Source organism: Thalassophryne amazonica, chromosome 12 (assembly GCF_902500255.1).
Source record: "Thalassophryne amazonica chromosome 12, fThaAma1.1, whole genome shotgun sequence".
In the NCBI taxonomy this organism is placed as follows: Eukaryota; Metazoa; Chordata; class Actinopteri; order Batrachoidiformes; family Batrachoididae; genus Thalassophryne; species Thalassophryne amazonica.
In genome coordinates this window covers 64,709,011-64,853,189 of record NC_047114.1, presented here as the reverse complement: position 1 = coordinate 64,853,189, position 144,179 = coordinate 64,709,011, and the positions used below count along the sequence as shown (strand labels likewise).

General features: G+C 42.4%; 5 protein-coding genes and 1 long non-coding RNA gene across 8 annotated transcripts in view; 4 read left to right on the top strand and 2 right to left on the bottom strand.

Moving 5' to 3' along the window:
• The window catches only part of LOC117522678, a 12,239-nt gene extending 8,328 nt beyond the window's left edge, over nucleotides 1-3,911 (bottom strand). The window contains exon 1 of the long non-coding RNA XR_004564288.1: nucleotides 3,775-3,911. This is a non-coding gene — a long non-coding RNA (uncharacterized LOC117522678). The remainder of the gene's footprint in view (nucleotides 1-3,774) is intronic.
• The window catches only part of wdr47a (WD repeat domain 47a), a 37,335-nt gene extending 8,587 nt beyond the window's left edge, over nucleotides 1-28,748 (top strand). For both annotated transcript variants that reach the window (XM_034184125.1, XM_034184126.1), the window contains exons 7-18: nucleotides 1-2; nucleotides 131-248; nucleotides 17,983-18,164; nucleotides 20,399-20,644; nucleotides 20,737-20,800; nucleotides 25,752-25,909; nucleotides 26,224-26,393; nucleotides 26,486-26,656; nucleotides 26,759-26,890; nucleotides 27,016-27,234; nucleotides 28,356-28,577; nucleotides 28,616-28,748. The exon at nucleotides 1-2 is cut by the window's left edge and continues 510 nt beyond it. In XM_034184125.1, the coding sequence (XP_034040016.1) occupies nucleotides 1-2; nucleotides 131-248; nucleotides 17,983-18,164; nucleotides 20,399-20,644; nucleotides 20,737-20,800; nucleotides 25,752-25,909; nucleotides 26,224-26,393; nucleotides 26,486-26,656; nucleotides 26,759-26,890; nucleotides 27,016-27,234; nucleotides 28,356-28,498 (1,605 nt within the window). In that variant the 3' untranslated portion in view covers nucleotides 28,499-28,577; nucleotides 28,616-28,748. The remainder of the gene's footprint in view (nucleotides 3-130; nucleotides 249-17,982; nucleotides 18,165-20,398; nucleotides 20,645-20,736; nucleotides 20,801-25,751; nucleotides 25,910-26,223; nucleotides 26,394-26,485; nucleotides 26,657-26,758; nucleotides 26,891-27,015; nucleotides 27,235-28,355; nucleotides 28,578-28,615) is intronic.
• A 2,480-nt stretch (nucleotides 28,749-31,228) lies between these two features.
• On the bottom strand, nucleotides 31,229-51,560 carry gpsm2 (G protein signaling modulator 2). 2 transcript variants are annotated; one of them, XM_034184127.1, is made up of 16 exons: nucleotides 51,414-51,560; nucleotides 49,173-49,211; nucleotides 45,253-45,622; nucleotides 38,732-38,953; nucleotides 38,505-38,640; nucleotides 38,220-38,359; nucleotides 37,350-37,473; nucleotides 37,096-37,211; nucleotides 34,860-35,015; nucleotides 34,673-34,781; nucleotides 34,411-34,540; nucleotides 34,257-34,333; nucleotides 33,967-34,152; nucleotides 33,730-33,889; nucleotides 32,084-32,274; nucleotides 31,229-31,962 (listed from the first exon to the last, which is right to left on the bottom strand). In XM_034184127.1, exons 3-16 carry the CDS (start codon nucleotides 45,315-45,317, stop codon nucleotides 31,786-31,788), a joined length of 1,989 nt encoding a protein of 662 aa, XP_034040018.1. In that variant the 5' UTR covers nucleotides 45,318-45,622; nucleotides 49,173-49,211; nucleotides 51,414-51,560; the 3' UTR covers nucleotides 31,229-31,785. The 2 variants fall into 2 exon arrangements, with proteins under 2 accessions (XP_034040018.1, XP_034040019.1); XM_034184128.1 differs by lacking the exon at nucleotides 45,253-45,622 and having other exon boundaries at nucleotides 51,414-51,559.
• A 2,643-nt stretch (nucleotides 51,561-54,203) lies between these two features.
• Nucleotides 54,204-94,127, top strand: LOC117521258. The gene is made up of 21 exons (XM_034182588.1): nucleotides 54,204-54,349; nucleotides 54,655-54,903; nucleotides 56,941-58,151; nucleotides 58,277-58,345; nucleotides 58,439-58,535; nucleotides 62,334-62,485; nucleotides 62,561-62,620; nucleotides 62,764-62,897; nucleotides 62,998-63,190; nucleotides 68,949-69,148; nucleotides 69,415-69,585; nucleotides 69,725-69,872; nucleotides 70,053-70,138; nucleotides 70,975-71,180; nucleotides 71,306-71,420; nucleotides 89,483-89,665; nucleotides 90,012-90,073; nucleotides 90,163-90,309; nucleotides 91,760-91,904; nucleotides 92,040-92,211; nucleotides 93,845-94,127. The coding sequence occupies exons 2-21, from the start codon at nucleotides 54,699-54,701 to the stop codon at nucleotides 94,013-94,015; spliced, it is 3,927 nt and encodes a 1,308-aa protein (XP_034038479.1). The 5' UTR covers nucleotides 54,204-54,349; nucleotides 54,655-54,698; the 3' UTR covers nucleotides 94,016-94,127.
• Nucleotides 94,128-105,027: 10,900 nt separating this feature from the next.
• LOC117521257 (fibronectin type III domain-containing protein 7-like) lies at nucleotides 105,028-123,450 on the top strand. The gene is made up of 13 exons (XM_034182587.1): nucleotides 105,028-105,123; nucleotides 105,571-105,589; nucleotides 105,731-105,988; nucleotides 107,671-107,931; nucleotides 108,479-108,736; nucleotides 109,417-109,671; nucleotides 109,775-110,029; nucleotides 112,456-112,713; nucleotides 112,807-113,064; nucleotides 115,951-116,205; nucleotides 122,168-122,433; nucleotides 122,524-122,553; nucleotides 123,280-123,450. The coding sequence occupies exons 1-13, from the start codon at nucleotides 105,082-105,084 to the stop codon at nucleotides 123,448-123,450; spliced, it is 2,586 nt and encodes an 861-aa protein (XP_034038478.1). The 5' UTR covers nucleotides 105,028-105,081.
• A 10,951-nt stretch (nucleotides 123,451-134,401) lies between these two features.
• The window catches only part of LOC117522605 (fibronectin type III domain-containing protein 7-like), a 17,678-nt gene continuing 7,900 nt past the window's right edge, over nucleotides 134,402-144,179 (top strand). Inside the window, 11 exon segments of the mRNA XM_034184051.1 lie at nucleotides 134,402-134,497; nucleotides 134,945-134,963; nucleotides 135,105-135,224; nucleotides 135,227-135,361; nucleotides 137,038-137,120; nucleotides 137,122-137,299; nucleotides 137,847-138,104; nucleotides 138,784-139,038; nucleotides 139,142-139,396; nucleotides 141,821-142,078; nucleotides 142,174-142,431. Coding sequence (XP_034039942.1) covers nucleotides 134,456-134,497; nucleotides 134,945-134,963; nucleotides 135,105-135,224; nucleotides 135,227-135,361; nucleotides 137,038-137,120; nucleotides 137,122-137,299; nucleotides 137,847-138,104; nucleotides 138,784-139,038; nucleotides 139,142-139,396; nucleotides 141,821-142,078; nucleotides 142,174-142,431 — 1,861 coding nt within the window. The 5' untranslated portion in view covers nucleotides 134,402-134,455.

Sequence of the window (144,179 nt, the reverse complement as noted above, 5' to 3'; positions counted from 1 at the left end):
ACGTAAGGCCTCAGATTTAGAGTGGACCATGTTTTTCCCAGTCTCAAGAGCCTTTTCTGAAACTTTACTTAAGATGACACTTCACATTGGCACATCAATGTAAGGGGTTGCTGTGTTTTTCCTGTGTCAGGTCAAGAACAGACACGCCTGTGGATAAAATGTTGAGCTCAGGTGATGCTCAGAACCTGCGGCCGGCTTCAGCTCCTGGGGAGGACCCATCTTTAACTGGTTCTGGTGATAGGAATGAGGTAAATCGAAAGTCACTGAGGTCGAACTTGAACCTTTTCCTTGTGATCAAAATGTTGCCTAATGTGAACATGTCTACATATGCAGTAGAATATTTCCATCATCCTTCTCTAAATTGGTCAGTTTACTCTGTTCTGTTTGTTGCAGACCTGCCAACCTGTACACATTTTTCATACCAGGCACACATTTTGACATCAAAATAGGCAGGCATGATTTGTCACTCACAAGTAAATTTAAAAAATAAAATAAATTCTCAAGTAAATTATCAACGCGTTGTCAATCAATCAATCAATTTTTTTTTTATATAGCGCCAAATCACAACAAACAGTTGCCCCAAGGCGCTTTATATTGTAAGGCAAGGCCATACAATAATGATGTAAAACCCCAACGGTCAAAACGACCCCCTGTGAGCAAGCACTTGGCTACAGTGGGAAGGAAAAACTCCCTTTTAACAGGAAGAAACCTCCAGCAGAACCAGGCTCAGGGAGGGGCAGTCTTCTGCTGGGACTGGTTGGGGCTGAGGGAGAGAACCAGGAAAAAGATATGCTGTGGAGGGGAGCAGAGATCGATCACTAATGATTAAATGCAGAGTGGTGCATACAGAGCAAAAAGAGAAAGAAACAGTGCATCATGGGAACCCCCCAGCAGTCTACGTCTATAGCAGCATAACTAAGGGATGGTTCAGGGTCACCTGATCCAGCCCTAACTATAAGCTTTAGCAAAAAGGAAAGTTTTAAGCCTAATCTTAAAAGTAGAGAGGGTGTCTGTCTCCCTGATCTGAATTGGGAGCTGGTTCCACAGGAGAGGAGCCTGAAAGCTGAAGGCTCTGCCTCCCATTCTACTCTTACAAACCCTAGGAACTACAAGTAAGCCTGCAGTCTGAGAGCGAAGCGCTCTATTGGGGTGATATGGTACTACGAGGTCCCTAAGATAAGATGGGACCTGATTATTCAAAACCTTATAAGTAAGAAGAAGAATTTTAAATTCTATTCTAGAATTAACAGGAAGCCAATGAAGAGAGGCCAATATGGGTGAGATATGCTCTCTCCTTCTAGTCCCCGTCAGCACTCTAGCTGCAGCATTTTGAATTAACTGAAGGCTTTTTAGGGAACTTTTAGGACAACCTGATAATAATGAATTACAATAGTCCAGCCTAGAGGAAATAAATGCATGAATTAGTTTTTCAGCATCACTCTGAGACAAGACCGTTCTGATTTTAGAGATATTGCGTAAATGCAAAAAAGCAGTCCTACATATTTGTTTAATATGCGCTTTGAATGACATATCCTGATCAAAAATGACTCCAAGATTTCTCACAGTATTACTAGAGGTCAGGGTAATGCCATCCAGAGTAAGGATCTGGTTAGACACCATGTTTCTAAGATTTGTGGGGCCAAGTACAATAACTTCAGTTTTATCTGAGTTTAAAAACAGGAAATTAGAGGTCATCCATGTCTTTATGTCTGTAAGACAATCCTGCAGTTTAGCTAATTGGTGTGTGTCCTCTGGCTTCATGGATAGATAAAGCTGGGTATCATCTGCGTAACAATGAAAATTTAAGCAATACCGTCTAATAATACTGCCTAAGGGAAGCATATATAAAGTGAATAAAATTGGTCCTAGCACAGAACCTTGTGGAACTCCATAATTAACTTTAGTCTGTGAAGAAGATTCCCCATTTACATGAACAAATTGTAATCTATTAGACAAATATGATTCAAACCACCACAGCGCAGTGCCTTTAATACCTATGGCATGCTCTAATCTCTGTAATAAAATTTTATGGTCAACAGTATCAAAAGCAGCACTAAGGTCTAACAGAACAAGCACAGAGATGAGTCCACTGTCCGAGGCCATAAGAAGATCATTTGTAACCTTCACTAATGCTGTTTCTGTACTATGATGAATTCTAAAACCTGACTGAAACTCTTCAAATAGACCATTCCTCTGCAGATGATCAGTTAGCTGTTTTACAACTACCCTTTCAAGAATTTTTGAGAGAAAAGGAAGGTTGGAGATTGGCCTATAATTAGCTAAGATAGCTGGGTCAAGTGATGGCTTTTTAAGTAATGGTTTAATTACTGCCACCTTAAAAGCCTGTGGTACATAGCCAACTAACAAAGATAGAGTGATCATATTTAAGATCGAAGCATTAAATAATGGTAGGGCTTCCTTGAGCAGCCTGGTAGGAATGGGGTCTAATAAACATGTTGATGGTTTGGATGAAGTAACTAATGAAAATAACTCAGACAGAACAATCGGAGAGAAAGAGTCTAACCAAATACCGGCATCACTGAAAGCAGCCAAAGATAACGATACGTCTTTGGGATGGTTATGAGTAATTTTTTCTCTAATAGTTAAAATTTTGTTAGCAAAGAAAGTCATGAACTCATTACTAGTTAAAGATAATGGAATACTCAGCTCAATAGAGCTCTGACTCTTTGTCAGCCTGGCTACAGTGCTGAAAAGAAACCTGGGGTTGTTCTTATTTTCTTCAATTAGTGATGAGTAGAAAGATGTCCTAGCTTTACGGAAGGCTTTTTTATAGAGCAACAGACTCTTTTTCCAGGCTAAGTGAAGATCTTCTAAATTAGTGAGACGCCATTTCCTCTCCAACTTACGGGTTATCTGCTTTAAGCTACGAGTTTGAGAGTTATACCATGGAGTCAGACACTTCTGATTTAAAGCTCTCTTTTTCAGAGGAGCTACAGCATTCAAAGTTGTCTTCAATGAGGATGTAAAACTATTGACGAGATACTCTATCTCCCTTACAGAGTTTAGGTAGCTACTCTGCACTGTGTTGTTATATGGCATTAGAGAACATAAAGAAGGAATCATATCCTTAAACCTAGTTACAGCGCTTTCTGAAAGACTTCTAGTGTAATGAAACTTATTCCCTACTGCTGGGTAGTCCATCAGAGTAAATGTAAATGTTATTAAAAAATGATCAGACAGAAGGGAGTTTTCAGGGAATACTGTTAAGTCTTCTATTTCCATACCATAAGTCAGAACAAGATCTAAGATATGATTAAAGTGGTGGGTGGACTCATTTACTTTTTGAGCAAAGCCAATAGAGTCTAATAATAGATTAAATGCAGTGTTGAGGCTGTCATTCTCAGCATCTGTGTGGATGTTAAAATCGCCCACTATAATTATCTTATCTGAGCTAAGCACTAAGTCAGACAAAAGGTCTGAAAATTCACAGAGAAACTCACAGTAACATGCATGCAGTTGTGCTGCATGCATCTCTTTGCTGGTTAATAACCCAATGAAAAAGAAGATTCTGACTGATCGTAGTGCCGTGTTCTATCCCTTTGCCTGCAGAGTCCAGAAACCTGCTAACAGCGGCTGCTAATTGTTGTGAGTCAACGTGCCTTCCCTTTGGAAGCATTTTATTGCAGATACCTCAGATAATATGACTTGCTGTGCGGTTGGTTGTACTAGTCGACCATTTAAGAACTCTGTGTTCCAGTACTTACATTAGGCCTGTCACGATAATCAAACTGTTCAAAATATAAAGATGAACACAAGGTCTTTCTGTGTGGAGTGTGCATGTTGTCCCTGTGCTTGCATGGTTTCCCTCCGGGTACTCTGACTTCCTCCCACCTCCAAGGACATGCAGGTTAGGTGAATTGTTGATTGTAAATTGACTAGGTGTGAGTGAGTGTGTGAATGTGTTAATTATCTGTCTATATTAGGGGTCTATACCAGATCATGATATTATCGAAGTACTGGTATAAGGTGTTTGATAATTTATACGGATCAAAGTCGTGCAAGTGTCAGGGCACCTTTATCAGACAAACATGTCTAGGTTGTGATGTAATTTTGGGGCAAAGACAAAGAAAAAGTCAAAATGTGGAAAAGAAAATACTAATGGACCATAGTTTAAGCAGGATAACTGAATTATTAAAAAGGTGGTTTACACACTAACAACAGACACTGTAATTTATGAATGCATTTAACATAAAATTAACATAAGCACTATTAAACACATAAATGTATCAGTATTGTGATATGTATCACATGTGGGATGTCCAGTGTATCGTATCGCGTTTTGAGAAACAATAAAGAGCCCTAGTCTATATGTGTTGATGCTGTGAGAAAAAAGCGGCTTGTTCAGGGTGTACCCACTGGACCCTTAACTGGAATAAGTGGGTTTAGGAAATGGATGGATGGATGTGTTCTGGAGCACACTGTAAAGTTAGTGTTATATCCTGTTTAATAGTTCAGAAATTATAATTTGCCACTGCATATTAAAGCACTTTCTAGCTGAGAGTTCTCACTCTGTTGGTTATTCCCTGGAGTTCTCAGTCTCACTGATTAAGACCATCGCTCTGGATAAGTCCACCTTTTCATCTGTCAGTTTGCCTTTTCAGGTCATTTCCTTACTTCTCCTGTTGGGTGTGGTTGGACTTCACAAGTCTGAACAGCACCTGGCTAATTAAACATCAGCTGACAGTCTGTCAGTGTCTCACAGACAGTGATGGTCATGACCCCGCCACACTGTGCTGTGTCTGTCACACTGAGATATATTAAGCCCCTTTCACACACTGGCCTACTTCGAGTTGCATCATGCGGTGTCATGACGATGCCAAGTTGATGCAACCTAGCACACAGTTGATGCAGCCTAACACCACAATACGGTGAGGGATGCAATGGGCAACACGAAACGAACGCAAAAAATTAAACGTTTAATTTTTTTGCGTTCGTTAAACATGTTTAATTTTTTTCTGTCGAGCACAGGATGCAGAAAGGAAGTAGTTTTCTCGCAAGTTGAGGCAACTTAACGGTACTTAACACCACCCAATGCCAATTTATGATTCCTACTGTGCTCCATGGTTGCCAAGCTATAAATCACACAGGATTGTTGTCAAACTTTTTATACTGTGTACACAATGCAGTAAAACTATACTGCTCAAAGAGCACATATGAACATTTAAACGAAAAAAAAAAAGTGCTCATTACAGCCTGGCTGCAGTTCCTTGTGCTCACCTCCTCAAGTTCTCTCACGATTGTGTTAAATAAAGTCCATCAAGTCCTGTTCACAGACTGATTGCCAGAGACAGGACATGTCCGCATCCAGTATATTCTTCATGGAGGACATCTCTGTGTCCACTCACGGACGGTTTGCGATGCATGCGCGGGAACACCGGCTGCAGCTCTGTGGTCACAGGAAGAAATATAAACTAGAAGAAAAATCAGAGCGCACACCTGCTCATTACAATCTGGCTGCAGCTCCTCGGCGCTCTCACCTCCTCAAGCTTCTCCCCCGCTGCTGTTCGCAACTGATGCAGACATTCCTGCATTATTAGATATGCAGCATACGCAATTCGAAGCAGACCTGGTGTGAAAGGTGCTTCCAAGGCATATGCAGCATACGCAATTCGAAGCAGACCTGGTGTGAAAGGTGCTTCCAAGGCCAGAAACTGAAGCAGACTTTTGGGATCTCACTGCTCTTCTCTTCAATGTTTTGTTTTCTCTCCACTGTCCCTGCTTTTCCAGAGCTGGCTCAATGTAATTGCTTCTCCTGCCAAAAAATGGGGCAGTTTGCCAGATCGTCAGTAACAAACACAAAACACAAAGGGGAAGACACCTGTCCTCACGTCTGTCTTCTCCTCTTTCCTCCCCCCAGTACCTGATCTAACACAAGAACTGGGCTGGGCTAAGTCACGCTGACAGACATTTGCATTCCATTAATAATATGCTTTACAGAGTGATGTGGGTTTGTGCTGGATACAGAATTAACTATAGAGGATAAATAACAGAGTCATAATGTTTTCATGACATCATGTGGTCACATCACTGCAGAACTGCAACTATTGATTGTTATGATTGACTGAGTAATGAGTTCCTTGATTTCCTGGGGAAAAGTGCAACTTATTCAGAATATTTTACAGTCACAGTCTCGAAAAAAAAGCATCTGGTGTACTGGTGGATGATCATGCAGCAGCCATACATTACAAGATGTGTTAAGCATCTGCAGCATCCCGAAGTTTGAGTATCAGCCTGAGTGATATTTGCAGCAACAACTGAAAAAAACAAGACAAATATACTGTAGTGTTCAGAATAATAGTAGTGCTATGTGACTAAAAAGATTAATCCAGGTTTTGAGTATATTTCTTATTGTTACATGGGAAACAAGGTACCAGTAGATTCAGTAGATTCTCACAAATCCAGCAAGACCAAGCATTCATGATATGCAAACTCTTAAGGCTATGACATTGGGCTGTTAGTAAAAAAAAGTAAAAAAGGGGGTGTTCACAATAATAGTAGTGTGGCATTCAGTCAGTGAGTTTGTCAATTTTCAGTTTCAGATATCTTTATTGTGAAGCAAATTATTTATATTAACAGTTGCCACGTAGGCTACAATGGCTTCATTTTTCTGTTTTGCAAAACTAAACACACAAAAACAGAATGAGACAATGTAACACATATACAAAAAAAAAAAACAACAAAAAACAAATAAAGGTGGTCAATTAAATAAAACAAATAGACTTCCCAACCCACACCAATCCCCCATCCCAAGGGTGCTATCTCATCAGACCAATTTCGGGTCATCTATACATAATACGGCTTATTTCTCCATGTTTTCCAAGTGGACAATGAGCGGCTTCCAGATCAGTTCGAAGTCCCCCAAATTATCATTCAAAACATAACGGTTCCTCTCTAACTGAAGAGTATTCTTCATCACTGAGATCCAGGCTTTTATGGAGGGGACTTCTGTCCCTTTCCAAAGCAGGAGAATCAGTCTTTTGGCACACATCAGTCCATAGGACAGGAGACAAAACTGTACACTCCTGAGTTAATGAGACTGTTCTGAATGTCCAATAATAATCCAAACCGGGTCGGGGTCCAGCTGCAAGCTGAAAAGCTTTGAAAAAAATAAAAATATGGCAGTCCAGAACCCTTGTAGCTTGGTGCATGTCACAAAACCATGAAGCAAATCAGCTTCAGCACAATGACATTTATCACAAATAGGTGATGTTTCAGGAAATATCCGATGTAATCTCGTTTTAGAATAGTGCAATCTGTGTAGAACTTTAAACTAGATCAGTCTATGTCGGACATTAATAGAACATGAAGAAACATAACGCAGTCCCTTATTCCAGATATCATCATGAATTTCCAGGCCCAATTCTTTTTCCCAAGCTGATTTGATTTTACCCATATCACTCTGTCAAAATGACTGTAGTACATCATATATAAAGGTGACAGCATGTTTCTCAGTCCTACAATCCACAAGACATTGATCCAGTTTATCAGGAGATGCAGACTCAAATTGTTCTAAGTGAGACCTTACATAGCTCCTTATCTGGAGGTATCTAAAGAAATCACAGGTTGACAAATTGTATTTCTCCTTAAGCTGTTGAAATGTAGCAAAGAAACCCTGGAGGTACAGTTGTCCCACAGTTTGCAACCCCATTTCCTTCCAGCGGTCAAATGTCCCATCTAAGACTGAAGGTACAAATGATGGATTGGACGCAATAGGTGTCATAAAGGAGAGAGCTCTAAGATTATAGTCTCTCCCTATCTGTCTCCAAATTTGAACAGTATTGTGGATGACTGGGTTGCAGCTATAGAGGGCTTTCTTGAGACGGGCAGGAGACAGAACAATTGCACCAAGAGAATAAGGCATACAGTCTTCCCATTCCATGTCCAACCAACTCCCCTGTACAGCGGTATCATCTAGCCAATAAGCAATATAGTGTATATTAGCTGCAAAGTAGTAGCGTTTAAAGTCTGGTAAAGCCAGGCCTCCATACATTTTCTGTTTACAAAGATGGATCTTTTTTATCCTGTGACTCTTGTAATTCCAAACAAAGGGGATAAGAATAGCATCTAAATTGCGAATAAAAAATTTGAGGTTAAATACACTGGGACGTTCTGAAACAGGTATAGGAGTTGGGGGAGACAGACCATCTTAATAGCATTTACACTACCTATTAAGGAAAGTGGAAGTGACTTCCAAAATTCAACTTTACTTTTAAATTTGTCCAAGATACATGTAAAGTTAGCTTCATACAGTGACTTGTATGCTTTAGTAACAGCAATCCCTAAGTATGTAAATTTTTCAGAAGTTATCCTGAAGGGCATAGGATTAAGTGCATCGGGTTTGTCACAATGAATTGGCATTAATTCACTCTTGTCCCAGTTTACTTTGTATCCCGAGAATGAGCTAAATAAATCTATTGTCTCCAACAATTTAGGGATTGAATCTAATGGTCTGGTTATAAACAGCAGGATATCATCAGCATATAGTGAGATCTTATTGGAGGTGTAACCTGTATTGTAGCCATAAATCCCTGTGTCCGAATTGTTTCCGCCACTGGCTCTAATGCAAGGGCGAACAATAAAGGACTCAAAGCACAGCCCTGTCTAGTACCGCGGAATAACTTAATTGGTTCCGAAAGTGTTTTATTTGTAAGTATCCTAGCGCACGGATTACTATATAAGAGTCTAATCCAGGAGATAAATTTTGATCCAATCCCAAACTTTCCTAACACTGCATATAAGTACGACCATTCGACACAATCAAAGGCCTTTTCGGCATCAAGGCTCAATATAATAAGGTCTTTAGTTGGATCCCTAGGAGAATAAATTATGTCAAAGAGACATCTAAGGTTATGAGATATATGCCTTGTCGGGATAAACCCCGTTTGATCTGAGTGTACCAATTTACCTATATGTGAGCTAAGTCTCTTGGCCAAAGACTTGGCTAGTATTTTTTGATCTGTGTTCAGAAGTGAGCTAGGTCTATAAGAGCCCACCTGTGTTAAGTCCTTAACCTTCTTAGGAATAAGAGTCACAGTTGCTTCATTCAAGTTTGGTGGAAGCAGGCCCTCTTCCAACGCCCTATTATACATCTTCAACAAATAGGGAGTTAATAAATTGCTAAACTTTTTATAGAACTCATTACATAAACCATCTGGTCCCGGGCTCTTCCCATTTTTCAGGGGGCAAATGGTATTAGTTAAATCTGAACATGTTAAGTCTGCATCTAAAGAGATCCTGTCACTACGCCCTAGAGTGGGTAAATTACATGCGCGAAGGAAATCATGCACAGTTTCAGGAGGGGAATTGCAGTGAGATGTATATAGTTGTTCGTAAAAATGTCTAAAAGCACTGTTAATATCCTTATGAGAATTAATCAAGACTCCCTCATCAGATCTGATCGCATTGGATGGCTCTATCGCTTTCCCTCTTTCTTAATTGTCTGGCTAATAATTTATGTGGTTTGTCACCAAACTCGAAATAAGTCTGCTTAACATACATGAAGGCTCTAGATATTTTATCTGAAAGCAATTTATTGAGTTTGTACTTCAGTGCCGAAATTTTATTGTGTAGCTGTATTGATGGTTGTTTGGCATTCTCAGAATCTAACTCTTGTATTTGAGCCTCCAGCTGTATGCGTTCAAAATTATTACGTTTCCTCTCAGAAGACTGAAAAGAAATTATACAGCCTCTCACATATGCTTTAAAAGTATCCCACAATAAAAGAGGTGAGACATCGTCTTTATCGTTCATCTCAAAAAACAGCTTGATCTGCCCCTCCAAATATTCACAAAACACTTTCCTCATAAGACGTTGAGGGTCTGATCTCCAAGATCTATAAGTACTATCTGACTCCAGAAGTTTCACTGAGATGGACACAGGACTGTGATCTGATATAAGAATATTATGGTACTTAGTATCCCGGACTCCATGTAACAATTTACTATCCAATAAAAAGTAATCTATTCGGGAATATGTGTTATGAACCCCGGAGTAAAAAGAGTACTCCCTTCCAGTTGCGTTCAAAATTCTCCAGACATCCACAAGACCTGAATTATCAATATAAGATTTTAAAAAGGTAGCTGCTTTAGAAGGTGTCATTCTTTGAGTCGACGACCTGTCCAGGTACGTATCTAAAACTAAGTTGAAATCTGCCCCAAATAACAAATTTGTAGTTGAAACATCTGGAATCAGACTAAACAGTTTTCTAAAAAATTCCGGATCATTTATGTTCGGTCCATAGACATTCAACAATGTGATTGGTATAGACTGTATCTCCCCTGCAACCATAATATACCTTCCCTCCTTATCAGCCAGGGTAGATCTATGTAAAAAAGGGAAATTTTTCTGAATAATTATTGCTGTCCCCCTTGCGTTCACCGAAAACTTTGAGTGGTAGACCTGCCCTATCCACTTGGCTCTAATCTTGCCATGGGCATCATTTTTCAGATGCGTCTCCTGTAAAAAAAAAATCACGTCCGATTGCAGTAATCTTAAGTGTGACAATACTTTACCACGTTTAACCTGTTCATTAATACCATTCACATTCCAAGAGCAGAAGGTTACAAGTCCACTCCTATCCACAACACTATCTCCCCCACTAACTATTGAAGCCATATAGTTGGGAAATCGCTCATATTACCCCACATTAATTTGGATGTATTCCCCAGATAGCACCCACCCTGCCCATCAACCCCACCCAACCCGCACAAAAAAACAAAAACAAATACAGATACAGAGAAGAAAAATAAAAAAGATACAAATATGAATCAAAGATATTAATCCGACACATAAGTGATCTCAGGGAGGAAGACCTGCCATCTTCCCTACATGACCACATGTACTTCCAACTATCCATAACCTCAACCTCCGACGTGACATACTCCTTTTGCACGTAGCTCCACAAATAAATCAAACATAAACCAGATAATATTAAGAAAACAGAAGGTGCATTATAGACTATTACAAAATAAAATAATACTGCTGTTCACACAAAAGAGCGAGGATAATATAACCACCACACCTAGAACATCAGAACATTAATAGCAAATATAACTATAAAAAACATGTCATTAATCACATATAGTCCATAAAGTCCGCACACTATTTGAAAATTAGGCATCAAAGGAGAGAGAGAGAGAGAGAGAAAAAGAAAAAAAAAGGGGGACTCACTAGTGGAGTGACACACACTGCTAGATATCACCTGGTGTTTACTCGAACTCAGGCATGTCCTCCATATTGTTGTCAGCTGTCAGCCTTTTCTCTCTTGGCGCAACATCCTGCGTATCTCCATTGTTCACATCTCTGTGAACAATGTGGCGCTCCACATACTGACGTGCTTTCTCCGGATCCATAAAAAGCTTTTCGGTACCATCGTGGGAAACACGTAATTTGGCTGGGTACAGAAGTCCATATTTAACTCCGGGCTTATCGCGCAGCATCTTCCTCACGACAGTGAATGTGGATCGGCGTTTTGCCACCTCTGCTGGCAGGTCCCGGAAAATCTGGATCCGCTGGCCACCATACATTATATCCCTAGCGCTCATAACCTTCTTCATAATATCCTCATATACGTGGCAGTAATGCACTCTCACTATCAGATGTCGTGGTGGCTCGTTGTCCCCAGATTTCCTCCTCAAGACTCTGTGGGCTCTGTCTATAACAGGCATCTCATCCAGGTGAAGCACCTCTTTCAGCAGCTGCGCCACAAAATCCCTGGTTGTCTGACCGTTCTCTTTCCCCTCTTTCACACTGGCCACTCTTAGATTCTGACGTTTTGAGCGTCCTTCGAGGTCTAGACATTTTTCAGACAGAGATGTAACTTGCCCACGAAGCGTGTCCACTTTATTCTCCAACTCCTGTATTGCATCAGACGCGCCGCTAGCCGTTTCGGTTAACTCTTGCAGTGTATGGCCGTGCACCTCTACCTTGTTCCTCAGACTGGTTATAGCCTTGTCATTGTCGGCTTTCAAGCGTGCTATTTCCACTTTCAACACTGTCGTAACTTCCGATATTTTATTTTCAATTTTGTCACAGATGTCAGCCTTAACGCCAACCAGCTCCAAGCGGACTGTCGCTATTGCCCCCAGCACTCTATCATCCGTGCCCGTATCTCCCTCGCAGTCCTCTCGACTGTGGCCACAGGCTTTACTCGGGCCTTCCCTCTCAGGCGGGTCTGATTTGGGAGCGACTTTTTTAGGCATCTTCAGCCGATTTAAAGACACTCAGCCACTCTTGAAGACAGGTGACAAAGTTACCTTCAACCACATATACAATTTAACTTTGAAACAGTCTATTTGAAGTTTTTAAAGTCGAAATTAACGGAGCTACCGCAACGTGCACCTTACTCGCACATCGCCAACCCAGAAGTCCGAGTTTGTCAATTTTGTGGAACAAACAGGTGTGAACCATGTGTCCCCTATTTAAGGATGAAGCCAGCACCTGTGTTATGTGTCGGACGCAGCTCGGAGAACCGACCAGCGTTTGAAGGACCCAGTATGAAATAAGCAGAGCACGGTACAAAGGCTAACTGAATTTAATACATAACAGTGATGTGATACAAAACAACAAAAGAATGTGCGGTCTGGCATGGTGGTGATACGGTGCGCTCCCAGCAGCGGTAACGGTCCGGAGCCAGAAGCCGTTCGGACCCAAGGACCCCGCCGACACCCCCCAGGTGGCCGCAACAAACCGAGTCTGTGAAAGAAGGAACCATTATGTGAGTCCACACTCTACACACAGAGAGACCACTCAAAGGTGTACATAAACAGCAAACACTTCCTGGCTTAATTACTAATCAGCTTCCCAACCTGCAGGCATGGAACATCCAGTTCACAAAACTCCACTGCAGTGGAAGCCGATACATGACTAACGTACAGTTCAATATAATAAGGTGTGAGGGACACCACATTTACTGACTGTATAAACGTTAGTCACAAAATCTAACGTACCTCAGGAAGTGTGCTGACGAGCGTGAGACCTCACCCCCTCCTCTTTCACAGACCGTGCATCAAACCCTGGACGTTCTCTGCATCCACTGATGATGAGATGGCTCCCGAGACGACGATCTCACCCGTCTGGTCACAAGGTCGAGTCTCTGGCAAATACACACTGTATACTCCAGTCTTAAATGCCACCATGTTCCAATCCATATAGATGCACCACAGCTGTGAGTCCTGACGAGCCGCAGGTGATCAGGGTGAGGTCCTGATAACCTCAGCAACACAGCCACTCAGTCCCAAATGCAAGCCACCTGGAAGGAAAAACAAAAGACAGAAACAAAAAGGCAGCCAGGCCCCTCAGCCATACAACAGTACCCCACCCTCACGGGAAGCCTCCCGGCGACCACACAAACCTGGCCCAGGAGAAACACCCCCCTCCAGGGACCATGGCTGGAAACCGCATCTGCATTCGTCTTCCAACAGAATGGTTGATGTCCTCTCCTCTGGCTGCATCCTTGCCTTTGTTTCAGTCAGTCACTTAGCACAGGTGTGGCCAGGAGTTCTTAAACCTGTGCGGTCAGCCTTTATCCAACCATGTGCGGTCATTAGTCATAAAACAAAAAAGACAAACACAAACAACCAAACCACCCCCCCCTCCCCAGGGGACCGTCCTATCAAACCCCAGGATGAGGAGAAAAGAAAAACCCCAAACTTAAGCTTACAAATAAAAGCGCTAAAACACCCCCCCCCCCCCCCCAAACGACATGTAGGGACCAACACCCCCCAGAGGACTTCCCGCCAGCTCCAGGAGTAATAACCACAGCCGAGGTCCCTCTGGGATCCAACGTCACCCACGGGGACTCCCAGCGCCTCCCAGAGGACCACTCATCAACCCCAGGAGACGCCTCCCCTCATGACCAACGGACCCAGCCCCGGCCGTCTATGGCTAGATGGACCCACAGCCCTTTCCCCCCCAGAGGACACCACAGTCAAACCCTGAGGGCGGAAACTGGGGGGAAAAACAAGAAGAGAGAAAAAAAAAACCATACAAACAAAACAACCCCAACCCCACCCCCTTGGCGCAGTGGAAACTGGAAGCACGTCCAGTGTCACCAACCGTGACTATACCCCAGAAGCCAACCGGGAGGAGTGGAACAGCGGTTATGGCAAACGGCACAAAACGGCGCCACTCCTCCGACTTCTACACCAGCCACTAGCTGCGGGTATATCCCACTGCCCCAAACCTCAGCCACGCCGATGGCAGACGGCCAAAGGCGTGCTGAAGCCGGAGGTGGAACAGGGAATCAAAAAACACCCCCCCCCCCCCCCCCCCAGGTGCAGAGGTTACCCGGGAAACGCCCAGTATAACCAAACTGCACCACTCCAGCAACGCCGACACTATGGCTCACCCGGCTGGAGCCAGAGGAGAAGAGAGGGAAGAAAAAGAAAATACCCCAACCCCCCCCCCCCCCCCCCCTCCCGGGTGCAGAGGCTACCTGGGAAATGCCCAGCATAACCAAACTGCACCCCTCCAGCAACGCCGACACTACGGCTCACCCGGCTGGAGTCAGAGGAGAAGAGAGGGCATAACAAAAACAAACAAAAAAAAAGAATAAAAAACCCAAGTACCACCCCATCACCCCCCAGGGGACCGTCCCATCAAACCCTGGGGAGGTGAAACAAAAAGAAATAAAAAGAAAGACTAACAGACCAACATACAGTGGTTTGGGTCATTTTTTTTTTTTTTTTCTTCTTAGACAGGCTGCAGGGTCACAACCCCAGACACAAACAGTGGAAAAAAAAAAAAAAATCCCACACAAAAACCAACTCAAAAAACACCCACACGAAATGAACTAACACAAAACAAATCAGTGACGTATACCGTTAAGCTCAAACAAATCGAACACACCTGTTCTAACTTAAGAGCTTAACGGTAATGTGACTAAGTCACCAAAAGAGGGAGCCAAAGTGCTAAAAATGAAAAAAACCCCTTTGGTGACAGAAAACAAACGAGCTGCATCTCCGTGCGCAGCTGTGTGCAACACACAACCAAAATGTGCTCAACTAAATAACGCCGGAGCTGATACAAGAGACGCAGTAGTTATCTTTATCCGGGGAAACGGGGCTACAACTGTAACACAGGAAGCTCAGCGACCCGTGCCCCAGAGCTCCGCCGTGCGCGTGCACCCATTACAGACACACTCTTGCAGCTCCCGTTTAAACCTCTTATCCGGTCGGAGCGTGACGCGAAGCCGTCGCCAGTCACACTCCACCACGACCCACGGATAAGGCACAAACACAGGAACACGGCTGCAAGAGAGCACAAATCAGTATTCAGTAATGGGTCTCAAACACGCACCATCCGGGCGGAGAGCACCCGCAACTGATCCGGATAACTACTGAACGTCTGCTGTCGCCTTCCCGGCGCGTTACCGTCTCTGCTACCGCTGGGTCCGTGATGTTTGGCCAGAGACTACTGTTATGTGTCGGACGCAGCTCGGAGAACCGACCAGCGTTTGAAGGACCCAGTATGAAATAAGCAGAGCACGGTACAAAGGCTAACTGAATTTAATACATAACAGTGATGTGATACAAAACAACAAAAGAATGTGCGGTCTGGCGTGGTGGTGATACGGTGCGGTCCCAGCAGCGCTAACGGTCCGGAGCCAGAAGCCGTTCGGACCCAAGGACCCCGCCGACACCCCCCAGGTGGCCGCAACAAACCGAGTCTGTGAAAGAAGGAACCATTATGTGAGTCCACACTCTACACACAGAGAGACCACTCAAAGGTGTACATAAACAGCAAACACTTCCTGGCTTAATTACTAATCAGCTTCCCAACCTGCAGGCATGGAACATCCAGTTCACAAAACTCCACTGCAGTGGAAGCCGATACATGACTAACGTACAGCTCAATATAATAAGGTGTGAGGGACACCACATTTACTGACTGTATAAACGTTAGTCACAAAATCTAACGTACCTCAGGAAGTGTGCTGACGAGCGTGAGACCTCACCCCCTCCTCTTTCACAGACCGTGCATCAAACCCTGGACATTCTCTGCATCCACTGATGATGAGATGGCTCCCGAGACGACGATCTCACCCGTCTGGTCACAAGGTCGAGTCTCTGGCAAATACACACTGTATACTCCAGTCTTAAATGCCACCATGTTCCAATCCATATAGATGCACCACAGCTGTGAGTCCTGACGAGCCGCAGGTGATCAGGGTGAGGTCCTGATAACCTCAGCAACACAGCCACTCAGTCCCAAATGCAAGCCACCTGGAAGGAAAAACAAAAAACAGAAACAAAAAGGCAGCCAGGCCCCCCAGCCATACAACAACCTGTTGAACATGCTTTTCTCTTTGAAAGCCTGAGGAAAATGGGACATTCAAGACATTGTTCAGAAGAACAGCGTAGTTTGATTGAAAAGTTGATTGGAGAGGGGAAAACTTATACGCAGCTGCAAAAGATTATAGGCTGTTCATCTACAATGATCTCCACTGCTTTAAAATGGACAAAAAAAACAGAGATGTGTGGAAGAAAACGGAAAACAACAATCAAAATGGATAGAAGAATAACCAGAATGGCAAAGGCTCACCCATTGATCAGCTCCAGGATGATCAAAGACAGTCTGGAGTTACCTGTAAGTGCTGTGACAGTTAGAAGACGCCTGTGTGAAGCTAATTTATTTGCAAGAATCCCCCGCAAAGTCCCTCTGTTAAATAAAAGACGTGCAGAAGAGGTTACAATTTGCCAAAGAACACATCAACTGGCCTAAAGAGAAATGGAGGAATATTTTGTGGACTGATGAGAGTAAAATTGTTCTTTTTGGGTCCAAGGGCCGCAGACAGTTTGTGAGACGACCCCCAAACTCTGAATTCAAGCCACAGTTCACAGTGAAGACAGTGAAGCATGGTGGTGCAAGCATCATGATAAGGGCATGTTTCTCCTACTATGGTGTTGGGCCTATATATCGCATACCAGGTATCATGGACCAGTTTGGATATGTCAAAATACTTGAAGAGGTCATGTTGCCTTGTGCTGAAGAGAACATGCCCTTGAAATGGGCGTTTCAACAAGACAGCGACCCCAAGCACACTAGTAAACGAGCAAAATCTTGGTCCAAACCAACAAAATTAATGCCTCGCAGATGTGAAGAAATCATGAAAAACTGTGGTTATACAACTAAATACTAGTGATCCACAGGATTGCTAAAAAAGCAGTTTGAACATAATAGTTTGTAGCGTCAACAGTAGATGCTACTATTATTGTGAACACCCCCTTTTCTACTTTTTTTTACTAATAGTCCAGTTTCATAGCCTTAAGAGTGTGCATATCATGAATGCTTGGTCTTGTTGGATTTGTGAGAATCTACTGAATCTACTGGTACCTTGTTTCCCATGTAACAATAAGAAATATACTCAAAACCTGGATTCATATTTTTAGTCACATAGCACTACTATTATTCTGAACACTACTGTATAAGTACAATGAAAATGTCTGAAATCAGATGAAGTACAACCTTTTCTTGTATTAAAAAAAGAGAGACAAAAATGAAGCCTGCAGTATAATCCTCATCATTGCTGTTGGCTGAAAATGTTTTGTCTAAATGTGACTTGAAACTTTGTAGTTAAGTTGGCTAAGTGCTAACTAGTTAACCCACATGGCATAGTAAAAAAAAAAAAAAATAAGAACAAAAAATAAACATCAGTTGGTGCAGTTAAATATTGTCTGACAAATTTTATTTTTCAAAGAAAATTTGCTTCCAATTATTTGTAAATTGTTGGAATTGTTTCAGACCTTCACCACAACATTTATATTTTCATAATTAGCTAAGATGAGCTTTTTGGAGTAAGCACTAACACATCAACAGATTGAATTTCTAAATGAACAAAACTAGCAAGCAGTTTTAATGTTGACAGGGAGCATATGTAAATTATGTTTTCAGGCTGTGAGATGTCAAAATTTGCTATTTTAATTTGACACATCCATGATTTGTATCATATTTGATCCCCAGCTTCGAGATTCGACAGACAAGTATGAGGAGTTCCATCGCCAGCGTCTCCGGGTGCAGCAGCACCTAGAGCAGAAACAGCAGCAGCGGCAGATGTACCAGCAAATGCTGCTGGAGGGAGGAGTCCAACAGTATCCCCCACCTGGTGACATGCAGCACAGCCTGACAGAGAAGTTCCTCAACAGGTATCAACACGGCAAAAAGCAAACCTACAGAAAGATACCCTCCCGTCACATAGTAGGGGTGGGAATCTCTAGGCACCTCACAGGCTGCAGTTCCATCATAAATCATAAATTTTACCTGTGTTTCTCCCTATCCAACAGGTCGTTATTGTAAATAAGATTTTTTTTCTTAATAACTTACCTGGTTAAATAAGGGTTAAATAAAAATAAATAAAACAATTATCGATGCATCTTTGTCCATCTTTTTGCTATACAGGATTTCTTTTTTCTCACTGTGTGACTATTTGGTATTTTTCAGTGCAGATTATTTGCAGTGTGATCTATAATGAATGTATTTCTAATATATCCTTTAACAACTCAGCCATATTTGCACCCGTGTGGCTCTCATTCAGAGTGATACTAAACTCTAAAATCTTGAGAGGCTATTGCCCGTGATCCAGCCCTCCTGCTTTCACCCCGTGTGTAAGTGGGGCTCATGTACATGACTGAGTCTGTTTGGATTATTACCACTCCAGCAAATTCAAAGATTAAACATTTATGTGCACCTCATTGTGATGCAAGGCAGTGGGCACACTCATTGTGCTGCACTGATGCACTTTGTACTTGTATCAGAATAATTAAAACAGGAACATGCATTGAGGTAATGATGAAACTCTGTTACACTGCTTTGGCTGACACTCTAAACTGCAGAAAACATGGCACATGCATCCTGTGTATGCACGTTTCCTTTTTATCGCACTGGGTTCAACAGCATCTGTGCACACGGTGCGCTACAATGCACATTAAAAAATATTGCCATAGATGGCAACACGGTGGCTTAGTGGTTAGCACTGTTGCATCACAGCAAGAACATCATGGGATCAATTCCCACTTGTGGCCTTTCTGTGTGGAGTTTGCGTGTTCTCCCCATGTTTGCGTGGGTTTCCTCTGGGTGCTCCAGTTTCCTCCTACATTTAAAGACGTGCAGGTTGTCCAGGTCTCCCTTGCAAAAGAGATCTTGATCTCAATGGGATTAAACTGGATAAATAAAGGTAAAACAACAACAAAAAACAGTCAACCTGTCCATCACCATTGCAAAAAAGAAAGGACACAGCTGATCCTTGGTGTAATCCCACCTCTGCCTTGAATGAGTCTGTCATTCTTACTGCACATCTGACCGCTTGTTACACTATCCATGTACATGTCCTGCACTACCCTCGCATACTTCTACCACTCCAGATTTCCTCATGCAATACTACAACTGTCTTGGCACCCTGTCACTATACATCACACACTGTGATTTTGGAGCAGAGTGGCTGTAACAAAGCTATATGGCACATGTACTAAAGTAAAAAGGACATCGCTGGCTCAGAAAAATTACTCAAGTAAAAATAGAAATACAGGTTTACATAAGCAATGTGAAAAGTGTTCTTTAACAGTGACCAGTAGCCACATTCCTACCCCTGAAATTAACATCTGCAAAATGATATTTTTTTTTTTTACATTTGTGTATTGATTCCGAATGGATACACAGTTGATCTCTACACCCCCAGCTCATAGCATATGGGTCATGTGGCAGGTTAATGTGAGGATTGTCGTGTCACAGCTTGCCATAATTAAGCTTGCTGGTTTTGTCTGGATTGTTCAGCAAAAGAAAAAAAAGAGCAGCTGTTGTATAAGGTGATGTAGACGTATTAGACTAATAAAGACACGTCTCATATGGCTCACTCTTCCCTCTCAAACCCACAGTCCACATTGCACCATCTGTGATCAGACGAAGGCTCCAACCAAACTTTACAACCACCAGGAACATCTCCTTGGCCATTTAAAGGATGCATTTAAGGCTTGGATTGGATACATTAAACTTGGTCTTTGTGACAAAGTAAACATTTTGCACTTGTTTTTATTTGCTGTCAGCTGGATGGACCCTCTGGACCCCCAACCCCCAAAGCTGAAAGGGCCTCCCGTTCCTCTCCCTCTCTCATTTTCTGCCCTGCATTATTCAACAGGCTTAGCTGAGCTAATGACATCTTTACAGTTTTCTTTTGTCCTCTGCCCTTTGTCATTGCAAAAAGGTTCAAGCAATGAATCTTGTCAACAGTCAGCAGCAGAGAGAAGCAAAAATCCTGCAGGAAAAAAGTGAAATGGGAGAGGAGGCTGGCAATGGAAGAAATACATTACAAAAAGAAAAGTTACATTTAAGGAGAACAAAGTCATTAATGTGTATCTATATGTGTGTGTGTGCGTCAACTCGTCAGGTCTATCCAGAAGCTGGAGGAGCTCAACTTGGGGATGGAGAATTTAGGAGAAGAAGTGAAGTCTCTGGCCCAGCAGTGTAATGGCATTGATAACACGTCTGTGTCGGAGAACAATAACAACCCTCCATCTGTGACCACGGAGCAGAGTCGAACCCACGGGGGAGGGGTGCTCAGCAGCACCCCGCAGCGTGCTGTGGGAGGCCAAGCAGTCCCCCCTCCCACTGAGTCTCCTGTCATCTCACAGAGGTAAAGGTGCTTTCTTTTGTGCATAATTTTTCCCCCCTTACCAGAGTTTGCTGCAGGGTTGAAACAAAATATCATTTTCTGTTTGTTGGCAGTGAGCAGAAACCCAAAGGTGGTCAGCAGGGTGATTCTCCAGGCTCCTTATCACGAAGCAAAGAGGTACAGGTGAAAACCAGCCCCCAACGTCCAGCTGTCAAGTGGAAGAAGTTGTAGTTTCTTGCAAGGGCGCAATTTAGAACTAGAAATTGGGGGGGGACAAAGTGCGAGGCCCGCAGGGCCGAAGCCCATAGGCTGGGGGTCTGGGGGTCGCTTTAGGCCCCCAGAAGCCAATGGTTTCTAGATAAGCTCAGATGCATTCTGAGCATCCAGAACAGTAATTTTAATGTTTTGAGAAGACCATAAAGTGGACACCATTTGATTTATACAATTTGAAACTGTGGATATAAGTACTTTATTCAGAGAATAGCCAGCACTGATTTTATTAACATCCTGGTGTAAATAACATATCACCACATGTGTAGAACTCAAAAAGAATGATAGGTTGAGTTTTCATTAAAAAAACAACTGCAATGTGGTAAAATGTATTCATAATTATGAAGGCACTTAATTATTAACTATCGCATAATGTATTTTTTTCTCAAGATTTGTTTCTGCATAAGTTTGAAAAAACAACAGATCATAAGTTTAGGATAAATTACTTATCATGAATTTAATTTTCGAAGTGGTACTAATGACACTGATACTGAACATAATTTTCCTTGCATAGACTGATTTTGGAGATCAAGCAATAATTGCAGATGGGCTTTCTGAGGTCCCAGATAGCGTTTCTGATTTCCTTAACTTTCAGAATTTAGTAAATTAGCATATGGTCCATTGATACTTATGTGTAGACACTAGTCCCTAGAGGCAACTATTTTTGGTTTCAAATCTGGGCAAATGCAGTCCCAGAAAATTCTGAATGTGACAAACAAGAAACAGGTGTTGTAAACAAGTCAATGCTGCTAAAAATACAAACGCAGAAACAAAGATACTATTCTGACATGGTTTTGCACATAAGACTGACATGGTTTGAGCATAAGACTGGCATAGCATGTTTCAAGTATACAAATATATGTCATTAGGTGGGGGGGGGACATATCATATTCTGTCCCCCCTTGTTGAAAAGGTGGGGGGGACTTGTTCCCCCTATCCCCCACCAAATTGCGCCCATGGTTTCTTGAGTGGCCACGTAAAACAAGCCAACCCAACTATGCAGACTCAAAATCGAATTCCCATACAGGATCGGTCGCGGCTCGGGTTAACAACGTCCGCCACCGGTGCTATTGCCCAACAGGGTGCCGGTGGAAATTGGGCTACTGCTGGGCGAAGACGACAAAGAAGAGGAGGAAAACGTTGCCACGAACAGCGGGAGAAGAAGAAAACTAGAAGGGTGGAAATGAGAGTGGGGACTTTGAATGTTGGTAGTATGACTGGTAAAGGGAGAGAGCTGGCTGATATGATGGAGAGGAGAAAGGTAGACATATTGTGTGTGCAAGAGACCAAGTGGAAGGGAAGTAAGAGCAGGAGCATCGGCGGTGGGTACAAGTTGTTGTACCATGGTGAGGACAGGAAGAGAAATGGTGTTGGGGTCATTTTAAAGGAAGAGTATGTTAAAAGTGTGTTGGAGGTTAAGCGAGTGTCTGACAGGGTGATCAGTGTGAAGTTGGAAATTGAAGGGGTGATGATGAATATCATCAGTGCATATGCCCCACAGGTAGGTTGTGAGATGAAGGAGAAAGATTTCTGGTGTTAGATGAGGTGGTGGAGAGTGTGCCCAAGCATGAAAGAGTGGTGATAGGAGCAGACTTCAATGGGCATGTTGGTGAAGGGAACAGAGGTGATGAGGAAGTAATGGGTAGATATGGTATCAAGGATAGGAATAGGGAAGGACAGATGGTAGTTGATTTTGCAAAAAGGATGGAAATGGCTGTGGTGAATACCTACTTTAAGAAAAGGGAGGAGCACAGGGTAACATATAAGAGTGGAGGAAGGTGCACACAGGTGGACTACATTCTTTATAGGAGATGCAAGCTAAAAGAAATCACAGACTGTAAGGTGGTAGCAGGAGAGAGTGTCACTAGACAGCATAGGATGGTTGTTTGTAGGATGACTTTAGAGGTAAAGAAGAAGAAGAGAGTGAGAACTCAACAAAGGATCAGATGGTGGAAGCTGAAGGAGGAAGACTGTTGTGTGAAATTTAGCGAGCAGGTGAGAGAAGCACTGGTTGGAGGGGAAGCAATTTTCGACAACTGGAAAAGTACTGCAGATGTGGTGAGGGAGACAGCTAGGGCAGTACTGGGTATGACATCTGGACAGTGGAAGGAAGACAAGGAGACTTGGTGGTGGAATGAAGAGGTCCAGGAAAGCATAAGGAGAAAGAGGTTGGCGAAAAAGTTTTGGGATAGTCGGAGAGATGAAGAAAGTAGACAGGAGTACAAGGAGATGCGGCGTAAGGCGAGAAGAGAAGTGGCAAAAGCAAAGGAAAAGGCATATTGCGAGCTGTACAAGAAGTTGAATAAGAAGGAAGGAGAAAAGGACTTGTACCGATTGGCCAGACAAAGGGACAGAGCTGGAAAGGATGTGCAGCAGGTTAGGGTGGTAAAAGATGCACATGGTAATGTGCTGACAAGTGAGGAGTGTGTGCTGAGAAGGTGGAGGGAATATTTTGAAGAGTTGATGAATAAAGAAAATGAGCGAGAGAAAAGGCTGGATGATGTGGTGAGAGTAAATCAGGAAGTAAAAGAGATTAGCAAGGAAGAAGTGAGGGCTGCTATGAAGAGGATGAAGAGTGGAAAGGCAGTTGGTCCAGATGACATTCCAATGGAGGCATGGAAATGTCTAGGAGAGATGGCAGTAGAGTTTCTAACCAGATTGCTTAATAAAATCTTGGAAAGTGAGAGGATGCCTGAGGAGTGGAGACGAAGTGTGCTGGTTCCTATTTTCAAGAACAAGGGTGATGTGCAGAGCTGCAGTAACTACAGAGGCATAAAGCTGATCAGCCACAGCATGAAGTTATGGGAAATAGTAGGAGCTAGGCTTAGAAAACAGCAATATGGTTTCATGCCGAGAAAGAGCACTACAGATGCAATGTTTGCTCTGAGAATACTGTTGGCAAAGTATAGAGAAGGACAGAAAGAGTTACATTGTGTGTTTGTGGACTTAGAAAAGGCTTATGATAGGGTGCCAAGAGAAGAGTTGTGGCATTGTATGAGGAAGTCTGGAGTGGCAGAGAAGTATGTTAGGGTAGTGCAGGACATGTACAAGAATAGTGTGACAGTGGTGAGATGCGCAGTCGGAATGACAGACTCATTCAAGGTGGAGGTGGGATTACACCAAGGATCAGCTCTGAGTCCTTTCTTGTTTGCAGTGGTGATGGACAGGTTGACAGATGAGATCAGACAGGAGTCCCCATGGACTATGATGTTTGCAGATGACATTGTGATCTGTAGTGAGAGTAGAGAGCAAGTTGAGTCTAGTCTGGAGAAGTGGAGATATACTTTGGAGAGAAGGGGAATGAAAGTCAGTAGAAGCAAGACTGAGAACATGTGTGTGAATGAGAGGGAGCCCAGTGAAATAGTGCAGTTACAAGGAGTAGAAGTGGTGAAAGTAGATGAGTTTAAATATTTGGGGTCAACTGTTCAAAGTAATGGAGAGTGTGGTAGAGAGGTGAAGAAGAGAGTGCAGGCAGGGTGGAGTGGGTGGAGAAAGGTAGCAGGAGTGATTTGTGACCGAAGAATATCAGCAAGAATGAAGGGGAAAGTTTACAAAACAGTAGTGAGACCAGTTATGTTGTATGGTTTAGAGACAGTGGCACTAACAAAAAGACAGGAGGCAGAGCTGGAGGTGGCAGAGCTGAAGATGTTGAGATTCTCTTTGGGAGTGACAAGAATGGACAAGATTAGGAATGAACATATCACAGGGACAGCTCAGGTGGGACGGTTTGGAGACAAAGTCAGAGAGGCGAGATTGAGATGGTTTGGACATGTGCAGAGGAGGGACCCAGGGTATATAGGAAGAAGGATGCTGAGGATGGAGCCACCAGGCAGGAGGAGAAGAGGGAGACCAAAAAGGAGGTTCATGGATGTGCTGAGAGAGGACATGCAGGTGGTTGGTGTGACAGAGGAAGATACAGAGGACAGGGTGAGATGGAAACAATTGATCTGCTGTGGCGACCCCTAACGGGAACAGCCGAAAGACAAAGAAGAGGTCGCTTTGAGTGACAGATGGTGTGTTCCACTGAGCCGAGTCAGCTCCGGTTGCAGACACCACTAGCAGTAGTTGCCAGCTTTTGTAGACGGCCGCATCTGTCCTTCTTGAGCATTTTATTCCAAATATCTGAAATAATATGGTATGTTGTGTGGTTAGTTGCCCTTGTAGATCGTCTAAGAAGTCTGTGCTCCAGTATTTCTACTGTATAAAGTGAAATTTTCATGTTACTTAATTTTCAGTGTTAGTGGCGTTAGCACTTTTAGTACCTAGTGGTAGTTTAAATTCGCTCCAGTTAATCTGTGGTTAGACAATAAGCCGATCATGAGTTTTCATACCCACACCCAAGCCACATGTCATGAAAACCACTGCCCACTTCACAAGAATATGTGTTCATAAAATTCTTCAGCCAAGGTTAGTGTGCTAGCTTTAGCTTTTCTGTAACTAAGATGGGGGCATTTCAGGTTTCATTCATGCCTCCCCAGGTCACACAGGGTCTTGCCCATGCTACACCTCTTTACCCAGTTATGGATAGGCCAGGATGTAGACAGCCAGAGCAGCACTTTTTGAGAAGTTTTCCAGATCTCTTCAGAAAACTTAAAGGTGACATCACAGCAAGTTTGCCCAGTATATATGCAGCCTATGATGAAAACACACTAATGCACTGGCAAAACTAACACGCACCAAAGAATGCTGTCAGATCAAAAGTGAATAATTTAAACCCATCAAGATGGTTTCACTTACCCAGAGTCTGACATATGCACAATCTGATGATATTTCAACCTTTCATATGTTTCAAAAGTTCTCCACACACAATCCTGTCAGGGTGTGAGGTTTAATTTCTGTGTCCATGTGTGTTTTTCAGGGTGAAAAGCCAAAAGGGCTGTTTGTGCCAGTAAATACTCTGGAAGACACTCAGGCTGTTCGTGCTGTTGCCTTCCACCCGTCTGGCACACTTTATGCCGTGGGATCCAACTCCAAAACGCTACGTGTCTGTGCTTATCCAGAAACATTGGACACAAGGTAATGTTAGCTGAAAAGTACTGCCCCAGAAACAGCCAACGTTTTTCTTCTCAAGTGCTACAAAAATCCCATTCCTGAGACAGGCCTTCTAAAGTTGGCCATTTACAGGCAGAAGGTGAGAAATGATGTTGGAATCAAGTATACTTTCAACGCATTATATTCCAAAGAGGTTTGAGAATCGCTGAGTGCAACCAGTGAAGCAGTCTACCCGGACCTTTTTGGGTAGAAATATTTTTGTGAATGGTGACTTGCTACCTGGTTTTCTCGTGTCTCTTTCTGATATTGTTTCTCTGCATGATTCTTCATGTCCTTAGCGGTTCAGGTCCAACAAAACAGCCTGTTGTCCGTTTCAAGAGGAACAAACACCACAAAGGATCTATCTACTGTGTGGCCTGGAGCCACTGTGGACAGCTGCTGGCTACAGGCTCCAATGATAAATATGTCAAAGTCCTACCGTTCAGTGCAGAGACGTGCAATGCCACAGGTGATCATCCTCTGTGTGCATGTTCTTTGACTTGTTGTTGGCTGATTTGTTACTGTTTCTTGATTTGTCGTCTCTGACTCTGTGTGTTCTAGGCCCAGACCTGGAGTTCAGCATGCATGACGGTACCATCAGAGACCTGGCCTTTATGGAGGGTCCAGAAAGTGGAGGAGCCATCTTGATTAGCGCTGGAGCAGGAGACTGCAACATCTACACCACGGACTGTCAGCGAGGGCAGGGTCTGCATGCCCTCAGTGGACATACAGGTGCACTGACTCAACTGTCCACCCAGTCCGATCTCTAAGTAACCTGATGTTAAATCTCTGCTGTTTGTGGTGAGAAATGTCATTCTTAATGTCACCATGCAGGTCACATTCTCTCTCTGTATACATGGGGGGGATGGATGATCGCTTCTGGATCTCAAGACAAGACGGTGCGGTTCTGGGACCTAAGAGTACCCAGCTGTGTCCGAGTAGTGGGAACTGCTTTTCACGGCTCAGGTAGGGTTCATATCAATGTATCACGAGCCACCTCTCTCTGCAGAAAATAAATCATTCTCTCTGCAGGTACAGATTGATTTTAACCGGTTACCATGTCTCATGCTTGTCTCTTCTTTATTCCATAGGCAGCCCAGTTGCCTCGGTCGCTGTGGATCCAAGTGGCCGTCTCCTAGCAACAGGACAGGAGGACAGTGCATGCATGCTGTATGATATCAGAGGAGGACGCATCGTGCAGGTGTACAGACCACACAGCAGCGATGTGCGATCTGTCAGATTCTCACCTGGAGCACATTACCTGCTTACTGGATCCTATGACACAAAGGTCATGGTCACGAGCCTGCAAGGTTTGTGTGACACTGTCCACAGCATGTTGTAGCTAAAGTTGAAAGTGGTTTGTTTTGACCAGAAATGGCATGGTGTGTTTTTTTACTTTTTCATTCAGAGTCCTGGACAATGGTGAAAACATGAGTGTTTCATAGTTTTCCAAATGAATTGTGAATATAGTGGCAGTATAGTGTGGGTGGCAAGAACTGAGAATGGAAGCTGTCCTGGAGAACAAACAAAGGGGTAATAATATGGTGCTGTGGCTCTTCTTGGTTGACAGGTCAAATTTAATTAATTTAATATTATTTATTTATTTTTTTGGATAAGAATTAAACTCCAAATGTCTCTGCACATTCCTGAACAGAAGGTGCTGATATACATCTAGCGGTAGTTGCCATCTCCTGATTAACTACAATTTAAAAAAAAAAGCCCTGTAATTTGTTAAAAGTTTTTGATCCAGCCACACATTCTCTTAATTTGTTATTTCTCTTGTGCATTAAGTCTTGCCTTTTACCACATTGTGGTAGTGATATTTCTCCCTAGAGTTGCTATCTTAACTCCACTTGTTAGCGGATGCTAATTTGAGGGGTGAAGCAGACACATCTATGGGATATTACAAAGGTCAAACAAAGTTACTTCTGGGATTAATCTGATGCATCAAAGTTCTCCATGAACTGTTCACACCTGTTATGCACTCTGTTGAACTTTTTGGGTTAGCATTTTTGAGTGTCATACACACAAGCTGCTTGGGATGGGCAGCTCACTCACTCAGACATTTTTGCCGTTACTAGCGCAGACCAAAAAAAAAAAAAAAAGATTTTTGATAATTAGCGCTGTTGGTTTGTGTTGAAGGTTGTTGCATCACAGCAGTGAGCTGTATGTGACAGCTGCAACATCTGAAGTCACTTTGTGAAACTGTACAAGCGTTAATTGTACATAATTTACTGTTTTAAGACAGATTAAATTATTCATATGATCAGAAATCCACTTCCACAGGTGTACTATTTACTGCCTAACATCCACTGCTCTGATCTCAGGAATAAACCTGAGTTCCACTCTCAACAGTTGCTCCCATGTTGCCTAAGAGAAACCCGTTTTCAGTCGGTGTTGAACCTAAGTTGTGCTCCGTCTTTGTGTGCAGGTGACCTGACCAAGCAGCTGCCTGTGACAGTGGTGGGGGAGCACGTAGACAAGGTGATTCAGTGTCGGTGGCACACGCAGGACTTGTCTTTCCTCTCATCTTCAGCTGACCGCACAGTAACGCTCTGGACACAGAACCCTTAACACACACAGTGCAGGCAAGTGGTCCAACATGCTGTGATCTACAAGACGTGTATCGCCTGGAAACACTGCTCCCTACCACCAAACCTACACACACACACACACACAGAAAGAGGTCGGAGACTCTCCTTTCTGGAGGAACCAAATTTATACAAATCTGTAACATATCAAAAGCACACGTGTTGCATGTTTTATTCATTTCCAGTTGCTCTGTTACAGAAGAAATTAAAGCCCAGTCCATCCATCTCATCTCGAAAACTATGGGCTGGCTGCTTTCCTGTCTCCTTTTTCAACCAAAGCTGAACATCATCTGTAACCTCCTCTCTGAGGTTCGTCAGAAAACAGTCTGCTGAGGTCCAACCACTCGGGTTTTGAGAGCAGTTGTTTTCCTGAAGTCACTCACTTTATCAGCCCTGTGCCAACTTGCACATCACCCTCACCTGGTTTGAGTCATACCACTCTGTGTAACTCTTCATTGTCCTGAAGCAGGCAGATAGTGATGGTTTACACATGGTCATGGATCCTTTTTCCCCACTTTTGGCACCTTCAGCTCAACCTGACCAAGCTTCTTCACAATTCCAGAAGATCCTTCCAGACCACACCAAATCAGCAACATTAATTTATTCCTGCTACTCACAACACCATCTGTTTGGGATTTATGTTGGAAGTGAACTGAGTTCATGTAGACTTGGACTGTACAAAATCAAGAAAATAACATACCTTTCTGAGCGCACAGCGTGGTACAGAGTACAGCTATGTCTTACTGGCAGGTTTCCAATCAACCATACTTACCTCCTTCAGATGATGAAAAACATTGAAGAAGTGAGCCTTTAGTCTTTGAAGCTACAATGTGTAAGATTTAGTGGCTTTTCTAAGCAGAAACACAATGTAACATTGATAGCCGTCTGTTCATTAGTACAATTACCCACAATAATGAATTGATCCATTTTAATAAACTTAGACTGAGGCCTTCATACCTGCATGAGACCACTCATGGAGGCTACCATTCCTCATGTTGATACAGTAGTCCAGAAAGGACATGCATACTCTATCTTTTGTAGTATAGCCAAGATGGATGAAAAAAGGAGTCAGTGGTTGCTAGTGCAGTTTGAGAACCCTTATTTTTGTCAAATGGATGATCATACATTTCTTATCACAAAGAGAAGGCAAGGGAGCATGAATCCCCTTAGGCAAAGAAGTGAAAATGTGAAGGGAAATAAAATTTTGACTGGTAATGACATAATGCAGTGTGCAACCTCACCACTAGATGACACTGAATCCTACACACTGTAGCTTTAATCTACCACAAAAAAGTGCATGGCAGATCATCTTCATTTCCATGGCCTTGCATCAGCTCCTTGTTGCTCTCCTACATGGCAGTGATTAAACCTGTATGCTCCAACTTGTACTCTGTTCATTCACATGGATATTTCCTTGTGTCCACTGTGCTCCACTTCTGGTGGCAACACCATTTTGGTGTCAAATCTCAGGCCAGTCTTCTAAATTTCTCACGATCACTTTTGATGCGCCTGCTGACATTCTTCAATTTGTGTTAGCTTTTGTTTGTACATCACTTTGGAAAACTGCTAAATCCACAGTTGTAAATATTTTCCATTAACACTATTAGGAACAAACAGTGAATACAATTTTTGGTCTGTCACTCCTTATTTCATAAGGTGGAATCCTACATTTTCAGCCCCTGCTGGTACCAGTTGGTTCCTGGAGTACTTTGGGCAGTTGAGTTGTTGAGGTTAAACAGGAGTGCTTTGTTCATAATGGTGCCTTCTTTCAGTTTTTACTTTCCATAAAATGCATGAAAAGATGATGCCTAATTCCTGCCCCTGATCAATTTTTGTGAGGATTTTTTTGTTTTGTTTTTTAGAACTCTGCTCCTTTATCTTTTTTGCACAGTATTTAATAGCTGTTATGCTGCTGTTGTGCGGGCAAACAAAAGGTGAACTTGTGTAAAATACAGATGTAACATCTCAGTGTCTGCAGTGAGTTCCTTCTTTTCTCAGGAGGTTGAATCAGTTGACTTCATACTCTGCTTTTTTGCAGGATGTGATGATTGCTGATGTTACTGCTTTTCCAAATGTGTATGGTTTCATGTTTTTATATGTAAAATCAGTTTTGCCTTGAAACAGTTTGTGTCTAACAATGGAAGATCTTCATATTAGCAAAGTGGAAGTTTTGGTTTAGCACCTGAGCATTAATTTTATAATTTTTTTTGCCTGTTGCTGTATTGATATACCAACAGTAGGTGTCAGTCTTTGCCTAAACTATGATTGTAATATAACTATGAATAATGAAAGCTAACAGACGCACAGTTCTATTTATTTGTAGCCAGTATTTGGGGCATATGCATTTTTATGTTCTTATTTTACATGCACTTTGTCTGCTAACATCTTTTAATTTTCTCTGTAGAGATTATAGTTCTTGTTTATGTATAGTGTTTTAACAAATAAGGCCGAACTAATGTCCATATAGATGTATTTATTTCAGTTGTTTTTTGAAATGCTAGCAGCGCTCATATTTAGCTTTTGTAATTATTGCTTTATAAGTGATGTGAATCTGAGCTTATTGAAGTCTGATTGCTGGTATGTTCAGTAAAGCTTCTTTTACACAAACATCCTCCATATTTGGTTAATATGAACTAATAAATTGTTTATACTGAATGTGGTTTATTCATGAAAGCCTCTTGAAATAAACTGATAGAAAAAAAGCAGGAGCTTCTGTAGACCAGTTAAAAACATTCTTTTTATCAAACAGTTTAAAATAGATTTTGAAACCATCTTGGATGACCACAGTAATGTCTAATACCAAAACTTTATGTACAACAAATATACAAGGGAAGAGTGCTGGACGTGTTCCTGGACTGATTCTGATACTGATCCACGTTAGTTAACAGTAAACTAACGTAATAAACACAAACAGCTGCTGTGTATTTAAAAATACACACTGTGTGACACAAAATCCAACAAAGTAAAGAATTAATAAAAACCAAGAAATGATACAAACACCTTTGTCCCTGACACTACTGAGGTTGGCATCTGTCAGAAATATTTTAAGTGATTCTGGATGTTGAACACACTCCAGTTAGTTTCCATACAATCTTCTACATACTACTTTTAGTGCTTTGTACTGTCCCGAAGGACAAACGTGTAGAAACACAAGGCTGTACTCTGCCTCTCCCAGTTACTAACTGGCAAATGGACCATTACCTCAACCGATGTCCACACCTGTGAGGTTAAACAAAAGGAAAAAATAGTGTCCCCCTATCTGCATTTTGTTTAATTGGAGCCAGGTCTGCCCGTACTGTTTGTGGTGGATGGCAAGGTAACACGTTGTTCATCCATTCGTTTGGCCTGCGAGCGCATGATGAGGCTAAAGAAGTCCTCATCGGGTATAGTGGGACCCCGGGCTGAAGGAGGAGGGGGAGCGCAGCGTTGATCATCCAAACGGGACCCCTGGTGGAGGATGAGAGATTACACATCAGCTCTGGTTTATGCCTCTATTTTGTTCTTGGGTTGAAAAGCAGCCTGTTTACTTGAATGCTAAATATTTCGTAGTAACTGTGGCGAGTTTCACCTGGCACTTGACGAGCATATCAAAGAAGTTATCATCGGGCTCTGCGTTGTCAGCGTTGGCCATCAGGTGGCTGAGCACCGCCTGGTTGTTGTTGTGATTGACCCTGAGACCAGGCAGGCTTCCCCCAACTGCGCCAGAGTCCTCCAATCGCCGGCCTCGAGTGCCCCCGACATTAGCAGACTCTGACACAGCTACAAAAAAAAAAAAAATTGAGCATGACAGGGTTGTTATGATACTAAAATTTAAAACTATACAGATATGCAGGAAACTACTCAATACCACAGGGGAAAATAATGACCAAAAAAAAAATTAAGAGGCTTTTTTTTAAAGGCTAGAACAACACAAACAGCAGCACAATTTTTAGGTTGTTGGACAAAGTACAAAACAAAAACAATATATTGTTTGTATGTACATTTTCTGAAGGTAGTACAAAAAAAAAAGAAAAAATCCACCAAAATAACATTTATGTTGTCCTTGTAAAGACAATAAAGCTCCATTTCAATTTATTCTCATTTTTATAGCCCCAAATCATAACAAAGCTGCCTCAAGATACTAACCTTACAACCTCTAGAGCAAGCACACAGGTGACAGTGGTAAGGAAAAACTCCCTCTGATGATGTGAGGAAGAAACCTCAAGCAGACCAGACCCCGAAGGGTGACCCACTGTTTAGGATGTTCTAACAGTTACCAGGTTTTTACAAAGCTGAAGAAACAAAAAAATCAAACAACATGAAAATCTATGTGCAGTTGTTGAGATGAACATGCAAGCATTTATGTTACTGGGGGGGCGAGGGGTGTCATTCAGCATACTGGGTTTGCAGGGCCAGTGTTCAGTCATCATGCCGTCAATGGACCTGCAGTGTGCTGCATCAGCTTCATGGAATGGCATCTCGCGGTCAGTCCAGCATCCCATGGTCCACTGCTGCCAGTCCCACGGTAAATCCAAAGCTCAAATATGTTACTACATGCATCCACATTGTTTCCAGATTTCATCAAGTGAACAGTTTTGGGACGCTTCCAACTTTGGTTTTTAAACTGTTCTCAGATCTGTTTCAATGTTAACACAATTAGAGGTTAAGGAAAGATAGATTTAAGCCTTTCTGTAACGCCAGTCAGTAAAGAAATTTAAGACCAATATTATATAATTACGGATTACATTGAACCATGTCTTTGCTCTGAGTGTTTCAGCAACAAAAGAGATTTGACGGTTCCGCTACATCGCTCTGAGTAGCGTTACAAGATGTTTTCACAGAATAAAAAAAAAAATGTAGATTCCCATTTAGTTTGAGGTATTTAATTGCCAGAGGAATTGTCAGAAGAAAACATGAATAAAATCCTACTTCCTTATGTCTTGGTAATTTTAAGACTGTTGACAGATTTAAGCCATTTTAATACCAATTAAGGCCCATTACTGGACTGGTTTTTCTGCTAAGTGAGAGGAGGGGCCGGCTGTACTGTCAGAACAGTCTGCAGTGGTGGTGTTTGAGAGGAGGAAGTGAACAACACCGCACTGGTGGTATTGGTTCAGTTGCAAATGAATGTCCGATACTAAATTTTAGTTTGGGAGTACTGATTTTTTTTTTGACAACCCTTGAGTATAAATATTTGTAATTAGTTAATTTTGTGTGTGAACATACTGAACTCACATTTCCTAATAACTCTGGGAGGCGTCTCTGGTCCACTGTTCAATGATAACTTGCTGCCTTTATTCTGGATTGCACAGCGTTGGTCATCCATACGGTTGCTCTGGAAACGACTGAGGAGGTCAAAAAAGCCCTCGTCTCCGAGCACTTCAGGGCTGACTCGCTAAAAGAACAAATGCACATTGGATGACTCGTTTAGGCCGCTAGATTCTGGGTGTCTGTGACATGAGTGCTTCATACCTTCTGCACTCCCTGTGAACTGGTCTGGCTGGTGTCCAGGGTGTTGCTGGTGTCCTGGAGGATTTTACTGTTGCTACTTTTACACTTTTTCCCACGCAGACGGCTGACGAAGAACAGTTTGGAGGAGCTCTTAACCAGGGAAGGTTTTGATTGTTTGCTCAGCATGTCACTGTTCCACTTTTGACCCTTCAACACAACAAAAGTTACATTACCTCAATGCAGAAAGGAAAAAGGACAAAATTAGCTTAAAAGCTGAAACAAGAAAACAAAAAAACAAGGTGGGGATGTACATTCATTTTGTCTGGTGTGAGTTGCATCAGCTCCAGGTTCTCCATGCTGAGCCTCCTGCTCATCCTGGGCCTCGCGCCTGAAGCACACGAACACTTTTAATATCTGTCACTCAAACTGTTAAAGACATCACAGAAACACCAGTTTTTATGTTACCGTGCAGGTTATAGTCGACCTCTTTGTTCTCAGAAAGAGTGGAATTATTAGTGCTGTAGCTCAAACCCAAAACCATCTGGAGGTCTGACACGTTCATACGAGCCGTCAGCTCCCCGCTCCTGTCGCCAGTCTGAAAATGTCACACGGAGAGGAGGTAAGTTACTTCACCACGTTTTGGAAATTATTTTGTACAAGGACAACTGTTCGCATCATGTTTTACACAAATTCCTCAGATTTGTTCAGTGTGATGTTTTGCCTGTACCTCTCTGCAGATCTCAAGGTGTTTCTCAGCAAACTGCATGGCCTGGTCGTGGTTCCCCAGTGCTGTGTGAGCATTCCCCAGACTCCAGCATGCTCGGCCTTCTCCGATCCTGCAGCAAGAAACTTAATTTAAGTCCACATGTTGTCCACAGTCTAAGCAGGCTTTTCTTGCTTCGATTGAGTGTGACCTGTCATTCAGGTCCTGGGCTATGATGAGGTGTTTCAGGTGATAGTCGATGGCTCGCTCAAAGTCCTGGAGGAGTGTGTAGGTGTTGCCTAGACTGTAGCAGGCCTGAGCCTCCACAGCTCGATCCTTCAGCTGTCGCGCCAATTGTAGCGTCCTCCTGACAGACACAGACACACACATCAATATGCTTCAGCATCAGCACATGGCTTCAGACTTTGCAGACATAACTGATCAGGCAGCACAGCACAGCACAGCCGGGGAACATATTCTGGAGTGTAAAAATGTGGATATTATCACAGGATTTCATATTTTACGTGTCTTCTTCTTTGATTGAGGGTGTGGGGCATGATGGCATCCTTGTGTAGAGGAAAGTGACAAAACTGTTGACCCACACCTCATCATTTAAAGTTCAAATATGTTGAACTGTGAAATTTGCTGATAAGACGACAACTTGGCCCACATTAAGAACTCGGACCCAGTTCCTCTGTATCCATACACAATTTACCTGCGCAGCGGCGACTATGCTGCTCACAGCGAACAAGACATTCTTACTAATACAAACCTGCCAACTTGCATTTTTCGTATCACACACGCATTCTGACATCAAAGCATGCTGGTATAATGTGTCACTGAAACATACAGGAAAAAAAAAAGACCCTCAAGCCTACCAAAAAGCATAAGAATAGTTCAACCAATCACAGCACTGTATTCTGTCCACACAGCTACTTTCAACCAATCACAGTACTGCATTCTGTCCTGGGCAGTGAGCGCCGCACACAGTCCACAGAGACTGCTCGCAACGGCAGCTTGGTGCTGTAGGCCAATCGTTTCTGTCCTTTCTGAGCATTTTATTTGAAATATCTGAGATAATACAATTTGCTGTGCGGTTAGTTGTGCTAACGGACCATATAAGAAGTCGGCCCTCCAGCATTTCTGTAAAGTAACATTCCCAATGGTAGCTTGGTTAGCTCCACTGTGAAGCCATGAAAGCTATAAACCACTCATAATTTTTAATACCCAAAAGCCACAATTCTGCAATTTCTGATGCATCAGAAATTGCAGAATTGGTGTATACTGATAATATGTTTCATGTTGTCAACATTAATGAGAGAAGCTCCTCACCATCAGATGGCACATCATGAATGGTAAAGTTCTTACCACTTAAGGTGGCCTTGTTGCCACAGATAAGCTTAAACCTATTTAAGGACATCATTTTAACCAACTGCATAAGTGACAACAGCCTTTCTTGAATAAACTGAGAATCACAACTAACTTAGATAAATCAGTTTTTCAACCATTTTTTAATGTAGTTTTAGATTTTTTTACAATTAGAAAATAATAGAAAATTTACAATCACAGCTGTGTGGATGATAACAGCCTTTCTTCAATAGATAATGCAAGAGATATCAATTCTGATTATTCAGGGTAGAGAAATTTACTTATTTTCAAAGATCCAAATATTTTTTCATGTAATTTACACGCTAGATAGCCACTGACTGACCTGAAGGGCTGTCAAGGTGTGCGCTGCCTCTCAGGTTAGCATTTCCAGTTTCAGTGTCGACTGTCCACTGAATTTGCATGAGATCTCCATTAGTGTGAGATCTCGTCTATTATCACGCTGGGAAAATTTCAACATTTGGCATGTCTGGTTTCAGTGTCAACTCAACATTTGGCATTTCCGGTTTTGGCATCACTCTACCATAGAGCGAGCACCACCGCCAGCACCTGAGGTTCTGTTGCTTTGCTCATATAAGACTGCTTAAAATTACTGTAAATGGTGAAAAGGTGGACAGTCACTCATTTCTTGTTAGTTTGATGGAGAAGCAAGTTTGCCAAAACAAGTCCAAAGTATGGCCACAGACACTGCTGCAGTCATCTCCAAGTGCATTATGTACAGTATACTAAAATACTAGTACTTTTAATGTACAGTTAGCAGACTCATGGACAGCAGATTGGGCAATGATAGTGTATGAGCAGTTTAAACTGTTTCCAAGAAACTTCCAAGATCACTAAATGTTGTTTGTTTATGTATGTTTATAAGAGTGCCACAGCCAAAATAAATTCACGATGTGGAAAATTTGCTCTGGCACTCTTAAATCCTGAAATTAAACATACAGGTGTTTAAATCATAGCAGCATTACCATGACATCAACTATAATGATGCTTTTTTTTTTTAATCCCGCAGAACAAACATCACCATCACTGGATACCTGTGTGGACCGATCAGTTTGGCTTACTTGTAGTGCTCTGCTGCCACTTCAAATTCCCCCAAAAAGATGTAGGCATTTCCCAGGTTGCAGTAAGCTCGTCTTTCTGCCGAGCGGTCGCCAAACTCTTTAGCTATGAGCAAGCGCTGTGGAAAGGAACGGAAACACTTGTTCATTTCACAGGTTCACTGCAAGTGGAGGGGTGAACTTTCAGTGATGATGCATGATCATGGAGTACAGTATGGTGTTTTGGTACACACAGGGTGTTCAGGGTTACACCACACCTGTTCATGAGAATCTACTGCATTGTTAAATTTTCCCAACAAATAATATGTGTTGCCAAGGTTTCCATAGGTGCGGCCCTGGGCAGCCCGATCGCCAAGCTCCTTTACTATCGCCAAGTTAGCCCTAGAAAATTCACACAGAAGCAAAACGTCAGGCAGAACTGTTAGCAGCGAGGCTCCCCCCCCCCCAAAGTAGTGCATACTGAAAATGAAAAAAATAACCGGTGTCGCAGACCAAACGGTACCCCCTCCCCCTAAAGATTGGTCCGCCTGCCTTCACTGCGCATGCATCATTTGCGACCACCGCAGCTTGTCTGAGACGGAGTCTCTTCCCCCAAAGCGATCAAATGGATTAATGGGATTATTAAGCACCAGATAATAAAGTAAAACCTCTTAAATCATTCTAAAGTCAGTTTAAGCAGAAACAATGCAGTTTTAAGCAGAAACGAGGCAATAATCTGTGACGCTTTGAAATAATGGCGGTGTATTGAATGCACCAGCTAGCAGCTCACGTTGCTGCGGCGCTCTGATCGCTTCCTCCGTCGTTTATGATGAAATAATGCTGACTTTATGTGGAAATGATTATTGTATAAAAGCTTCAGATATCTGTTGCTGAGATAGATGATGACTGGATTTATGAAGCAGAAATGAGGTGATCAGTGATCCGCGGTTGATGACGAATGCACAGTGAAGGCAGGCAGACCGATTTTTAAGGGGGACCGTTTGGTCTGCGACTTCGGGTTAATTTTATGGGTGTCAAGTTGGGAATCTCACAACACCACTTGATATACCCATATCACCAATACAAGTACAATACAGGGAGTCATACACAGTGAATTTTACTGTGTATAGCACTGCATACTGACTTACTCATAGTACTCAGCTGCTTTCCTCAGTGCCATCATGACCTCCTCTGGAAAATCTCCAGGCTCAGCTCCACTCCAACAGATACTTTTGCCTTTAGCGTGATACACATTCCCAAAGTTATAGAGAGCTCTGGCCTGACCCACCTGACAAAAAACAACAACAACAAAAAACAAAACAAAACACATCAATGTCAAATTTTGAGAAGCTTCAAATGAAACTGCTCCATACTGTATAGTTGATCAATTGTTACATTTGCTATTAAAATGTGTGAATACCCTGTAGCTTCACCTTGTCATTAATATCCCTTGCTATATCCAGGTGCCTCTGACAGCAAACCACAGCCTCATCAAATCGCCCCATTACTTTCAGCGTGTTCCCGAGGTTTCCACTGGCTTTGGCTTCTCCAACCAGATCTCCAACTGTTCTATGAGACACACAGTAACATTGAATTTAAAAGTAAAGCAAACATTCTGATAGCAGACATTTGTGTGTTCCTGCATACATGTATGTCCAACCTGGTCAAGGTGAGGTCGTGTCGGTGGAATTCCAGGGCCTTGGCGTAATCGTGCAGGTGGAAGTAGGCATTGCCGAGCTGGCTGTAGATGGCACTGAGCACCTGCAAGTCCTCCGTGCCCACCTGGATGGCAGCTTCAAAGAAGGAGACACCTGCTCTGTAGTCGCTCACCTTACAGAGACGTTCACCTTCCAATGCCAGCTCCAGGCAGGACACCTCCATCCTACAGCAAACACAAGCAGACTCAGGCTATCAAGCATCAAGCACAAACACAACTGGACAAGTTGACCCCGAACGACCTGAACCAAAAAAAGCCAATAACTCTTAATAATATTCGAAAATCAGTGGCTGCAGCCTAGACCCAACTGACCAGACTACACTACCAGCAAGAAAACAACACTTCTTTCTAAGGAAAAGCTTGAAACAGCGGAAATCAGTCACTTCCTTCCACTTTCAGAGAACAATGGCCCAAATTGGGATTTGTTTGTTTTGGTAGCTGAGCTCTTACAGTAGTGTTCAGAATAATAGTAGTGCTATGTGACTAAAAAGATTAATCCAGGTTTTGAGTATATTTCTTATTGTTACATGGGAAACAAGGTACCAGTAGATGAAGTAGATTCTCACAAATCCAACAAGACCAAGCATTCATGATATGCACACTCTTAAGGCTATGAAATTGGGCTATTAGTAAAAAAAGTAGAAAAGGGGGTGTTCACAATAATAGTAGTGTGGCATTCAGTCAGTGAGTTCATCAATTTTGTGGAACAAACAGGTGTGAACCAGGTGTCCCCTCTCTTTGAAAGCCTGAGGAAAACGGGACGTTCAAGACATTGTTCAGAAGAACAGCGTAGTTTGATTAAAAAGTTGATTGGAGAAGGGAAAACTTATACGCAGGTGCAAAAAATTATAAGCTGTTCATCTACAATGAACTCCAATGCTTTAAAATGGACAACCAGAGACGCGTGGAAGAAAATGGAAAACAACCTTCAAAATGGATAGAAGAATAACCAGAATGGCAAAGGCTCACCCATTGATCAGCTCCAGAATGATCAAAGACAGTCTGGAGTTACCTGTAAGTGATGTGAGTTAGAAGATGCCTGTGTGAAGCTAATTTATTTGCAAGAATCCCCCGCAAAGTCCCTCTGTTAAATAAAAGACGTGCAGAAGAGGTTACAATTTGCCAAAGAACACATCAACGGGCCTAAAGAGAAATGGAGGAATATTTTGTGGACTGATGAGAGTAAAATTGTTCTTTTTGGGTCCACGGGCCGCAGACAGTTTGTGAGATGACCCCCAAACTCTGAATTCAAGCCACAGTTCACAGTGAAGACAGTGAAGCATGGTGGTGCAAGCATCATGATATGGGCACGTTTCTCCTACTATGGTGTTGGGCCTATCAAGGAATCAAGGAAATTTTATTGTCATATGCACAGAACAGAAGAACTTTCCTGCACAATGAAATGTGGCTACTGCATTTAACCCATCCTATTTGCCAGTAGGAGCAGAGGTCGCCATTAGGCGCCCGGGGACCAGCTCCAGATGTACATCCCTGCCTTGGTCAACAGCAGGGCTGAGCAATCCAACACCGACCCATAACAAACAACACACATAACACACAACACATAGGCCGGCCCGGTACATAAAACATATATATGAAGCAAAACACGAGGGAAAAGGAGAAGAAAAAAAACCCCTCATAGCCGCTGCATTACACAGCGGCAATGAGGAAAAAAAAAAATCCCATCAGCACCAAAAACAATAATCACAGAGACAAAACAAGGACACAGGACGACAACCGAGATTTGAAAGGACCAGTTTATCAGAACACTCCGGAAGGCAGCCAGTTTCGGCGCCGTCGACGGCCTTGTCTGACAGTCTGGGGGGGCGGAGGGAACAGCCCTGCGCAGGCTGAGAAAGTCCTGGACAGTCCACAGTTCACGTCAGAGCTGGAGAAGTTCGCATGCACGAACACAGTGCAAGCATGTGGAAAGTCGCACACACAGCAGTGGAGCAAAAAATTAATAAAACACCACAATTTACAGTACTTAATTCCTGTTATAATGAACGGAGTTAGCCTCCGCTTAGACGTACACCAGGAAGTACTGAAATGACGTGGATTACTGTTCTCCCTTTTATATTTTACATGAATTACCTGATGCGCCCCTCTCATGAAGAAATCAGCCGGCCTCTCGTTTCATGAAGAGTCAGCTTCTGTGTCATGAACACATCAGCCAGCATGGCATGTCCAGTGCGCAGTGATCCGCTGGTGACCACGTTGCAAATGTGATTTTTGCAGATTGCAGATGTGTTTTAATTATTACAATGTGGGGAAATCCCGCAGTGACACACGCCTCGTGGCTGCAGGTCACGGGAGGAAGCATCCCCCTTTGTCACTGCTGTGGGGGAAAAAAATAAAAACCACAAACCATAAAAAACACTGCAATTTACTGAATCCCTCTTATCGAGCAGACAATACAAGTATGATCCTTCTGTTCCTCTGTAGATGACCCATGGTCACACACGTACAGTCATGAAATGACATCAATGAAGCAGTGCGCGCTTATCATGTCCACATCTGCTGGCCCGGCGTGTCCAGTTGGCCCTGCATGTCTGTCCAGCAAGCGGCGTGCCGATGGAGAGACTCCACGTCATGTGGACCGTAGCTCATGTGGATGACGTGACATTCAAATCGCCATTTGAGTGTCCACATGATCAGACGGTCCTTTTCACATGGGACAGCTTGCCAGTGCGTGTGCCGAGCTGCTGCTCCAGCCCATGGCGAAAGCGATATATGTTTTAATGTATTTCCACGTGACAACAGCAAGCACACACACACGCCTCATGGCATAGAGTTGTAAGGTCATGTCTTTCAAAACACAGTACGTGTTCTCCAGCTGGGACCTCCAGGACCAGAGATCTCATCAGCAGCGGCTTGTGCAGACATGCCCATCTGTTCTATTAGCCCACAGAATAAAGTGTCTCTCTCCTTTTCTTTGCTCTATGATTAATCGCTGTAGTTATTTGTTATGTAATTGTATATGTAGTATTTACATACCTGTCCTGGCTGTGGTCTCTGTTTTTAATGTAACACTTCACGTCCATTGAGCCGTCATTTCCAGCTGTCAGTGCGTGGCTGGCCATTCCCCATGTGACCTTCTATACATAAATTACAGCATGTCATGCAACTATGCTCCTCCCCCACCACACGCCACATGTGTTGAGGCGGGAGGCAACACACTGTCACACCATATGTGTTGGGGGAGCGGGGGGGCATACACACTCAAGCCACATATTTTCGGCACAGCCACGCCCATGTGGGTTGCTTGGTGACGCCACACTCGTGGGCACTTAGACAATTCTCACAAACAGCTCAAATGTGGTCAGCTGCTCTCGTACCAAGAGTGTGAATATCCCCGCCTTTTCTAAGTGTCCAGCGAACAGTGTTGGATGTTCATGTGTGACACCTGGAATTTGGCCGACACCTGCCGAGAGGGGGATCGAATGAGCACTCACAGGGCACTCTGTCTTTCGGTCACTGCAGTGCATGAATGGTTGTGGCAACACGTATACGAGGCATTAGAGGTGGCTCAGATTTTTCACGAATGCCATTTGACTCCTCCTTCATGCGCCATTCTTCCTCAATCGTGTTACGTGTGAAGGGGCCCTTACTTCTGTTCTCATCATTCAACCTTTCAAACGTTTTGTTTAGGGTCCTTCAAACTGTCAACCTTTATGTTTTCAGGTTCCTTTACAGCTTTCATCTACATCACTGTGGCATGAAAAGTAGCTGAATATGTTGTTACTTTATTGTCATGGGAATTGAGAACTGGTTCAATTTGAGAACCGATTCCAAATTTTGCACTTGTTTGGAATCGGAAGTGTCAGACAGTTCCACATTGCAAGCTCATGTATCATAATTTCAAATGTAACATCATGATGTTAAACTGCATCTACCAACCAGGAAAACAACTGCACTGATGCTGAAAACCGATGTCGGCCATCATTCCTCCACACAGAAGATAACTGGTCAAGAATTGATAAGGGAATTGAAAATTAATGTTTGATTGGCTGAATCTATAATTTAACTTATTTAACAGCTTTAACAACACAACCTTGTTCCCAGTGCCCTCATATGTGAATTATGTTTTGTTGTTGCTCAACAACAGTTTAAATAAAGGATTTTGAATACAATAACAGTTTAAATAAATAATTTTTAATACAATAATGCCAAACTAGTATCATTTTCACATGGGCCATGTTTGCTCATTTGACTCTCTCCTCCTCTCTCCTCACACACATCTTCAACCGCTTACTCCAATTAAGGGTCATGGGGTGGGGTGGGGGTGGAGCGTATCCCAGCAGTCATAGGGCATGAAGCAGGGTACACCCTGGATAGGAGTCACAGAGCCACATATAGACAAACACATTCTCATCTGCACACACACCTATGGACAATTTCAAGTTTCCAATCCAGCTAACCTGCATGTCTTTGGATGTGGGAGGAAGCCGGAGCACCTGCAGAGAACTCATACAAACATGGGGAGAACATGCAAACACCACACAGAAAGGTCACAGGTGGGAATCGATCCCATGACCTTGCTGTGAGGCAACATTGCTAACCACTAAGCCACTGTGCTGCCCCAGCTGACTCTTGAACTTCATTTTTAACAATATGCTTAGTCAATGAATGACTAGACAAGAAATGCAATGTTTGCTCACAAGTTTACCACAAGAAAACACTGCCATGATTTCAGTGTAAGAAGTATTCAAAAACTGTCCAAAGTAACAAGAGTGCTGTGACAGCACAATATCACTCACTGGCAAATGCTGCTTTTGTACAAGTGCCTGCTACATTCTAATAACATTTCAAGGAATTGCACCAAGTTTCCTGAAATTCCTCCTAAGACAGAAGTTTATTTCAGAATGCAGGGACCAACTCATGAAAATGGTAGTGTTAAGGTTTGTTAATCAAGGGCCATAACTGCCAAGATGTGTCAATCTTGTACAATATTATAATATGCGTATTACCAACCTATAAGGAGGATTGGTAGTTTTCACTGAACATGCCATAAAATAATCCTTTATTTCAGGGAAATTTGGGAATACGTTTTCCCAAACAAGGCCCTGAATTGATGTGGATTAAAAAATGCGCAATTCAAAAACTAAAACTCTGCAAACTGTCATTTTTCAGGAAAGCAGCTCATTATGGGAAGAGTTCAGCCTCACATACAAACTCTATTTGGTTGTTTATCTTTGACTTTCCTTTTATATCCACCTGAGGCTTTGTGTTTCAGAGCCACTGACAATAACACACAATCTCATCTGAAAGCTTGACATGAAATAAACATCCTATTGTGTGCAATTGAAACAATGCAAAAACAACAAAGCATCTTGTTTCTTCTTTCAGTTAGGGTATAATTTTGCAAACAAAGCCAGCTGTTGTGTCCTAAACACCTAATAAAGCTCTTCTAATAATAAGGCTAGCCTACCTCTTGTTTACTGCCAAACTGAACACAGATCAATCTAACAATGCCACTATAGTAAATACTAGCCTACCTGCAAGCTTTTCGTATCTTACAACAACAATAGCAGCAGCAGCACATGGAACCTCAGACAGGCATCTACTGAGGCTTCCCTAAGAAAACATCCAGACATCAGCTCCTTCTCCTTCTCTGATGCATGGCGAGATTAAATTACAATCCTTTACTGAATGTAGGTGATCAAGAGCTTGTCAATTTGTACAAAAAAAAAAATTCATGTATAAAGACATTACTTTCCTATGGCATAAATCCAATAAAATAACTGACGTCACATATTGGAACAGTCAGGCATGTGACGCCATCACAGCATTAAATCTCCAAATGCAGGTAAGTAAAGAAACTGCAGAGTCAGCATTTTCTCAGGTAAGCTGCTTGCTTTTCTTTCAAGCTCTGACCTGGTCACCTCAGATTAGAGAACTGGTGAGCATTAAGAAGCTTTGTTAGACATGTCAGACATGATCCTACGGCTTAGTTTCTTGGAATCAACTGACTGACAATGCCCAACTTTACAGTAGAATCCAATGAAATGCAGACATCCTTCCTCTGAGCAGACATCTGCTCAGTTCAAACAAGCTAAACAAACCTGTGTGGCAAAAAAGCAAGCACTAATGAATTTTTCAAGCCTTTTTAAATATTGAAGCCGGCAACTGAAAGGTCACACCTGCTCCCAGAACTCTACCTTTGCCTGAATACAGAGGGACACCTGGCTGATGCTTTCGATAGGAAACTCACCTGCCTTTAGTCAACACAGTCACAAAACACTATGAAGAGAAAGGTTCAATTTACAGATACGTAACAGCATTGCTTCATAAAAAAACACACACACACACAAAACAAACAAACTTGAAACACCTGATCTCCAACCTGGTAGCATGGTACTTCAATATTAAAAAGGTTTTCAAGCAATCGCTATAAAAATGGTCTCATTAGAGAAAAAAAGACATAAAAAGGTTCTGTGCTTCACAAGTTGGGAGATTCCTACCTGTAGCGAACATGAAAGGACTGCTCCTCAGTTTGCGTGCTAACCCCTGAGCTGCTTGTATCCATTGAGGTACATAATATGAGGGAAAATCCCAGTTTCGATCCCGAAAAAATTGTTGCGTTGAAAAAATAAAAGCCAAGGAGAAGAAAAGAAAAAAAGTATTTGAAAGTTTGGCAACAGGAGAGGTGCCAAACTTAAAAAGTCACCCAGTGTGGACAAGTCTGTCGCCGTCCCTCTGCAAAACGTCAACAAGGGAATGTGACCCCATGGGTGTGAGATGGATCTGTCGAGTCTTGAGCATTAGTCCATGGGGCTGCTTTCGTTAATGGTGTTTTGCGTCACTGCTCATTGACCTTACATCAGCGGCCCACTGTAAAGAGAACACAAGACTCTGTCTGTGAGGACTCAGTCCGGCCACAGGGTGCCATGGCAACACCAACCAAACACCAGCAGGGCACAGGCACGCCAGGCAGGAAGTGAGAGAGGAGGATGGGAATGAGTGGGAAAGACAATCATCGGCAAGCTGTCAATCTAAAGCACGGGCTCCATTAATCCGTGGCTGGAGATGTGCATGAGAGCAAGCTGTGAATGCCTCACGAGAAAAGAGCTACACAAGCACAGGTAGAGAAATATACAGATAATTACTGAAAACAAGCGGCATGATTTTTGAAGAAAACTTACCAAACACTTAAAAAAAAAAAAAAAATGAAAAAGAATTACAGAATCGGGTTGTTTCCACCAAAGAAAAGCACAGTGAAAAGCAGCTGAATGGATAAAATAGACTGTGTCGAGACCAGAGCCGACCATTACTTCATTTCTCCATGAGGTCATGCTAGCCACACCCACTTGTCCTTAAAGTTTAGCCCTTTAACCCCACCCACCCCACACAAAGACACAGGCCAGATATTCACAAAGTCTCTCACAAAGACATGATTAACTACTATCAAAACTTAGGTTTAACAGTTATCATTCAGTAAAAATTCTGTCCAATCTTGACTGAAAGTATTCATTTATTTCTACATAATATTTACTTTTATGCAAACTGCAAACTTGCAGCCCATTTGTTTTGGGGCAGGGCTTCAAATTCCAATTCAATCAATCAATTTCAATCCATCAATTTTATTTATATAGCGCCAAATCACAACAAACAGTTGCCCCAAGGCGCTTTATATTGTAAGGCAAGGCCATACAATAATTACGTAAAAACCCCAACGGTCAAAACGACCCCCTGTGAGCAAGCACTTGGCGACAGTGGGAAGGAAAAACTCCCTTTTAACAGGAAGAAACCTCCAGCAGAACCAGGCTCAGGGAGGGGCAGTCTTCTGCTGGGACTGGTTGGGGCTGAGGGAGAGAACCAGGAAAAAGACATGCTGTGGAGGGGAGCAGAGATCAATCACTAATGATTAAATGCAGAGTGGTGCATACAGAGCAAAAAGAGAAAGAAACACTCAGTGCATCATGGGAACCCCCCAGCAGTCTAAGTCTATAGCAGCATAACTAAGGGATGGTTCAGGGTCACCTGATCCAGCCCTAACTATAAGCTTTAGCAAAAAAGGAAAGTTTTAAGCCTAATCTTACAAGTAGAGAGGGTGTCTGTCTCCCTTATCCGAATTGGGAGCTGGTTCCACAGGAGAGGAGCCTGAAAGCTGAAGGCTCTGCCTCCCATTCTACTCTTACAAACCCTAGGAACTACAAGTAAGCCTGCAGTCTGAGAGCGAAGCACTCTATTGGGGTGATATGGTACTATGAGGTCCCTAAGATAAGATGGGACCTGATTATTCAAAACCTTATTAGAAGAAGAATTTTAAATTCTATTCTAGAATTAACAGGAAGCCAATGAAGAGAGGCCAATATGGGTGAGATATGCTCTCTCCTTCTAGTCCCCGTTAGTACTCTAGCTGCAGCATTTTGAATTAACTGAAGGCTTTTCAGGGAACTTTTAGGACAACCTGATAATAATGAATTACAATAGTCCAGCCTAGAGGAAATAAATGCACAAATTAGTTTTTCAGCATCACTCTGAGACAAGACCTTTCTAATTTTAGAGATATTGCGTAAATGCAAAAAAGCAGTCCTACATATTTGTTTAATATGCGCATTGAATGACATATCCTGATCAAAAATGACTCCAAGATTTCTCACAGTATTACTAGAGGTCAGGGTAATGCCATCCAGAGTAAGGATCTGGTTAGACACCATGTTTCTAAGATTTGTGGGGCCAAGTACAATAACTTCAGTTTTATCTGCGTTTAAAAGCAGGAAATTGGAGGTCATCCATGTCTTTATGTCTGTAAGACAATCCTGCAGTTTAGCTAATTGGTGTGTGTCCTCTTTCTTCATGGATAGATAAAGCTGGGTATCATCTGCGTAACAATGAAAATTTAAGCAATGCCGTCTAATAATACTGCCTAAGGGAAGCATGTATAAAGTGAATAAAATTGGTCCTAGCACAGAACCTTGTGGAACTCCATAATTAACCTTAGTCTGTGAAGAAGATTCCCCATTTACATGAACAAATTGTAATCTATTAGATAAATATGATTCAAACCACCGCAGCGCAGTGCCTTTAATACCTATGGCATGCTCTAATCTCTGTAATAAAATTTTATGGTCAACAGTATCAAAAGCAGCACTGAGGACTAACAGAACAAGCACAGAGATGAGTCCACTGTCTGAGGCCATAAGAAGATCATTTGTAACCTTCACTAATGCTGTTTCTGTACTATGATGAATTCTAAAACCTGACTGAAACTCTTCAAATAGACCATTCCTCTGCAGATGATCAGTTAGCTGTTTTACAACTACCCTTTCAAGAATTTTTGAGAGAAAAGGAAGGTTGGAGATTGGCCTATAATTAGCTAAGATAGCTGGGTCAAGTGATGGCTTTTTAAGTAATGGTTTAATTACTGCCACCTTAAAAGCCTGTGGTACATAGCCAACTAATAAAGATAGATTGATCATATTTAAGATCGAAGCATTAAATAATGGTAGGGCTTCCTTGAGCAGCCTGGTAGGAATGGGGTCTAATAGACATGTTGATGGTTTGGATGAAGTAACTATTGCATGCAACGATTGCATGCAGAATTATAGTGACTTCATAAAAACATGATGAATTCTATTTTTTAAAGCCTTATTATTTAGTCTTTCTAATGCTGCTAATGATCCTAAACTAACTTTAGCACTACTTAGTAACTGCTTCTTATTACACTGCTTTTCAGCATCTCCTGCAAAAATAAAGGGAGCACGACTCTGCCAGGTTGTACCCAGAAATGACATAACCATAATTAAAAGTCATTAAAAACATCAATAATTACTGATACACTGAAACATTTCATTGTGATAATTTTTCAGCTCTGTGGTAAGAACATATGCTTTCATCAAAACTGACAATAGCTTTGAAATCCTCTTCTTGTCCAGCCTGTTATTCCTGCTGTTATTTGAATGTGAACGTCACAATACAGAGTACAGCAGAGGGTTTGACAGTGTGCGCGCTATATGTTCCTGCACATAAAAAAAACAAAAAAAAAAAAAAACAATCAATGCATGCCAGTGTTCATGCAGCACTTTACAACTGTGTTTGCCAAATGGGTGTGTTTATGACAGACCAGCTCTGCTCACAGTGTGCACGATTAGTAATTGCTTAACATGGACAAGTGATCCAAGAGAAAAAGTGGCTGTTTTGAACGACAGCCTCATAAGAGGTAATAACCGACTCTGTCACAAACAGGACATGACTGCATCTTAACCACAGGATAGAAGTGATCTATTTTCTTTGTGTGCAAAGCCCACTGATGCAGTGCAATGACAGAAATAGCTAAATACGGAAACAACACCACAAAGCACTACAGCATGACCCAGCAAAATGCCGAACCAAAACAAATAAAGAAATGAAGCAGTCAAATGTGTGCTGTGATACTGACCGGTAATTCTTTAACACAGGAACAGGAAATCTGGGAAACCTGCAAGGAAAAATTTAATAACTGTGAAAAAACGTACCTCAGAGTACACCTGAATACAAATGTATAACATAGCACTTTGAGACATGTAAAGAACAATTCATTTTTACCCGAGGCCAAACTATAGCCATCAGGTATTCTAAAGGCCTTGCATCCACCTGTCTGTTTGTGCTTAGCATAAGTCCAGTCCTATTACGTACTACCAGGGTCTTCAAATTCACAGGGAGCATTCTTGGGACACAGCGCTTGGACGACTTCAAAGATGGAAACCTTGACCTGTATTAAGAGGTCAAAAGGGAACATTCTGTTCCCTATTTTTATGATCATACGGCCAACGGTATTTCAGCATTGCATGATATTTACCCCAGGCTAAAATATGGCCATCGGGCATTGTGAAGACTTTGCGTCCGTCCGTCCATCTGTCTGTACTCATCATAAGACCAGTCCTATTACTGCCAGGGTCTTCAAATTCACAGGGAGCATTCTTGGGACACAGACATTGGACTAGTTCAAAGATGTGTAACCTTGACCTATTCTAAGGGGTCAAAAGGTTACATTCTTTCTACACACTCAGCATAACTCCATTCCTACTACTTCCAGGGTCTTCAAGTTCACAGGGAGCATTCTTGGGACACAGACGTTGGACAAGTTCAAAGACAGCTAACCTTGACCTATTCTAAGGCGCCAAAAGGTCACATTCTTTCTACACAGTCTTTTCATCGATTACATGTGCATACGGCCAAGGGTATTTGAGCATTGTTATATTTTATATATATATAAAGTGTCTCCAGGTCGTTATGGTTAGTCTAGCAGACCTGATTAAATGAAAAGGCATGAGCTCAAAAGCAGCTCTTTCAGTCAGAGACGGCACATTAGCTATTCTTAGTTTAACTGTAAGTGCAAGTGCTGAAAGAACAGCCAGTATTTGATAGAGGTCTGGACAAGTATTGGACCACAACCCCGCTTATTACTGTTACCACTGCTGTATTTTAAGTAGGGATTTAAAAAATGTTCATAACTAAATGCAAATTAACCAATACACTATAACCAGAGTATGTAATAAAATGCCCAAAGTTAATGAACAACAAAATAAAATGTTAAAGAATAAAATACAAAGACATGAAGTGTACATGTGACAGTTATTAGCACATTTGATGGATTGACAGTAAATCATTACTTTTACAGTCAGTTTTCTTTAGACAATACTGGGGAGGATACACAAACATTTCAAGCCTTGACTATGTCTCTGCAGTGATATACATGTCTCTGGGTTCTCGGCCTTTGAGATTAATAGGTGTTTGGGAGGAGCTTGTGGAATCATGAGGTCACTGGACAGAGGTGTTTGGCGATGATGATATCTTTGCAGGTGAACAAAGGTCCAAATCTTTAGGGTCCTGGTGCGGTCTGTCTTGCTGTATTGTTGTGAGACTTGGACTAAGCAACACAAGGACGAGGAGTGTCACTTGCATTGTGAGGGAGAATCAGCTATGACATTTTGGCCAAGTGGCCCATTTTTCTGTGCATGCTCTAGCACACAGGTGTCTGAGTGTTGAGGATCCCCGTAGCTGGAGAAGGCCAAGGGGATGCTCAAATTTCACCTGGCTGCAAGAGATAGATGGCTATTTTAGAGATGTGGGAATGGACTGGTCTGCCTGGATGGTTATGATCCAGGACTCAAGGCGGTTCTGTGGTGTCAACAAAACATGCATGACTGACAACCATTGGCAACTTTGAAGTGTGTAACTGGAGAGACCGTGCAACTTTGGTCTGTGAGACTGTTGTGAATAGTACGGAGGAACACAGACGGGCTTTGTTACAACAAAACTGATTACACTTCAGTCTACTATGTACATTCTGACAGCTGAATCTTCACATCTTTGTCTGTTAAATTTATTTCTGAACACATTTGTCACAAGAGTAGGCTGTATCTGCTATGTACTATTATTGGATAAAATATTAATTATCAAGTATCATTTATTGTAACTGATGCACGTAATGTGTTATTAGTAAACACATGAAATAGCCACGTACTCAAAACTAACCTCTACTAGACTCATTAACATCAGGTCCATTGCCATGGGGTATGTCCTTCAGATTTAAATTCTAGTTCACATGAGTATGCGTTTAAAACTGTGATGAGTGAATTAAATCACATATAGCTTTAGCGAAATATTAGCTTGTTTGTTTGTTAGCTGCTCAACTTACGTTAGATGATCCAGTTCGAACGCTTTGGAATTCTCCTCCTTTTTCCGTAGATTTCTCAAAGCAATAGAAACCCAACACCGACTCACAAAACACCTACGGTGATGTAAACACAACGCGCATTTATCAAATCAAATCCAATACTATATATATATATATATATATATATATATATATATTTTTTTTTTTTTTTTTTTAAGTCTCATTTAACTTCGATCAGAAGAATCTTGGGTTGTACTAGTGTTTGCGCCAACTATCCAATCAGAAGGGGACATTCAAAGTTAGCCACGCCCCGGATAACAGTCATTGGGCTAAAAAGATTTGAATAGAATGCATGAGTGACGTGCTGCTGCCACTCTCTCTCTCTCTCTCTCTCTCTCTCTCTCTCTCTCTCTCTCTCTCTCTCTCTCTCTCTCTCTCTCTCTCTCAAACACACACGCGCGCGGGCGCGCACAAACACACATGCACACGCATTTTGGAATTTATTATTGTTATTCTTATGTTTAATAAGCCTTGCATGCTTACTTGCAACGATGATCGTGTTTTTATTCAAGATTTTAAAATCTGGCATCATAAATCAAGTCGAAATATGTTGCCAGCAGTACTGAAAATGTTTTCCACAGAGCACATGTGGCAGCAGTGTCGGAATGCAATGAGTCAAATACAGAACCAGATCTACAGGTGTGGATCACTGTGCTCAGTATTACAGAGACGGCTGAGGTTAATAATAATAATAATATAATATAATGTAATATAATATAATTATATTTCCTTGCCTCAACTGGAGGAGTTTAAGTATCTTGGGGTCTTGTTCACGAGTGAGGGACGGATGGAGCGTGAGATCGATAGACGGATAGGTGCAGCATCTGCAGTGATGCGGTCGCTGTATCGGACCGTCGTGGTGAAGAGAGAGCTGAGTAGGGGGTAAAGCTCTCGATTTACCGATCGATCTACGTTCCGATCCTCACCTATGGTCATGAGATTTGGCTCATGACCGAAAGAACGAGATTGCGAGTACAAGCGGCCGAGATGAATTTCCTCTGCAGGGTGGTTGGGCGCTCCCTTAGAGATAGAGTGAGGAGCTCGGTCACTCGGGAGGAGCTCGGAGGCGAGCCGCTGCTCCTCCACGTCGAAAGGAGTCAGTTGAGGTGGTTCGGGCATCTTTTCCGGATGCCCCCTGGACGCCTCTTTGGAGAGGTGTTCCGGGCACGTCCCACTGGGAGGAGGCCCCGGGGAAGACCCAGGACGCTGGAGGGACTACATCTCTCGGCTGGCTTGGGAACGCCTTGGGGTTCCCCCGGAGGAGCTGGGGGAGGTGTGTGTGGATCAGGAGGTCTGGGCGGCTTTGCTTGAGCTGCTGCCCCCGCGACCCGACTCCGGATAAAGCGGAAGAAAATGGATGGATGGATGGATGGATGGATGGATGGATAATTATATGAGGTCTGTCCATAAAGTATCATACCTTTTTATTTTTTTTTTAAACTATATGGATTTGTTTCATATGTTTTCACGTCAGACAAGCTTGAACCCTCGTGCGCATGCATGAGTTTTTCCATGCCTGTCGGTGACGTCATTCGCCTGTGAGCATGCCTTGTGGAAGGAGTGGTCCCGCCCCCTCTTCGGATTTTCATTGTCTGGAAATGGCGGAATGATTTGGGTTTTTTTTCCATCAGAATTTTTTCAGAAGCTGTTAGAGACTAGCACCTGGAAACCATTTGAAAAATTTATCTGGCTTTTGGTGAAAATTTTACGGGCTTCACAGAGAATCAGGACTGTTACTACAGCTTTAAGGATGGCCCACAATGGCGCTTGGCGCGCCGCGCTCCAAGCCACGATGACAGGCACGAATCACCGGATCATTTCTAAATGGATGGCTGTGTGCAGCTGGGACCGTCGTGTGCACTTTCTCTGGTTATCACAAGAGCTAGACATCAACCATTTTCTGTAAGATTTCACTTTTAACAAGAGATTTTGTCGTGGAAAGCCGCGTGGAGGCTTTGTGCATCACGACCGATTCGCTGTTCGAGCGAGACAAAGAACGCCTCCGTTTCGGCGTAGACAAGTTCGGACATGCCTATCTCGGCTTTCAATGCTTACCAGTCGAGTGAGTTATAAGAGAAATTGTGGAGAGCTGGGCATCCATATAGTTAAAAAAAAATAAAAAGGTATGATACTTTATGGACAGACCTCGTATGTACCTTCTTCTGATGCTGTGTAGATTAGGATAGGACCCGAGTGTCCATAAATGCATAAAGCTTTATTATTATTATTATTATTATTATTATTTATTCATTCATTCATTTTATAACGGCAGGTCGTGGTATTTACTATTTTTGTTACTATCTATCTATCTATCTATCTATCTATCTATCTATCTATCTATCTATCTATCTATCTATCTATCTATCTATCTATCTATCTATCTATCTATCTATTCAGAAGTGAATTGAGAATGACTTGAATTTCAATTTAGTTCTTGAATTTGAGTTGACTTTTGAATTGAAGGAGCAAAAAGATGCAGAATTGCTTTTCTAAAATTTAGAATTGTGCAGAAACTATTATAATTTATTTATTATTAATGTAAAAATGTTATTGGGATGTCAACAAAATCATTTTTATATTATTTATATTGTTATATTATTTAAAAAAAATTTCAAAATTGAATGCAGTTTATTCAAAAATTATCTTTATTTGTATTATTTATATTATTTTCTCACATGGAGACTTCCCCGATGTTGCCCGGCAACCAGAATCCGCTCTCGTGCCGCCTGTCGACGTCCAGACGTCCAGCGTCGCTGTTTACATTATTAATGAGGCCGCGGAAACTGAGACCGTGTGTCAAGAAAGAGAAGCCGAACTTAGTATAAAGATTATGGCAGGAGCAGGAAGCTTTTAAAAACTAACGGGGAACTGCTGAGGGACCTGTTCACTGAGTCAGAGTAAGTTAGCATTAGCACGCCTCAGAGTACAGGAATGCCCATTAACTTTCACATTACACCATTCTCTCTCTCTCTCTCTCTCTCTCTCTCTCTCTCTCTCTCTCTCTCTCTCTCTCTCTCTCTCTCTCTCTCACACACACACACACACACACACACATTCAAACATCTGTCACACACTTTGCTGTCACATGTGAATTGTTGAATAATTGACAGCTTTTTGAACACTTTGAGCCAATGTTGTCTTCTCACATGCCTTTGTTGCTAAGTGATGAACAGCTAATCCATGCTTTTTTGTGCCACCACAGGTCAGAATCCTTACTGTACATGTTCTATCAGAGAGAACGTACCCATGGAAGGAAGTGCGGTGAAATCAAATGATGACGAACAGGGACAGGACACACCGACTGTGCTGTGGGAAAAGTGCATCCAGCAGAGCATAATTGTTGACCTAAGTGAAGATGAAAGTCTCCATTTTAGTGACCTGGAGGCATCTTTTGCTTTGCATGTCTCACAGGCAGAGTCTGCTGCATCAGAGGCCAGCATTCATGTCAGTGGTAAGTCGTCACTGTAAGTTTGACTTGTTGCATCTACGTATTTCAACCTACACATCATGATACCTGAATGGTTCTATGCAATGACACAAATGTAGCACTGCATACCGTTATATGTGATGTTTGCACAAGTTGTATCATTTCTCAGTGGTCTGGGAAACAGTAAATTTGGAGTTTTGCTTTGGAGCTGTCATGCTTCATAGAGGGAAATGTTTAAAAAAAATCTGTATCTTATCTGTAACACATAAAAGGTTTGTTTTAATACATTTTGAGACAGCTAGTGTTGATCATTTGCCTTAAAACATATAGTAAAATGGTTATATTGGGTACTTGTCAAAGTGCATCATAGGTGTTGCACTCTGTCTGCCCTATAGTTTTACTGCAGAGCATTTCTGCCAGGTCAGATCTGAGAATCTGAAATCTGAAAACACTACAGAAATTCTTTGGTTTGTGGATGGCAGTCGTCCAGGCAGACCACTGGACCATCCCCACCTCCATCCAGAAAGTTCAATTCAGTTCAGTTCATTTATATAGTGCTAAATCACAACATAGGTTGCTGCAAGGTGCTTCACAATGGTAAGGTCTTACCAACCTGCCTGAGCAAGCACATAGGCAACTATAGTAAGGAAAGACTCTCTTGGGTGTACTTTCAGGAAGAAACTTCAACTGACGAGAATCAAGGGGCCAACCAACTGCTTAGGCCATATTAATAATAAGAAAGATCAAATTAACAAAGTACAACAAAGAATTTTCAAACATGCAAACAACACAAAGGTTATAGTCCTTAGTTTACAGTCATGTTATAGTCCTTGAGCAGTTGCCATCCCTTCCTCAGACAGGCTGAAAAAGTTAGCTTCGACATCCATTAATCCTCTAACTGAAAAGTTAACTTTTATAACGCTAAAGCAAAAAAACAATAAAAAATTTGGCTTATCAGTAACCACATCTGTCAGCTACTAATAAGCCAGTTTCGAGTTTAAGCACCACACGGGCTGCCGGGTAAATTCAGGATCAGAAACACAAAACAAATGCATGAAAAATAAATAAATAAAAAATAAAACCCCAAACACTGTCATCATCTTTATCAATAGCAGTAAATTGCAGTATTAGAAATCACAGTTTATATTATATATATTTATAACCGTTAATGGAGCTGCGTTCACAAACACAAAACAAATGCACGAAAAATAAATAAATAAAAAATAAAACCCCAAACACTGTCATTATCTTTATAAAAAGCAGTAAATAGCAGTATTAATAGTCTCAGTCACAGTTATCTCTGTATTATATTAAATAATAAACACAGGAGCAGCTCACACGTGTTGCGTTCAATGTGACTGGTAAAATCTACATCTCACCTGTCATGTTGAGCTTCCCCACCGAAGAAAACCCATGTAAGTTTTGTCTTTCCATAAAAATACAGCGATAAGTGTCTTTTCACTTTAAAAAAGTAAAGATTTGCATGTACACGCTGTCTTTAAAGCAGACACTGTCGATTTACGTCCCGTCTTTTATTATGAAATAATGCTGAATTTATGTGGAAATGGTTCTTGTACAAAAGCTTCATATATCTGTCGCTGAGATAGATGGTGACTGGAGTGCAGTTTTAAGCAGAAACGAGCCGATAATCGGTGAATCGCTGCTGATGCTCTGAAATGATGCATGTGCAATGAAGGCAGGGGAAGTTATCAGAAGGGAGGAATTCTGAGCTCATCACAGTGGTCTGACTGTTGCAGACACACAAGAGACAGGAACTAACATGTATGATTTTAGGGTTTACACATGTTTTTGACCATTAAACTTTACTCACTTTACCAGCAAAAAATGTTAGCGGACTGAAAGTTAGCAGAACTATATTTAACAGAAGCTAATTGGTCCACTGATGGTGTTCAGAGTTAGCTGAAAAGCTAATCTGCTAATGAAAAAGTTCACTTCACTAATTATCGGTTAGTGGATTAGTGGAACGGTGCCCACCACTGCTCATTGTATGTCAATTTTCATGACTCATTTTTGATGCTAATGGTGTTCAATGATTTGCAGGGAGTACAGAGTTATCAGCCTTGGATGACACCTCATCAGAGTGCAGTATTAGCAGCAGCCAGAGTGATAAGGCAGGAGAGAGGAAAAATGCTAGCTTATTACATGTGATCGCCCAAAGACTGACAACAATGAAGGACAAGCCGCTCATTGTCCAGGGGTACGAGGACCCCGGGCACAATACCAGTGATGAAGACCATGAGGACCTACCTTATGATGGTGACCTTGGAAGCTGCTATTTTAACCATACATTTAACTCTGAGGGCACTGTGAGCTCTGAAGGGAGAGAAACTGTTCATGGAAGCCCCGATGCTCCTGAATTTACAACACAAGATAAAGAGGCTGTTGAGCCTTTGGGTTTTGGTGGCACTAATGCTGACACACCCAAAATTTTGTCACAAAATTATAACAACATTAACCCAGACAACTGTTGTTACACCTCTAAGCCAGATGACGTTGTGCCATCATGCCCTCGACTACCTGATGGAGACCAACACTGTCAGTTTAAGCACTTGTTGCTACGACACTTCTCCCAGGAGGAGCTGCTTTGTTCAGGCAGACTTATTGAGGCAGAGACCCTACCAGAGGTGTCCCTGGTAGACAGTATGGATGACACCATTTTTAGCTGTGCTCCATTATGCACCAGCACAGAAATCATTAGAAACCACACAGAAAGTTCTGAGATCAACCACAGCTTCTGCAACGCACATGGGAGAGGAACTGATGAAGACAATGATACCATATCTGAAATTTCAAAATCACAAGACGATTTGGGAGAGAAAATTAATGACACAGGCAGTGCTGCTTACAGCGATACGTTGAGCTCTTTCAGTGCAGATGCTAAACAGAGCAGTGGGAATAACAGTGCTGTAGAAGTACTGAAATTGAAACAGGCTAAACAGGAGAGTCCAGCTCAGAATGTCGCCCTTGTTCGCACCAGGTCTTTTACTGAGATGAAGTATGGGCAAGGCCAAGTTCATTACCCTCTACCTGACTTTTCTAAGGTGGCTTCTAAAGTTAAAATCCCTAAAGCTCCAAGTTGTCTAGCAAGGCCAGTCGCTCAATCCTCCCGCTCTGTGACAAGAACCCAATCTTCCCCAGGGATGCTAGACTTAGTCAGCAGAATACTAGAGGATTCAATCCAGTCATCAGAACCGTATGTCTTCAAAGACCAGGACAAAGAGATAGCTGCAGCAATGGACCATCGCCTGCAGGTAGAATCTTTACCTAATACTAAGATTAATTCTTACAGCAGTATGTCCACGTGCATAACCAGATCTGTGTAATGCTGTGCTGTTAAATATGGCACCAGTATTTCTGTCAGCTTTGTTTTTTGCAGGCCGAATACGACAGTTTGCTTTCCAAATATCCTGACGCAGAGAATCTTATGGCTCAAGTTGGAAACAAGGTGAATCTAGTGGTTTGTTTCTTGCCTACTTTGAATAAAGAAGCAAAACTACAGAACATATCACATTATGAATTCATGGTCCTTTTTTCACAGACTGAGCACTCAGAAATGCGATACATGAGATGTGATGATCACAGGAATTTAGGAGAAGGAAGTCATCTTGGATCTTTGGGTCATCACGCTCCATCAAGTGTGTCACTCTGTCTAATGTCTGATAATATGACACATCACTGAATTTCTTTTCAAACAACAAATTACCCAGTGGATTTCACCAGGCATCATAGAGAATGGGGTCAGATGATACAACTGTAGAAGGCATACTTAAATAAATGGACTTGGAAAAAAGATGAATGAAAACTAGAGTAATGCAAATATATTTAAATATTTAAAATTACTTACTTTTGATGATGTGATCAAATATTTAAATCAGTCCCATTGTGCAAAATCAGTTTTTATGTGAAGATCTAAAGCAGGGGTGGCCAAGTTTGGTCCTCGAGAGCCACATTCCTGACACTCTTAGTTGTCTCCCTGCTCCAACACACCTGAATCCAATGAAAGGCTCATTAAAAGTCTGCTAACAAGTCTTTCACAAGTCTTTCTCTTGTGATCTCATTTGAGAAATTTCTGTTGGCTTTGGGTGCTCTGAGAGCTGCATCACTATTTTGATGCTTCTTCATCATAATGTGAGTGCAACTGTGGTTGCACAAGCGTTCATAACACACTGGTGCTGGTTTCGTGCACAGTCGTTCATGAAAACAGTGCGAGCGGCTGGAACGTGTTGCACCACATCGCGCCACTGTTGTGGAAGAAAAAAAAAAAGCTGGAATGTGTTGCACCACATCGCGCCTCTGCTGTGGAGAAAAAACAAAACACACACCATAAAAAAACACCACATTTTATTGAATTCCTCTTACAATACAAGTATGATCCCTCTGTTCCTCTGTATATGACCCATGGTCATAGACATACAGTCATGAAATGACATGAATGAAGCAGTGCACTCTCATTATGTCTTACTATGTCCAGGTTGGTATATAAATAATTAATCCAATCACCGGACACTCATAGATGAGATATTGGTGTCGGAGGTCTCAAACCGGTTCCAGAAAGGGCCGAGAGGGTGCAGGCTTTCTGTGCAACCACCCACTCCAGCAGGTGATTTCACTGATTAACTGATTCCACCTGCTCAAAGTGATGTTAATCAGTGAAATCACCCGCTGGAGTGGGTGGTTGCACAGAAAGCCTGCACCCTCTCGGCCCTTTCTGGAACCGGTTTGAGACCTCTGGTGTATAATTAGTGAAAATCACTGGGTTGAAATATAAATAGAAGGGGACCCAATACAGAACCCTGCATTTAATTAACCCTGGTTAAATAAAAAATAAATGCCACTCTTGGCATTCGAACCTGAAATTTACAAAAGCTCTGATTAACAGACAGAAACTTTACCACTGCGCTACAATTTGTTGTCTTATAACAGGAGTGTGAAATACTTGAAATCAACAAGCAGATAAACGTATGCTTTTAAAAAAGAGAAATTAGACGATGTATGGACACGCGTGTCAGGCTGGCCTGCAGCCTGCTGAGGTGTGCTATGTGCAGCCGCTGCAGCCCAGCGCAAAGGCGAAAGATATTTTATGTATTTCCATGTGAGGACAGCAGGCAGAGACACGCGCCTCATGGAGGAAAGTTGTAAGTTCATGTCCTTCAAGCTGGGACGTCCAGAAGCAGAGTTCTCAACTGTAGCTGCTGTTTCAGGGCCAAGCCCCCCTGTGTGCTGCGATCAGCTGATAGGCGCCTCTCCATGCTGTGTGTGCTCAAATGTGGCTGTCCAGCCCCTTTGTGATCATGTCTGTACATACATATTAGCAGTTTATGCAAGTGTGCCCCTCCCCCCCGCATGCCACATTTGCAGGGGGGAGCACGACACACGCGTACACGTGTGACAAACATGCACAAGCCACATGTGTGTTGCTTTTTGCAACGCCCCACTCGTGGGCACACTTAGACAAATTTCACATCCAGCTCGAAAGTGATTGTCTGCTCACTGTTTTCATGCCAACAGCGCGAATGGCCACAAATTTTCAAAGTGTCCAGCGAGTGGTGTTGGATGTTTGTGTGTCACCTGGAATTTGGCTGAAAACTGCCTCGAGAGGGATCGAATGGGCTCTCACAGGGCACTCTCTGTCTTTCAGCCACTGGTGTGCGCGAATAATTGTAGCGACAGGTGTACGAGGCATTGAAGGCAGCTCCGATTTTTCGCAAATGACATGCAATTCCTTCTTCGTGCGCGAGTCGGCTTCATTCGTGTTATGTGTGAAGGGGCCCTAAGATTCTTCATCAGCCAGTCCTAATGGTAACCACTCACCTGCCATTGAGTTACAGTGCCAAGCACTCAAGACATTAACAGCTTTGGCGGTGTGGGAAGTTATCTCTCCAGGACTTTTGACATTGACTGTGCGATACATCAATGATAGAGCAGCACAAAGAAGAAAGACCTTTTAAAACCAATACAGATTAAACTTCCCCCTGCTCCGGAATATTTTAAAATCATTGGAACACTTGTTTTTGGAAACAATCTGGAACAGTGTTTTGAGCTAGCCATTACTAACTTGCTTTACTGGCGAAATGATTTGGAGCTATCCTCAATTACACATTCTTATCTATTCTGTAAAGCTACAGTGTGTAGGATTTATCATTCATAACCATCTGTTCATTAATTACCTGCAACAAAGATTTGATGTTTTTTTTCTAATGTTAGACAGGGGAGCAATCCCCCTTCAAGGAGGCTGCCTTGTTGCACCAACGTGTTGATACAGTTGGCCAAAAGGGACATATTTACTTCATTTGTGTTTACTCCGTTTCATATTTTAAAGCACAAACCAAAGACTGAAGAAAAAGGAAGAGGAATCAGTGGTTGCCCCCTATAGGTTCATCTCCAAATATTAGAATATTGTGAAACTATTTAATATTTTTGTCAGTTATTTCAGAAAATGAACATTTTTGTATTTATTCTTGACTCATTACATATAAACTAAAATGTTTCAAGCATTTTTTTAAAAATTTGGACAATTGTGGCCTGTAGCTTACAAACACGTTTTAAGATGTGCAATACTCCGGGATCATTGTTGTTGCATTTTTCATTTCAAAATTCTCCACATTCTCTGTTGAGGACTGCAGGCAGGCCAGTGCAGCACGTGTACCCTCTTCTTCTGCAGCCATGCCTTAGTGTGAAAAATGTGGTTTCGCATTGTCTTGCTGGAAAAGGCATGGAAATGATGTCAGATTGAAGGAAGCATATGCTGTTCTAAAATATGAACATACATTTCTGCATGAATGTCTTTGACAAGGGCACTCACACAACCCCATACCATGACAAACCCTGACTTTTGGACTTGTTACTGATTACAGTCTGAATATTCCTTTTTATCTTTGGTCTGAGGCACACAATGTCCATGGCTTCCACAAAAAGAACTGGAATACTGACTCATCTGAACACAGTACACATTTCCACTGTGTGATGGTCCAATCCAGATTCATCCCAGCCCAGGGAAGTTGCCGCTGCTGCTTCTGAACAAGGGGGTCTTCTAGGCACTGGGGGGTCTTCTAGGCACGTCCAAATGGTAGGAGGGCCCTGGGAAGACCTAGGACCCACTGGAGGGATTATATTTCCCATCTGGCTCAGGAACTCCTCTGGATCAGTGAGAGGGCTTTGCTGAGGATAGGGAAGTGTGGGCTGCTTGGTCTGCTGCCACCGCGACCCCAATATGGGGAACAAAATGAATGAATACCTCATTAATTACAGTGTACCTAATGAGTTAATAATTATTGATTTAAAAAAAACTGACACAAGTATTGCAACAAATGAATGATCATAGGAGAAAATGTGAAAGTGTAGAATGACCAATTGAATTCAAAAAGTAAAGTGTAACAACTGGCAACATTTTGAAAGACAAATCAATACTGATTCTATTGTTGCTTTGTTTCCAGAAAAATATAGTGCAAAAATGGATACAAACATTCAGAGGAACATTAAAGAGCCAAACTCAGCTTCCTCCAGTCAGTCTGATCAAAAAGGTCCAAGTGATGGAGACCGAATGACTGCTGAGCTGAGAGACTTCATAGAACAGTTCATGCAGAAGGTAACTTTGGAGCTGTGCCACAATATTATGAAGCTACCAGCAAACACTTAACACTTTTACAAACCTTCATTTTAGGTGGAAGAACTCAAACTGAGTGTAAGTGACGTATCAGTTAGTACAGCAGAACAGCAAGTGGTGAGTACAGTTTTCCAGTGCTACTTTTTACAGTTTTCAAATGATATTTTAGTTGTATGTTTTAGATGTTCTTTATTTTCCAAGAACACAATAATTTGCCTTTTACTTGTGCATAATCGAACGCAAAACTTCTCTTTGAGTAGATACTACGGTCAATGATGGAAGCTCAAGACCAGCTGGAGAGGAACTACATCAGTAAGAAGGAAGAGCACAGAGCTCTAGAGATGCAGAATTATATGGGTCTGTCCAGGAACACTGGCACCTTTGACCCAGACAGGTTAGAGTCCCCACTTAATGTGTCCGTCTCACCTGGATTTCCCTGTACGTCCTTGCATCCTTTCACATGTGTGTATGTGTGGGTTTGTGATGACATGTAGGCTGTTGGAAGGAGATATATTCAGGATAGGGATGCACCTTGAAGACATAAAGGAGGTGATAGACAAAAATGCTTGTGATCACATCTCCAAACCACTTTCATCATCTGCTCCCACACCAACCACAGAATCACCGTGTGTGATGTCCAGTACTTTCTACCTGCCCACGCCCTCATCTCCACCATCCATGCATGAGGTAACAACTCACAGATCCATCAAAATGTAAATAAATATCTCCTGCTTGGCCAGCCTTTTAGGGCACCAGTATGTTGTCTGAGATGGCATGGTTATCCCTTCAAGGGGTCATAGGGCACAAAATTTTTTTAATCAACCTTTTCACACTTACATATGGTTGGAATTTCATGTAAACATCTGCAGTGTCTGAAAATTCTGTGCCTGTGCATGTAGAAACTAACCAGATTCAAATAAAATTCAGACCTTTGTAAGGAAGTACACAAAAAACACAATCACCATTTTTTTTTAATACGTAATATTGGCTGTGTGCACCACCACAATGGAGTTGAAATGAAATGATCAAGATGTACTTGTAGAACAGACTTTTAACTTAAATTCAAAAGCTTAATAAAAATACTGCATTAACCATTTTGGAATTAATTTATACAGCTTCACGGTGGAGTGGCTCAAAGAACAGTTTTCTTAAAAGATGACATGGTTGCCAGGAGACTCAATTCTAGATTTGATTTCTTTCTTGAAATAAAAAGCCTTCTCTGTGCCACTCCACAATGGACCTGTAACAGGAGGTGCAACAGGCAAAATTTGCTTTATCCTTAGTTACTCCAATCACTTCACAGGAAGCCTGTAACTCATACTCAGAGCTGTCTGTGTCTTGATGGCTTCCTTCACACGTCTCCATCTTTGCACAGTTTTTGAGAACTACTGACCACATACAGCTTTACCATACAGTTACATACTGTTTGTATTTCTTAATGTTTGACCAAAACATTCTGTGACTTGGAAATGTTCATGTACCCATCCTCTGACTTGTCTAAAGAAAACTAGCTTTAGACAAGTGATAATGTGTGTATAGACAAAGGTGATAATGTGTATTACCAATAATCCTTACTAGCGCATTCCCAGTGGGGATCCACGGGCTCTATATTAGGTAGTATTTATAAAATAGGCAGCTGACATTTTTCAAGCGTGGTAATAAATTCTATAAGTTTCTGTAATGAGTTGGAATGGTGTGTGAGTCCAGAATGTTTTTAGAACCTTAGACCTCAGCAGTTTTTAAAGGAAGAACTCAACCCTTTTTTCCATTAAGTATTTTTTAATGTTAGTTTACTGTCTTAATGTATTTAGAAATTGCTCAGGTTCTTGTTATCATATATACACTATTATCATCATCATCATCATCGTTATTATCATCATCAGTGTTATTATTATTAGTTTATTTTATTATTGCTTCTATTTTGTCATTTGATTTTGAAATGGACTACAATGGAAAAAATGTTTTCACTTTCTTGTCTCATCCATGTATTTTTTTTACATATTTGCAATTATATTATGCACTTACATTGAACTTACAAAATAAAAGCACGTATGCATACACGTACACAGATGTCACTTTGCTTTTAATTTGTAGATGATCTTGTGCCCCCTGTTGGAATGGTGTGTGAGTCCAGAATGTAATTATCAATGTCGATTGTTCAGGGTTGTTAGCCAATATCCTTTTCTCCAAAAATATTATTCCTATCAACATTCCATTTTGGTAGTATTCATCCTTGAACCAAAATACCTAAGCATACCAAACGGCAAATATCAGCTCTTCTCAATGTGTCTGTAATCAAAGTTATACCTACACAGGCAACTTCTCTTTTAATATATTGTGGCGAGCTGCGCAGAAGAATGAAAACTGAGCTAGAGCTTTTTGTCTTTTCTGAATTCTGCCCCAAGTAGGTGCTTTTATTTTTACACAACCACATACAGAGACAGTGACGGAAGACATCAAATGGATTGCGCTTCCTACTCATGGTAACAGCAACATGACACTTAACTAAACTGACTAAACCAACTGAACTACAAAAACACAATAAATCAATAACACTAACAACACAGTTAAACTAACATGAACCACAGCAACATTTAAAACCCCAAATTCCAATGCTGTGATAGGTGATGTGCATGGATATACGAGGTCTATTAGAAAAGTATCCGACCTTATTATTTTTTCAAAAACCATATGGATTTGAATCACGTGTGATTACATCAGACATGCTTGAACCCTCGTGGGCATGCAAGAGTTTTTTCACGCCTGTCGGTTACGTCATTCGCCTGTGGGCAGTCTTTGAGTGAGGAGTCGTCCACCCGCTCGTCGATTTTTTTCATTGTTTAGGAATGGCTCAGAGACTGTTGCTTTGTTTGATAAAAAAAGTTTCAAAACTGTAAGGCACAACTGAGTGGACACCATTCAATAAATTCAGCTGGTTTTCGGTAAAAATTTTAACGGCTGATGAGAGATTTTGGTCTGGTAGTGTCGCTTTAAGGACGGTCCACGGCGCCTGACGGCGATCTGCGCTTCGAGGCGGCAGCGTCTCGCCGTTTCAAGTTGAAAACTTCCACATTTCAGGCTCTGTTGACGCAGTAAGTCGTCAGAGAACAGAGAACTTTCAGAAGAAGTCAGCATGAGGAGTTTATTCGGACATTCCATTGTTAACGGTCATTTTGTAATGAAAGAACGTGCGGGCAGAGTCGCATGTCGGGTCGCGGCAGGAAAAACACTTCCGTTGGAAATCTTAACGGGCAAGTTGGAACATGCCCAAGCTGTTAAACAATTTCTCAGTTACTCACTTGTTGAAAGCCATTAAAAGCCGCCTGAATTCTACAAATGGTTTTCAACACGGAGGTGTTTTTCCTGTCGCGGTGCACACAGATTTGCCGAGTCGTCACGGAAACGACTCGGCGAATTTGCGCGTACGTCTTTCATTAAAAAAATGTCCTTAAACAGTGGAATGTCCGCATAAATTCCTCATGCCGGCCTCTTCTGAATCTTCTCTGTTCTCTCACGATGTCCTGGGTGAATTAAGCCTTAAATTAGGATGGTTTCAGCTCGAAACAGGCCGACGACAGCGCCTGGAAGCGCTGCAGGACGTCCCGCTCCGTGGGAAGTCCTTACACCGACAGAAACACCCCATAATCTCTCATCAGCCTTTAAACTTTTCACAGAAAACCAGCTTACTTTCTCGAATAGTGTCCACTCGGATATTCCTCACAGGTCCAGAAAAAATTTTGATAAAGCAACGCGCGCCGTCTCGAGCAGCGTGTGAAACAAAGGAATTCAGCCGAGAGGGCGGGACCACATCTCACTCAAGGCCTGCCCACAGGGAAATGACGTCACCGACAAGCGTGAAAAAACTCACGCATGCGCACGAGGGTTCAAGCATGATTGGTGTAATCGCATGTCATTCAAATCCATATAGTTAAAAAAAATAATAAAAGGGTCGGTTTATTATCTAAGAGACCTCGTATGATTGCCAAGGAGTGCTCCACACTGTATTTGGGAAATATAGGTAAAGTTGTACTGAAGGAGAACAATTATCTGGCAAAAATTCTTTTCACGGCTGGCAGGAAGGCCATAACAAGAAAGTGGCTTGCTTCAGAACCATTCAGACATAAAGAATGGTTAGATATAGTACAGGAAATATGTGTGATGGAAAAAAAAAGACTTATTGTTTAAGATTTAAAAATATGATTTTAATAGGAAATGGGGCAAATTGATAAGTTTTATAAACAAAGACATTAACATTTAAATGAAATTTTTTTTCTTGCTTTCTCTTATCTAAATGTTAACTGATACTGTAAGCCCCCCTCTTCTTTGTGAGATGATCCCATATTGTTTGATTGCTGTTCTGTGTTCATGCATACTTGTGAAAAAGAAAATAAAAACTAAAGTTTAAAAAACTCCCATGGTGCGTTGCAGCACAGCGTCTATTGTTCACTGTTGTTAGATAATATCCCTAATTTCTCCAAAACTATTTGTCCTATTAACTTTCTATTTTTGCAGCGTTCATCCTTCACCAAAAACACATAAGCATACCAAATAGCAAATGTCAGCTCTCCCCAGTTTCTCCGTCATCGAAGCCATATACACACACACGCACGCACGCATACACATACACAGAGGACACTTGGCTATTAATATATAGATATTTAGTCTTTCCAGTTTCTTATGGCTTCTGAAAATGGAGGGACTCTGTATAAAACTGTTACTCATTCATTTTCTATACTCCAGTCAACGGTCACAGGGTGGCTGGAGCCTGTCCCACTAGTCATAGGGTGTGAGGTGGTGTACACCCTGGACAGGACAGCAGTCTGTTGCGGGGCCACATATAGACAGACAAATACATTTACACTCACATGCACATCTATGGTCAATTTAGAGTTACTAATTCACCTAACCTGCATGTCTTTGGAAGTAGGAATAAGCTGGAGCACCTGGAGGGAACTCGCACAAACACATGGAGAACATGCAAACTCCACACAAAAAGGACCAGGTGGGAAGCAAACCTATGATCCTTTTGCCATAAGGTAACAGTGCTCACCTCTAACCCACCGTGCTGCCCATAAAATTGTCAATAGTTCCTAAATGGTTGTATATTTGTTAAACCCTGTGAATTGAATCTGAAAATCTACACTACAAGCACATCTTAATTGTCTCATTTCAGTTCCATTGTGATGAAATACAGAGGCAAAATTACAATAATTGGGCAGCGCAGTCTCGTTTGAGGGCAGGCGCTAAAAGGGTAAAATATGATACATATGACTCCGGGACAAAAACACAGCAATTTCTCTGAGTTTCGGGGAAAAGTACATGCAAACAAAGTGAAAATGCAAAGAAAAAGTGACGATGCGGTGGGAAAGTGGACATGCGTTGCGGTTTGTTTATGACCCAAAGCACAAACACGTTGATGCGGTTTTGCAGGCAAGAGAACACAGTTACTCTGGTTAGCTTTGTAGGCTAACACTTACTGACACGACCTCTCCCATTTGCCTCGTCTTCCCTTCTCCACTGGGAACCAAAAAAAAAAAAACACTTTTCGTGACTGCTTGGGTGATTGCAGCCGAAAACAAAACAGTACACCATTTTTCCATGTGAAGTTAAGCTGTGTATATATTGTACAACGCCAGCAGCTGTCCCCATAAGTGGTCAAATCCCGCGATATCACGCAAGGTTCAAATGAGACTGCGCTGCCCTATTGTGTCACTGTTCAACCAGTTACAGAACGCACTGCTTGTTCAGGAGGGGGAAATTGATTTAGGAAGTTTTTAACCAGTGTGTTTGCAAATTTCTGTCTGCAACGGTATCATCTGACTGCAGGAAGTACAATAAATGGCCACTTTCAGGAGGTGAGGATGCACTGGCAGTCTACCTTGGTGGTTGCCAAGCAGGACCCAGAGTGGTTCTGTAATGGTGTGGATATGGCAACGCAGTTACCAGTATATACTCCCAAACCTGACATGAAAAACACAGAAAAAGAAACTGCACAGGTTCACACTTTGAGGCTAGCATCAGAGTCCTTATTGCAGAGTCTTACTTCTATCTACCGTTTGGGTTGGTTCATAGGAAGTAATAAGTGCTGATGTCAGAGTTTTGATATTATCTGGTGTTCAATAGGATCTGGTGTTCAATAGGATCTGGTTCATCTGTGTTTTTGCAACAAAATGTGTCTTAAATAAGAGCATTGTTGACAGAAGAGCCTGTCCAGAACACTTTGGTCCCATCTCCTCATGAAATTCCTGCTTTCCTGCAGTTTTTGTTTGTTTGTTTTTTTAGCAAAGGTCAAATTCACCCTGAGAGGCAGTTTCAACCTCAGATTTCAATACTGAATGAAGAGTCCATAATTTCACCCACAAGAGCAGCACTTGATCCAGGTGTCTCACATTATGCTGCATATTTCTTCTAGAGGAGGTAGTATTTATTTAGTTGATAACACTGACCCCAAATGATCTACCCGAGTCTCATGTTCCAGGATTTGAGAGCCCCATCTTCCACTGTGCATTATGAGATGGAGAAAGGGGAAAATATCACAGAGGAGACCAGTGAGGACTCAAAACATGTTGGATTGGAACAAAGCAATATGTTGGTAAACCCAGAGACTGGATTGAATTATTCTGGACAGAACAGCTGCAATTTAAGGTCATTTCTCTTTCACATCTGCCTTTATTTAACATTGAAGTAAATTTTAGTTTTATTCTATGATTGTTATTTTTATCGTTTCACATAAGATGGATAGCATGTGACTTCCAACTGGTGCTTGTGTGTGTGTGTGTGTGTGTGTGAGAGAGAGCCTCTATGTGGGGTGATCATGTTTCTGGTTCAGTTTTGGTGTTAGGTTGCATTGTGTAGTGGGAACACAGTGTTTTTAGACTAATTGTGACGTTTTCTTATTTGTCCTACTTCAGGGGCTCACAAGGCTCTCTGGAGGGTCTGGATACCTTCCCAGCTAACGATGAAGACGTCAGTGACAAGGAGTCTCAGTCTGTTTGGTCAGAGGAGATCGTCCATAATGACAACTTAACACACCCAAATGTTGCCAGCGCACCTTTGAGGCAGAGGCAGCAGATACCTGAAAGGTTAGTGGTGTGATAACTGAGGGCATGTGACTATATAGAACAACACAGATCTAACTTGCTGTCTCTTGTGGTCTGTCTGTAGTAGGTTGTCTTTTCTGTCTTGTAACTAGTGCACATGTCTCAAACGTTGTTGTTGCAGCAGGTTTATTAGCCAAGTTACAGCGCTGAGCCCAGAGGGTGAATGTGTGAGTGTTGCTGTGAAAGTTTCTTCTTCCTCTAAAGCACCTCAAGGGCCAAAAATCCAAAGTGTGTCAGACCCCTTTCACAACCCATTATCTCTATCACAGGTCAGTCAGTTGTGTGACAGGTTTAGTCTATTGATATACCACATAAAAAGTGGAATATTGTTTGCAACTCCCGTTCTTGGATCATGTAAGCTGATGTGCATTTTTATGATTTTAATAGCTTTGCAGAGATGTTCTTTATTGTCATTAACTATTACCCATCATGTCTTTCCTGGAGTGTAGACAACTGTGATGCCAGAGACAGACAGTGGGTTTGAGAGCACCTACTTGAGGCAACCAGCTGTGGGGCCGTTTCTGTTCACAAAAAGGTACAGAATTATTTCTCTATCATGTACTAGCAACAGTAAACATTAAAGTGTTTCTGAAATTGTCATTGTGCACATATGAATATTTAAATTTGGAGTAATAGCATCTTGGTTATCTGTTTAAAAATCAAAGTACCTAATATTTAATGTTTAAAAAGTTATACTGTGCAAAATAACCTTTAGCTTCCCTTTTAAAGTTGCATGTGAGTTTCATGTTAAACAGTGTTGAAGTCCCACAATTCTATGACTGAATGGAAAAATTCTTCTGTATGCAGGGTAGAGTGGTGGAGAGATTTGTAATTGAAGGATGTCTGCAATAGTGAAAGGCAAAGTTTACAAGACAGTAGTGAGCCCAGCTGTGTTTGTACAGCTTAAAGGCCATGGTGCAAACATAAACAGGATGCAGAGCTCGAGGTGGCAAGAGTTGAAAATTCTACATTTTCCTTGCGAGTGATGTGAATGGACAGGATTAAGCATGAACATATCAGAGTGACAGTAGAGGTTGGATGGTTTGGAGACAAAGTGAGAGAGATGGTTGGACATGTGCAGAGGAGGGAAGCTAGTATTGGGAGAAAGATGCCGAGGATGGAGCCACCAGGCACGAGGAGCAAGACGGAGGCCAAAAAGGAGGTTTATGGATGTGCTAAGGGAGGACATGCATTTGGCTAGTGTGACAGAAGAAGATGCAGACGACAGGCTGAAATAGCTGATTAATGGGAGCAGCAAAAAAATTAAGATTATTAAGAAGTCTGCACAAACCACAAGTTTGCTGCCACACCTTGTAATGGGGAGGGTACTGTAGACTCAGGCTAATGTGGAATTGGTTTTCCTGTCCACAGCGGTCAGCCCCAGAACTATGCTTTAAGTAGCTCAGACAGTGAGGGCTCTTACTCCAACCTGCAGACAGCCATCCAGATATCCACCATGACCAGCCAGAAGAGGACCAGCCCACAGACAACTGTCCAGACACAGTCCTGTGAAGCAGCAACTGCAGTGGAGCTGTGGGTAGAAAGCACCACAAAACAGCCATCAGTCAGGCTGCAGGGTGAGACATCTGTTCTCCAGTAACCACTATGCTATTCTTCATCGACACAAAGGACTTCTCTTTTCTTTCAGCATGTTGACGTTTGGCTTGATTGAAATGATACTTGTCTACTTTTTACCCAACAGGACCTGATCCCATTCTGCCAGCTCAGCTCCACCACAACCTTTCTGAACCCATACTCAGCACCACCATGGATGCCGTACAAAGACAAAGTCATCTCTACCCCTGCTCTTGTCACAGGTCAGTGCACAACACACAGGTTGTTCTGTATGTGGCTGCAGGTTTGTAAATAACAATTGTGATTGCTTTTTAACAAGAAGTAAGTCCTTTATAGGTCCTGTTGAAGCATATGAGAGTCTAGATGTCCTCCTGGATGGGACGCCAGTGTGACTCAGGTTACTGCCACAGGAAAGGCTGGTACCCATTTACACCCTGGGAGAGCTTGATCTTAAATTGGCAGACAAAATATTTATGTACACTTCTGCTGCTCCTATCAATTACATCATCAATAAATATTAATGAGCTTGTTCCAGAAGCAGTCATGCAAGCCCAAACCATGACATTACCTCCATCATGCTTCACAGATGAGCTTCTATGCTTCAGATCATAAGCAGTTCCTTTCTTTCTCCACACTTTGGCCTTTCCATCACTTTGGTAGAGATTAATCTTGGTCTCATCACTCCATAAGATTGTGTTCCAGAACTTTAGTGGCTCATCTCTGTACTTCTTTGCAAATTCTAATCTGGCTTTCTGAAACTTACAGCTGATGAGTGGTTTGCAGCTTGTGGTATGGCCTCTATATTTCTGCTCTTGGAGTCTTTATCGAACAGTGGATCGTGATACCTTCACCCCTGCACTGTGGAGGTTATTGGTGATGTCACTTACTGATGTTTTTGGGGTTTCCTGTCAACTGCTGTTTTCCTTGGCCGACCTGTTTGATGCCTGTTGCTCAGTACACCAGTAGTTTCCGTCTTTTTAGGACATTCTAAATTGTTGTGCTAGCTATCCCTAATGTTTGTCCGATGACTTTGATCGATTTTCCTTCTTTCCTCAGCTTCAAAATGGCTTGCTTTTCTCCCAGAGACAGCTCTGTTGTCTTCTTGTTGGTTTATCCTCTTTAACAAGAAATGCAGTCTTTATAGGTTAAACCCAAGGCTAAAATATACACTAGTCATGCAGAACTATTTAATGTTTGAGCAATCAACCTAAAAGGCAACACGTGGGCAACAACAAACATGTCAGTAACATGTTCCAATAGTTTTGTTCACTTGAAAAATGGGTGGGTTCAAAGTGTGGTATGTCCTGAATTGTTTAACACATCTATATGTAAATACCAGGAAGTAAAAGCTGAAATTCTGAACTTGTGTCTCATATTCATCTTTTGATCGTAAACCCAAATGTGTTCAGTGCACAACAAAAACAAAGGAATTGGCTTTGCTGTTCCAATACTTTTGGAGGGGACTGTATGTGTGTGTGTGGGAAGCTGAAGGGGGTGTACGCCCAGGACAGGGTCGGACTGGGAACAAATTTCGGCCCTGGCATTTTTCCTCTGGACCAGCCCACTATTGGCCCGACGAATCCACCCCCAAACACGCACACCCACCCGTCCATTCCGAACCCCCAATGAACAAATACTATACACCATGAACACACACCTAAACACACACTTTCACTGTCATTTCACCTTGATCATAGTACAAAACGCGGACCCGGCGCCACGAGGGGGCGTCCTGATAACATTAAAGGCAGTTACATATTTTGACGAAATTACAAGTTTAAATGACTATATATGTTGGGAAAGTGTAGGGACACGGACCCACAACAGGGGGCATAAAGGAACCGGACAATGGATGAGCCAATAAATAACAATTTACTGTTGTAAATGTGCACAACGGAATACAGACAGAACCAGACTTTGGATTACAGACAATTACACGAAGGTGACGTGTGGGCAGGCTCGAGGATAGGAGAGCACCGTCCAGAGAAGAGCCGGACCCCACATGATTTCCACTGCCACCGGATCTGGAAACACACTGGAGACGCCAAGTCCTGAGTCCCCAGGTGGCCACCGTCTTCAGCTGCCGGATCTGGTACTGCTGGCAGGATACAGAGAAAACAGCTTGAGGTGAGTGTGTGAAGACACACCCAGTAAACAGTCAGCACACAGAACTATTTCTCTCCAGGTGGGCACGACACCTCCACCTCCAACACAGTAAGAGACTGAGGGCTACTTAGTTTGACATGCGTCACTCGTCACGTTTCCCTAAACTTAGCGTCCCGCTATCAGTAGGCTCCTCAGGAACTCCTGCAACAACTCAGAGAATTACGTGTTTTCTTTAACAGAACAACAACGGCTGAGAGTTTACCTATAGGTAGACGATATCTCGGCAGTGAGGTGGAGATGTTGTCTGGCTTTTATGGGATGGTTGATGATGATGAGTGGTGATGAGTGACAGCTGGTAAGGGTGATGAGTGACAGCTGTCACTCCCGGCTGCTCCTGCGAGGTGGCTGCGCCCTCTCGTGCCTGAAGCCCGCACTTCAGGCAGGGCACCCTCTGGTGGTGGGCCAGCAGTACCTCCTCTTCAGCGGCCCACACAACAGGACCCCCCCCCCCCCCTCAACGGGTGCCTCCTGGCGCCCGACCCGGCTTGTCGGGGTGTCGAGTGTAGAAGTCAGCCAGGAGGGCCGGGTCCAGGATGAAGCTCCTCTTCACCCAGGAGCATTCCTCAGGGCCATACCCCTCCCAGTCCACCAAGTACTGGAACCCCTGGTCCTTCCAACGGACGTCCAGGAGCCGGCGCACAGTCCAAGCCGGCTCCCCATCGATGATCCGGGCAGGAGGCGGCACTGGTCTGGGAGCACAGAGGGGTGAGGTGTGGTGTGGTTTGATCCTGGACACGTGAAAAACCGGGTGGATCCGCAGTGAAGCTGGGAGTTGGAGCTTCACTGCGGCCGGACTGAGGACTTTGATGATTTTGAAGGGGCCGATGAACCATTCCTTCAACTTGGGGGAGTCCACTTGTAGGGAGATGTCCTTTGTTGACAACCACACCTCCTGCAGGGGCCGGGGAACGCCGGCGGTCTGCATGGGCTTTAGCCCTTGTCCGTGCCTTCAGCAAGGCAGAACAGGCGGTGCGCCACACCCGACGGCAACGTCGCAGGTGGGCCTGGACCGAGGGCACACCGACCTCTCCCTCCACCACAGGGAACAATGGGGGCTGGTACCCCAAACACACCTCAAACGGGGAGAGGCCGGTGGCGGAGGATACATGACTATTATGCGCATACACGATCCAGGCCAGATGTTCACTCCAGGCCGTCGGGTGTGCAGATGTCACACAGCGTAGGGCCTGCTCCAACTCCTGGTTGGCCCGTTCTGCCTGTCTGTTCGTCTGTGGGTGATACCCGGACAAGAGGCTCACGGAGGCCCCCAGTTCTCTGCAGAAACTCCTCCAGACTTGAGAGGAGAATTGGGGACCATGATCTGAGACAATGTCTGTTGGTATCCCATGCAGACGTACGACATGGTGGATCAGGTGGTCTGCTGTCTCCTGGGCCGTTGGGAGCTTCAGGAGGGCCACGAAGTGGGCCGCCTTGGAGAATCGGTCCACTATCGTAAAGATGGTTGTCATGCCCTGGGACGGCGTGAGGCCCGTGACAAAATCCAGGCCGATGTGGGACCAGGGGCGATGAGGCACCGGCAGTGGTTGCAGAAGTCCTTGCATCTTAGAATGGTCTGCCTTGCCCATCAATTCAAATCAAATCAATTTTATTTATATAGCGCCAAATCACAACAAACAGTTGCCCCAAGGCGCTTTATATTGTAAGGCAAAGCCATACAATAATTACGGAAAAACCCCAACGGTCAAAACGACCCCCTGTGAGCAAGCACTTGGCAACAGTGGGAAGGAAAAACTCCCTTTTAACAGGAAGAAACCTCCAGCAGAACCAGGCTCAGGGAGGGGCAGTCTTCTGCTGGGACTGGTTGGGGCTGAGGGAGAGAACCGGGAAAAAGACATGCTGTGGAGGGGAGCAGAGATCAATCACTAATGATTAAATGCAGAGTGGTGCATACAGAGCAAAAAGAGAAAGAAACACTCAATGCATTATGGGAACCCCCCAGCAGTCTAAGTCTATAGCAGCATAAATAAGGGATGGTTCAGGGTCACCTGAACGCATGGCGCAGGTGGTACAGGCCTGGATATATTCCCGGACGTCGGCCTCCATGGACGCCCACCAGAAGCGCTGCCGGACCACTGCCACGGTTCTTCGCACCCCTGGGTGGCAGGAGAGCTTGGAACCGTGACAGAAGTCCAGGACAGCTGGTCTGGCTTCCGGTGGGACGTAGAGACAGTTCTTTGGGCCATTTCCCGGGTCCGGGCTCCGTGCCAGGGCCTCCCGGACGGTCTTCTCTACGTCCCAGGTGAGGGTGGCCACGATAGTGGACTCGGGAATAATGGGCTCCGGTGGATCCGGCAGCTCGGTCTTGACCTCCTCTTCATGAACCCGGGACAGGGCGTCAGATCGTTGGTTCTTGGTCCCGGGACAATAGGTGATCCGGAAGTCAAAACGCCCAAAGAATAGTGACCAGCGGGCTTGCCTGGGGTTCACCCGCTTGACGGTCCTGATGTACTCCAGGTTCCGATGGTCCGTGAAAACCGTAAATGGTGCCGCAGCTCCCTCGAACAAATGTCTCCACTCCTCAAGAGCCTCTTTCACCGCGAGGAGTTCCCGATTGCCCACGTCATAGTTCCGTTCCACCGGGGTCAACCTGCATGAAAAATAGGCACAAGGGTGAAGGACCTTGTCGGACTCTCCGCTCTGGGACAACACGGCTCCTATCCCTGAGTCGGAGGCGTCCACTTCAACCACAAACTGGCGGCTAGGATCGGGCTGCACCAGGACTGGTGCAGTCGAAAACCGACGTTTCAACTCCCTAAACGCGGCTTCGCACAGATCCGACCAAGTGAAGGGGACTTTGGAGGAGGTCAGGGCTGTCAGGGGGCTAACTACCTGACTATAGCCCTTAATGAACCTCCTGTAGAAATTTGCAAAGCCGAGGAACTTTTGCAGCTTCCTACGGCTTGCAGGTTGGGGCCAGTCTCTCACAGCCGCAACCTTCGGATCAGGGGCGACGGAGTTGAAGGAGATTATAAACCCCAGGAAGGACAAAGAAGTGTGGTGGAACTCGCACTTCTCGCCCTTCACAAACAGCCGGTTCTCCAACAACCGCTGCAGGACCTGACGTACATGCTTAACATGAGTCTCAGAATCCGGGGAAAAGATGAGTATATCGTCTAGGTATACGAAGACGAATCGGTGCAGGAAGTACCGCAAGACGTCATTTACCAATGCCTGGAACATCGCGGGGGCGTTAGTGAGGCCGAACGGCATGACCAGGTACTCGAAGTGACCTAACGGGGTGTTAAATGCCGTCTTCCATTCATCTTCCTTCCGGATCCGAACCAGGTGATAAGCATTTCTCAGATCCAGTTTGGTGAAGATTTTGGCACCATGCAGGGGCGTGAACACACTCTAACAGGGGCAACGGGTATAGATTGCGAACTGTAATTTCGTTCAGCCCCCTATAGTCAATGCATGGATGGAGTCCGCCGTCTTTCTTGCCCACAAAAAAGAAACCAGCACCCATCGGGGAGGTGGAGTTTTGGATCAGCCCGGCAGCTAACGAGTCCCGGATGTAGGTCTCCATAGATTCGCGCTCAGGACGTGAGAGGTTGTACAGTCGACTGGACGGGTACTCAACGCCCGGGATCAAATCTATGGCGCAATCATATGGACGGTGCGGGGGAAGCGTGAGTGCCAGATCTTTGCTGAAAACCTCCGCAAGATCGTGGTACTCCTCAGGCACCGCCGTCAGATTGGGGGGGACTTTAACCTCCTCATTAGCAGTCAAACCGGGGGGAACCGAGGATCCTAAACACTCCCGGTGGCAGGTTTCACTCCACTGAGCCACAACCCCAAACGGCCAATCCGGGGATTGTGTTTTACCATCCATGGGAAGCCCAAAATCACGCGGGAGGTAGAAGGAGTCACATAGAACTCCATCTCCTCCCGATGATTTCCTGACACTACCAGAAATGCTCAAAGAAATCAAAGAAATGCTTATTTTGTAAAACTCAAAATAAATGATCAATCAGTCAATATGTATGTATATGTACTTGTATATGTGTGTGTATATATGTATATGCATATATGTAGTATGTATGTGTATATATGTATACATGTGTGTGTATATGTATGTATACGTGTGCGTGTATATATATGTATATAAGTGTAGGGGTATGTATGTGTATGTGTAGGTATGAATGTATGTATGTGTATATATATGTATTGTATATTTGTTTATGTGTTAGTGGGTATGTATATAGGTATATATGTGAGTGTGTATATGTGTGTGTATAAGTGTATATATGTATATAATGTGTGTGTATGTATGTACGTATACAGGTATATATGCACGGCCCAAGCAGAGGGTCACCCCCTAGAGCCTGGTCTGCTTGAGGTTTCTTCCTAAGAGGGAGATTTTCCTCACCACAGTTGCCTAGTGCTTGCTCTGGGGGTCGGCAGGGTTAATATGGAGTGACTTGGGCCAAGTTTGTTGTGATTTGGCGCTTTATACATAACATACTTATACATGAATTGAAATGTAATTGAATATTGAAGTGTATTGTCTGTGTTGATATGTAGTGTGTGTATATGTTGTTATGACTGTTATAATTGTTGGACTCATTCTAGCAGGGGTGGGCGTTGATAAGCTTTGCTTCTGCCCACACCCTTTCGGACTCACAGGCTTGTTTATATAACATTCATATTATTGGTATGTTTCTGTTCTTTCGGATTTGTGTGTGTGCCGAATAAATCCATTCATTCATTCAAGAGTTACTGGCAGTGTCTTGTGTGTGATTAAAGGGAGAAGGGTGCCATCTAATGCTCGCACCTTCAATGGGGAAGGAAGCGCCACTAGAGGGAGCCCTACCTCCCTTGCCCATCTGCTGTCCAGCAGATTCCCTTCAGACCCGGTGTCCACCAGTGCTGGGGCTTGAAGGGTTAGATCCCCGCACAGGATCGTGACTGGGAGACGTGCAGAAATGCGGATGTGTCCCACGTGAATGTTTTGGCCCACCCTTAGCCCAGTTTCTAAGGGCGGGCGTTGGTGTTTAACCGCTTCGGGCAGTCTCTCTGCTGGTGCTCGCTAGAGCCGCAGATAAAGCACTCCCCGCGGGCCAGTCTCCTCTGTCTGTTAGATGATCTTAATTTGGCCCTGCTGGTGTCCATAGCTTCGTCAGCAGGGGGAGCTGTTGCCACACGGAGCGCTGTGGCTGTAGAGCGTGGGGAGGGCGGAACCTTTTCGGAACCGGAAGGGAGAGGGACCCAGTATACGTGGTTAGGAGCCGTGAATTTTGCTCCCAAAGCGCCATAGCCCAGGCGCGTGCCTCACCTCGAAGCAGATTAACCACATAAGCCACCCGGCTGGAGTCAGACGCGTACATCACCGGACGCTGTGCAAAGACGAGCAAACACTGCATTAAGAAGTCTGCGCACGTCTCGACACAGCCTCCGTACGGTTCCGGGGGAATTATGTATGCTTCAGGGGATAGTGGGGGGGTTCGTTGAACGACCATTGGAACGTCTATATTCGGCACCAGGACAGCAGGAGGAGGAGTTGCAGCAGTGCCCTGTGCGCGCGCTTCCACCTGTGCGGTGAGAGCCTCCATCCTGCGATTGAGAATAATGTTCTGCTCAGTCATAAGATCCAACCGAGCAGTGAAGGCGGTGAGCATTTGCTGCAACTCACCGACCACGCCTCCCGCTGATGCCTGTGCACCCTGCTCTTCCATTAGCTGTTCAACAGATGGTTGCTGCCCCTCAGAATCCATGACGCTGGCCGAGATATCCTGTTGGGAAAGTGTAGGGACACGGACCCACAACAGGGGGCGTAAAGGAACCGGACAATGGATGAGCCAATAAATAACAATTTACTGTTGTAAATGTGCACAACGGAATACAGACAGAACCAGACACAATTTCCACTGCCACCGGATCTGGAAACACACTGGAGACGCCACGTCCTGAGTCCCCCAGGTGGCCACCGTCTTCAGCTGCCAGATCTGGTACTGCTGGCAGGATACAGAGAAAGCAGCTTGAGGTGAGTGTGTGAAGACACACCCAGTAAACAGTCAGCACACAGAACTATTTCTCTCCAGGTGGGCACGACACCTCCACCTCCAACACAGTAAGAGACTGAGGGCTACTTAGTTTGACGTGCGTCACTCATCACGTTTCCCCAAACTTAGCGTCCCGCTATCAGTAGGCTCCTCAGGAACTCCTGCAACAACTCAGAGAATTACGTGTTTTCTTTAACAGAACAACAACGGCTGAGAGTTTACCTATAGGTAGACAATATCTCGGCAGTGAGGTGGAGATGTTGTCTGGCTTTTATGGGATGGTTGATGATGATGAGTGGTGATGAGTGATGGCTGGTAAGGGTGATGAGTGACAGCTGTCACTCCTGGCTGCTCCTGCGAGGTGGCTGCGCCCTCTCGTGCCTGAAGCCCGCACTTCAGGCAGGGCGCCCTCTGGTGGTGGGCCAGCAGTACCTCCTCTTCAGCGGCCCACACAACAATATATATATATATATATATATATATATATATATATATATATATATATATATATATATATATATATATATATATATATATATATATATATATATATATATATATATATATATATATATAAAACATCATGAGGTTTATGTCACAGAAATCCTACTTTACAATCACACTGCAGTCATTGTTAAATTATTTCCTTTTGCATTTATAATAAACACTTGTATTTATTTAGTGTTTATTTTTCTGGTTGAAATAAGATATAAATAATCTACCAGACTTCAAAAAATATACAAGTTTCCATGTTATTTTATTTGTCTAAAAATAAATGTCTGAGGTTCCTTATGTTAAACAAGAAATGATCTAATCTGACATAACAGGTGGTTTTAATACAGATGAAAGGTTTCTAAAGAACCATTTATTGATTTATTTACCTATTTTTATTACAAGTGTTCTAAACTTTTTTTAACAGTAATCAGAAATTTTGAGGTAACAACAACAAAAAAACATTTCCAATGATTTTTCTTCAGAAAACTGCTCTATAAATGAGCAGTCCTGTCACACGTTAATGTTTTGTACAGATCAGTGGTTTCTGCACCAATCGGATTGGTCCAATCCATTTTGTAGAGATCAGTGATTTCTGCCACGAGTCTTCCGTGCTTTGGCCCGACGCGTCGTTCCTATTGGACAATGCCAAGGTACATCACAGCTCAGAGTGTCGAAAGTTGGCACACCTCATCTCAACAGAACACCAGCTCTGTGGTATGCAGGAGATCACTTGACCGAGCGTCTATACGTTCAAATAATAATTTAAAAAAATACTGTCATCACTCTTCACTCTTAGTCAGTCTCTTACAACGGTGCAGCGTAAATACACGAGCTTTCCAGGAGCTTTTTTTTTTTTTACTATTTTTTTTTGGGGGGGGGGGGGCGACCCCGCCCCCTGTGATAAACTCATCGCCCCCTTAATATATATTTTTTTTCTGGCGCCGGGTCTGACAAAACGGAACCAAATGCACACAAGCGGAAAAAAGTTTTTGTGTCTCCAAAGTGTGTGTGTGAGTGAGAGAGAGAGAGAGAGAGAGGGGGGGTAATGTGTAACCACTGCTAGGATTCACACAGCAGCAAATTAAGGAGCTGAAGTCTGTAGCTATTGCATTTAAAGATTAACAAAAGTAAAGCACAGTTAATTAAGATAAAAGAAACGATTCCAACCTTGTATCAGTAGAAGAGCGGAGAGAAGTCCAGGCGCCGAGGACTCAATCCATTCACAGGGGCGGGAGCGGCCGCCTGCTCTTCCTGCAATCTGATGGGCCACCCTGTATGCTTCTCCATTGTCATTGGCTGTTGGTCATGTCAATCATTGTGCTCGATGTAAGTCTCCGTTGTGTGATCAAACGGAAACAAAACTGAAGCCTCGAATAAGACTGCGCCGTGTATGAAACACTACAGAACTTTTATTTTGACACAAATTCAGTAAGTGGCTCTGCAGCTGCGCCGATTAAATGCTGTAGCTTCACCGATCACGGACTTTCCTCGTGTTGACAGCAGCGCATGGTTCGACAACACTATATTTCCACAATCTCTATAAATATGGGAGGGCCGGCCCACGCACGTCTAAACGTGCAGCAGCTCACCGGGCAAATGCCCAAAATCACAGATTATCAGTCCGAGCCTGGCCCAGGACATCATACAAACTAGAACCACCTCTGCATTTTCAGCTGGGTGGAATACAACAATGCAGATTAATTGTCTTGTCTAAGGACACAGTCACCTGAGTGGGATTGGAACCCAGGTCTACATATTGGTTGCTCAGCTCCTTGTTCACTGAGCTACTTTTTAACAAGAGATGCTTGAATTGTGTAATGCCCTGCAAAGTTTTAGGCAATTTAGGAACATGATAAAAACATAGTCGTGGTAAATTGGTACCTCATTGATCATATCCATAAATGTCATATATGTGTCAGTCATAACAAATTTTTGAATATGAAGCAATTTATTAAACGTTCCTATGGCTGTTGGAATGATTTGTGTCAGTTGTCATTCAGATTAGCATAATTACTGTATGTCTGTCATCTTGTTTCCATCACCACAATAGGCACACATTCTTAAGGGCCCCTTCACACATAGTGCGAATTTGGTTGAATTGCGCATTAAGTGCGCATGAAGCAGGAATCGTATGCAAACCATGTAATTTTGTAGCTGCATCCAGCGCCTCGTACACCTGTTGCTACAACTATTTGCGCACACCAGTGGCTGAAAGACAGAGTGTGCTCTTTGCGAACACCTCACAGCAGGTGTCGGCCAAATTCCAGGTGACGAACATCTAACACTGCTCGCATGGCACTTAGAAAATGTGTGGCCATTCGCACTCTTGGCACGACAACACTGTACAGACAATCACTGTTGTACTCACAGTGAAATTTGTCTAAGTGCCCCACAAGTGTGGCATTGGTGTGTGCGCTGAACTGACAGGAGGTGTGGTAGTACGCCGTGGAGATCTGTCAATCTGGACATCCCAGCTGAACAGTACTGTGTTTGGACGGACATGGACTAACAACTGACCACTGTGACGCGCGTGTGTCTGTTTGTTGTTATCAAGTGGACAAAATAAAAACATACATCACTATGGCAACGGGCTACAGCAAGTGAGTGCGCACGTGCACGGTGCGCACATGGACAGGCTATCCCCAGGTTGAAACGGACCATCAGAAGCAGGCGATCTGATTGTCACGTCACCCACGTGAGCTCTTTTCCACATGACGCGGTGTCCTGCAGAGCGTCGTCCACAAGACATGCGTATCGGCAAGACGCACACAGGCTGGCAGGACATGCGCCAGCAGATGTAGACATGAATGAGATGAGCGAACTGCTTCTCATTCATGTGATTTCATGACTGTACGTCAGTGACCATGGATCATCTACAGAGGAACAGATGGATCATATTTATATTTCCCACTTGATGAGAGGGATTTAATACAGTGCAATGTTTTTATATGGTGTGTCATTTTAATTTTTTTTAAATACGTCCATGTGCTTCCTGATATAAGGCAGTGTTCAGCACCTGTCACAGGACAGGTACTGAACACTGCAGCATACAGTCGCAGCATGTATTTTTTTTATTTGCTATTTACAGTATTTTTTTCATCACATCACAGCTGCACAATGTGTAACCACATCGTGCAGCTGGTGGCACCATATTCCCGCGTGCACTAACCGTCACACTAGCATCGTGCACGCCTGCCATCGGCGTGATGTTTCATGGTGTGCTTATACCAGCTGCTCCTGCGGGTGTCGCCCTGGAGTTGTACATATCCGCACTATGTGTGAAGGGGCCTTAAAGCTGTATGGCCTTTCAAATTTCACAGAACTGACAAAATTTAGTTTCTACTGAAATCCAAGCATTATAATGTTGGTTTAATTTTGAAAGGAACTGGCTATTTGCACGACGGTTGTGTCCATAACTCTCATTCCACTATTTGCCCGGCAAGAAGTGTGACATTTTCGCTTTGACGCTGAGCCACGCTCTTTTCGTTGTATGTATGATGAAATCGATTAGTGTACTATACAGAAGACATCTTCAGCTTCAAAAAAAAAAAAAAATCAAAATCGGACAAATATTAAAGGATGCAGTATGTTTGTTTATACAAGTAGTTCCAAGTTTTGCCAGCAGAGTCTTGCCGTACGAATAGTGAAATGAGAGTTATGGACACGGCTGCCGTGCGAATAGGGTCGGCCATTTTGAAATGTGATGCAAAATTACAGCTCATTTTATGAGGAGAACATATTTACCTTGGGGGGAATTCCACAACAAATACTGTATTTTCTTGTGAACGCTGTCTGCAGGAGGAAGCGCACATGTATGTGTGCATGCATGAGGTTTAGGAATTATAGGAAGTTACCTTTGACCTTGCGTACATGGGGTGTGCACGCTTACATCTGTAAGACGTCTTGTAAATCACTTCAGAGGTGTTATCTAGTTAAAAACAATGTTTTTAGATTTAGAAGTGTTCTTAACTTTTACAAAACATATGAGAAATAGGCGGACGACAATGTCTTTTACTGATACCTTCAAAATCCAGGAAAGGTCTGTAATCTATGAGGAGGACCAAAACTGGTAGGATGTTCACTGTTCACATACTAAATTGGATAAAATAATATATATAGAGAGGGACCCAGTATACGTGGTTAGGAGCCGTGAATTTTGCTCCCAAAGCGCCATAGCCCAGGCGCGTGCCTCACCTCGAAGCAGATTAACCACATAAGCCACCCGGCTGGAGTCAGACGCGTACATCACCGGACGCTGTGCAAAGACGAGCAAACACTGCATTAAGAAGTCTGCGCACGTCTCGACACAGCCTCCGTACGGTTCCGGGGGAATTATGTATGCTTCAGGGGATAGTGGGGGGGTTCGTTGAACGACCATTGGAACGTCTATATTCGGCACCAGGACAGCAGGAGGAGGAGTTGCAGCAGTGCCCTGTGCGCGCGCTTCCACCTGTGCGGTGAGAGCCTCCATCCTGCGATTGAGAATAATGTTCTGCTCGGTCATAAGATCCAACCGAGCAGTGAAGGCGGTGAGGATTTGCTGCAACTCACCGACCACGCCTCCCGCTGATGCCTGTGCACCCTGCTCTTCCATTAGCTGTTCAACAGATGGTTGCTGCCCCTCAGAATCCATGACGCTGGCCGAGATATCCTGTTGGGAAAGTGTAGGGACACGGACCCACAACAGGGGGCGTAAAGGAACCGGACAATGGATGAGCCAATAAATAACAATTTACTGTTGTAAATGTGCACAACGGAATACAGACAGAACCAGACACAATTTCCACTGCCACCGGATCTGGAAACACACTGGAGACGCCACGTCCTGAGTCCCCCAGGTGGCCACCGTCTTCAGCTGCCAGATCTGGTACTGCTGGCAGGATACAGAGAAAGCAGCTTGAGGTGAGTGTGTGAAGACACACCCAGTAAACAGTCAGCACACAGAACTATTTCTCTCCAGGTGGGCACGACACCTCCACCTCCAACACAGTAAGAGACTGAGGGCTACTTAGTTTGACGTGCGTCACTCATCACGTTTCCCCAAACTTAGCGTCCCGCTATCAGTAGGCTCCTCAGGAACTCCTGCAACAACTCAGAGAATTACGTGTTTTCTTTAACAGAACAACAACGGCTGAGAGTTTACCTATAGGTAGACAATATCTCGGCAGTGAGGTGGAGATGTTGTCTGGCTTTTATGGGATGGTTGATGATGATGAGTGGTGATGAGTGATGGCTGGTAAGGGTGATGAGTGACAGCTGTCACTCCTGGCTGCTCCTGCGAGGTGGCTGCGCCCTCTCGTGCCTGAAGCCCGCACTTCAGGCAGGGCGCCCTCTGGTGGTGGGCCAGCAGTACCTCCTCTTCAGCGGCCCACACAACAATATATATATATATATATATATATATATATATATATATATATATATATATATATATATATATATATATAAAACATCATGAGGTTTATGTCACAGAAATCCTACTTTACAATCACACTGCAGTCATTGTTAAATTATTTCCTTTTGCATTTATAATAAACACTTGTATTTATTTAGTGTTTATTTTTCTGGTTGAAATAAGATATAAATAATCTACCAGACTTCAAAAAATATACAAGTTTCCATGTTATTTTATTTGTCTAAAAATAAATGTCTGAGGTTCCTTATGTTAAACAAGAAATGATCTAATCTGACATAACAGGTGGTTTTAATACAGATGAAAGGTTTCTAAAGAACCATTTATTGATTTATTTACCTATTTTTATTACAAGTGTTCTAAACTTTTTTTAACAGTAATCAGAAATTTTGAGGTAACAACAACAAAAAAACATTTCCAATGATTTTTCTTCAGAAAACTGCTCTATAAATGAGCAGTCCTGTCACACGTTAATGTTTTGTACAGATCAGTGGTTTCTGCACCAATCGGATTGGTCCAATCCATTTTGTAGAGATCAGTGATTTCTGCCACGAGTCTTCCGTGCTTTGGCCCGACGCGTCGTTCCTATTGGACAATGCCAAGGTACATCACAGCTCAGAGTGTCGAAAGTTGGCACACCTCATCTCAACAGAACACCAGCTCTGTGGTATGCAGGAGATCACTTGACCGAGCGTCTATACGTTCAAATAATAATTTAAAAAAATACTGTCATCACTCTTCACTCTTAGTCAGTCTCTTACAACGGTGCAGCGTAAATACACGAGCTTTCCAGGAGCTTTTTTTTTTTTTACTATTTTTTTTTTGGGGGGGGGGCGACCCCGCCCCCTGTGATAAACTCATCGCCCCCTTAATATATATTTTTTTTCTGGCGCCGGGTCTGACAAAACGGAACCAAATGCACACAAGCGGAAAAAAGTTTTTGTGTCTCCAAAGTGTGTGTGTGAGTGAGAGAGAGAGAGAGAGAGAGGGGGGGTAATGTGTAACCACTGCTAGGATTCACACAGCAGCAAATTAAGGAGCTGAAGTCTGTAGCTATTGCATTTAAAGATTAACAAAAGTAAAGCACAGTTAATTAAGATAAAAGAAACGATTCCAACCTTGTATCAGTAGAAGAGCGGAGAGAAGTCCAGGCGCCGAGGACTCAATCCATTCACAGGGGCGGGAGCGGCCGCCTGCTCTTCCTGCAATCTGATGGGCCACCCTGTATGCTTCTCCATTGTCATTGGCTGTTGGTCATGTCAATCATTGTGCTCGATGTAAGTCTCCGTTGTGTGATCAAACGGAAACAAAACTGAAGCCTCGAATAAGACTGCGCCGTGTATGAAACACTACAGAACTTTTATTTTGACACAAATTCAGTAAGTGGCTCTGCAGCTGCGCCGATTAAATGCTGTAGCTTCACTGATCACGGACTTTCCTCGTGTTGACAGCAGCGCACGGTTCGACAACACTATATTTCCACAATCTCTATAAATATGGGAGGGCCGGCCCACGCACGTCTAAACGTGCAGCAGCTCACCGGGCAAATGCCCAAAATCACAGATTATCAGTCCGAGCCTGGCCCAGGACATCATACAAACTAGAACCACCTCTGCATTTTCAGCTGGGTGGAATACAACAATGCAGATTAATTGTCTTGTCTAAGGACACAGTCACCTGAGTGGGATTGGAACCCAGGTCTACATATTGGTTGCTCAGCTCCTTGTTCACTGAGCTACTTTTTAACAAGAGATGCTTGAATTGTGTAATGCCCTGCAAAGTTTTAGGCAATTTAGGAACATGATAAAAACATAGTCGTGGTAAATTGGTACCTCATTGATCATATCCATAAATGTCATATATGTGTCAGTCATAACAAATTTTTGAATATGAAGCAATTTATTAAACGTTCCTATGGCTGTTGGAATGATTTGTGTCAGTTGTCATTCAGATTAGCATAATTACTGTATGTCTGTCATCTTGTTTCCATCACCACAATAGGCACACATTCTTAAGGGCCCCTTCACACATAGTGCGAATTTGGTTGAATTGCGCATTAAGTGCGCATGAAGCAGGAATCGTATGCAAACCATGTAATTTTGTAGCTGCATCCAGCGCCTCGTACACCTGTTGCTACAACTATTTGCGCACACCAGTGGCTGAAAGACAGAGTGTGCTCTTTGCGAACACCTCACAGCAGGTGTCGGCCAAATTCCAGGTGACGAACATCTAACACTGCTCGCATGGCACTTAGAAAATGTGTGGCCATTCGCACTCTTGGCACGACAACACTGTACAGACAATCACTGTTGTACTCACAGTGAAATTTGTCTAAGTGCCCCACAAGTGTGGCATTGGTGTGTGCGCTGAACTGACAGGAGGTGTGGTAGTACGCCGTGGAGATCTGTCAATCTGGACATCCCAGCTGAACAGTACTGTGTTTGGACGGACATGGACTACCAACTGACCACTGTGACGCGCGTGTGTCTGTTTGTTGTTATCAAGTGGACAAAATAAAAACATACATCACTATGGCAACGGGCTACAGCAAGTGAGTGCGCACGTGCACGGTGCGCACATGGACAGGCTATCCCCAGGTTGAAACGGACCATCAGAAGCAGGCAATCTGATTGTCACGTCACCCACGTGAGCTCTTTTCCACATGACGCGGTGTCCTGCAGAGCGTCGTCCACAAGACATGCGTATCGGCAAGACGCACACAGGCTGGCAGGACATGCGCCAGCAGATGTAGACATGAATGAGATGAGCGAACTGCTTCTCATTCATGTGATTTCATGACTGTACGTCAGTGACCATGGATCATCTACAGAGGAACAGATGGATCATATTTATATTTCCCACTTGATGAGAGGGATTTAATACAGTGCAATGTTTTTATATGGTGTGTCATTTAAATTTTTTTTAAATACGTCCATGTGCTTCCTGATATAAGGCAGTGTTCAGCACCTGTCACAGGACAGGTACTGAACACTGCAGCATACAGTCGCAGCATGTATTTTTTTTATTTGCTATTTACAGTATTTTTTTCATCACATCACAGCTGCACAATGTGTAACCACATCGTGCAGCTGGTGGCACCATATTCCCGCGTGCACTAACCGTCACACTAGCATCGTGCACGCCTGCCATCGGCGTGATGTTTCATGGTGTGCTTATACCAGCTGCTCCTGCGGGTGTCGCCCTGGAGTTGTACATATCCGCACTATGTGTGAAGGGGCCTTAAAGCTGTATGGCCTTTCAAATTTCACAGAACTGACAAAATTTAGTTTCTACTGAAATCCAAGCATTATAATGTTGGTTTAATTTTGAAAGGAACTGGCTATTTGCACGACGGTTGTGTCCATAACTCTCATTCCACTATTTGCCCGGCAAGAAGTGTGACATTTTCGCTTTGACGCTGAGCCACGCTCTTTTCGTTGTATGTATGATGAAATCGATTAGTGTACTATACAGAAGACATCTTCAGCTTCAAAAAAAAAAAAAAATCAAAATCGGACAAATATTAAAGGATGCAGTATGTTTGTTTATACAAGTAGTTCCAAGTTTTGCCAGCAGAGTCTTGCCGTACGAATAGTGAAATGAGAGTTATGGACACGGCTGCCGTGCGAATAGGGTCGGCCATTTTGAAATGTGATGCAAAATTACAGCTCATTTTATGAGGAGAACATATTTACCTTGGGGGGAATTCCACAACAAATACTGTATTTTCTTGTGAACGCTGTCTGCAGGAGGAAGCGCACATGTATGTGTGCATGCATGAGGTTTAGGAATTATAGGAAGTTACCTTTGACCTTGCGTACATGGGGTGTGCACGCTTACATCTGTAAGACGTCTTGTAAATCACTTCAGAGGTGTTATCTAGTTAAAAACAATGTTTTTAGATTTAGAAGTGTTCTTAACTTTTACAAAACATATGAGAAATAGGCGGACGACAATGTCTTTTACTGATACCTTCAAAATCCAGGAAAGGTCTGTAATCTATGAGGAGGACCAAAACTGGTAGGATGTTCACTGTTCACATACTAAATTGGATAAAATAATATATATATTTTCAGAGCTTTTGTTAAAAAAAGAGAGAGACAAGTATCTCTTTTTTTCCACACAGACAAGTGTAATTGCTGACAAATCATTAATTTTTGCCGGCCTACTACTATAAAGATGAATGTTTTTGTTCACATGTGACCAGTGAGACTATCCTGGCATTGCAGTTAGAGGTGTGCAGGCTGAAGAAGAACCTGGCGGAAAGCCTAATCCAGCTGCCACACCTCTCACAGAAAATGGATTACCTCACCGCCAAATTCAGACAAGATCGCCGGGAACGGAGGTCCAAAACCAGAAACAGAATCCACCACAGATCTACCTCTAACAGGTAGTGATCAAACTTCACTGAGTGCTTCCACATCGAAAGATAAAAAGTGCTGTTAAGAGTTTACTCTGCCATTTTATTAGGTACATTATAAAACTGTTTTTAACAGTCAGTAAAGCTTTTTCCTACTCTTATGATAGAGGCTATTAAATCCTACGTCAAACCATAGCGTTTTACGGTAAAGCTCATCGGTTCAGTTGTTGGACAGCTCAAGTATGAATATGTTTGTGTTATATGAGCAATAATGTTTGCAAGCCACACTTATGAACCAGGTTAATCTCTAATTACACCAGCCAACCTTTAGTGTGTGGAAGCCATTGATTAACATATAGACTGTGGGCCATTTCAGTGCCACTCTGGCAGGAATGGAGGACTGGATCTCTTCAGACATGGACCACAGCAAGAGCAAAGGTACACAAGAAGCACAGACAAACAGTCCTCTTTTGTATGCATCGCTGTTATTACATCTGAGTGCAATCATTTCTTAATTTTCTCTCCAGGGCCACAGAGGTCTGACACCAGCTGCTCGGAGATAATGCTGCAGTTATACAGTCCACCTGGAGGGGGCAGGAGAAGCAGTGGCACTTTATGTTGCTCTGAACCAGAGTCGTTTGATAACCTTCAGAGGTCACTGAACTCAGGCAGAGGTCAGAGAATGGAGTATTATTACCAAATGTAGGTTTTATTTTATACTTACATAGGGATATTATGTCCACACTGGATAGTATGTAGTTCATAGACAGTTAGTGTCCAATTTAAATACATTTTATGATAAGTAGACACCACATACTGATGTTTTTGTTGAACATCTAGAACGTCTTTCAGCTGCTCCCTTTAGGGGTCGCCACAGCAGATCAGTCGTTTCCATCTCACCCTGTCCTCTGTATCTTCTTCTGTCACACCAACCACCTGCATGTCCTCCCTCAGCACATCCATAAACCTCTTCTTTGGCCTCCCTCTTCTCCTCCCGCCTGGTGACTGCATCCTCGGCATCCTTCTCCCTATATACCCTGCATCCCTCCTCTGCACATGTCCACAACATCTCAACCTCGCCATTCTGGCTTTGTCTCCAAACTGTCCCACCTGAGCTGTCCCTCTGATATGTTCATTCCTAATCCTGTCTAAGTTCATCTGTCCCAAAGAGAATTGCAACATCTTCAGCTCTGCCACCTATCTCACTACTGTCTTGTAAACTTTCCCCTTCACTCTTGCAGATATTCTTCAGTCACAAATCACTCCTGCCACCTTTCTCCATCCACTCCACCCTGCCTGTACTCTCTGCTTCACCTCTCTACCACACTTTCCATTACTTTGGACAGTTGACCCCAGATATTTAAACTCACCTACTTTCACCACTTCTACTCTTTGTAACCACACTATTCCACTGGGCTCCCACTCATTCACACACATGTACTCAGTCTTGCTCCAACTGACTTTCAGCGTATCTCCACCTCTCAAGGCCAGACTCAGCCTGCTCTCTACTCTCACTACACATCACAATGTCATCAAACACCACAGTCCATGGAGACTCCTGTCTGATGTCATCCACCAACCTGTCCATCACCACTGTGAACAAGAAAGGACTCAGAACTGATCCTTGGTGTAATCTCACCTCCACCTTGAATGAATCTGTCATTCCTACTCCGCATCTCATCGCTGTCACACGATCTTTGTACAACTGCCTTTCCACTCTTCATCCTCTTCACTTCATTCTTACTAATGTCTTGCAATTTATTCATTTAGTCTGTTCAGATCATCCAGCTTTTTCTCTCTTTCATTTTCTTCATTCATGAGCTCCTCAAAATATTTCTGCTGACACCCTGTTGGGCAACAGCACTGGTGGCGGTCGTTGAACATCTACAACTTTAATACATTAAATTAAAATATTTTGGGTTTACTGCAGTTGGGGAAACAGTCAGATTTCAGCTGAATTTCCAATTGGTTGCTGACCATGTTCTGGGTGTGTACTCTCCATAAAAATTACGATGAATTCTTATTATCATCGTCATCATTGTACTCCCAATTGAAAATCACAGCCACACTACTGTTAGACATAATGATATAATAAAATAAGGAGTTTGTATTATTCAGGTTCATGACACATTCTTTCCTGCGTTTCCATGACCACGGCAGCAGTGGACAACTTTTACTCCAAGGAGACAAGACTTCTTCCGTCCTCTCCATCTCTCCAGAACTCCCTCCTGCAGCTGTACTGTGGCTCCCCCTGCAGCCTGTCTGCTAGGTAGCCAGATGTCTGTAACACAGACGCAGCAATAGCATGCACATATTTATCACCACCCTTACACACACACTTGATAAATGATGTGCCTTTAAAGTGTAACAACTGTTCTCAATGCATGTTCTCACACAAACCCAGCTTTAAAGCGAAGGAGCCACTGCTGCAGTCTGCATCACATCAGCAGAGGCGCTGCACCAAGTTGAACACAACACTTCTTCCCGGCAGCGTGGACGTGCAGGGAACACAATCCCCGGGCTCTGTGGCCTGCAAGGCTGGTAGAAGGACAGGAAGACACAGCCAGAAATGTAAGGTGAGTGGCTTCCACAGGCAGTGCTGCTGCATATGCCCATGTGTCAGGTTTTCTGTGACATACACAGTTCAGTCCTTATGCTGCATTTACACATAGGCAAGACGCGTTACGAATGTCATATTTGCGTCATTCTTGGCACATTCCTGACATTCTTAATGTGACTTAACATATCTGAATAGGTTTCTTAATAGTGCGTGTTGGTGTGTGATATTCGTGATTTTCGTGGAGCATGTTTTTGACTGTCAAAAAAAATCTTCCACGAATGTCATGCACCTCATTTCGCCTCTTGTTGTGGAGGTCGCAACTGAGCGTATTGATCTGTCTTGATTAGTGGTGATCCTTAATGGAGCGTGACAGCGTTCTTCTCTGACGTGCGCACAATTAAACCCTGCTGCACCGCATTCAGTTTCATTGCTGCAGTATGCTGAAGGGCAGTGACACCAAGTCAGCTAAAAGTCTCGTTCCAATGCTTCTCAGTGCGCTCCTGCAGGTGTTTCACCTGCTGCATGTGCCTGATGTTTGGGAAAACGAGCAAGATGAGAGCCGCGTGGAGCCACATATTTGGCTCTCTCCATCTCCTCCTCCTCTCTGTGCCACTCCATGGCACAGAGCCCAACTAAGCATGCAATCACAAAGTTCTTCTGCTGTAGCTGTTGAGGAGCAAACTGGAGTGATCTGAATTGTTCAGCAACTGACAGTTGAATGAATATGGGTGTGTGTATGGAGACAGTTCACCTCATTCACAACATGACAGAACTTAACAATGCACAACAGCGCGCAACAACGCGGAACATTATTCTTGACAGTGCGTAATGGTTCCTGATAATTCTTCAGCAACACGTGCCATTAATCATAACACGTGGTAACAGGTTGCAGCAGTTCCTGAGGACAATTGACGCCTCTGCCTCAAATCACCACATTCGTGATCAGCGGCCAAGAATGTATACTTCGTTGCATTTGTGATGTGCCGTCGTTATGTGTAAACGCAGCTTCTCATACATCAAACAGGATGACTGAAAGATGAGCTGATTTTCACAAAACTGATGAAAAGATAACTGGGACCTGTACTGAGTAATTTTAAAGTTTTAAGCACCCCGCTTTTGTGTAAATTTTTTTATTATTATTATTTTTTAATGGTTAGTAAAACATCAAATTAGAAACTTACAAATGTTAATTTAAAAAACGTACAGATATATTTTGTGTGTTTCAAGTATGTTAATTATTTCAAATGTGATGTATTTCATTAAAGTCTATCCTAAAACATATGTAGACCTACATAAAAGGAAGTAAGTCACTTCAGCTTCTCTGTTGTTTCACTCGGGGTCACCACAGCAGATCCAAGGCGGCTCTGCATGTTGATTTGGCACAAGTTTTACACTGGATGCCCTTCATAGTGCAACTCCAAATTGCATGGACAAAGCCTTGAACCGGGAACTTCTGCTCTGGAAAAAAGTGCATCACCCCTTGACCTAGACCTACATAAAAGTAAATGACAAATAAATTGACATTATTTGTTTTTAATTCAAATGAAGCATCCACACTACACAACCTGAATAATAGTAACATTTCTTTAGAATTTGCTGTGTAATGTACTCTTGCACATCTCATTGGAAAGTTGTGACATTTTCTCAAGGAGGAAGAACTGAACAGGACTCTAGATCGGGCCATTGAGATGGCCCACAGCTTGAAGAGAGCCACTGACTGCATGGTGATGAGACTGTCAGCTGATCTGGACAGAACAAAAGTGCCCAAGAAACCCCACAACATGCAGCCACTAGTGGGCAGGAAAAACCACACTGTTTAACACCCACTGATCAGCGTTCAACCTGAATGTCAACCTGCTGTGATGCATGATGCCTGCAGTCTGCAGAACAACAGCACACTTCAACAGTAACATACATTCATACATATAACTGATGTTGAAATCAATCTGTGATTCGTTAGTTTTTTGTATTGACCCTCAAAACTGTAAAAAAAACTAAAGATTAAGACTTGTGCAGGAAGTAAAGCTTTTGAATTGCAAAACCAATATTAATATATTTTCTGATGGCGCAATTATTTATTTATTTATTTTTCATATAATTTGATGTCAGTCCACCTGTTTCTTTTATTATCTTGTGACTCACGTTTTTTCTCACCAGTGTGGAAAATCCTTTATGAAATCAGTGTGTAGAAAATTGCAATTATTATTACTATACATATTGTCTGACATTGTGTGTTTTCAGTTCACAATAAAACTGTCCCATGATTCACCAGTGAAGTGCTGAAATGTGTTACAAAACCTGTAATAAACATCAATTCGATATGTCCACTGTAGTATTAAATCAATGGAAAAATCAGATCATTATAGTGTTTTTCCAATACAATAGTGAGGCCCCGATCTGCTGTGATTATTGTACAGTGCATCCAGAAAGTATTCACAGAACTTTTTCCACATTTTTTGTTACAGCCTTATTCCATAATGGATGAAATAAATTTTTTTGTCCTTAGAATTCTACACACAACACCCCATAATGCGGAAAATGTTTTTGAGATTTAAAAAATAACTAAGAAGTCACATGTACATAAGTATTCATCGTTTTTGCCATGAAGCCAGGTACATCATGTTTCCACTGATCATCCTTGAGATGTTTCTTCAGCTTAATTGGAGTCCACCTGGGGTAAATTCAGTTGATTGGACATGATTTGGAAAGGTACACACCTGTCTACATATAAGGTCCCACAGTTGACAGTGTATGTCAGAGCACAAACCAAGCATGAAGTCAAAGAAATTATCTGTAGACCTCAGAGACAGGATTATCTTGAGGCACAAATCTGGGGAAGGGTACAGAAACATTTATGCTGTTTTGAAGGTCCCAACAAGCAAAATGGCCTCCATCATCCATAAATGGAAGAAGTTTGGATCCTCCAGGACTATTCCTAGAGCTGGCCGCCTGTCTGAACTGAGCGACTGGGGGAGAAGGGCCTTAGGCAGCGAGGTGACCAAGAATCTGATGGTCACTCTGTCAGAGCTCCAGCATTCCTCTGTGGAGAGAGAACCTTCCAGAAGGACAACCATCTCTGCAGCAATCCATCAATCAGGTGTGTATGATAGAGTGGCCAGTCGGAAGCCACTCCTTAGTAAAAGGCACATGGCAGCCCACCTGGAGTTTGCCAAAAGGCACCAGAAGGACTCTCAGACCATGAGAAACAAAATTCTCTGGTCTGATGAGACAAAGATTAAACTCTTTGGCATGAATGTCACGCATCATGTTTTGAGGAAACCAGGCACCATCCTACAGTGAAGCATGATGGTGGCAGCATCATGCTGTGGGGATGTTTTTCAGCAGCAGGAACTGGGAGACTACAACCCCTGGCAATAATTATGGAATCACCGGCCTCGGAGGATGTTCATTCAGTTGTTTAGTTTTGTAGAAAAAAGCAGATCACAGACATGACACAAAACTAAAGTCATTTAAAATGGCAACTTTCTGGCTTTAAGAAACACTATAAGAAATAAAGAAAAAAAAATTGTGGCAGTCAGTAACGATTATTTTTTTAGACCAAGCAGAGGGAAAAAAATATGGTCTCACTCAATTCTGAGGAATAAATTATGGAATCACCCTGTAAATTTTCATCCCCAAAACTAACACCTGCATCAAATCAGATCTGCTCGTTAGTCTGCATCTAAAAAGGAGTGATCACACGTTGGAGAGCTGTTGCACCAAGTGGACTGACATGAATCATGGCTCCAACACGAGAGATGTCAATTGAAACAAAGGAGAGGATTATCAAACTCTTAAAAGAGGGTAAATCATCACGCAATGTTGCAAAAGATGTTGGTTGTTCACAGTCAGCTGTGTCTAAACTCTGGACCAAATACAAACAACATGGGAAGGTTGTTAAAGGCAAACATACTGGTAGACCAAGGAAGACATCAAAGCGTCAAGACAGAAAACTTAAAGCAATATGTCTCAAAAATGCACAACAAAACAAATTCCATAATTTTTGCCAGGGGTTGTAGTCAGGATTGAGTGAAAGATGAATGCAGCAATGTACAGAGACATCCTGGATGAAAACCTGCTCCAGAGTGCTCTTGACCTCTGACTGGAGTGACAGTTCATCTTTCAGCAGGACAATGACCCTAAGCACACAGCCAAGATATCAAAGGAGTGGCTTCAGGACAACTCTATGAATGTCCTTGAGTGACCCAACCAGAGCCCAGACCTGAATCCAACTGAACATCTCTGGAATGATCTGAAAATGGCTGTGCACCGAAACTCCCCATCCAATCTGATGGAGCTTGACAGGTGCTGCAACGAGGAATGGGCAAAACTGCCCAAAGATAGGTGCACCAAGATTGTGGCATCATATTCAAGAAGACTTGAGGCTGTAATTGCTGCCAAAGGTGCATCAACTAAGAAATTAAATTTATCCATTTTGAAATAAGGCTGTAACATAAAATGTGGGAAAGGTGAAGCGCTGTGAATACATTCTACTAGATGCATTGTATGTGATCAAATAAAAAGTCATAATGAGTTGACCTTTCTTAAAGGTCAATAGATGAAGTAGTGAACAATAATGGCTCACTACATGTACGAGGTAACATCTGTGTTACCGGCTGACCATAATCTATCCAATAAACACACACAAAAAGCCACAGGCAAAAGAAGATAAAGTAATCAAGCTAGGTCAGATTTGCGATATTACGTTTCAGAAAAAAACCCTTTCTGTCCTTTCAAATGAGTATCAATTTTTGTCCTTGTAGCGATTAATCTCATTTGATGCCACTGATCGCTGCTGGCCTGTGGGTAGTTTCTGTTGGATGGCTTTTGTGCACCTGTTACTGGTACTGTCATAGCCCACCTGTGCGTCGCTCCATTTAGTTTTGTTCGGAGTGATCACATTTCGATGTTGCTCTAAAGGGGTATCGGGGAAATGCATTACACAATGTGTCCAAACATTCCTGGGCAGATGATGTGTTCAGTGTTTGCTCACCTGCAGGTCATCAGTGGAGCAGATTTGACATAGTCAAGAAATTGGTGCAGTTAGTACCACAGTTAGTAGTTCATATATGCCTCACAGGTCACAGACCCCACAGCGAGTACACAGTGTGCATGATTCCTTTATGGTTCGTGACCTATTTCAATACCTGAAATCATCATCAGTAATAATCATGACTGAGCTGACGAAAACACCAAGGTGACTGCTTCTGTTTAGGCATATTAGCTGCTCTTCTGAATTGCTCACACAAAATCTAAAACAAGTACAATTAGTATGATTACCTCCTACGCTTAGCAGTTTGGAGCACCACCTTTAGCAAGAACTTCAACGTCAAGAATCTTCCAATAACTTCACATCAGTTTTTGTTTCACTATGGATGTATACTGGCTGTTTGCAGAATTGCTTTAATTCATGTTTGCGAGGCGAGAGGCAGTACTTTGAGTAAGACACACAACAGAGTCTTAATTTTCTTTGAAACATTCATGTTGTCTTTTATGTGATAGCTTCATATCATGGCGAAAAGATCTGATATTCTCCTTTAAAGATTTCAACCTTTGTAGTTCTGTCACTTATGGCGAGTTCATCAATTCTCCCCATGTGATGGCTGCACCTGACTTGCTGTGATGTTCTTATTGTTAAAAGCTGTGTTTATGCTACACCACATGTGATGGAACCTACAATTCCTAAAACTTTCACTTTGGCTAATTAGTTCACAAAACATTATTCAAAAAATTTTGGAGTTGATAGTGGAATGAAGGACCTTCATTAAGGCGAGCGAGTTCTGCTGTTCTGTTGAGGTTCTTTTGTGACGCCTCTGTTGTTGGGTTGTTGATGTTGTCTTGGTTGAAATTACAGCACTTTTCTGAGTTTTATTGGTGGAGTAGATAACATCAATTTTACAGCAGTATCATGCATTTGATGGTACAAGAACCAAATATGGTATGATGATTCCCAAGGCAGTACTTACCAAATCTGGTCAGTTGGCCACCAAAATGGCAGCCGTTTTCCGAAATGGACACCAAAATGATGTACTGAAATTACTTTTTGCATAAAAATGCTCCTATCACAATGGATCAGTTTACAGCATCAGTGAAATTCAAGATGGGGACTAATTTCAAGATGGCATCAAATTGGTCCCAAAATTACCCCCCACTGCAGAAAAATGTTTGTTGTTACTTATTTGATTTGTGTGATCCTGGTGTCAATTTGAAGGTTTTCAGGCAGGCCAGATTTAATTTTTCATATTCCAACAACAATATGACACTCTTAGTGGCATAAATTTGTCCACATTGACTGCAGATATTAAAAATAACAACACAATATATTCAACACTTAACACCTGTTAATAAACCAACATATACAGCAGTTTCAAGACATGAACACTCAAATCATGTGCTGGGTGGAAACCGTTAATGTAATAAACGTCAATCTAATTTGGCACATAAGCAAAATAAAACAATAAGTACAATAAATAACAAATAAAATAATATAATAGAACAAAATGGGGGCAGCACAGTGGCTTTAGTGGTTAGCACTGTTGCCTCACAGCGAGAAGGTCATGGGATCGATTCCCACCTGTGGCCTTTCTGTGTGGAGTTTGCGTGTTCTCCCTGTGTTTCTGTGGGCTCTCTCTGGGTGCCCCGGCTTCCTCCCACATCCAAAGACACACAGGTCAGGTGGATTGGCTCCACCTGACCCTTTCAAAACCACATGAGGAGAATGAGCATGCTTGGCGAAACCACAATGGTGGATGAAACCCCTGCAGATAATTTGGAAACCCCATCAAGGTCGGTTGTGTGCTGGTGTTGCCGACTGAACGGTCCCCCCTAAAAATCAGCCCCCCTGCCTTCACTGCGCATGCGTCATTTCGGAGTGTTAGCAGCAATTCATCAATTATAGCCTCGTTTTTGCTTAAAACTGCACTCCAGTCATCATCTTTCTCAGCGACAGATATCTGAAGCTTTTGTACAACAATCATTTCCACATAAATTCAGCATTATTTCATCATAAAAGACAGGGGAGCGATCAGAGCGCAGCAGCAGCACATCTGAGACTGACTCTGAATCTGACTCTCTACACCCAACACGATCAAACGGAATAATTATTAACCATCAGATGACAACGTAAAACCTCTTAAATCATTCTAACGTCAGTTTTAAGCAGAAATGAGGCGGTTTTAAGTAGAAACAAGGCGATAATCGGTGAATCACTACTGACGCTCCGAAATGATGCATGCGCAGTGAAGGCAGGGGGGCTGATTTTTAGGGGGGACCATGTGGTCGGCGACACCGATCTCCATGTGAAGGGGAACGCATGTTTTGGCACACATAATACTGTCAGCTCAACTTTCACAATGCTACACACAATGTTTTAAAATTACCAGTGTTGAAAAAAGTGATCTTATTCTTTATATTCACCATTTCAGTATGGCACAAAAACAAACACAGAACATGATTTACTCCTCCCTGGTGATCACAGGAACACGTTTCAATTAAGTTATAAACCCCACCCCATAAAACACCAGCTTTTTGTTTTCGCACTGCCACCTGTCAGCCCCAGAGGCTTTTCCATCCTTTGAGATCTTCCGAGTTTCCTTTTATCTGTCCCATTGAAGGTCTTCTTAGTGTTGTTTTTTTTGCTTCTCCACTGCTTTAGGGGATGTCATCCTCTTGTGTGAGCTCAATGAAAACCTGTCATGATTTCAGATTATTCATGGTAACGTGTTTAACTTTGAATGCTGAACAAGTTTAACAGAACAGAAAAACAAAATAAAAAGAAAAGTTGCATTCATTAAAAAAAAATCTAAAAGCCACTTTAGAGAAAAATATCTAAAAGCTGCTTCAGACAGTCTAAACGCATATGCATTTGATGGCATGTTAAAAAAAAAAAATCTCATTACATTTATTAGTATCAATATTTCCACATTCATTTATGAAGTGAAATGACAGAGTTTTTAACTGCAGTGGGGAGCTGAATAAATATTTAACTAATTGCTCTAAGGACATTATTTTTAAAAAATTGAAGTTCTGAGAGTTGGATTTAAGTCTTTGAGTAGTAATAAATGAATCATGGCACAAAATTATCACTTTCAATGTGTATCTGATGTTGGAAATGTATGGTAGGAGTTGGATGGCCAATAGACCTGGGCACGATTCCCAGTCATACAATGGGTGTGCGTCCTTGGACAAGACCCTTCTTCTGCATTATCTCAGTGCACCCAGCTGTAATAAGTACTGACCTTGGCTGGAGAATTAGCCTGTGATGGAATGTTGTTCTCTTCAGGGGAGTCGTAGACTCTCATCTGCTTCATGCTATGGAATCCGGAGATAAGCACGGACACCAATGGCCCTCAGGGCTTACATAGGACTTCTTCCTCTTCTGATGATGAAGGATGAAAGAGTTATTTATATACAGAACTATTTGGTGACATGAGAAATCCGATGCCGTCCCTGTGTTTTGAACTCTTTTCAGGTGATTATCTCTTTTATGCAAAGTTGAATTTAATCAGGTTTCTCCTTTGGCTTTTACTCACAAAAGAGACTAAACCATATCTGGTCCTTTGGGAACAACCCAGTCCATCTTCATAATACCGCGTCCAACACCAAGACGTCAGAGGATAGAAAGCCACTATTTCAGTGTTGTTGTTTAACAGCATGGATTTTTGTTAAAGCCTCTTTAGTTTGTTACGGTAAAAGTCCCTGTGGAATAACTTACTGTACAAGGTACAAGATTACAATTACAAATATAACTGAAGTTCTTTTAAATGCAGCCTATCCCAGCATCCCGCCTCACGCCCTATGAATGCTGGGAGTACTAACATATTAAGTAATATTCACATTTTTTATATAATAGTAATATTTTTATTTTTATAGCACGTGCTGAACATAAATGTCAAAACACAAACATTAAATATTTAACATCCATAAAATAGAGTCTAAACACATAACTGCAGGAGAATGAAGGTCTATGTCTTTACGTTCTTGGTGCTACCTGTCTTACTGTGGTTGTGAGACTTGGACACTAATCAGTGACCTAAGGCAATACCTGGATGTCTTTGGTACGAGGTCTCTATGGAAGATCCTTGGATAGTTTGGAATGACTTTATATCAAACAAATGGTTACTTTGGGTGACTGAGTCGAGAAGTATCCATTGCAATGTGAGGGATCATCAGCAACAACATTTTGGTTCATATTTGGACTTATAATGTTTCTTATTATTTGCACAGTAGGGGAAGGCGGGGCACAGTGGATCTGAAATGTTGTTTTGCGGCAGCATAAACACATTATGCATAGGTTTAGGTCATTCTATTGTGGATTTAATACCGCAAGTTATTGTTTATTAGGCTGTGTTATTTATGTGTCCCCAAGTGTAATTTACAGGTGTTTAAAATCAATTTTAAAATTTTTGATTCACTGTGCCCCGGACACTAATTCACGGGGCGCAGTGAATCAGTGTCTGGGGCACAGTGAGTCAACTTAGAATATAATGAAAAACACATGATTATAAAGATTTCTTCAAAATTATTAAATATATGCTGATGCATATACAAACTATAATCCAGCAAACCAGCTATGTAATGTGTGAGTGTCTTATATAGTGATATAAGTCCTTTAGAAACTTATAAATACAACTCTCATAATTTCTGTTCAAATGTGAAAACACTTGTTTATATACACAAATTATAGAAATAATTAATGGAAAAATAAATGTATAAGCTTCAACAAATAATATTTGCCATCCACTTGATACTGGGGCTTAATAAAACACTTTCTAGACTGATTCACTGTGCCCCAGGTGCACGTGACACACACGAGTCATGTTATCAAATAGCTGATAGTCTGGGGAAAACATAACACATGCTCATCAGTTGGACGGGGTAGTCTTCTAACTAATAACAATTTTTGGGCCACCTTTCCTCTGTTGTGAGAAATAAATACAAAGACACTGACAGCCACAAAATTTACTTTTGATAGGAAAAAAACTGACTTCACTTGCCACTTAGTTTTACCCTTAATGTATCCAAAAACAAAACACTAATTTATAAGGGGGGATGTCTTTATGCATAAAAATATGGCATAATGGCTGCAAATATATATGTAGTTTTGCAGATATTGCTACTGATTCACTGTGCCCCATGGATTCACCCTGCCCCGTTTTCCCCTATGTACAAGGGTAAACAGATGGGTGTGTTTACATTAGTACATGCAGAAATACAGCATCTATAAAAGGTTTTATTCTCAGATGGCACACATGAGCCTGACATCAGCTTGAAGAACATTCTGTGGTTTGATGAGGCCAAAACAGAGATTTTTGAACCTCAGCCTTAAAGGCTTGGGAAACTTGGTGGTGGTAGCATCATGCTCTGTGGGGATGTTTCTCTGCTACAGGTCCTCTGAAACTTGACAGGCTACAGACAAATGAATGCAATGAAATACATGAAAAACTTGAAAGAAAACCTGATGCTGTTTGCAACCTGAAGACAACAAACCCAACTATTAAGCCAAATCTACCCTCGATTGACTTGAAAACAACATTATTGCTCTGGACTGTTCAAATCAGAGTCCAGATCTTAAATATACCGGGAATTTAAAATATTTGTTCACATTTGATACTCACACAATGTGACAGAATTTGAAGAGGAAACCTGTGGTGTCCAGATGCATTTAATATTTATACCGATTGTGACCGCAGGACCTTTGTGGCCTGGACGGCGGTGGGATCGAACTCAGACGGCTCTACCAGGTCAGCCAAAGGGGAATTCCCCGTTAGCCAAGCTATCGGGAACGTCTTTTCAATCAGGACCCAGGATCTTCATCCCGCTACATATCTCCCCACCATTTTTGACTTTGTCCCGAAGTCACAGGTGCATTTAAGCATGTTCTGTGACTACCCACATCCTGTTCGTGACGCCAGATTGTGACCGCAGGACCTTTGTGGCCGGGACGGCGGTGGGATCGAACCCAGACGGCTCGCACTAAAGACCATATCTCTACCAGGTCAGCCAAAGGGGAATTCCCCATTAGCCAAGCTATTGGGAATGTCTTTTCAATCAGGACCCAGGACCTTCATCCCGCTACATATCTCCCCACCATTTTTGACTTTGTCCCGAAGTCACAGGTGCATTTAAGTATGTTCTGTGACTACCCACATCCTATTCGTGACGCCAGATTATGACCGCAGGACCTTTGTGGCCGGGACGGTGGTGGGATTGAACCCAGACGGCTCGCACTAAAGACCATTCCTCTACCAGGTCAACCAAAGGGGAATTCCCCGTTAGCCAAGCTAGTGGGAACGTCTTTTCAATCAGGACCCAGGACCTTCATCCCGCTACACACTGAATATTTTATGTTTCCATTTTTCTTTTTTAATACAGATCTTGGTGTAGAGATTTTTTTCCACTTTTGGATTCAAGGACCTTATTTCATATTTTTTGCATAAATGTTTTCAGGTTGGGTATGGGAGCATGCACTGGTGCCACATGTCACATGTGACGCCAACACTAGAGAAACATCTTGGGTCCTGGATCTCAACCATTCAGGCAAACAACTGCTCCATTCTCACCTCCTAAAAATCTGAAAATAGCCATCTTCCACAGCCAGGTGAAACATGGGCACCTCCCCCACCCCTCCGCCAGGCCTTTCCCAACTGGTACTTGTTAACACTGGGGGACCGTTGTGTTGAATCATGCCAAGAGAAATGTGCCATATGACCAAAATGTTGTAGCTTGCGCTTTCTCAGTGTCTCCATCTCAGTTCTGAGTATCCAGCTCAAATCTGAGTATCCAGAGATATGAATGTGACTGCTGAGATAAGTGAATCTCTACAAGGACAACACTGCATATACAAGGGGTGATTGAGAAGTTTTGAGCCTGACCAAGAAAACGTAGGATGTGGTTCTCCACCTTTTGCATGCTGAGAAACCAACATTTCTCAAGAATGTATGATGTTTTGACTCACTGGGTGCAGTGGTGAGTCTAAGTTATTGGTTTCCGTCACGAAATACATCACCCAAGTGTAAATTTTATGCTTGAACTTTCTGATTTTCACCCATGACCAAAATATGGCCATCAGGTATTGCAGAGACCTTGTAATACCCGATGGCCATCCGTCCATCTGTTCATCTGTCTGTGATCAGCATAAGTCCAGTCCTATTACTGCCAGGGTCTGCAAATTCACAGGGAACATTCTTGGGACACAGACCTTGAACAAGTTAAAAGATGGCTAACCTTGACCTATTTTAACAGGTCAAAAGGTCACATTCTGTTTCCCATTTTCATACTCATACGGCCGAGGGTATTTTAGTATTGTGTTTTTTTTTTTTATCCAGATTCTGCTCTTATTGATGAATTGATTAATTTCTGCTGTTTTGGGGCAGTCTCAAACTGATGAGAAATGACATGAATAAAATAAAATAAAACCCAAAGGGTATTGTGTTTCACAGGAAAGCATTAGAATAAATCAAACAGTATTTGGACAAAACCATAAACAGCCTGTGATGCATCTTTCCTTCCTGTCAGAGCAGACACAGAAGATCAGCATCCAGTCAGTCATCTTTTATTGTAAGGTGTCAGGCTACACGTTTCTCAGATGAGGTGATAATATCATTTCTTTGGAAGAGAGACAACAAAGACACTAAACAATATTACTGCGCACTAATTTGACTGCACAATATACAGGTGAGCTTCCCCTTCTCGCTGTGACAGGCTGCCCAAACTCCCCCTGAGGGGAGGAGTCACCGCCTCTGGGTTCGTTACTCCAGTATTTGTTGAAACAATGAAGGATCTGTGGGATCATCAGAGAGAGATGGAGAAAGTTCCTTTTTTTCACCGGAATCAGTTTATTAGAAACTGTATCACATGTTTCAGCTGCAGGCAAAACACTGAAGTCATGACAACAACAAGACTCTTAATTTTACTGACTCTGGCAGAGGTAAGGAGATTTCATTTTTAATAACACTACAATATTCTCTTTTAATACAGCTGTTTTAATAAAACAATGCATGTTTCTTTCTATAAGAACATTCCTATTTGAAGCCTCCAGATAAAGAATAGTGCTCAGAAACCTATGAACACAAGCTCTTTGGAGTGTCATTTCTTTCAACAACATGTGGCATAGTCAGCCTTAGCTCAATAGACAAATTCATGCCGGCCTGAAACAAATACCTGCTTGGAGCACTCCTCAAATCTGTGCTGAGTGAAGGTAATGTGCAGCCTGTTGCCTCTCATACTCCCAGAACATGATACAGGGAATAATTTGCTTCAGGATATAACATGAAATACCACTAGCTTACAGTGTTGGAACAATGCCTCTGTTTGAAAATGTTGTATTTCCTGTTCTCCTCTATTCATTCACTAACTTGCTTTCTCTTATTTTCAGATGTGTGCCGCTCAGAATGGTAAATAAGCTTCACTTACCCTGTCATAATAATGAAGTTAAACTGAAATAATTGACAAAGTGCTAGATGATTCTTCTTCACATTGTGTTAAAATTTCAAAGAGCATTTATAATTTGAAAAATGTTGTTTTGTCTTCTTCAGACATCACTTTGTCTGTGTTTACTGTGACGTCTAAGAGTATGACAGTACAGTGGAGTGGACAAACCGGTGCCAGTTCCTACAAGATCACAGCAACACCCAAGAACTCTCCAGAACGGTCAGTATTTGCTCAGTTCAGCGGAAACACCGTGATGGGTTCCGTCAACTCCCTGTCACCAAACACGGTGTACACCATGCAGCTAGAAGCCATGGACAACGCGCTCAATGTCCTCAGTAGTGCAGAGACTGAGGAGACAACAGGTAAGCAAGTAGTGACTATGCTACCAGTAGAAAAAAGAAGATACTGGATAGCTTGGCCACTGGACACCTGACTCTTGGATTCTCAATCCATCCTTTATAATGTTAATCTGATTAAATCCTAATATCAAAGTTTCCATACGCAGCCCAACGTACCAAACAGAATAATAAGGCAGATGGGTCATGTCACAAACTCTGTCAGTCAAGACATGTGTTAGCACTGCACAATGTCAATCCACCACACCACAGAACCGTCATGGACGGCATCCACCCAGGCAGACAACTGGTTCATTGCCACCTTTTCAAGCAAACTCTGTGACTAAAAATTATGCTATACAAAATGAAAGTGTAGAACGGGAAGCTCAGTGACATAAGGAATTGGGATAGTGATATGTAGACTTGGGTTTGAGTCCCAATAATACAACCTGTCTGTCTCCTTGGACAAGACACTTAATCTGTTTTGTCTCAGTCCACCCTACTATAAATGGATACCAGCCTTTGCTGGGAAATTAAACTGTGTTGTACTGGCATTCCATCCAGGCAAAACCATAGACTCTCATACACTTTACAGTACAGAATCTGGGGATAAGCACGGGCACCAGTGGACTTCAGAAGTCTATACAGGACTTTTTCTTCAAATAAAAAAACAAGGTTGATGTAGAAACTTCAAATCACCATCAAAGTGATTTCCAGGCAGGCCAAAAACAAGAGAAGGTATTTTTAATCTACCCTAGCAGAGGATTTGTCTGTCTATTATTGATGATGATTAAGCTTCTGATAGAATCCATAATGAGAAGGTACTGCAAAGGTTATTAGACTTAGGGGTTTTCAGACTAGATTTAAATGACGACAGAATCAGACTCTTGAATGTCCATGGACATACTGTTCGAGAACACAAGCATAATGAGAAAAGCTTACAGCTCATCACCTCCTATTCATCTTCAGAATACATAGAAGACCTGCACTGATCTCGACTAAAAGCTCAGTAGTCCAATTCCAGGTGTGACCACTTGATGATACCTGTCTATGTCCCTCATACACATTGTCCCAGTCCGCCAAGGTGTCAGTAGACCTATGATGGACAATCATCGCATCCAGAGGACTTCATGCAGTGGAAACTGGAGATATACACCGGCCCAGTCGACCACCTTGACTGCAAAAAGATTTACAGAGTCGTAAATACAAGTCTGAGACTTTTGAAATATGCAGATATCAGTAAAGCAAGCATGCAAAAAAACAAAACAAACAAACAAAAAACAGAAGACTTTGAAATGTGTACAGTTCAGAGAATGAGGGGGGTATACTGGAAAAATATCAAAGAAATGAAAATGTGTAATTCTCTGTTCCACTCTACCATGAATTTGACTGGTGGTACAACAAACAAAAGGTGCACCATGCACAGTTTCTCTAATCACAGCCACAGAAGACTATAACTCCTACAGAATTGTTATGGGAGTCTTGTTGGATTCCCTCACTCCTCTCCTTCTTGCAGTGCCACTCATTTTATAATTATTGCCTACTCCAGACAGATTTCCCATGCACTACCATACCGGGGCCAGATCTGTAAAGCCAGAGAGCTACCACTTCCGGCTAATGAAATAATTGTCTTTTGTTGCACCACAGAGATAATCATTGCGATTTAAAGTTTGCAACTTTGTTTGACTACACTCTCATCTGTTCTGCAGCTCCTGAGGTACCCAGCATTGACCAGGCCTATTCCAAGCACAGCGACAGTATCACAGTGGAGTTCACCGAGGTTTCCGGGGCAACCGACTACATCTTGAGGGCAGAGTCACAGAAGAATGACTTTTTCTCTGAGACTGTGGTGACCGGCTCCCCAGGAACTATGGTTCAGCTGCAGCCCTACACAGAGTACAGGCTCAGTGTCATGTCCCTCAACTCAGGGGGGCGGAGCCAGCCCTCAAACCTCATCCAGGCCAGAACAGGTAGACCCCTCAACATCTCCTTTCGCCAAGTCTGGCTGATGCATTTATGGCGATTACTGAATACAAGTAATGTAGAGCTGGAATCATTAATAATCTTTCCATCATCTACACTTGTCCAGGCGCTGGAATTCAGAAGCCGTTTATGGCCACGTGAAATGAAACCATGGTGTTGCTCCTATAAAACAAAGCACATTGTCTCACTCCGCCGGCCATAACGGCGAGTCATTTCACTGTCTATTGTTACCCAGTCGACTCACCGCAGCAAATGCAGGAGGGTAGAAACTATATCCATTAATCTGCACCATACTGTTCTCGTAATGTGAAAAGTTAAACCATGAAAACTGGGCTTTTGCGTTTCCTGAAGGAGAAATTAATGCAACACAATCACATATATTAACACTTCCTTGGGGGAGGGAATTATGGGAGGAATGTGGCAGAGTAATAGATCTGTGTATTGGCGCATATAATTATTTGTTGTTAAGCTGCTACATCAGAACAACATAAGATGCTGACTGATGAGCTGATCGCACTCCTTCCCTCTCTGTAGTGGTGATGGCCCCCGAGTTGAATACCACGTCACCTAACGGTGACACCATCCTTGTGTCGTGGCTCCCTGTGCAGCACGCTGTCTTCTACACCCTCATCGTCATCCAGGAGGGCTCCAGTGACCGAATCACAATAAACACCACAAACACTGCAGTGACCTTTGATGACCTTCAACCAGGAATGACCTATTGCATCAAGGGCTCAGCCTGGGACTCATACAGCCACCCTGGAGATGACCTCACCATCTGCCAGATTACCCGTAAGCATGGCACAGGCAGCAATTGTGTCAAAGATCATGGGCCCTATCTTGACCATCTGTTGTGCACGATCTAAAGTGCACAGTGCAGGTGCATTTGGAGCACGTGTAACTCAGCTTTACTATTTACATCATCTGTGTACAAAGTAGGGTGCAAAGTGCAAAGGCATTGTACGAGGTGTCACTTGTAAGGTGTAAGGTAAGGTAAGGTGTCACACGTAAGGTGTCACTCGTAAGGTGTCACTTGGGCATAACATGAAATAAACCAATTGGAGTGTCACCTGCCATTGCTTCAAAAAGACACACAGGTGCACCAGCAACTGGCACAAATATTTAGATGGCAAACTCAGAAAAAAATCTTTTCTGGAAAGGCTTCTATGGACAATGCACAAAAAGCAGACGCAGCACCTCCTGTGACACTTCCACCTCCTCATTGTCCTCTAACCATCTGATCACCTACATAACCTGCTAGACCAGAGGTGTGCCATGAAAGGCCGGCAGTACAGGTTTTTCTTGCTACCGATCACCTCAGCAGGTAAAACCACCTGCTGAGGAAAACTGACACAGTCTTGGCCAAAAATGCCCAAGACGCAGATGGGCTGTACCGTGTGGTCCTGTGCTGACAGGAAGATAAGGCTCTGCATGTTTTCTTACATCCTTTAACTCACTCCTACACTTTACAGGTCCACCAAGTCCTGATGTGGTCCATGTCCAGGTGACTCAGGGTCGGTCTGTTGGAATCGCCATTTACTGGCAGGCAGTGCAAGGAGCTGAGACCTACATGGCCTGGACCACCAACGGCCAAAACTGCACCTCAGCATTTACTAGTTTCTGTTTGATCACACCTGTGGAATGTGGACAGAACCACTCTGTCTCTGTCACAGCTTACAACAAGGCTGGAGCCAGCAGTCCTTCACTGCCAGAAGACTACGTCACAAGTGAGGACAGCACATGAGGACATTAGAAACTACCATAATACCACACTATTACGTCAGAAATTATTCTTTATTGTGAGTCATTGTCCTTCCCTCTCTCCATCAGATCCATGTCCACCAGAGAACATCTGGGTGGAGGAACTGAAGGCCAGCAACTGTTCAGTTGTGTGGGAGTCGGTACTGCTAGTGGAGTACTACATAGTTTTTATAAAGCGGGACGATGGAACTGAAAAGTCGTGTAACACCACCGACACCACATGCCCATTTTTTTGCATGTGTGGTTACACCTACCTCACCAGCGTCTTCCCGTACAACCAGGCCGGCACCAGTCCTTACACACACGTCCGCAACTACACCATGAGTACGGCAGTCACACCAAAGCAATACAGTACCACTCAGTGCCACACTACACACATATAGTACCACAAAACATACAGTACCACACCATAAAACATACAGTACCACACAGTACCACACCACAAAACATACAGTACCACTCAGTGCCACACTATACACATATAGTACCACAAACACCACAAACGCTGCCGTTAGAACCTCCATGAAAGCAAAACAGCAGATATACTGAAAATTTGAGTTTTTTTCAAAAAACAAAAAACACTCCCTTTACTGTATAGTTCACAATATTGTTTTGAATCAGAAAATGGGGCACTGGGAAGTGTCTGTCAAAATTCTAGCAATACATCTTAGAAAATGCCCATAGCATGGAAGATTTAACTATTTTTATTTTAAATTTCCACCCTGCGATTCTTTACATTTCTTTCAAACTGTAAATTACAGGTGCTTCACCAGATTATTATTTTTTTCTTCACAATGTCAGATATTCAATGGGTCCTTGGTTCGCATACAGCAAAGTCAATGTTACTAAACAGAATGGCAGATTCTGGAAAATTACCAAATTGCTGGAATTTCTTGTAAAAGCTTTTGTATTGGCAGCATTGAGGAACTTCTTCCTCTTTCAGCTGCTTCCATTAAGGGTCACCACAGCAGAGGATATACGTATTTCCATCTCAGTTTGTTGTCTAAAACACCTTCTGTCACACTAACCACCTGCATGTCCTCCCTCAGCACATCCATAAACTTTCTCATTGGCCTCCCTCTTGTCCTCTTGCCTGGTGGCTCCATCCTCAACATCATTCATCCATCTATTTTCTATACCCACTTACTAGAATGACAGGTCATAGTGGTGTTGGACTCTATCCCAGCAGTCACAGGATGTGAGGCAAGGTACAAACTGGACAGGACGCCAGTCTATTGCAGGGCCACATGTACACAGGCAAATTCATTTACATTTGCATGCACACCTACGGCCACTTTAAAGTTTCCAGTTCACCTAACTCGAATGTCCTTGGAGGTGGGAGAAAGCTGGAGTACCTGGAGGGAATCCACACAAACATGAAGAGAGCATGCAGACTCCACACAGAAAGGACTAGGTGGGAAGAGAACATGGGAGCTTCTCAGTCTGAGGCTAGTCTCAGCATCCTTCTCCCTATATACCCTGGGTCTCTCCTCTGCACCTCAAACCATCTCAAGCTCACCTCTCTGACTTGTCTCTTCTTTCCACAGCATATCTCCACTTCTCCAGAGCCCTCGCAATTTGCTCTCTACTCACACTACAGATGACAATGTCATCTGAAAACATCATAGCCCATAGATACTCCTGTCTGATCTTGTCCGTCAACCTGCCCATCAACAATGCAAACAAGAAACGGCTCAGAACCAATCCTTGATGTATGTAATCCCACCTTCAACTTTAATGTATCCAACATTCTTACTGCTCATCTTACTGCTGTCACACTGTCCTTGTACATATCCTGCACCACACTCACATACTTCTCTGCCACTCCACATTTCCAACAGAATGCAAGAACCTTATTGTCCACAATGCGGAAATTTGCCTTTAGTTTCACCATAAAAAATACAGTATCTCTTTTCTTGGCACCCTGTCATATTTCTCCATCAGCACTCTCAGAGTAAACATTGCATCTGTAGTGCTCTTTCCCCACAGGAAAAAAAAAAACATATTGATGCTCACAGATCTTCACTTCTTTTCTAAGCTTAGCTCCCAGTAGTCATTTCCACAACTTCATTCTATGGCTGATCAACTTTATGTCTCTGTAGTTATGGCAGAGCTATACATCACTCTTGTTCTTACAAACTGGAGCCAGTGCACGTCTTCTCCACTCCTCAGGCATCCTCTCAGTTTCCAAGATTTTATTAAACAACCTGGAAAACATCCTCTTCATAGCTGTCCTCACTACATCCTCGCTAATTGGTTACACTTCATTATTTTCTCTCTCCATATTATCCAGCCTTCTCTCCCTATCATTTTCTTTACAGGAAACATTGGGTGTATTTAATAGCCCACCTGTAGAACCAGTGCCTTTTTGCATTTAAGAGCAGGAAAGAAGCTAATGTGTTTTGATGATAGCAGAAACCTAAACAAATATGGCAAATTCTACAGAGACAGGAAGTGCGCGTTGGTGATCTTAAACACTCATATGGCTGTGCTGGTCTAAAAATGACGTGGTCAGACATAGAGCTGGTGCATTCATATACCATCGAAAACCAGGTCTAAAGTCCAGCACTGTGTATTTCTTTATTTACAGAGTGAGGAATTCAAATGTGCCTTACGTAAGCAGGTTCTCAACATATGCACACCTTGCTTGCCTACACATAATAACGAAAACCTCTATTTTGTTACCCAGGATTAATTATCATTGTCACATACTCTAGCTTACATTTGTTTTTCTCTTCTCATCCCCAAAGTTCCATGTTGCCCACAGGAAGTCTCCATAACTCTGGTTTCCACAGAGACCCTTGAGATCACGTGGTCATCTGTCAAAGGGGCGGAGCTGTACAAAACGACAGCTGTGCAGACTGATGATGTCATCCACTGTAATGACACAGCACCAATGTGTGTACTGTCTGATCTTAGGTGCAACACAATATATTCTGTGGTAGTCACGCCTTGCAGTGAACTACAGGGATGCAACCACACGTGCACGCCGCACACACATGAGACAGGTATTGAAAAATTAAAACTCAAAAACACATAGTCTGACATCATCTGACAAATATCCATATCTTCATTTATCCCACGTCTTGTGTGTCCATCAGCTCCATGTGCTCCAGCGATCCTGAATGTGATGCAGACCAGCGACTCAACATACAGAGTACTTTCCACAACCCCAAATACACCAAACACAAATTATACCATCACTGCCATTGGACGTCATGACACGCACTCTTGTCACACGAGGAGCAGCCTCTGTGAGCTCACACAGCTGCAGTGTGGTTTGACCTACGATGTCACGGCAGTCGCCACCACAAGTGTAGGACAGAGTCTCCTTGGATACACCTGGCCTTTGGAGACAGGTATGCACATGCACCTCATTATAACTGAGATGTAAAAGTCATGTTCAGTTCAAAGTGCTCACAAGTTCACATAATTATGTTGTGTGAGTAAGTGAGCGGTCACAAAGCAGCCACTTCCAGTCCACTTTGTTATTCTGCAAAGAAAAGCAGATGGACACTTGGAAGGTGAACACAGATACCAAGCAAAGCTGATATTTCCACTGGGATCAACAACATTATTGCGTTGTAGTCCAATTTATTTCACTACGGCATGTTCAATAACATCGTGTTTGTCCAAATGTATATTTTACTGTAAGTGAACTGGTCCATATTTCCCCAAAAACAGTTGATTTAATATTTTTACACATTTCTGAAAGCACATCGGGAAATATACTGAACACTGTTGATGACCGAGGTCAGTTGGACATTTTGTCCAAAATGACACAAACAGCAGTTTTTATCAGACACATTTACAACTTTACCCTTTTATCACTCCTAAAATTTACTACACTTCAGACAAGCTTCTCAAAGATGATGCAGTATTTTCTTAAGATGTGACATGGACTTTGGCATCTGCCGCCAGAATTTCACAAGTTCATACACACACACACACACACACACACACACACACACACACACACACACACACACACACACACACACACACACACACACACACACACACACACACACACACACACACACGTCACTTAAGAAATAAAACTTGAATTTAATTGATAAAGTTAAGGTACATTTTCCACATACATTATCAATTAAGTGCGAAACAATATTGTAATTGAAATTAATTAAATCAAATGAAACATTATTACTTAAATACCTAAAATTAACAATTGCAAGTATGTATATATATATATATAATATATATATATATAATATATATATATATATATATATATATATATATATATATATTATATATATATATATATATATATATATTATATATATGCAGCCTGCTTGTATGGACGGTTCAGTTCACACAGTAAATTTTGCAGAGTAAAATATACTCTGCCAAGATAACATTTGGTCCCCAGTCCAAATAGAGTTAATACCTCTATTATAGAGTCAAATCAGCTCTATCATCAGGTCAAATCAAGTTTTTCACACTCCAATAGAGTCATTAACAGCATGATAGAGTTGATTTACACTGTGATAGAATTGATTTAGCACTAGGATAGAGTATATTTAACTCTATTTGGACTGGAAACCAAATGTTATCTTGGCAGAGTATATTTTACTCTGCAAAACTGTGCAGTCAAAATGTGCAGCAGCCTTTAATTTTGTTACACAGTACATTCTGCAGAGGAAAACTGGCTCAACTCTAACAAGAATCATTTATATAATGATGGAGTTGATTTAACACCATGACAGAGTTTATTTAACCTAATTTGGAATGTTGCAGAGTCAGTGAATACCCTTGAATGTTCCAGATGAAGACTAAGGCTTTCAATGACATCCTGGATTCAGCATTCAGAAATGTAATCTCTATGTGGTTAAAGTGTCAAACATTCACTTATCTCAGCAGTGTCATTCATGCCTTCAAGTGAGATACGCCTGGGAAGAGCTTACAGAATCATAAGGGAGCTGGATAAAGGTCTGACAATGCTGATATCTTTGTAGGACAATGAAGGTCCAAGTCTCTGGGGACCTGGTGCGTCCCGTTTTGCTGGACGGTTGTGAGACTTGGACATTGACCCAAGGTGGTGACTTTTCAGAGGAACCTTGGGTATCTGCTGGCTTGACTTTCTGATACATGAATGGCTACTTAGAGAGACTCAGATAAGGAGTATCACTTGCATTCTGAGGGAATATAACTACAACATTTAGGTATGTAGCACGTTTCTCAGAGTACGATCCAGCATGACATGTTGAGGACCCCAGAGACTGGAGAAGGGGAAGGGGAGGGCCACATTTCACCTGGATTAATGGATAGATGTTACATTCGAGAGTTGGAGATGGACTGATTGTCTGGGTTGTGCGATTCAGGGCCCAAGACAGTTCTAAGTCCAGCACTGTGTATTCTTTATTTACAGAGTGAGACAGTGTACAGTGTGGTGGATGTGGTAATGTGTGGCACCAGCACAGTTCCAGACCTGACCTGCAGTGTGACCAAATTCAGTTGCTCAACTCTAATAAGACTCATCAGTGAGACAAATGCCGTCCAATGAGACTCTTTTGCTATGTTCTACATAATTTTTGCAACTACAAAAGTAGTTAACTGTGTCTCATTCTGAAGTTGTTTTTTTGTGAAGTTTTTTTTTTTTTTCTATTTTGAAAACCCTACCACCATATGCCGTCCCGATCTGAGGACAAATGCTGCTGGTTTACTTGCTGCTGGCATTGTGCCAATGATTCACTGACTGACTGTTTTTGTTGTGACTGATGCCAACAGGAAGTGATTTTATGCCCCTTCATGAATTACCAGCTTCTTAAAGTGCGCTGTCCATGGTGCTGATAAGATATTGAATCAATTAATGTGGCTCATTTAATGGAAAGTGTCATGCTGCACATATAGGTTTAACTGACTAAAATTTAATTCACAAATATACACTTTGTTTATCTGCCAGTCAAGATATTTCCATTCAAGCACAATTTAAGACTCAAACGAAGCAATACATATAGAGTTTCCTGAATTTGCACGCAGTCAGTCTCTGTCTGGTCTGCTTGAGGTTTCTTCCTCAGAGGGAGTTTTTCCTTACCACTGCTGCTCTGGGGGTTAGTAGGTTAGACCTTACTTGTGTGAAGCGCCTTGAGGCACTCTGTTGTGATTTGGTGCTATATAAATGAAAAGAAATGGAAAAAAAATTGAAATCAAAGTGGCACCAATAAATATGTTCATGAGAAATGATAATAAATGCAGAAATGATCTGTCTTGCTGTTTTCAAGGTCCGTGCTGTCCTACAACAGTGAGCGTGACTCAGGCCACTCAGGCTATGACCAATGTGAGCTGGTCACCTGGAAAAGGAGCTAGATCCTACATCACAACACTGACGTCTTTCACGCGGACACACCAATGCCACACTCTGGACACCCACTGCCTGATGGGATGCATCACGTGCAGCACCAACTACAGCATTGAGCTGGAAGCCATCAGCGGCACAGGACACATTTCACAGTGCAAATACCACGGATTCTCATCCAGTGAGGACAAACATGATAAATACACACAGTGATACAGAAACAGGGTGTGTGAATGAGGATGTGAGGTTTGGACTTTAAGATTTTTGTCTCAAATATTTAAGCTTTGGCAAATAACATGTAAATGCATTGAGTGCATTCTGCAGTTTACATACAGTTGTATGTAAACGTTTGGGCACCCCTGATGATTTCCATGGTTTTCCTTTATGAATCATTGGTTGTTGGATCAGCAATTTCAGCTAAATATATCATATCGTAGTGATATTTGAGAAGTGAAATGAAGTTTGTGGGATTTACAGTAAGTGTGCAATAATTCTTTAAACAAAATTAGGCAGGTGCATAAATTTGGGCAACTCAGCAGAAAAAATACACCAATATTTAGTAGATCCTCCTTTTGCAGAAATAACAGCCTCTAAACACTTCCTATAGCTTCCAATGAAAGTCTGAATTCTGGTTGTAGGTATTTTGGAATATTATTCTTTCCAAACCATCTCCAGTTCAGTCACATTTGGTGGTTTCTGAGTATGGACAGCCCGATTAAAATCACACCACAGATTTTCAATATATTCAGGTCTGGTTCATATAAATATGCCTTCTGATCCCTTCTGCAAATAATTTATGGAAATTGTGGATGCATTAGTATTTCGGCAATGCATTCGGGACTCAATGCACATTAGTGGAAATACCCTGGATTTGGTCTTGCATGTGGTATTGCTGTCACGAATATTGACAACAGTGGTCTCTGATCACTCACTTATTAAGTTTACAGTTTCGCTGCCGTGTTTTGTGGAACAACACCTTATTTATCACTACAGTGATGCATCAACTACTCAACTAAGACTGAACTCGAAGCTAGACTGCCTGATGTCTTAGCTTCACATTTGGCAAATACCCAATCAGTCTGTGGATAGTGTGCTCAAAAACTACACTCGACGTGATTGCGCCACCTTTGTTAAAATCGCGCACCCCCCCAAAACACAGTCACCTTGGTTCAATGATTACCTGCGTGACCTCAAGCATAAGGCTATAGGTCTAGAAGGAAAATGGTGTAGTTCAGAATTAGAAGTATTCCACCTTGCGTGGCGAGATGCTGTCTTAGACTATAAGCATGCATTACTGGCTACAAAGCGGACCTATTACTCTGATTTGATCAACAAAAACAAGCTTAACTCAAAGTTCTTGTTCCACACGGTGGCAACACTTATTCATGGACAACCATGAATAATATGAATATGCTCTCATTTTACAGCACAAGATTTCCTAGATTACTTTGAGAAGAAAATGGAAGACATTAGGTTAAACATATCCCAGCATGCCTTACCCCAGCCACTACACCCTACTATTGAGGTGGGCTCCATTAATGAGGTATTACCTAGATTTACAGAATTTGAGAGTATCTCTCTAGGCATGCTGATGAAACTCGTAACGTCAAAATAAAGCACAACCTGTTTATTTGATGCTATACCAACAAACTGTTTAAGGACCTGTGGCCCACTCTTGGGCCAACTGTGCTGGAAATGCTTAATCTTTCTTTAACTTCTGGATCTGTTCCTAAATGTTTCAAATCTGCAGTGAATAAACCATTACTTAAGAAACCTAGTCTTGACCCTAGTGTACTGAAAAACTATCGGTTGATATCAAATCTATCATTTTGCTCTAAAATTCTGGAAAAATAGTAGTAGCATCTGCTGTTGACGCTACAAACTCAAAACTATTATGTTCAACTGCTTTTTTAGCAATCCTGTGAATCACTAAACTAGTATTTAGTTGTATAACCACAGTTTTTCATGATTTCTTCACATCTTGCGAGGCATTAATTTTGTTGGTTTGGAACCAAGATTTTGCTCATTTACTAGTGTGCTTGGGGTCATTGTCTTGTTGAAACACCCATTTCAAGGGCAGGTCCTCTTCAGCATAAGGCAACATGACTCTTCAAGTATTTTGACATATCCAAACTGATCCATGGTACCTGGTATGCGATATATAAGCCCAGCACCCTAGTAGGAGAAACATGCCCATATCATGATGCTTGCACCACCATGCTTCACCTGTCTTCACTGTGAACTGTGGCTTGAATTCAGAGTTTGGGGGTTGTCTCACAAACTGTCTGCGGCCCTTGGACCCAAAAAGAACAATTTTACTCTCATCAGTGCTCAAATATTCCTCCATTTCTCTTTAGGCCAGTTGATGTGTTCTTTGGCAAATTGTAACCTCTTCTGCACATGTCTTTTATTTAACAGAGGGACTTTGCAGGGGATTCTTGCAAATAAATTAGCTTCACACAGGCGTCTTCTAACTGTCACAGCATTTACAGTTAACTGATCAATGGGTGAGCCTTTGCCATTCTGGCTATTCTTCTATCCATTTTGATGGTTGTTTTCCATTTTCTTCCACATGTCTGTTTTTTTTTTTTTTTTTTTTTGTCCATTTTTAAAGCATTGGAGATCATTGTAGATGAACAGCTTATACTTTTTTGCACCTGCGTATAAGTTTTTCCCTCTCTAATCAACTTTTTAATCAAGCTACGCAGTTCTTCTGAACGTCTTGAACGTCCCATTTTCCTCAGGCTTTCAAAGAGAAAGCATGCTCAACAGGTGTTGGCTTCATCCTTACATAGGGGACACCTGATTCAAACCTGTTTGTTCCACAAAATTGACGAACTCACTGATCTGAATGCCACACTACTATTATTGTGAACACCCCCCTTTTCTACTTTTTTTTACTAATAGCCCAATTTCATAGCCTTAAGAGTGTGCATATCATGAATGCTTGGTCTTGTGGATTTGTGAGAATCTACTTCATCTACTGGTACCTTGTTTCCCATGTAACAATAAGAAATATACTCAAAACTGGATTAATCTTTTTAGTCACATAGCACTACTATTATTCTGAACACTATGGTACATCACATGGACAAAGTGAGGAACCTTGGGGTAATTTTTGATCCTACATTGTCCTTTGGCCTCCACATTAGAAATATTACGAGGACTGCTTTCTTCCACTTGCGAATATAGCAAAGATTTATGCCATCCTGTCTATGGCTGATGCTGAGACCCTGATCTATGTGTTTAGCTCTTTTAGATGGACTGCTGCAATATTTTATTTTCTGGTTTACCGCAGTCCAACATTAGGGGTATCCAATTGGTTCAAAATGCTACTGCCAGACGTTTGGCACGAAGCAGAAAGTTCAACACACATTACACCCATTTTGGCATCCCTTCACTGGCTTCCTGTCCCAGTGAGATCAGATTTTAAGGTTCTGCTACTAGTCTATAAATCTCTTCATTGTACTGGCACTCCCCTACCTAGCTGACCTAATTAAACCTTGTGTACCCACCCGGGCTTGCATTCTCAGGGTGCAGGACTACTTTGTGTCCCTTGGGTGAAGAAGTGTGCGGGTCACAGAACTTTCTCTTATCGTGCCCCCTGTTCTGTGGAATGATCTCCCTGCATCAATAAAACAGTCAGATTCTGTGGAGGCTTTCAAGTCCAGACTTAAGACGCACTTGTTTTCCCTTTCGTATAGCTGGCATACTGGCATAGTATAGTTCTACGCTTTTCACTGTTTTAATTAATTTTATAGGAAACGGAGCGGGCTGCAGCCTCAACTTTACCTAAATTCTGGGTCTTTTAGTGAAGCTTAGGGCTAGTGGGCAGCGATCCACCTTAGTATTTCTGTTTTTCTTGTTGTTTAATGCTGACAAATTATACTGTATTTCTTGTTTTTCTGATGCTTGATTGTTTTTTTCTCTCTCTGTTTAAAGTGCAGCTCCATCCAGAAATGGGTGTGGGTATTTGTGTTGGAGACCCTCCTGTCCTGTGCACCAACAGCTTTTCCTGTATATTCATTTTGTGAATTGTTCTGTATTATGTCTGTAGCATGGCCCAAGCAGAGGGTCACCCATTTGAGTCTGGTCTGCTTGAGTTTCTTGCTCAGAGGGAATTTTTCCTTACAGCTGTTGCTTGGGGGTTAGTAAGGTTAGGACCTTACTTGTGTGAAGCACCTTGATGCAACTCTGTGTGATTTGGTGCTATATAAATGAAATAAATTGAAAATTGAAAAATTGAAATTGGGGACTGAGATGGCCATTCCAGAACGTTGTACTTGTTCCTCTGCATGAATGCCTTAATAGATTTTGAGCAGTGTTTAGGGGAAGATCCAGCCCTGGTGCAACTTTGACTTTGTCACTGATTCATGAACATTGTTCTCAAGAATCTGCTGATATTGACTGTAATCCATGTGACCCTAAACTTTAACAAGATTCCCAGTACCTGCACTGGCCACACCGCCCCACAGCATGATGGAACCACCTCCAAATTTTACTGTGGGTACCATGTGTTTTCTTGGAATGCTGTGCTCTTTATCAGCCATGCATACTGCCCCAAATAACTCAATTTTAGTTTAATCAGTCCACAGCACCTTATTCCAAAATGAAGCGGCTTGCCCAAATGTGCTTTAGCATACCTCAGCTACTCTGTTTGTGGGTGTATGCAGAAAAGGCTTCCTCTGCATTGTGGCATCATCCAGCATCTCCTTGTGCAAAGTGCACTGTATCGTGAACGATGCACAGAGACACTATCTGCAGCAAGATCATGTTGTAGGTCTTTGGAGCAGGTCTGTGGGTTGACTATGACTGTTCTCACCATCCTTCATTTCAGCTTATCTGAGATTTTTCTTGGCCTGCCACTTCGGGCCTTAACTAGTACTGTGCCTGCGGTCTTCCATTTCTTCACTATGTTTCTCACAGTGGAAACTGACAGGTGAAATCTCTGAGATAGCTTTTTGTATCCCTTCCCCTAAACCATGATGTTGAACAGTCTTTGTTTTCAGGTCATTTGAGAGTTGTTTAGAGGCTCCCATGTTGCCACTCATTAGAAGAGATGCAAAGAGGGGAAACATTTTCAAATGACCACCTTAAATACCCCTTCTCATGATTTGATCACCTGTGTAAGGACGGTCAAGGGTCAATGAGTTTATCAAACAAATTTGTGTTCCAATAATTAGTGCTAAATGTATTCAAATCAATAAAATGCCAAGGGTGCCCAAATTTACGCACCTGCTAATTCTGTTTAAATAATTGTGCACACTTTCTGTAAATACTAGAAACTTCATTTCACTTCTCAAATATCTGTGTGTACAACTGACAACCAATGATTTTATAAAGCCAAATCATGAAAATTATCAGGGGTGCCCAAAGTTTTTGCATAAACTGTAGGATGTACTCTTGCTGTTCTGATTATTTATTTGCTTCTTACATTTGAAAAAACAAAAAGCAAAACCCACAGCTGTAAAGGGGTGATAGCAAAAAGTGCTAACGCTGCCCGTCAACTCTAACCACCAACATACTAACATTTTTGAATCATTGTTTTTGTTCATTTTAACACTTGCAACATGATTACAAAGCAACTAAATGCCAAACTCGAAGTTTGATGACAGTATTAAACACAACACAATCATATCAGCTTGATCCTGTAATCATGACCAAAGATCAACATTCAGGATCAGTGTGTGGATTCCCCACTCCCACGATATAGAGTTGCACCTAAATGTAATGGCTCTTTTGACCCTTCACCAACCCCTCCACACGTTTAATTCACATCGTCATGAGTTTTTGTGATAATGCTGTTGACATTTAAAGCAACAAATATGTGTCATCAAATAACCTCACTGGCAAGTAACAGGCAAGTTAAAAAATTATTTATCTCTAACGTTTCAGTTTTATCTGTTTCAAACATCAAAAGGATCAATGAGGTTCTTTAAATTAGCAGCAAATTCAGTTTTGCAGCAGAAATGTGTCACAAACATCAACAAGCTGATTTGCTGCAGATTTGATAATGAAATGAAAAGCTGATGTCAGTGGAAAATCACTGTTAGAACTGGGTACAAAAGCTCAGCCAAAATGCAGTAAAACACCAAAAAACAAGACACCCCCACATATTCAAACCTCCAATCATTTTGTTTTAGGTGCATGCTGTCCGACCAATGTCAGGCTCTATCGCAGGAGCAACAACTCCTTACGGGTCTTCTGGCGCTCACTGGGCCTCCCTCATATCCAAAACCACACAGTAGAGGTGTACGGGACCAGTGCCAACTACTCTTGCACTGCAGTCGCTGGTGACGAATTCTGTGATTTCCAGGAGGAGATGTGCGGGGAAGTGTACACGGTGGTGGTGGCACCGTCGGGGCAGAACGGGGTCACAGTCGGCTTCTGCCAACCAAGGACATACGGGGTGAGTTGTCAAGACTCACCTGTATGCAGACTCAGACAGCATATCTGATTTTATGTAAACCTATTTATGTTTTTGTGTCATTTTTACCAGTTCCTTGCCCAGGAAGTCATGTTGGAATGTGTAAGTAAAGTAAAGTTCGTCCCAATTCCTCCTTTCATCATTATTTTGCATCTTATTATCATGAAGCTTTTCTCATCCTTCTCGCAGTGATCCATCGAGGAAGAAGGAGTACGATTTAAACTGGGTGAGCTCACATTAATAAGAACAAAGTGTTGCCACCGCACGTGGAAACAGTGTTGTGTAACAGGCAGCCAGGTTCAAACAACGTCTTCTGTTTGACATAATGGTTGTTGTTTGGGATTGTTTTGTGAAAGCTGCATTCACTTGTTTAAAAAACGTACAGATATATTTTGTGTGTTTCAAGTATGTTAATTATTTCAAATGTGATGTATTTCATTAAAGTCTATCCTAAAACATATGTAGACCTACATAAAAGGAAGTAAGTCACTTCAGCTTCTCTGTTGTTTCACTCGGGGTCACCACAGCAGATCCAAGGCGGCTCTGCATGTTGATTTGGCACAAGTTTTACACTGGATGCCCTTCATAGTGCAACTCCAAATTGCATGGACAAAGCCTTGAACCGGGAACTTCTGCTCTGGAAAAAAGTGCATCACCCCTTGACCTAGACCTACATAAAAGTAAATGACAAATAAATTGACATTATTTGTTTTTAATTCAAATGAAGCATCCACACTACACAACCTGAATAATAGTAACATTTCTTTAGAATTTGCTGTGTAATGTACTCTTGCACATCTCATTGGAAAGTTGTGACATTTTCTCAAGGAGGAAGAACTGAACAGGACTCTAGATCGGGCCATTGAGATGGCCCACAGCTTGAAGAGAGCCACTGACTGCATGGTGATGAGACTGTCAGCTGATCTGGACAGAACAAAAGTGCCCAAGAAACCCCACAACATGCAGCCACTAGTGGGCAGGAAAAACCACACTGTTTAACACCCACTGATCAGCGTTCAACCTGAATGTCAACCTGCTGTGATGCATGATGCCTGCAGTCTGCAGAACAACAGCACACTTCAACAGTAACATACATTCATACATATAACTGATGTTGAAATCAATCTGTGATTCGTTAGTTTTTTGTATTGACCCTCAAAACTGTAAAAAAAACTAAAGATTAAGACTTGTGCAGGAAGTAAAGCTTTTGAATTGCAAAACCAATATTAATATATTTTCTGATGGCGCAATTATTTATTTATTTATTTTCATATAATTTGATGTCAGTCCACCTGTTTCTTTTATTATCTTGTGACTCACGTTTTTTCTCACCAGTGTGGAAAATCCTTTATGAAATCAGTGTGTAGAAAATTGCAATTATTATTACTATACATATTGTCTGACATTGTGTGTTTTCAGTTCACAATAAAACTGTCCCATGATTCACCAGTGAAGTGCTGAAATGTGTTACAAAACCTGTAATAAACATCAATTCGATATGTCCACTGTAGTATTAAATCAATGGAAAAATCAGATCATTATAGTGTTTTTCCAATACAATAGTGAGGCCCCGATCTGCTGTGATTATTGTACAGTGCATCCAGAAAGTATTCACAGAACTTTTTCCACATTTTTTGTTACAGCCTTATTCCATAATGGATGAAATAAATTTTTTTGTCCTTAGAATTCTACACACAACACCCCATAATGCGGAAAATGTTTTTGAGATTTAAAAAATAACTAAGAAGTCACATGTACATAAGTATTCATCGTTTTTGCCATGAAGCCAGGTACATCATGTTTCCACTGATCATCCTTGAGATGTTTCTTCAGCTTAATTGGAGTCCACCTGGGGTAAATTCAGTTGATTGGACATGATTTGGAAAGGTACACACCTGTCTACATATAAGGTCCCACAGTTGACAGTGTATGTCAGAGCACAAACCAAGCATGAAGTCAAAGAAATTATCTGTAGACCTCAGAGACAGGATTATCTTGAGGCACAAATCTGGGGAAGGGTACAGAAACATTTATGCTGTTTTGAAGGTCCCAACAAGCAAAATGGCCTCCATCATCCATAAATGGAAGAAGTTTGGATCCTCCAGGACTATTCCTAGAGCTGGCCGCCTGTCTGAACTGAGCGACTGGGGGAGAAGGGCCTTAGGCAGCGAGGTGACCAAGAATCTGATGGTCACTCTGTCAGAGCTCCAGCATTCCTCTGTGGAGAGAGAACCTTCCAGAAGGACAACCATCTCTGCAGCAATCCATCAATCAGGTGTGTATGATAGAGTGGCCAGTCGGAAGCCACTCCTTAGTAAAAGGCACATGGCAGCCCACCTGGAGTTTGCCAAAAGGCACCAGAAGGACTCTCAGACCATGAGAAACAAAATTCTCTGGTCTGATGAGACAAAGATTAAACTCTTTGGCATGAATGTCACGCATCATGTTTTGAGGAAACCAGGCACCATCCTACAGTGAAGCATGATGGTGGCAGCATCATGCTGTGGGGATGTTTTTCAGCAGCAGGAACTGGGAGACTACAACCCCTGGCAATAATTATGGAATCACCGGCCTCGGAGGATGTTCATTCAGTTGTTTAGTTTTGTAGAAAAAAGCAGATCACAGACATGACACAAAACTAAAGTCATTTAAAATGGCAACTTTCTGGCTTTAAGAAACACTATAAGAAATAAAGAAAAAAAATTGTGGCAGTCAGTAACGTTATTTTTTTAGACCAAGCAGAGGGAAAAAATATGGTCTCACTCAATTCTGAGGAATAAATTATGGAATCACCCTGTAAATTTTCATCCCCAAAACTAACACCTGCATCAAATCAGATCTGCTCGTTAGTCTGCATCTAAAAAGGAGTGATCACACGTTGGAGAGCTGTTGCACCAAGTGGACTGACATGAATCATGGCTCCAACACGAGAGATGTCAATTGAAACAAAGGAGAGGATTATCAAACTCTTAAAAGAGGGTAAATCATCACGCAATGTTGCAAAAGATGTTGGTTGTTCACAGTCAGCTGTGTCTAAACTCTGGACCAAATACAAACAACATGGGAAGGTTGTTAAAGGCAAACATACTGGTAGACCAAGGAAGACATCAAAGCGTCAAGACAGAAAACTTAAAGCAATATGTCTCAAAAATGCACAACAAAACAAATTCCATAATTTTTGCCAGGGGTTGTAGTCAGGATTGAGTGAAAGATGAATGCAGCAATGTACAGAGACATCCTGGATGAAAACCTGCTCCAGAGTGCTCTTGACCTCTGACTGGAGTGACAGTTCATCTTTCAGCAGGACAATGACCCTAAGCACACAGCCAAGATATCAAAGGAGTGGCTTCAGGACAACTCTATGAATGTCCTTGAGTGACCCAACCAGAGCCCAGACCTGAATCCAACTGAACATCTCTGGAATGATCTGAAAATGGCTGTGCACCGAAACTCCCCATCCAATCTGATGGAGCTTGACAGGTGCTGCAACGAGGAATGGGCAAAACTGCCCAAAGATAGGTGCACCAAGATTGTGGCATCATATTCAAGAAGACTTGAGGCTGTAATTGCTGCCAAAGGTGCATCAACTAAGAAATTAAATTTATCCATTTTGAAATAAGGCTGTAACATAAAATGTGGGAAAGGTGAAGCGCTGTGAATACATTCTACTAGATGCATTGTATGTGATCAAATAAAAAGTCATAATGAGTTGACCTTTCTTAAAGGTCAATAGATGAAGTAGTGAACAATAATGGCTCACTACATGTACGAGGTAACATCTGTGTTACCGGCTGACCATAATCTATCCAATAAACACACACAAAAGCCACAGGCAAAAGAAGATAAAGTAATCAAGCTAGGTCAGATTTGCGATATTACGTTTCAGAAAAAAACCCTTTCTGTCCTTTCAAATGAGTATCAATTTTTGTCCTTGTAGCGATTAATCTCATTTGATGCCACTGATCGCTGCTGGCCTGTGGGTAGTTTCTGTTGGATGGCTTTTGTGCACCTGTTACTGGTACTGTCATAGCCCACCTGTGCGTCGCTCCATTTAGTTTTGTTCGGAGTGATCACATTTCGATGTTGCTCTAAAGGGGTATCGGGGAAATGCATTACACAATGTGTCCAAACATTCCTGGGCAGATGATGTGTTCAGTGTTTGCTCACCTGCAGGTCATCAGTGGAGCAGATTTGACATAGTCAAGAAATTGGTGCAGTTAGTACCACAGTTAGTAGTTCATATATGCCTCACAGGTCACAGACCCCACAGCGAGTACACAGTGTGCATGATTCCTTTATGGTTCGTGACCTATTTCAATACCTGAAATCATCATCAGTAATAATCATGACTGAGCTGACGAAAACACCAAGGTGACTGCTTCTGTTTAGGCATATTAGCTGCTCTTCTGAATTGCTCACACAAAATCTAAAACAAGTACAATTAGTATGATTACCTCCTACGCTTAGCAGTTTGGAGCACCACCTTTAGCAAGAACTTCAACGTCAAGAATCTTCCAATAACTTCACATCAGTTTTTGTTTCACTATGGATGTATACTGGCTGTTTGCAGAATTGCTTTAATTCATGTTTGCGAGGCGAGAGGCAGTACTTTGAGTAAGACACACAACAGAGTCTTAATTTTCTTTGAAACATTCATGTTGTCTTTTATGTGATAGCTTCATATCATGGCGAAAAGATCTGATATTCTCCTTTAAAGATTTCAACCTTTGTAGTTCTGTCACTTATGGCGAGTTCATCAATTCTCCCCATGTGATGGCTGCACCTGACTTGCTGTGATGTTCTTATTGTTAAAAGCTGTGTTTATGCTACACCACATGTGATGGAACCTACAATTCCTAAAACTTTCACTTTGGCTAATTAGTTCACAAAACATTATTCAAAAAATTTTGGAGTTGATAGTGGAATGAAGGACCTTCATTAAGGCGAGCGAGTTCTGCTGTTCTGTTGAGGTTCTTTTGTGACGCCTCTGTTGTTGGGTTGTTGATGTTGTCTTGGTTGAAATTACAGCACTTTTCTGAGTTTTATTGGTGGAGTAGATAACATCAATTTTACAGCAGTATCATGCATTTGATGGTACAAGAACCAAATATGGTATGATGATTCCCAAGGCAGTACTTACCAAATCTGGTCAGTTGGCCACCAAAATGGCAGCCGTTTTCCGAAATGGACACCAAAATGATGTACTGAAATTACTTTTTGCATAAAAATGCTCCTATCACAATGGATCAGTTTACAGCATCAGTGAAATTCAAGATGGGGACTAATTTCAAGATGGCATCAAATTGGTCCCAAAATTACCCCCCACTGCAGAAAAATGTTTGTTGTTACTTATTTGATTTGTGTGATCCTGGTGTCAATTTGAAGGTTTTCAGGCAGGCCAGATTTAATTTTTCATATTCCAACAACAATATGACACTCTTAGTGGCAAAATTTGTCCACATTGACTGCAGATATTAAAAATAACAACACAATATATTCAACACTTAACACCTGTTAATAAACCAACATATACAGCAGTTTCAAGACATGAACACTCAAATCATGTGCTGGGTGGAAACCGTTAATGTAATAAACGTCAATCTAATTTGGCACATAAGCAAAATAAACAATAAGTACAATAAATAACAAATAAAATAATATAATAGAACAAAATGGGGGCAGCACAGTGGCTTTAGTGGTTAGCACTGTTGCCTCACAGCGAGAAGGTCATGGGATCGATTCCCACCTGTGGCCTTTCTGTGTGGAGTTTGCGTGTTCTCCCTGTGTTTCTGTGGGCTCTCTTGGGTGCCCCGGCTTCCTCCCACATCCAAAGACACACAGGTCAGGTGGATTGGCTCCACCTGACCCTTTCAAAACCACATGAGGAGAATGAGCATGCTTGGCGAAACCACAATGGTGGATGAAACCCCTGCAGATAATTTGGAAACCCCATCAAGGTCGGTTGTGTGCTGGTGTTGCCGACTGAACGGTCCCCCTAAAAATCAGCCCCCCTGCCTTCACTGCGCATGCGTCATTTCGGAGTGTTAGCAGCAATTCATCAATTATAGCCTCGTTTTTGCTTAAAACTGCACTCCAGTCATCATCTTTCTCAGCGACAGATATCTGAAGCTTTTGTAACAATCATTTCCACATAAATTCAGCATTATTTCATCATAAAAGACAGGGGAGCGATCAGAGCGCAGCAGCAGCACATCTGAGACTGACTCTGAATCTGACTCTCTACACCCAACACGATCAAACGGAATAATTATTAACCATCAGATGACAACGTAAAACCTCTTAAATCATTCTAACGTCAGTTTTAAGCAGAAATGAGGCGGTTTTAAGTAGAAACAAGGCGATAATCGGTGAATCACTACTGACGCTCCGAAATGATGCATGCGCAGTGAAGGCAGGGGGCTGATTTTTAGTGGGGGACCATGTTGGTCGGCGACACCGATATCCATGTGAATGGGACCGAATGGTTTGGCACACATAATACGGTCAGCTCAACTTTCACAAGGCTACACACAATTTTTAAAATGTAACAAGTGTGAAAAAAGGGATCTTATTCTTTATATCACCATGTCAGTATGGCACAAAAACAAACACAGAACATGAATTACTCCTCCATGGTGAGCCACAGGAACACGTTTCATTAAGTTATAAACCCAACCCCAGAAAACACCAGCGTTTGTGTTCAGCAACTGCCACCTGGCAGCCCCAGAGGCTTTTCCAGCCTGTGAGAGCGGCCGAGTGTCCTGTGATTCTGTCCCATTGAAGGTCTTCTTAGTGTTGTTTTTTTGCTTCTCCACTGCTTTAGGGGATGTCATCCTCTTGTGGGAGCTCAATGAAAACCTGTCATGATTTCAGATTATTCATGGTAACGTGTGTAACTTTGAATCTGAACAAGTTTAAAACAGAACGAAAAACAAAATAAAAAGAAAAGTGGCTTCATTAAAAAAAATCTAAAAGCCACTTTAGAGAAAAAATATCTAAAAGCTGCTTCAGACCAGGTCTAACGCATATGCATTGAGGCAGTTAAAAAAAAAAAATCTCATTACATTTATTAGTATCAATATTTCCACATTCATTTATGAGTGAAATGACAGAGTTTTTAACTGCAGTGGGAGCTGATACATATTTACCTAATTGCTCTAAGGACATATTTTTAAAAATTGAGTTTGAGAGTTGGATTTAAGTCTTTGAGTAGTAATAAATGAATCATGCCACAAATTATCACTTCAATGTGTATCTGATGTTGGAAATGTATTGGTAGGAGTTGATGGCCAATAGACCTGGGCACGATTCCCAGTCATACAATGGGTGTGCGTCCTTGGACAGACCCTTCTTCTGCATTATCTCAGTGCACCCAGCTGTAATAAGTACTGACCTTGGCTGGAGAATTAGCCTGTGAGGAATGTTGTTCTCTTCAGGGGAGTCGTAGACTCTCATCTGCTTCATGCTATGGAATCCGGAGATAAGCACGGACACCATGGCCCTCAGGGCTTACATAGGACTTCTTCCTCTTCTGATGATGAAGGATGAAAGAGTTATTTATATACAGAACTATTTGGTGACATGAGAAATCCGATGCCGTCCCTGTGTTTGAACTCTTTCAGGTGATTATCTCTTTATGCAAAGTTGAATTTAATCAGGTTTCTCCTTTGGGCTTTTACTCACAAAGAGACTAAACCATATCTGGTCCTTTGGAACAACCCAGTCCATCTTCATAATACCCGCGTCCAACCCAAGACGTCAGAGGATAGAAAGCCACTATTTCAGTGTTTGTTGTTTAACACATGGATTTTTGTAAAGAGCCTCTTAGTTTGTTACGGTAAAAGTCCCTGTGGAATAACTTACTGTACAAGGTACAAGATTACAATTACAAATAAACTGAAGTTCTTTAAAATGCAGCCTATCCAGCATCCCGCCTCACGCCCTATGAATGCTGTGAGTACTAACCTATTAAGTAATATTCCATTTTGTATATAATAGTAATTTTTATTTTTATAGCACGTGCTGACAATAAATGTCAAAACACAAACATTAAATATTTAACATCCAGTAAAATAGAGTCTAACACATAACTGCAGGAGAATGAAGGTCTATGTCTTTACGTTCTTGGTGCTACCTGTCTTACTGTGGTTGTGAGACTTGGACACTAATCAGTGACCTAAGGCAATACCTGGATGTCTTTGGTACGAGGTCTCTATGGAGAGCATCCTTGGATATGGTGGAATGACTTTATATCAAACAAATGGTTATTTGGGTGACTGAGTCGAGGAGTATCAATTGCAATGTGATGGCATCAGCAACAACTTTTGGTTCATATTTGGACTTATAATGTTTCTTATTATTTGCACAGTAGGGAAGGCGGGGCACAGGTGGATCTGAAATGTTGTTTTGCGGCAGCATAAACACATTATGCATAGGTTTAGGTCATTCTATTGTGGATTTAATACCGCAAGTTATTGTTTATTAGGCTGTGTTATTTATGTGTCCCCAAGTGTAATTTCAGGTGTTTTAAATCAATTTTAAAATTTTTGATTCACTGTGCCCCGGACCTAATTCCCGGGGCGCAGTGAATCAGTGTCTGGGGCACAGTGAGTCAACTTAGAATATAATGAAAAACACATGATTATAAGATTTCTTCAAAATTAGTAATATATGCTGATGCATAACAAACCTATAATCCAGCAAACCAGCTAGTAATGGTGAGTGCTTATATAGTGGATATAAGTCCTTTAGAAACTTATAAATACAACTCTCATAATTCTGTTCAAAATGTGAAAACACTTGTTTATATACACAAATTATAGAAAATATTAATGGAAAAATAAATGTATAAGCTTCAACAAATAATATTTGCCATCCACTTGATACTGGGCTTAATAAAACACTTTCTAGACTGATTCACTGTGCCCCAGGTGCACGTGACACACACGAGTCTTGTTCTCAATGCTGATAGTCTGGGGAAACATAACACCGGAATGCTCATCATTGGACGGGGTAGGTCTTCTAATAATAACAATTTTGGGCCACCTGTTCCGCTGTTGTGAGAAATAAATACAAAGACACTGACAGCCACAAAATTTACTTTTGATAGAAAAAAACTGACTTCACTTGCCACTTAGTTTTACCCTTAATGTATCCAAAAACCAAACACTAATTTATAAGGGGGGATGTCTTATGCAGTGAAAAATATGGCATAATGGCTGCAAATATATATGTAGTTTTGCAGATATTGCTACTGATTCACTGTGCCCCATGGATCACCCTGCCCCGTTTTCCCTATGTACAAGGGTAAACAGGATGGGTGTGTTTACATTAGTACATGGCAGAAATACAGCATCTATAAAGGTTTTATTCTCAGATGGCACACATGAGCCTGACATCAGCTTGAAGAACATTCTGTGGTTTGATGAGGCCAAACAGAGATTTTGAACCTCAGCCTTAAAGGCTTGGGAAACTTGGTGGTGGTAGCATCATGCTCTGTGGGGATGTTTCTCTGCTACAGGTCTCTGAAACTTGACAGGCTACAGACAAATGATGCAATGAAATACATGAAAAACTTGAAAGAAACTGATGCTGTTTGCAACCTGAAGACAACAAACCCAACTATTAAGCCAAATCTACCCTCGATTGACTTGAAAACAACATTATTGCTCTGGACTGTTCAAATCAGAGTCCAGATCTTAATATACCGGGAATTTAAAATATTTGTTCACATTTGATACTCACACAATGTGACAGAATTTGAAGAGGAAAACCTGTGGTGTCCAGATGCATTTAATATTTATACCGATTGTGACCGCAGGACCTTTGTGGCCTGGACGGCGGTGGGATCGACTCAGACGGCTCTACCAGGTCAGCCAAAGGGGAATTCCCCGTTAGCCAAGCTATCGGGAACGTCTTTTCAATCAGGACCCAGGATCTTCATCCCGCTACATATCTCCCCACCATTTTTGACTTTGTCCCGAAGTCACAGGTGCATTTAAGCATGTTCTGTGACTACCCACATCCTGTTCGTGACGCCAGATTGTGACCGCAGGACCTTTGTGGCCGGGACGCGGTGGGATCGAACCCAGACGGCTCGCACTAAAGACCATATCTCTACCAGGTCAGCCAAAGGGGAATTCCCCATTAGCCAAGCTATGGGAATGTCTTTTCAATCAGGACCCAGGACCTTCATCCCGCTACATATCTCCCCACCATTTTTGACTTTGTCCCGAAGTCACAGGTGCATTTAAGTATGTTCTGTGACTACCCACATCCTATCGTGACGCCAGATTATGACCGCAGGACCTTTGTGGCCGGACGGTGGTGGGATTGAACCCAGACGGCTCGCACTAAAGACCATTCCTCTACCAGGTCAACCAAGGGGAATTCCCCGTTAGCCAAGCTAGTGGGAACGTCTTTTCAATCAGGACCCAGGACCTTCATCCCGCTACACACTGAATATTTTATGTTTCCATTTTCTTTTTTAATACAGATCTTGGTGTAGAGATTTTTTTCCACTTTTGGATTCAAGGACCTTATTTCATATTTTTTGCATAAATGTTTTCAGGTTGGGTATGGGAGCATGCACTGGTGCCACATGTCACATGTGACGCCAACACTAGAGAAACATCTTGGGTCCTGGATCTCAACCATTCAGGCAAACAACTGCTCCATTCTCACCTCCTAAAAATCTGAAAATAGCCATCTTCCACAGCCAGGTGAAACATGGGCACCTCCCCCACCCCTCCGCCAGGCCTTTCCCAACTGGTACTTGTTAACACTGGGGGACCGTTGTGTTGAATCATGCCAAGAGAAATGTGCCATATGACCAAAATGTTGTAGCTTGCGCTTTCTCAGTGTCTCCATCTCAGTTCTGAGTATCCAGCTCAAATCTGAGTATCCAGAGATATGAATGTGACTGCTGAGATAAGTGAATCTCTACAAGGACCACACTGCATATACAAGGGGTGATTGAGAAGTTTTGAGCCTGACCAAGAAACGTAGGATGTGGTTCTCCACCTTTTGCATGCTGAGAAACCAACATTTCTCAAGAATGTATGATGTTTTGACTCACTGGGTGCAGTGGTGAGTCTAAGTTATTGGTTTCCGTCACGAAATACATCACCCAAGTGTAAATTTATGCTTGAACTTTCTGATTTTCACCCATGACCAAAATATGGCCATCAGGTATTGCAGAGACCTTGTAATACCCGATGGCCATCCGTCCATCTGTTCATCTGTCTGTGATCAGCATAAGTCCAGTCCTATTACTGCCAGGGTCTGCAAATTCACAGGGAACATTCTTGGGACACAGACCTTGAACAAGTTAAAAGATGGCTAACCTTGACCTATTTTAACAGGTCAAAAGGTCACATTCTGTTTCCCATTTTCATACTCATACGGCCGAGGGTATTTTAGTATTGTGTTTTTTTTTTTTTATCCAGATTCTGCTCTTATTGATGAATTGATTAATTTCTGCTGTTTTGGGGCAGTCTCAAACTGATGAGAAATGACATGAATAAAATAAAATAAAACCCAAAGGGTATTGTGTTTCACAGGAAAGCATTAGAATAAATCAACAGTATTTGGACAAAACCATAAACAGCCTGTGATGCATCTTTCCTTCCTGTCAGAGCAGACACAGAAGATCAGCATCCAGTCAGTCATCTTTATTGTAAGGTGTCAGGCTACACGTTTCTCAGATGAGGTGATAATATCATTTCTTTGGAAGAGAGACAACAAAGACACTAACAATTATTACTGCGCACTAATTTGACTGCACAATATACAGGTGAGCTTCCCCTTCTCGCTGTGACAGGCTGCCCAAACTCCCCCTGAGGGAGGAGTCACCGCCTCTGGGTTCGTTACTCCAGTATTTGTTGAAACAATGAAGGATCTGTGGGATCATCAGAGAGAGATGGAGAAAGTTCCTTTTTTTCACCGGAATCAGTTTATTAGAAACTGTATCACATGTTTCAGCTGCAGGCAAAACACTGAAGTCATGACAACAACAAGACTCTTAATTTTACTGACTCTGGCAGAGGTAAGGAGATTTCATTTTTAATAACACTACAATATTCTCTTTTAATACAGCTGTTTTAATAAAACAATGCATGTTTCTTTCTATAAGAACATTCCTATTTGAAGCCTCCAGATAAAGAATAGTGCTCAGAAACCTATGAACACAAGCTCTTTGGAGTGTCATTTCTTTCAACAACATGTGGCATAGTCAGCCTTAGCTCAATAGACAAATTCATGCCGGCCTGAAACAAATACCTGCTTGGAGCACTCCTCAAATCTGTGCTGAGTGAAGGTAATGTGCAGCCTGTTGCCTCTCATACTCCCAGAACATGATACAGGGAATAATTTGCTTCAGGATATAACATGAAATACCACTAGCTTACAGTGTTGGAACAATGCCTCTGTTTGAAAATGTTGTATTTCCTGTTCTCCTCTATTCATTCACTAACTTGCTTTCTCTTATTTTCAGATGTGTGCCGCTCAGAATGGTAAATAAGCTTCACTTACCCTGTCATAATAATGAAGTTAAACTGAAATAATTGACAAAGTGCTAGATGATTCTTCTTCACATTGTGTTAAAATTTCAAAGAGCATTTATAATTTGAAAAATGTTGTTTTGTCTTCTTCAGACATCACTTTGTCTGTGTTTACTGTGACGTCTAAGAGTATGACAGTACAGTGGAGTGGACAAACCGGTGCCAGTTCCTACAAGATCACAGCAACACCCAAGAACTCTCCAGAACGGTCAGTATTGCTCAGTTCAGCGGAAACACCGTGATGGGTTCCGTCAACTCCCTGTCACCAAACACGGTGTACACCATGCAGCTAGAAGCCATGGACAACGCGCTCAATGTCCTCAGTAGTGCAGAGACTGAGGAGACAACAGGTAAGCAAGTAGTGACTATGCTACCAGTAGAAAAAAGAAGATACTGGATAGCTTGGCCACTGGACACCTGACTCTTGGATTCTCAATCATCCTTTATAATGTTATCTGATTAAATCCTAATATCAAAGTTTCCATACGCAGCCCAACGTACCAAACAGAATAATAAGGCAGATGGGTCATGTCACAAACTCTGTCAGTCAAGACATGTGTTAGCACTGCACAATGTCAATCCACCACACCACAGAACCGTCATGGACGGCATCCACCCAGGCAGACAACTGGTTCATTGCCACCTTTTCAAGCAAACTCTGTGACTAAAAATTATGCTATACAAAATGAAAGTGTAGAACGGGAAGCTCAGTGACATAAGGAATTGGGATAGTGATATGTAGACTTGGGTTTGAGTCCCAATAATACAACCTGTCTGTCTCCTTGGACAAGACACTTAATCTGTTTTGTCTCAGTCCACCCTACTATAAATGGATACCAGCCTTTGCTGGGAAATTAAACTGTGTTGTACTGGCATTCCATCCAGGCAAACCATAGACTCTCATACACTTTACAGTACAGAATCTGGGGATAAGCACGGGCACCAGTGGACTTCAGAAGTCTATACAGGACTTTTTCTTCAAATAAAAAAACAAGGTTGATGTAGAAACTTCAAATCACCATCAAAGTGATTTCCAGGCAGGCCAAAAACAAGAGAAGGTATTTTTAATCTACCCTAGCAGAGGATTTGTCTGTCTATTATTGATGATGATTAAGCTTCTGATAGAATCCATAATGAGAAGGTACTGCAAAGGTTATTAGACTTAGGGGTTTTCAGACTAGATTTAAATGACGACAGAATCAGACTCTTGAATGTCCATGGACATACTGTTCGAGAACACAAGCATAATGAGAAAAGCTTACAGCTCATCACCTCCTATTCATCTTCAGAATACATAGAAGACCTGCACTGATCTCGACTAAAAGCTCAGTAGTCCAATTCCAGGTGTGACCACTTGATGATACCTGTCTATGTCCCTCATACACATTGTCCCAGTCCGCCAAGGTGTCAGTAGACCTATGATGGACAATCATCGCATCCAGAGGACTTCATGCAGTGGAAACTGGAGATATACACCGGCCCAGTCGACCACCTTGACTGCAAAAGATTTACAGAGTCGTAAATACAAGTCTGAGACTTTTGAAATATGCAGATATCAGTAAAGCAAGCATGCAAAAAAAACAAACAAACAAACAAAAAACAGAAGACTTTGAAATGTGTACAGTTCAGAGAATGAGGGGGTATACTGGAAAAATATCAAAGAAATGAAAATGTGTAATTCTCTGTTCCACTCTACCATGAATTTGACTGGTGGTACAACAACAAAAGGTGCACCATGCACAGTTTCTCTAATCACAGCCACAGAAGACTATAACTCCTACAGAATTGTTATGGGAGTCTTGTTGGATTCCCTCACTCCTCTCCTTCTTGCAGTGCCACTCATTTTATAATTATTGCCTACTCCAGACAGATTTCCCATGCACTACCATACCGGGGCCAGATCTGTAAAGCCAGAGAGCTACCACTTCCGGCTAATGAAATAATTGTCTTTTGTTGCACCACAGAGATAATCATTGCGATTTAAAGTTTGCAACTTTGTTTGACTACACTCTCATCTGTTCTGCAGCTCCTGAGGTACCCAGCATTGACCAGGCCTATTCCAAGCACAGCGACAGTATCACAGTGGAGTTCACCGAGGTTTCCGGGGCCAACCGACTACATCTTGAGGGCAGAGTCACAGAAGAATGACTTTTTCTCTGAGACTGTGGTGACCGGCTCCCCAGGAACTATGGTTCAGCTGCAGCCCTACACAGAGTACAGGCTCAGTGTCATGTCCCTCAACTCAGGGGGGCGGAGCCAGCCCTCAAACCTCATCCAGGCCAGAACAGGTAGACCCCTCAACATCTCCTTTCGCCAAGTCTGGCTGATGCATTTATGGCGATTACTGAATACAAGTAATGTAGAGCTGGAATCATTAATAATCTTTCCATCATCTACACTTGTCCAGGCGCTGGAATTCAGAAGCCGTTTATGGCCACGTGAAATGAAACCATGGTGTTGCTCCTATAAAACAAAGCACATTGTCTCACTCCGCCGGCCATAACGGCGAGTCATTTCACTGTCTATTGTTACCCAGTCGACTCACCGCAGCAAATGCAGGAGGGTAGAAACTATATCCATTAATCTGCACCATACTGTTCTCGTAATGTGAAAAGTTAAACCATGAAAACTGGGCTTTTGCGTTTCCTGAAGGAGAAATTAATGCAACACAATCACATATATTAACACTTCCTTGGGGGAGGGAATTATGGGAGGAATGTGGCAGAGTAATAGATCTGTGTATTGGCGCATATAATTATTTGTTGTTAAGCTGCTACATCAGAACAACATAAGATGCTGACTGATGAGCTGATCGCACTCCTTCCCTCTCTGTAGTGGTGATGGCCCCCGAGTTGAATACCACGTCACCTAACGGTGACACCATCCTTGTGTCGTGGCTCCCTGTGCAGCACGCTGTCTTCTACACCCTCATCGTCATCCAGGAGGGCTCCAGTGACCGAATCACAATAAACACCACAAACACTGCAGTGACCTTTGATGACCTTCAACCAGGAATGACCTATTGCATCAAGGGCTCAGCCTGGGACTCATACAGCCACCCTGGAGATGACCTCACCATCTGCCAGATTACCCGTAAGCATGGCACAGGCAGCAATTGTGTCAAAGATCATGGGCCCTATCTTGACCATCTGTTGTGCACGATCTAAAGTGCACAGTGCAGGTGCATTTGGAGCACGTGTAACTCAGCTTTACTATTTACATCATCTGTGTACAAAGTAGGGTGCAAAGTGCAAAGGCATTGTACGAGGTGTCACTTGTAAGGTGTAAGGTAAGGTAAGGTGTCACACGTAAGGTGTCACTCGTAAGGTGTCACTTGGGCATAACATGAAATAAACCAATTGGAGTGTCACCTGCCATTGCTTCAAAAAGACACACAGGTGCACCAGCAACTGGCACAAATATTTAGATGGCAAACTCAGAAAAAAATCTTTTCTGGAAAGGCTTCTATGGACAATGCACAAAAAGCAGACGCAGCACCTCCTGTGACACTTCCACCTCCTCATTGTCCTCTAACCATCTGATCACCTACATAACCTGCTAGACCAGAGGTGTGCCATGAAAGGCCGGCAGTACAGGTTTTTCTTGCTACCGATCACCTCAGCAGGTAAAACCACCTGCTGAGGAAAACTGACACAGTCTTGGCCAAAAATGCCCAAGACGCAGATGGGCTGTACCGTGTGGTCCTGTGCTGACAGGAAGATAAGGCTCTGCATGTTTTCTTACATCCTTTAACTCACTCCTACACTTACAGGTCCACCAAGTCCTGATGTGGTCCATGTCCAGGTGACTCAGGGTCGGTCTGTTGGAATCGCCATTTACTGGCAGGCAGTGCAAGGAGCTGAGACCTACATGGCCTGGACCACCAACGGCCAAAACTGCACCTCAGCATTTACTAGTTTCTGTTTGATCACACCTGTGGAATGTGGACAGAACCACTCTGTCTCTGTCACAGCTTACAACAAGGCTGGAGCCAGCAGTCCTTCACTGCCAGAAGACTACGTCACAAGTGAGGACAGCACATGAGGACATTAGAAACTACCATAATACCACACTATTACGTCAGAAATTATTCTTTATTGTGAGTCATTGTCCTTCCCTCTCTCCATCAGATCCATGTCCACCAGAGAACATCTGGGTGGAGGAACTGAAGGCCAGCAACTGTTCAGTTGTGTGGGAGTCGGTACTGCTAGTGGAGTACTACATAGTTTTTATAAAGCGGGACGATGGAACTGAAAAGTCGTGTAACACCACCGACACCACATGCCCATTTTTTTGCATGTGTGGTTACACCTACCTCACCAGCGTCTTCCCGTACAACCAGGCCGGCACCAGTCCTTACACACACGTCCGCAACTACACCATGAGTACGGCAGTCACACCAAAGCAATACAGTACCACTCAGTGCCACACTACACACATATAGTACCACAAAACATACAGTACCACACCATAAAACATACAGTACCACACAGTACCACACCACAAAACATACAGTACCACTCAGTGCCACACTATACACATATAGTACCACAAACACCACAAACGCTGCCGTTAGAACCTCCATGAAAGCAAAACAGCAGATATACTGAAAATTTGAGTTTTTTTCAAAAAAACAAAAAACACTCCCTTTACTGTATAGTTCACAATATTGTTTTGAATCAGAAAATGGGGCACTGGGAAGTGTCTGTCAAAATTCTAGCAATACATCTTAGAAAATGCCCATAGCATGGAAGATTTAACTATTTTTATTTTAAATTTCCACCCTGCGATTCTTTACATTTCTTTCAAACTGTAAATTACAGGTGCTTCACCAGATTATTATTTTTTTCTTCACAATGTCAGATATTCAATGGGTCCTTGGTTCGCATACAGCAAAGTCAATGTTACTAAACAGAATGGCAGATTCTGGAAAATTACCAAATTGCTGGAATTTCTTGTAAAAGCTTTTGTATTGGCAGCATTGAGGAACTTCTTCCTCTTTCAGCTGCTTCCATTAAGGGTCACCACAGCAGAGGATATACGTATTTCCATCTCAGTTTGTTGTCTAAAACACCTTCTGTCACACTAACCACCTGCATGTCCTCCCTCAGCACATCCATAAACTTTCTCATTGGCCTCCCTCTTGTCCTCTTGCCTGGTGGCTCCATCCTCAACATCATTCATCCATCTATTTTCTATACCCACTTACTAGAATGACAGGTCATAGTGGTGTTGGACTCTATCCCAGCAGTCACAGGATGTGAGGCAAGGTACAAACTGGACAGGACGCCAGTCTATTGCAGGGCCACATGTACACAGGCAAATCATTTACATTTGCATGCACACCTACGGCCACTTTAAAGTTTCCAGTTCACCTAACTCGAATGTCCTTGGAGGTGGGAGAAAGCTGGAGTACCTGGAGGGAATCCACACAAACATGAAGAGAGCATGCAGACTCCACACAGAAAGGACTAGGTGGGAAGAGAACATGGGAGCTTCTCAGTCTGAGGCTAGTCTCAGCATCCTTCTCCCTATATACCCTGGGTCTCTCCTCTGCACCTCAAACCATCTCAAGCTCACCTCTCTGACTTGTCTCTTCTTTCCACAGCATATCTCCACTTCTCCAGAGCCCTCGCAATTTGCTCTCTACTCACACTACAGATGACAATGTCATCTGAAAACATCATAGCCCATAGATACTCCTGTCTGATCTTGTCCGTCAACCTGCCCATCAACAATGCAAACAAGAAACGGCTCAGAACCAATCCTTGATGTATGTAATCCCACCTTCAACTTAATGTATCCAACATTCTTACTGCTCATCTTACTGCTGTCACACTGTCCTTGTACATATCCTGCACCACACTCACATACTTCTCTGCCACTCCACATTTCCAACAGAATGCAAGAACCTTATTGTCCACAATGCGGAAATTTGCCTTTAGTTTCACCATAAAAAATACAGTATCTCTTTTCTTGGCACCCTGTCATATTTCTCCATCAGCACTCTCAGAGTAAACATTGCATCTGTAGTGCTCTTTCCCCACAGGAAAAAAAAAACATATTGATGCTCACAGATCTTCACTTCTTTTCTAAGCTTAGCTCCCAGTAGTCATTTCCACAACTTCATTCTATGGCTGATCAACTTTATGTCTCTGTAGTTATGGCAGAGCTATACATCACTCTTGTTCTTACAAACTGGAGCCAGTGCACGTCTTCTCCACTCCTCAGGCATCCTCTCAGTTTCCAAGATTTTATTAAACAACCTGGAAAACATCCTCTTCATAGCTGTCCTCACTACATCCTCGCTAATTGGTTACACTTCATTATTTTCTCTCTCCATATTATCCAGCCTTCTCTCCCTATCATTTTCTTTACAGGAAACATTGGGTGTATTTAATAGCCCACCTGTAGAACCAGTGCCTTTTTGCATTTAAGAGCAGGAAAGAAGCTAATGTGTTTTGATGATAGCAGAAACCTAAACAAATATGGCAAATTCTACAGAGACAGGAAGTGCGCGTTGGTGATCTTAAACACTCATATGGCTGTGCTGGTCTAAAAATGACGTGGTCAGACATAGAGCTGGTGCATTCATATACCATCGAAAACCAGGTCTAAAGTCCAGCACTGTGTATTTCTTTATTTACAGAGTGAGGAATTCAAATGTGCCTTACGTAAGCAGGTTCTCAACATATGCACACCTTGCTTGCCTACACATAATAACGAAAACCTCTATTTTGTTACCCAGGATTAATTATCATTGTCACATACTCTAGCTTACATTTGTTTTTCTCTTCTCATCCCCAAAGTTCCATGTTGCCCACAGGAAGTCTCCATAACTCTGGTTTCCACAGAGACCCTTGAGATCACGTGGTCATCTGTCAAAGGGGCGGAGCTGTACAAAACGACAGCTGTGCAGACTGATGATGTCATCCACTGTAATGACACAGCACCAATGTGTGTACTGTCTGATCTTAGGTGCAACACAATATATTCTGTGGTAGTCACGCCTTGCAGTGAACTACAGGGATGCAACCACACGTGCACGCCGCACACACATGAGACAGGTATTGAAAAATTAAAAACTCAAAAACACATAGTCTGACAATCATCTGACAAATATCCATATCTTCATTTATCCCACGTCTTGTGTGTCCATCAGCTCCATGTGCTCCAGCGATCCTGAATGTGATGCAGACCAGCGACTCAACATACAGAGTACTTTCCACAACCCCAAATACACCAAACACAAATTATACCATCACTGCCATTGGACGTCATGACACGCACTCTTGTCACACGAGGAGCAGCCTCTGTGAGCTCACACAGCTGCAGTGTGGTTTGACCTACGATGTCACGGCAGTCGCCACCACAAGTGTAGGACAGAGTCTCCTTGGATACACCTGGCCTTTGGAGACAGGTATGCACATGCACCTCATTATAACTGAGATGTAAAAGTCATGTTCAGTTCAAAGTGCTCACAAGTTCACATAATTATGTTGTGTGAGTAAGTGAGCGGTCACAAAGCAGCCACTTCCAGTCCACTTTGTTATTCTGCAAAGAAAAGCAGATGGACACTTGGAAGGTGAACACAGATACCAAGCAAAGCTGATATTTCCACTGGGATCAACAACATTATTGCGTTGTAGTCCAATTTATTTCACTACGGCATGTTCAATAACATCGTGTTTGTCCAAATGTATATTTTACTGTAAGTGAACTGGTCCATATTTCCCCAAAACAGTTGATTTAATATTTTTACACATTTCTGAAAGCACATCGGGAAATATACTGAACACTGTTGATGACCGAGGTCAGTTGGACATTTTGTCCAAAATGACACAAACAGCAGTTTTTATCAGACACATTTACAACTTTACCCTTTTATCACTCCTAAAATTTACTACACTTCAGACAAGCTTCTCAAAGATGATGCAGTATTTTCTTAAGATGTGACATGGACTTTGGCATCTGCCGCCAGAATTTCACAAGTTCATACACACACACACACACACACACACACACACACACACACACACACACACACACACACACACACACACACACACACACACACACACACACACACACACACACACACACACGTCACTTTAAGAAATAAAACATTGAATTTAATTGATAAAGTTAAGGTAACATTTTCCACATAACATTATCAATTAAGTGCGAAACAATATTGTAATTGAAATTAATTAAATCAAATGAAACATTATTACTTAAATACCTAAAATTAACAATTGCAAGTATGTATATATATATATATATATATATATATATATATATATATATATATATATATATATATATATATATATATATATATATATATATATATATATATATATATGCAGCCTGCTTGTATGGACGGTTCAGTTCACACAGTAAATTTTGCAGAGTAAAATATACTCTGCCAAGATAACATTTGGTCCCAGTCCAAATAGAGTTAAATACACTCTATTATAGAGTCAAATCAGCTCTATCATCAGGTCAAATCAAGTTTTTCAACTCCAATAAGAGTCATTAACAGCATGATAGAGTTGATTTTACACTGTGATAGAATTGATTTAGCACTAGGATAGAGTATATTTAACTCTATTTGGACTGGAACCAAATGTTATCTTGGCAGAGTATATTTTACTCTGCAAAACTGTGCAGTCAAAATGTGCAGCAGCCTTTAATTTTGTTACACAGTACATTCTGCAGAGGAAAACTGGCTCAACTCTAACAAGAATCATTTATATAATGATGGAGTTGATTTAACACCATGACAGAGTTTATTTAACCTAATTTGGAATGTTGCAGAGTCAGTGAATACCCTTGAATGTTCCAGATGAAGACTAAGGCTTTCAATGACATCCTGGATTCAGCATTCAGAAATGTAATCTCTATGTGGTTAAAGTGTCAAACATTCACTTATCTCAGCAGTGTCATTCATGCCTTCAAAGTGAGAGACGCCTGGGAAGAGCTTACAGAATCATAAGGGAGCTGGATAAAGGTCTGACAATGCTGATATCTTTGTAGGACAATGAAGGTCCAAGTCTCTGGGGACCTGGTGCGTCCCGTTTTGCTGGACGGTTGTGAGACTTGGACATTGACCCAAGGTGGTGACTTTTCAGAGGAACCTTGGGTATCTGCTGGCTTGACTTTCTG

What these genes read in the sequence shown, in the direction of transcription:
- gpsm2 (XM_034184127.1), bottom strand. Translation starts at nt 45,317, where the DNA reads ATGGATACAAGCAGCTCAGGGGTTAGCACGCAAACTGAGGAGCAGTCC. An exon ending in CAAGGGATATTAATGACAAG is followed by an intron (nt 38,360 to 38,504) that starts GTGAAGCTACAG and finishes GTTTTTTGTCAG; the next exon opens with GTGGGTCAGGCCAGAGCTCT. An exon ending in TCCCAGAGTTATTAGGAAAT is followed by an intron (nt 32,275 to 33,729) that starts GTGAGTTCAGTA and finishes TTTTTTTTGTAG; the next exon opens with CTGTGTCAGAGTCTGCTAAT.
- LOC117521258 (XM_034182588.1), top strand. Translation starts at nt 54,699, where the DNA reads ATGGAAGGAAGTGCGGTGAAATCAAATGATGACGAACAGGGACAGGAC. An exon ending in GGCACCTTTGACCCAGACAG is followed by an intron (nt 62,898 to 62,997) that starts GTTAGAGTCCCC and finishes GATGACATGTAG; the next exon opens with GCTGTTGGAAGGAGATATAT. An exon ending in GTCACTGAACTCAGGCAGAG is followed by an intron (nt 90,310 to 91,759) that starts GTCAGAGAATGG and finishes ATTCAGGTTCAT; the next exon opens with GACACATTCTTTCCTGCGTT.
- LOC117521257 (XM_034182587.1), top strand. Translation starts at nt 105,082, where the DNA reads ATGACAACAACAAGACTCTTAATTTTACTGACTCTGGCAGAG. An exon ending in AGAGACTGAGGAGACAACAG is followed by an intron (nt 105,989 to 107,670) that starts GTAAGCAAGTAG and finishes TCTGTTCTGCAG; the next exon opens with CTCCTGAGGTACCCAGCATT. An exon ending in GCCGCACACACATGAGACAG is followed by an intron (nt 112,714 to 112,806) that starts GTATTGAAAAAT and finishes TGTGTCCATCAG; the next exon opens with CTCCATGTGCTCCAGCGATC.